Raw genomic sequence first — 144,179 nt, 5'->3', positions numbered from 1 at the left:
TGATGTCCCCTTTATGTGTGAGTGCATTTGTGATTGTCTCCCATCTAACTGATAAGCATTCTCTCTATTAGAACTGAGAACCAGTATACACGCATAGGATAGATAAAAGGAAAAGTGCAAACCACTGATTCACCCCCCTCTCAGTGATACATTGTGTCTAACAATTGGTATCAGAGCCTAGGTTCCCAATTGATAAGCTTTCTCTAGCATGGGTAGATTCTAGCTTAAGGACACAATGGTCTATTTAGTGTCAATCCCATCTCCAGTCTTTAATGGGTCTAATTATTTCATTTGGAGTTGTAGAATGGAAGTTCACTTATCCTCTCTAGGGTATGATGTCTGGATGTCTGTTGTAAATGGTTGTCTTAGTAAAGTCAGTCCTCCCATTGATTCTGATGCAAAAAGAAGAAACCAGAGTAATGATGTAGCAATGAAGGATATACTCTATGGGTTATCAGATGATGTTTCCTCATAGGTGGATAGATGCAGATCAACAAAGATCTTATGGGACAAATTGAAGAAGCTCTATGGAAATGAGCCTACCACTACAGAACCAATTTGTGAAGAAAATATGAGAAATGCATCTCATGTATCTTCAAATGATAAAGGCAAATCTGTTAGTAGTCACAACAATGATAAAGAAGGAACTCACCTCTTCATGGCTCAAGAATCAAAGGATAAGAAACATGCATCTGAGACTGATCATGCAGATCACTCCTACCAACAAGATATGTTTGGCAGTGATAGTGAAGGTGAAGAAGAAGAGGAAGAAGAAGTTGATCTTGAAGGAGAACTTGTAAATGCACTTGAAGAACACAATAGGGTAAGAAATGAATACAAGTTATTCAAGAATGTTGCTAAAGTGGAGCAGAACCGATTGATCAAATGCCTTGAAGAATCTGAGAAATGCATCTCAGAGTTGAAGACTCAACAAGATGTCACCAAAGAGTGTTGGTGTAATGATCTAGCATCTGAGCTAGAGTCAAAAGATAAAGAATATCAACAGCTGGTTGGAGAAATGGATATTCTCCGAAATGACCTTGAGAAGTGTCAGGATGAGCTCAAGGTAAGAATTGGAGTTGATGGCAGCAATGATGCCTTGGACAAGATGTTGAAGAAGAAAAAGCATGCCAAGGATATTGAAGGATTAGGAAGTGGTGGAGGTGAATGCTCCACCAGCAAGAATGCCCCCACAATGACATTTTGTCTATCTCCTCTAATGGAGAGAACAAGGGACAAACCTTCATAGTTATAAATGCTCCCCAGAAGAAGGTAGATCTAACCACAATCGGTGAAGACATGCAGACAAAGATGAAGACCAGTGCTGCAAGAAGGAGGAACAATGTAGATTTCAAAGAAAAAGGGAATATGGGATAAGACAACTTCACCGAAAGTAAGAAAATCAGAAGACAACAGAGAAGACCTCCCACTGGTAGAAGACAAGGAAGTGATACCGCCCACAAGACAAAGAAAGTGTGGGAGAAGAAGATATTAGATGGAAGAGATGTAGAGGGTAGACAATCTAGGGTCCATCCCCAAAGAAGCAGAAATGGAGATACCAGACTAGTAAGATCTCCTCATGCATGGCAAAATAAGTTTGTAAGTTATAAACCTTCCTTCTCTGGTTATTGCTTTGTGTGTAATGGTCATGGCCATAGGGTAGAAGAATGTAGAAAGGGATCTAGAAGGAATAATCTAGGATCTCATAGATATCATGCATATGAGAAAAATGTATCAAAGAGTAAATACATGCATAATTCCTCTCTCAGTTATGGAAATAGTGTTTGTTATAACGACAATAGATTTGGCCATAGAGAGTTTGAATGCAGGAAGAAGAACTTGTAGTCATATGGAAGTCAGTATAGCAGCTATGCTCAACATAAATATGGATACAGAGCATATGAAGTCAGAGACCTACATGGAACCAAAGGAGAAATGTCTTTGTAGGATCAAGAGGTCCATTGGTTCCGGTGGTCGATTACAACAACATGACTAGAAGAAGATGGTCTAATCGGTATGTTAGAAGATTCCCTAATCATGAGGTTGGGATGGATGTTGTGTGCTACTATAGCACTGCTTCCGGTTATGATGCAGAATTTGGAAATGTAAGGACCAATCAGAAGAAGAAGGTAAACCCTGTTCCCAAGACTGAAAATGGGAAGAAGAATGAGACCAAGTATGTATGGAGGAAGAAGCAAGAAGATGCAACCATGGACCGGCACTATGCATTCAATGCACAGGTGATAGCTCCTAAGGTTTAAAGGAGATGAAGGACCTTCAGGGGAGTAGTACACTGACCTTATTATTCACCTCCTCAGTGAAGAAGGACACATGGAAGAACAAGTTGCTGTCGGTATGAAGGAAGGAAAAGAGAAGGTAAGTGTGTGTAGTGACTTCCTTGGCTACACACCTTCAGATCAGAGATGGATCACTATTGTTGTGTCAATGGATGAAAAATTAACAATTGGAATCAGATGCAAAGTGACACAAAATTTCAGGAGATATAGGAAGGTGCTCTAGTAGTGATGATAGACCGGTACAAGAAACCGGTATATGCAGGTTGTTACCGGTAAGAATGCTAACAGGTACCTATAGGTTGTGTAAGACAATGAGGCTAGAGATCATTGCATTAGCCTTGATAGCATGAAATGAGGAAGTTATGTCTTAGGTGGTATTGGAAAAGACCCGAATGACATATGATGGCTTGATTGTTGTTTATGTATGCATGTATCCTTTGAGGGCTAACCGGTTTGATTCATGGAATGATGATGACATTGTATGGCATTGTGTACATCTAGGATCATGTCATAGGTTGTGGTGGATATAATGGATCTGAAAGATCATCAATTGATCACCTATGCACAACTCAACTGGTATGTGGAGATGACTGAAGTTCCGATATAGGACCTGACAGGCATTGTGGACCTGAGAATGTATGACTCGGGGGAGTTCAAGTGCTTATGAAGCAAACCCGACATGCTTGAACTTATGAATATACTCCTACATCAACTGTAGATGATGGAAATTGTTGTAGGAATACCCAAGAAAAATTCATGATTAAGGTATCTACTTTCCCAATTGGTTGCATTCATAGCACAATCACATTTGATTCTAAAGATAAATTGGGATCAGACGGGGGATGACACAGTTTGACAGATAGGTGAGCAGTATTCACTGACACATCTTTCATCAATTGGTTGATTCAACAATTGATATCAGACCGATATATATAAATGGTGTCAGTTGGTGGTCGAGCCCTCCATCTCAAGTGTTGTAACTTGAGAAGATGTAACAACTAGTATCCAAGGAGGAGATGTATCTGGTAAAGAAAAGGGGGAGAAATTTTTTGATTAGTGCCCAATAGATACAAGGAGAAGAGAATCCTTGACAGTTCCCTTTTCCATTGTTGTCAAAGGGGGAGAAAGATTCTGTAGATTGCTGCATACTACATGTGTGAGAATCCATGGATTGTACTAAGGTGTAGAGAGAATATGTAGTATGTCGGATACTACATGTGTTGACATCAATGCCAAAGGGGGAGATTGTTGGCATTGTGTTTTCATTGATGTCAACTGGTATAGAAAGACAACACGCATGGGAATATAGTTGATGTGATGTCTTTGATGTCACCTATCTTAGCAAGCCACCAGTAAGGAAGAGAATGTCATTCAAAAGAATGACCATTGGAGTCACTAGTACACAAGTTATTGCTTGACTTGTGTGGGAGATATGGACAAGAGACTGGTATGATATAACAACTGGTAAATGATGACATATGTGAGTGAGCAATATATTGAGCTTTTCATTATGATGAAGAGGTGAAATGTTATCAAGAATCACATCAACACTGAAGGAGAAGTATGTACAGGTCACCAATATGTTGTGTGGATGAAGAATAGTAGGACTCCCACCAGATAAAGATGCAGTCACCATGTGAAGAGATGATTGACAGTGAATGTGCCCCAACTGGATCACATGTGTGTGTTTGAAGATATGTTGTAAAAACAAGGAAACCAATTGAGTGCATTGCAGGATGCAGATGACAAGGATCCACTCCCACCAGTAAGTGGAGCTTTTCTCCTATTATGCAAAGTGTGCATCATAGTTCTGTGAGATAAGAAAGAAGTGTTAAAGGCAAGTGTTTGAAGGCTCACACCAGATCTACTGGTGAATCACAAGGATGCCTCAAGTGCATGAAATCAGGGATATGCACTGGACTGACAGAGAAGGCATGATGAGCTGTCGGGATAGTTGAAGAGTGATGAGTTTGTCTCCTTGACAAACTAACTAAGATGATGTTTGGGTTGATGATGAAGAAGGCAAAGATGAGCAGATGTAGATAGAAAGTGCAACTGGTATGTAAATGCCTTACATGGAAATAGTTGAAGGTTGATGACATGGTGTCATCGAGGGGTTTACCAGTATGTATGTCCACCGGTAATGCAGACAAAGTGCAGATGCAGAAGACTCCCATCTAATGAAAATATGTATAAGGTAGGTTAGCAAGAGTGTCTACTGATTGAGTGTTCCATCGTAAGAGAAACAGAGTGCAAGGTGATGGTAGAACGGCTAGGGTATAACTGGTAGGGTTAGTAAGTCGGTAAATGAACCCAATAATAGAGTTGGTCGGTGATCCCATCCATACCAACATAGATGATCAAACAAAGGTGGATGCCAACACAAGGGCCACATAGAGGTGAAGTGACATGCATGCACGGGTCGACATATTGAGTCAGTGAAGTGTCACACGGTGAGGTAGGTGGTGACAGGTCAAAATTCATGTCAACTGCATGATTCACGAGATGTGCAGTAGAGGTTTGTGTCTCAAGGTTGGACAGACAACAAAGATCAAACGCAAACTGGTTGATTAGATCGAGGTAGGTGAAGGAGAACGCAAAACCATTCTTGGTGATCAACCAGGAGATCCACCAATAGGTTAAATGCAAGTTCTAAAAATAGAAGGTGTGATCAGGAAGGCACGACAATGGTGGGATTGATTGATGAGTTACAGTTCATCAATCAAGGTGATTAGATCAGATGAGATCTAATTGGATTTGGTTTGCCTCAAGGTTGATGAGGAAACCCTAACCGGCTGGAGTTTGATTTGGTTTTTGGTAGGAAAACCAGTTTATAAATATGCAAGCCAAAATCAATGAAGGTTATCGTTGAATGAGAGAGTGTTGTTGCATGTGAGAGGAGAAATCAGTCAAGTTCTCACCAAGAAGAAGAAGAAGTGACTGAGTGTGAGGAAGAACATGGTTGAAGTTTTCAATTAGAAATAGAGAGAGAACCAACAGTCAGCCATTGAGTCTGACAGAGGAGTGAACCGACAGTGACCAAACTGACAGAGAAGAGTTACAGAAGATTGCAGTGAAGGAAAGCATAAAACTGACAGAGTGTAGTACTGGTGGAGAGCAGCAGTGTAGCTGAGAGAAGAGAGAACTGGAAGAGAGAATAACTGACATAGAAGGAGAAGAGGGTGAACTGACAAGAATGCTTCAGAGAGAAAGGTGCAATATACAAAGGTGAATAGAGAGCCGACAGAGATTTGTAGAGAGGAGAACCGATGGAGAGACATACTTGAGAGTTACAAAGTTCTTTTATAACAAGAAGATAACTTTGGTATCAAAATATGATTTTGTAATCAATGAGTTGGAGCTCCTTGGTTTGGTGCCCTAAATCAGGGGTTGTAGCTCCTTGGGTTGGTGCCTAAATCAGGGGTTGGTGCCCTAAATAAGGGGTTGGTGCTCCTTTGGTTGGTGCCCTAAATTAGGGGTTGGTACTCCTTGGGTTGGTGCCCTAAACATTGTAATCAGAGATTCATTGTGAGGATGGATTAGAGCAGTAGACTCCAACAACATTTCTCACCGAGGTTTTTCTCATCTTGGGTTTTCCTCGTATATGTTGGTGTTATGTGATGTCCCCTTTATGTGTGATTGTATTTGTGATTGTCTCCCATCTAACCAGTAAGTCTACTTTCTGGTAGAACTAAGAACCAATATACACACATAGGATAGATAAAGGGAAAAGGTTGCAAACCACTGATTCACCCCCCTCTCAATGGTACATTGTGTCTAATAGAGCCTTGTTTGATCTTGAAACTCAATGAGCTATATCATAGCTTAAATAATTTACCAAAACCTTTTACTAACTATTGCAATTGATAATAACACAAAAAAATGACATCTTACTAATATCATCAAATTACATACAAGAATTTGTAATGTGTATATTTAAAAACAATGAAATATGTAAAGTTTTTAGATATGAAATATCTTCAGACACAAGCCTCACGGTTTTCATAATTTGATTAGGTAGATACCAAAATGAATTTGTACTTATTTAAATACATAAATTCAAGAATCACTTAAAACTATATTGGCATGTTTATTAAGTTGATTCAAATTTGATATTTCAAATGCCATAATGACATCTAGTTTATACATGTTTACTCTATGGGTATATCTTTGGCCTCAAATATTTTATGTTAGATTTAAGTTCTTGTTTCATTCAATATTTCCATAATATGGGTAAATTGTTACTTAGTGGAAATCCTTCTCATAGCTTGCACATCTCTATTTACTAGTTCATAGGTTTTTTTTATAATAAAGTATATCTCTAGGAATACACTCAAATGTTCTTGGTGGGTTACTATATCAGCAGTAAAATTTCTCAAATTCTTTGCAGACTCTTTCTAAAACTACATATCTAATATCATTGATTAGTCATAGATCATGAGAGTTTCAATTAAAAAATTATAGAAAGAAAAAAACATATGCAGTTTGGTGTTGGCATCAATGGCTAATGCCTAAAAATGATATTCACAAAACCATAAACCCAAACTTGTTTTAAATGTTGACAATAAAGTAGTTGTTTTTCATGTGATATCTCTATTTCCATAACTTTACAATAGGTTCACAATGAAGTTAACAATAGTGATCTAAAAAAGTAGAATATGTATGCAGACTAATAGATGATTCAATGAAGTTATTTACTGACATGTAATATTTTTTATAACATAAAATATCCTCCTTTATCTTCATGGCACAACTCTCTCGATGTTTGTACATGTACCCCATTAATAATACTTCTTGCAATTTCTCTCTTAATAGATTTCTCTCAAGTTAAAACTAGTGTACATACAAAAAAGAAAATACCACTCATTTTTCCTTCTCATTGTGGTAAGCATTCACTTGATTGCGTCATTTTATAAAGAGATCTACTACTCAATAGTAATAATGATTTGGTGGTAGCACTTATGCTGAAGCAGTTTGAATGAAATGAGTACTTTCAAATAGTACCATATCCTTGATGTTTTTAGTTCTCTCTTAATAAATATGAAATTTCCTATATCTGGTTGCTTAAATCTTTATATGGTATAAGGTATCAATATTGGCCAAATACAGTCTCATCGACACATCAAATCATATCAACTAGCAACTCTCAGGAACTTGCAAAGCTACATTTATTTGCTGCTATACAATATTCATACCGATGAAATGAAGTTGCTTTCCTGACAGAAACTATGACCTGTTTGATTTATCCCTATTGTGATACTAACTAGTGTGTAATATGACTAAGGTGAGACATATGTTGATATTGGTAATGTTCATGACTCATTTAGAAATATGTAACTATTGTCACCATTTAGAGACATAGCATAAGATGGAAGAGGTATGAACCCCTTTGAAATGATGCATTTATTCCTTTAGTGAAAGAGCCGCATATGATACATACAATTGCTCAAATATTTGATCATTGAGCACTACCAACTTGAAGCTCAAGTCCATAGTAGTCTATGACATGTCATCTAAATCATAAAATTTTAGCTGTATACGATAGTGGTTATCAAGTTTCCAGAAGTTAAAGCACATAAAATCCTTTTAAAATTTTATTGTAGATTATTTGCTTGAGACAATTTCAATAATATTTATTTAACGATGGTTCAACACTCGGCCTTAATTATGATGTACAAAGTCATGGAAAATATATATTAAATGTAAAGAATTTTTAGAAATTTTCTAGTAAACTTGTTTCAATACCTGCAAATCCAACTTACAGTTTTTTTTTTCTTTACAAATCAACTCAAATTCATCACTATTTTTACTTTGGTTGGTTGATTTTATTATGGTTAAAAGAGACCTAGTTGTGAAGTTTTCAAGAATGAGTCCAAGCCTCATGTTAAGAACTCAAAAATACAGTCAATAAAATGGTTTCAGAAAATGTTTTCCAACAGAATTTCACAAATTTGAAACATCTAAATGGCAAAGCAAATTAATAAATCACAACTGTTGGAAATATATTTATCATGATTTGAAACCTAATATTACATTTGTAACCCTATTATTCACATAGCCATTAGAGTAGATTTGAGAAGAGATGAATAATGTTGTTTTCTAGTTATGAGAAAACTGCATAGGGAAGACAATAATTTCTGCCAAAATTATAGAAAGGCTTTAGAAAGAATCAACATTACTCTTTAAAGTATCACCTTTGAGAGGGAGATCTTTGAAAGATATGTCAACAATATTACCATGAACTATGGTATCCTTATGAGTAGAACCAAGTTGAGGAGAGGGAGATGCTTTATTTTTAGAGGGAGAATGATTGAGGTTCATGGAAGGTGAGATGCTATCAAGGGAGTTATCAATCATGATTTCATCTCCTTTGGCTAGGGTTCTCTCATGGGGGAGAGAATAATCAACACCTTCATCTAATGGTTCATCCCAAATAGTGAGGTCATTAGGAAAAGTATAAGAAATATCTTGCACAAAGATGTCCTGATTGTTATTGCCAATTTTGGGAGAAGGGATAACAATGTTTACTAATTCCTCATCCTTAGGAGGGAGAACATCATTACATGTGTCTAAATCATCCTATTTCCTCAAAAATAGGATCTTTAGGGGAGAGAGAATTAAGTAAATTTATTATTATTTCATCTTCTTTCTCTAAGGCATCTTTAGGGGTAAGAAAAACTTTAGGAGAAGGGCAAGCATTTCTCATTAATGCATCATCTCTAGTGGGAATTTTGTTGAAATCAAAAGAGGAAATGCCATCACTAGGAAAAGCATGGACAATACCATATTCTAGCACAAAATTAACCTCATTAAGGGAGCATTCTTTAGGAAGGAGATGAACATCTTTCTCCAAAGATTCATGCTTAGGAAGGAGATCTTTGGAAGAAGTGTTCATAACCTCTTGTTGTACTAACATGCCCCCATTGGTAAGACCAAGTTTAGGAGAAGATAACTCAATGTTCATCAATAACTTTTCACTTAGAGAGGAATCATGTAGGTAAGGTAAGGTAACATTAATAAAAGTGTTTATAATATCATCCTCTTCCTCTAAGATAGCTAGATGGGAAGGGCACTTTTTAGGAAAATTGTCAAGATCACTCTTCAAATCTTCATCCTTAGAGCATGGGAGAGTTTTCAAGGGATTGGTAACAACTCTTTTAGGCACTAAAATGTTTTCATAAATAAGAGGTGGTTCTCTAAGAGATGGAAAAATTGGAACAAAGGAAGCTAACCCATTATCGCATTTACGAAATGAATGCATCGTGACAAAAAAATTTCCTCATTCAAATGATAACATATGCAAAATAGAAGAAAATGTTCAATTTTAACCAATGAAAGTACTCTAAATGTTGATTTATAAAATGAAATTTATAATTGAAATGAGTTCCTAAATCAGATCTGAAATTAATGATCCAAATTAAGTTATCCACAATTTCAATTTTGAATTGAAAATTAGGGTTTCAACAAAATTAACCTCTAAATTTTGAAATTTGCAAGGAATTGAAACTTTTCAATGTAAATTTAAATTTGAAATAGAAAAAATACTCAAATTTGAGAACATAAAAAAGAATTAAAGAAGATTGGATTCACGTCAGGTTCACCGAAATGTGGGGGCGGGAAAAGCGAGACCGGGTGACTAGGACCTAATCCCACTTTAGCCAACGCATTGGGAATACGAAAGAGCCTAGGGAGATAGATCACTTTGGATACTTCTTGTAAAAAGGAGAGATCCAAGGATTATATCTTAGGGTTTCTATTCCTCTTGTTGCAAAATGATGAGAAAAACTAGGGTTTGAATGATCAACTAGATTAGGGGATAAATAATGAAGCATAAATGAACTCAAAATTTCACAAACTTGCAAATATGAAACTGAGATACCAAAAGAATGAAAGTGGGAGGATTTTGGATTTGTTCTTGATGCTACAACTAAGCCAAACTAACCAGGACCAGGGTGCCACGCCACTATCCCTAAGAATCTGACAGAGAGCTACAACTGAAAGACTACAAATCTAATAACTAAAAGTTGCAACCTGTCAAATTTCACTGCAAGTGGAGGGACCATGGCACCACACCAATTTCCTAGGAAGGACCAGGGTGCCACACCCTTGTCCCATGCAGATTAGGGTAGATCTGATGATTCTGGGTGGTTCTGATGCCTTTTCCTGACCTGAAAGTCCTTTCGGGTACCTGTTTCTGCACTTGCAACTGAAAAAGAGAAGGTTTGGGTGGCTATATAGGGTTTTTCCTTAGTCAAACCCCTATGTTGGTGATTTCCACCACAAATAGTCGATAATGTATTGAAAATGTGTGTACTAGAACCTTGTGTGTATGCAAGATCCTAAAATGAATGCAAACAATCTAGAGCAACCCTAAAGAGTAAACCCTAAATGCTTGTAATTGACAAAATAAATTCTCTAAATCAATGATGAAAAGTGATCTAAAGCATGAATGTAAATATGCAAGTTGATGTAAAGAAGCTCATACAAAGACACGAAAATAACATGAAATCATACCAATCCCCAAGGGAGAGATATTGCCACTAGATCTTCTATTACTCTTCAATGTCTTCAAGGCTCCTAATTGATGATGAATTCTTGATGAAATATTGTTGAATGTTGTTGAAGGCTCCACATAGGCTTCTCTTTCACTACATAGAAGGCTCCTATACTCCAAAAACCTGCTCTTAGATTCTTAGATCCGATAGATAAATAGTTCTTTGTTTCCTTCAAATGAAGAAAGAGAGCTCTTATGTATGAAACTCTAGATCTTAATTTCGACATAATTTTGTCTTTAGTCTGACCTAGGAATTTAATTTCCTACCAATATTTTGGGGTTAAGCATCATAATATCATAGAATTGTGCTCCCAAAATTTTGAGAAAAAAACTGAGGACTATTTGCACTCCTACCACGGTCTGACCAACTTTTCACCAAATTTTCAAGGTCATTAGATATGATGATATTAGAGAGAATCCCAAAGTTACAACTAATTTTGAGGTGTTTTGATATGTGAAATCAAGCCTTAAAGGTTGAAATAGGACATATTTAGGGTTTATGATTAAATGATTTATTGGAGGAATAAAGTAAAAAGGGGCACACTTAGGGTAAAGGGCCCAATTTTATAATGTATGAAGTGATGAAATAGGACTTTAGATTTAATTAAATTAATTAATTAAATGCTTAAAGGGAATTTAGAAATCCAAGATGCAAGACACACTAAGGTGGGTGCTAACCTAAGTATGAAATTGTACCACCCTAGCAAGGGTGTACAATTTACGAGACTACATTTAGCCCCCATGTTAGTGGTCATATGACACTACATACATATGCAAGCTAAAGTAAAGAAAAGTAAACATTCATGAAAAAGGATATATCCACAAGTTGTTGGATAAAGCCCCTAGCAGTATCTGCAGTACACAGTTAGGATCCCCACCCTACAAAAACACATGTTAGATAAAATCACAAATCACCTAAATTCTTACTAAGGAAGGTGATGAAAATTCAAGGGTAGCTATATGCCCCCCTATTTTGGCTTGCTAATTTTAGTGAGTTGAAACAGGGTATCATGTTTACCACATCAAATTGTGAAAGAAGATTGATGACAAATACTCACAAGAAGATTTGATACAAGATCAAAAACTAATGTAGAATCATTTTGTAAGAAAGAGAACTAAGCCTCAATTCCAACACAACAAAGAGTGTGAGGTTTTGAGAGCTCTTTAACACAAGATGAAAGATTTAAATGGAAACAAATGCAAAGAGAATGAAGAAGAGATAGAAAGCATGAATACACACTTTGGTGACACATGAGAAGAGAAAAGGAACCATGGACATCTCACCCCTAAAACTAGCTAATCCATGGAGAGGACATGGAAAACTAGCCCCCAAAGTTTGTCTAGGTGATCCATGTAAGGGAGGAGAGTGAGAACACCATTAGTTCCACTCAACCTCGTGCATGTGTGTGCAAGTAGAACAAGGATACCTACATTCGACACCAAGACAATATCCATCATGCAACAATATCATAAATCCAAGCAAGAGAGGGAATACTCTTCAAGCAAGGATAAGATAGTTGAAAAGAGATATCTTTCTATATAAGTGTAAAGAAGATCCTTCGAGGAGAAGAGATCTTTATTCAAAAGACATCTACCTTCAAGAGGAGTTGTCTTAGACAAATATAACATCTTCTAGAATGAATGAATGCAAGAGTTTCAAAAAGAGTAGAGGATTGAGATGAAATAAAAGAGAGATTATGTATAACAAAACTCTTCTAAAAGAAGGCAAGAGATCCTCATCAGGGATATGCACGTGCACAAAATAGAAGGGTTTATTATAAAAGATACTACTCAATGAAGAAAAGAGATTGATGAATGATAAAAGACTTCCAACACCAAGGAGGAGGTCCCAATTAAGGATATGTACTTAAGATCCCCATTAGGGATGCTTGTTCCAATATGAGAAAAGGAATTAAAGTATGAATACACCTCTACAATCAATAAGAAATCCTTATATAAGACACTACTTCACAAAGGGGAAATTTTAATCTTAAGAAGGAAAGATATTTGAAATCACTCTTGCCCCCCATATATATAGGGATAAGAGATGAGATAAAAATGGGCTATTATGTTGCTTCCAAAAGTATGATTGCACATGAAATTGTACCATCATGAATGACAATTAGCCCCTAGTAAATGAGCTATCGATGTCACATAATGATGAGCAACATAATAGCCACTAATATTATTTAAAGACATGATATATTGAATGAGGTATTTGAATATGACATGTTAAATTCTCTACTATAAGTGAGATTAAAAACATGTATAAGACAATGAATCTTAAAGGGTCTTTAGAAAGAGAGAAGTTTATAGGAGAAGAATAGGCCACTAATTTATACTTCTCTTTCACACAAGAAATCTTAGGAGAGGGATAAGTGTAATTCATTAGAGCCTTATTCCTAAAAGAAGGGATTTTATAATGAGTAGAAAATAAAGCCTCGTAATAAATCTCTTGAGGAGATTCATAAAGACATGTGTTCATCACCAAGATTTCCTTATGAGGGGGATGAGTGTTGAAAGAAGTAAAAGATGATTTAATTGAGGTGAGGTCATCATCACTACTAAATATAGAATTTACATTGAGAGATGGTCTTTTATATGCTTTGGTGGGTTTAGAGGGATTATATCCAAGTCCAAATGAAGCTTCATGTGTATTATGTTCTAAAGGAACATTAATTCCTTGTCCATTTGCACCACAACCATTGCCATCATAGCCACTCTTAGCTAAAGTGTGAAAACTAGGATCATAAAGGGATGCCAAATCAGAAAGAGATGGTGATGCCCCATAGGTCTCAGTTCTATATGAATTAGAGGAAGGATTTGAAGAATTATTTGAATTAGAAGCAGCCACAAAGTTGTTACTTAGTTCCTTAGACAAGGTGGGTTTCTCTTTGGGTTCCTCCTTAGATATCTCCTTCTTAGTCTTAGATCCTTTCCAAGATACTCTATACTCTCCTATAAAAGTAGGGGTAAAGTCTAGAGATACCCAATCATCATCCGAGAGCACTCCTTTGGGAGAAAAGATATCCTTGGGAGGAGATTCCAATTGAGTAAAAGAATCAAGAGTACTGGAAGGAACAATATCATTAAAGGAAATAGATGTATTTGAAGAAGTAACAGGATTAGGAGAAGAATAGGAAGTAGTTGAACAAGAAGATCCGGGTTTTTATGGTTCTTGAAGTTTGGTATCAACTAATAAGGTGTATGTCGTATTGTTATAAATGAATTTGACTTTCCTATACAAAGTTGAGGGGACAACTTGCATGCTATGAATCCAAGGTCTCCCTAATAGAAGGTTATATGTCAAATTACCAGGCGTAGCATGAATAGGTGTAGGTAACACAATAGGACCTACCCTAATAGGCAAGGTTATGACTCCTAGATATTGTTTAGCAACTTTATCAAAGCCTCAAATAGTAAGAGAAGCAGTTTCAATGAGAGAACGATCCACTTTAATCTTATCCAATAAGTCTACACCACAAACATTAAGGCCAGATCCATTGTCCACAAGGGTTCATTTTATAGCACTATCATGGATAATAACCACAATCATAAGTAGATCATATTGATGTTGGACTTGATGAGAAGGTAACTCATCTTGTGTGAATACAATTTGAGCTTTGGGTGTGTTTGTAGGATCAATCAAAGAAGTCATGTTATTAGGTGTCACTGCAGGCGGGAAATCTAAGTTTTTCAAAGCATCTTGTAACATACCATGATAAGAAGGTGAAGTTTGAACCAAATCCCAAATAGAAATCTTAGCAGGAGTAACTTTAAGTTGTTCAATGAGATCATACTCCTTACTAAGAGTCTATGACATATGAGGTGCTTGTGGAAGAATAGGTTGAGAGGGAGGAAGTGAAGTTGGTATAACTGGAGGAGAACTAGGCTGCTTATTATTTCTTGTGTTGTAAGTATAAGCAACCGTATTATAAGTCTATCTAGTAATTTTCTTAGCATACTCATAAGGGCTCTTAGTAGGATAACCTCCTTGCACAGTAATAATAGGTTTCTTGGGAGTGCAAAAAGAATCATTAGCTTAAACACCTTGAACCACTAAGATAGGCTTACATTAAGAACTTTGAGAAGGACAAGAACCTTTAACTATGAAGAGGGGTTTATTAGGTGTTTCATTCACATGTATCTAATTGATTGAAGATGGTGTAGGAATATCAAAGGTGTCCTTAGAAGAAGAATGAGCAAGATTGTTGGAAGAATTGTTGATAGTCTCTTCTTGCACTAAAATATTATCATGTATAAGACCAATTTTAGGAGAGAGACTAGAAGTAGGCATTGATGTTTTAGGAGAAAAGGTATTAGTAGGAAAGGTCATATCATCCTCTATCACCAAAGGATCTACATGGGGAATAAACTCTCTAGGAGAAGGATCAACATTACTATTTAGAGTCTCACCTTTGTGAGGGAGATCTTTGAAAGAGATGTCAACAATCTTACCATGAACTAGGGTATCCTTATGAGTAGAACCAAGTTGAGGAGAGGGAGATGCTTTATTTTTAGAGGGAGAATGATTGAGGTTATTGAAGGTGAGATGCTATCAAGGGAGTTATCATTCATGATTTCATCCCCTTTCGATAGGGTTCTCTCATGGGGGAGAGAATAATCAACACCTTATTCTAATGGTTCATCCCAAATAGTGAGGTCATTAGGAAAAGTATTATAAAATATCTTGCACAAAGATGTCCTGATTGTTATTGCCAATTTTGGGAGAATGGATAACATTGTTTACTAATTCCTCATCCTTAGGAGGGATAACATCATTACATGTGTCTAAATCATTCTCTTTCCTCAAAATATATTCAATATGATCTTTAGGGGAGAGATCATTAAGGAAAGTTATTATGATTTCATCTTCTTTCTCTTAGGCAACTTTAGGGGTAAGACAAACTTAGGAGAAGGGCAAGCATTTCTCATTAAGGCATCATCTCTAGTGGGAATTTTGTTGAAATAAAAAGAGGAAATACCATCACTAGGAAAAGAAGGTACAATACCATATTCTAGCACAAAATTAACCTCATGAGGGGAGTATTCTTTAGGAAGGAGATCTTTGGAAGAAGTGTTCATAACCTCTTGTTGTACTAACATCCCCCATTGGTAAGACCAAGTTTAGGAGAAGATAAGTAAATTTCCATCAATACCTTTTCACTTAGAAATGCATCATGTAAGTAAGGTAAGGTAACATTAAGAAAAGGGTTTATGATATCATCCTCTTCCTCTAAGATAGCTAGATGGGAAGGGCACTTTTTAGGAGAAATGTCAAGGTCACTCTTCAAATATTCATCCTTGGAGAATGGGAGAGTTTTGAAGGGATTGGTAACAACTCTTTTAGGTACTAAAATTTTGTCATAAATAAGAGGTGGTTCTCTAAGAGATGGAAAAATTGGAACAAGGGAAACTAACCCATTATCGCATTTATGAAATGAATGCATAATGACAAAAAAAATTCCTCATTCAAATGATAACATATGAAAAATAGAAAGAAATGTTAAATTTTAACCAATGCAAGAAATCTAAAAGTTGATTTAGAAAATAAAATTTATAAGTGAAATGAGTTCCTAAATCAGATCTGAAATTAATGATCCAAATTAAGCTATCCACAAGTTCAATTTTGAATAGAAAAATTAGGGTTTTAACAAAATTAACCTCTAAATTTTGAAATTTGCAAGGAATTGAAACTTGTAAATATAAATTTGAATTTAAAATAGAAAAAATACTCAAATCTGAGAACATAAATCAATATTAAATAATATTGGATTCACGTCGGGTTCACCAAAATGTGGGGGTGGGAAAAGCGAGACCGGGTGACTAGGACCTAATCCCACTTTAAGCCAACACATTGGGAATACGAAAGAGCCTAGGGAGATAGATCACTTTGGCTAATTCTTGTGAAAAAGAAAGAGACAAGGATTACCTCTTAGGTTTTCTATTCCTCTTGTTGCAAATGATGAGAAAAACTAGGGTTTGAATGATCAACTAGATTAGGAGATAAAGAATGAAGCATAAATGAACTCAGAATTTCACAAACTTGCAAATATGAAATTGAGATACTGAAAGCATGAAAGGGGGAGGATTTTTTATGTGTACTTGATTCTACAAATGATCCAAACTGACTAGGACCAGGTTGCCACGCCACTGTCCCTAAGAATCTAACAGAGAGCTGCAACTGAAAGACTACAAATTTGATGACCTAAAGCTGCAACCTGTTAAATTTCACTGAAAAGTGAAGGGACCATGGTGCCATGCCACTATCCTAGGAAGGAACAGGGAGCCACACCCCTATCCCAGGTAGATTAGGGCAGATCTGATGATTCTAGGTGGTTTTGATGCCTTTTCCAGAGCTGAAAATCCTTCTGGGTACCTGTTTCTGCACCTGCAACTAAAAAGGGAAGGTTTAAGTGCCTATATAGGGTTTTGCCTTAGTCAAACCCCTGTGTTGGTGATTTACACCTCCACAAATTTTTGATAATGTATTGAAAATGTGTGTGCTAGAACCTTGTGTGTATGCAAGATCCTAAAATGAATGCAAACAATCTAGAGCAACCCTAAAGAGTAAACCCTAAATACTTGTAATTGACAAAGTAAATGCTCTAAATCAATGATGAAAAGTGATCTAAAGCATGAATGTAAATATGCAAGTTGATGTAAAGAAGCTCATACAAAGACATGAAAATAACATGAAATCATACCAATCCCCAAGGGAGAGATATTACCACTAGATCTCCTATTACTCTTCAATGTCTTCAAGGCTCCTAATTGACGATGAATGATTGATGAAATATTTTTTAATGTTGTTGAAGGCTCCACATAGGCTTCTCTTTCACTACATACAAGGCTCCTTGTGCTCTAAAAACCCGCTCTTAGATTCTTAGATCCGATAGATAGATAGTTCTTCATTGCCTTCAAATGAAGAAAGAGAGCTCTTATGTATGAAACCCTAGATCTTAATTTAGACATAGTTATGTCTTTAGGCTGACCTAGGAATTGAATTTCCTGCCAATATTTTGGGGTTAAGCATTATAATATCTTAGAATTGTGCTCCCGAAATTTCGGGAAAAAAATCGAGGAGCATGTGCACTCCAGCCACGGTCCAACCAACTTTTCACCAAATTTTTAGGGCCATTATATATGATGATATTAGAGTGAATCCCAAAGTTACAGCTGATTTCGAGGTTTTTTGATATGCGAAATCGGTCCTTAAAGGTCGAAATAGGACATAATTAGGGTTTATGATTAAATGATTTATTGGAGGAATAAAATAAAAAGGGGCACACTTAGGGTAAAGGGCCCAATTTTATAATGTATGAAGTGATGAAATGGGACTTTAGATTTAATTAAATTAATTAATTAAATAATTAAAGAAAAATTAGAAATGCAAGATGCAAGACACACTAAGGCGGGTGCTAACCTAAGTGTGAAATTGTACCACCCTAACAAGGGTGTACAATTTACGACACTACAAGTAGTAACCAATATCACTAGTTAAAACATTAAGATTGTAATAATAATAAATAAATTATTTTCACAAGGGGAACAATCAAAATATTAATTTTATTAAAGAATAAGTATAGCTTGTATATTGTATATAATGTATTGAACCCTAAATTAAAGAATGACTATAGTTTTATATATGCTTATAATGTAAAAATAAAAAATAATATCACACAATATAATCAAGCAATTTTGATCTTAATAGGCTCTGATACCAAATGTAATGGTACTTTTCCTCTATGGTTAATTAAATATTAGTAGTGGATTAAATAAATCAAATATTAAAGTTTAACATAATGTAATTAACCTTTTCACCTAATATAAATAATCTTGACAGTAAGGCAATTTAATTTATTATTTATTATAATGCTTTAATACCGCATTTAATACATTTAGAAAAGTAAATGTAATAATAGATAAATTAATAATAAATTTATTTCAAAGAAACATTTGAAATATAACCATAAAAATTTTATACATTAAATACATTCAAGGAGGAAATCTTTATAAACATTAATATATATATCAATAATAAAACATTGAGATAATAATTTGCAGTAGTGAAACATTAGGGCAATGACTATATGAAATTGATTAATACATATTTGTAAATCATAGAGAGGCTTCTTTCCCGCACACAGAGGATTAGTTATAGGCCTAGGGTTTCCAGACAAGGAAGCACTCCATGAGGACACGATTCCTACACAAAACCCCACATGCCTTCACGACATGAAATAAACACATCCCTGGCCAGGACACTCTCGGGTGTATGTTGTACCCCGAGTTGGACACACACTGTATGCCCCTTCTCCAATGCCCAATGCCCAACCACCACCTTAACTATCCCCTGTCTTGCGCTCCTTTCAATTTATCTTTCTCTTGTATTCTTCTCCTTGTGTCCTTTCTCTATTAATTCACAAGTTTATATAATGTCACAAGGGTGTTTACCAAAAATCACACCCTTTCATTAAAATTATATTTCTTAATTACTTTGATTTATGTATTACTTTATTACAAATTCTTTCATGGAAAAAAGTCCCATAACAATGATGGATAGACACAAGGAAAAGTGATCAAGATAGAGTGTTCTAAGTAAGAGATGATGAACTCCAAACAAACCACCCACCTCAAAGATGCTAAAAGGTTCCCTAACTCAAGGGTGATGTGCCTTAATTGATATGAGAGGATTGATAGCCAATGTTTGTTTCAAGAATATTTAAGAGTGACCTAAATGCAAGGCTAATATTTTTTTGGCAAATGAATGAGTGCAAGGACTGAATATGCAATGAGATGAAGCAATCTAAAGGATGCAAAGACTAAAAGATGAAATGCAAGGATTGAATGTATGATTGAATGGGATGATCTAAATATGCAAGGACTAGGTATGATTAAGTGGAATGAAGTGACTATGCAAGGACCTAAAAGATCAAAACTAGAAGATGATTCTCCAAGAGACCTAGAATGATTGTTTCAAGAGGACGAGTTCAATGTCCAATGTTTGTTTTGCAAGTTTTAGGTTTCAAGTGTTCAAGTGTGGTGTTGATTGATTGGAGATGTTTTTGTTTGTTTTGCACACACTCAAAAAACACAACAGATAGAATGTTTGTTTGATTTTGCGATGAAATAAAAAGCACATTCAAGCACAAATCCTAAAGCTGGCAAGGACAATATTTGTTGGTTCCCACTTGGGATTTCTCCCAGTCGCACCTATTCAGAGCGGATGACCTAGGAACTTGGTAGCACTGGCTCCTCTCCACAAAACTCACTTCTCAGGCATACCAAGTTTCGAATTCCCTATGACCACAAGGATGTCAAGAATTTTGCCCTCTACTAAGAACTGTGAATGTGTGGGACAACTTTAGAGGTCCGACCTCCTACGCCAACAATAGAAGGTTTTTGATTACTAAAATAATGAGATTTTTAGTATGTGACTCTCTTTTGGGCGTCCATATACGCTCTCTCCCTTGGGAGGCTTCCTTCTTGAAGAACACAGGTACTAGGGAAGTCAGCGTAAATAGGCAATTAGCACCCATTGTGAAGACTTTCGTCCCACATATTTTATATAGTGATTGAGAGGTGACTTGACTTTAGCCCATTGCCGCTTGGGTCATTCTCTCTCACAAATTGGGAGGCAAGCCCTCTAAAGATGACAACAGATTCTCTTTCACCCAAGATCATTTAGAAGACAAAGGGAGAGGATATTTTTGTCATCACTTTGGGTTAACACAAAGCATGTATGAACACCACATGACTAACTAACAAATTAATCTAAATAACAAAGTAATCTAAATGAAAAACAAACTTTCTAAACTAAAAACAAATTAATCTAAAAAAAATTAAATCTAAATTTTTAAAAATAATTAATCTAATAAAAAAATTAAAAACAAAAATTAATCTAACTTAAAAAAATAAAATGAACTTTCTAATAAAAAAAACAAACTAACTTAAATTAAAACTAAGTCAAAAACTAATTTAAATTTAAACTAAATCTAATCTAAACTACATCTAAATCTAATCTAACAAAACTAAATCTAAATCTTAAAAACAAAAAATCTAAATCTAAACTAATTTAAAACTTAAAAAACAAACTAAAACTAATTCAAAATTACAAAAACAATCTAATTTACAACCCCCCAAAAAAGAGCTAAAACAATCTAATTTTAAACTTTTTAAAATCCTGGACAAAACCCTTTTCAAATCAACACAAAAGGCATCTTTAAATTTGCACCAAATCTATTTTTGGATCTGCACAAAAATGATTTGAAATTATCACAAATGTAGTGCAAAGGAAAAGCACTCAAATCTGTATCAAAACCATATCAAAATCTGCCAATATGTAATTTAGATTTTAAAGAAATGCAATGTGGAGGCACAAGAGATGTTGAGGGTATGTTTTTGTTCTTTAAACGCAGAGATATAAATGCAAGGGATGGACAAAGGTATGTGTTATCTTTTACAACAGAAAACATGTTTTTCATAACCCAAACATCTGCCCAACAAATGGCAAAAATGTGTTTTCATTCATTGCCAATATTTGCTTAAAAATATGTAGAAGAAAGAAATGTGTTTGTAACAGCATCAAAATGCCTCAAAGGGAAGTCATTGCATGGATCTAGGTTGTAGGGCGAATGTGAGATAAAAGATTAGTGTGAGATGTTTGTCCCACATGCATTAGGTGAGTGTAATTGAAAGGAGTGGAAGATGATAAATAGGAGATGAAATAGATATGAAAGAGGTTCAGGAAATGGATGGAAAAATGGATTTAATGGAGAATAATGTTATTAAATGGATTTATTTAATATAATACGAATATTATGATATAGTGAGGAATAATGGAATAATGAAAAATGAATATCATAAGATAATAGAGAATAATAATATTATATTATACGGATCTACTTGATAATGATTGGAAATTTGAGATTAAATAAGAGGACATTTAAATGGAAATTTTTATGTGTCCACACTTATATTTTAGACAAAACCAACATGTAGATTGAATGTAATTTTTTTGATAATGTAATATGTTTTATTAAGTTCTAATGATAGCATGCATCAAAAAAATCATGATCAATTCAAGAAAGAAATAAATTTACTAGTAGGATGTGAGGAGTTCAAGATGACAATACACACACCATCCAAAGTTTGAGCTAATGATTGCTTTTCAAATTAACATGGTGAATGGAAATGCATTTGAAGGAGTTAGAGTTATAGGGGTGGAGATGTTGAGGGTATCTAGACTCAATTCTTATTTTAGCAAAGAAAGGTGAACTCCTTATTGGCATCTCAAGTTATTAAAAAGATGATCATATTTTAGTTTTGTTACTTCTATCTATGTCACTACAAAATTCTTGCCATCACAAAAAGTATGCTAAAAAGGTTGATAGAGTAAGCGATATAATTGACAATATAGGATATGTGGATTCCTTGTTTCAACTTCAAGAATTCTTTTGCATATGGGATCTAGGTGATATTTTGAGGATCAAAATGGATGGAGGCTTTAATATCACTATTGAGTTCTCCATTTCTTTCATTTATATTAAAACAAATTTATATGGTTTGTTATGCACTCTATCCATATTATGAAGGATCAATGTTTACAATTCATAGATCACTCCTTGGAGCGAAGTCTTATTGTTGAAGAAAAGATTATAGGTGGTGGCCAAATGGAGACAATCACATTGAGATGCTCATTGTGAGAAGGTGATAAGCAAAATAGATGTCATTTTGATGTTCAATATTTTATGACTAAGCATGAAATGGTGTATTTGGATTTGAGATATATACATGATTACTACCCTTGGATATATGGAGGAGAATTAAGAAGGAACATGTGCAAAAAATAACATCCAAATGTCTTCTTAGGTACTTTGATTATCATTTGGTTACAATTGTAGAATTATTAGAGCAACACGCATTCAATAAAAAAGAAGCCCATCATGATTTTGGAATAGCAATATGTGATCAATATAATCCACACCAAAGGAGTGCAAGTAGATCACCTATGTAGTGTTGATAGAAAGGTTGTTAAGGTATATTTACATATAGTTGACCCTTTAACATAAATTTTAGAGAAGGGAGCTTGTGAATGGATGGATATATCTCAAGAAGTTTGTGATAAGATTAATCAATTCTTTGGTTCATATCTCATGCTCACTATTTTAGGTTTCTTCTCACATCTATTTTTGGTAGAATGTAGTGCTTCTACATGTGGAAATATAATACAAAATGAGTACTCCATTATAAATAAGGAATTGATGAGTTAACATTATGGTCCAGATTTTTTGGGTTCTGGCCTTCTCTTTCAGACCTCCATTGTTGGTTGAGTGACTCTTGGAAACCCCTGGTTGCTCACAACATAGAGCTCTTTCCTTGTGTGAAAGGTTTTTTCATCTCATCCTTTGCTTCTTCCTTGGATAAAGACTTGGGTGTTGGAAAAGTTGTGGGCTTGGGGAGATCACTCACTCTATCAAGCCTAAGACAATCTCTTTTAATCCCCTTATTGAATCACTATCTGTGCATCTAGTATGGGTTTTCCTTCCTAATCTACCTCTCCATTTTTGGGAACTTTCCTGCTATGAGGCTATTGGCAACTCCATAGGTCGTATCTTGAAGGTGGATGAGGCCACATCTTCTATGGGGTACTCTACCTTTGCTCACATTTTAATCGACATCGACTTCTCCTCACCTCTCCCAAGGGATGTTGTTCTCATGGTTGGGGATAGGCCATGGACTCAACCACTAGATTATGAGGGCTTTCCCTTCTTTGTCAAAAATGCTTCTCAACGAGACATCTTGCTTTAGACTGTTCTCTTCCTCGTCATAGGGGTGCTGCTACTTGGTGAAAAGATGCCACTATTGACCATTTGATTGTCAATGATTTGGATTCTACTTGCTCCTCTCATGAGGATGATGTATCCTCTCGAGATGAAGTGCCTCTCACTGTTGTTGAACCTTCTACTGATTCTCACTAGTGCTGCTACTATTTTGCAAGCCTGTTCTACTTATGTTGAGCCTGCTTCTGGTGTTCCTCTACCTTGATAGCCTATTTTTGTATTTGCTCTTGATGTTGATGCCTCTACTATCTTTTCTCATGTTGTTGTTCCTTTGTAGCAGTATATTGTTGTTTCACAACACCCTATTGCGGTTCTACAACAACACTGCAGCTGCTTCTGATTATAATCCCATGAAATCACTCCCCCTTGATCTCTCTCTTAATGTTCCTAATGATTGTATTGTTTGAATTGTGGTTCATCACAAGCAGAAGGGGAGGTCTTCCCCCCTTGTCCAAACCTCTCCTTGTCGAGGCTTGGGTGTCTCTACCCCTCCTTGAGTTGGGTCTGGTTAGTTTTTTGGTTTGACAAGCTTTCCTGTTTGCTTCTCTGACCTAGTTGTTGGGGGGCTTCTCCCTTGGTTAGTTTTTTTCTTTTTGATAGTATCTGACTATTTAAATGGTCAACACCCTAGTTAACGCTATTTTTTAATAAAAAAAACATTATGGTCCAAATTAAAAGATCAATAAAATGATCAACGATTGAGATTGGTTGAGAGGAATTGATGAGGAGTCAACTGACTTTGTGATTGGTGTTGATTGATGAGATGATTTATTTGTAAAGAGAATTGATTGAGTAGTTAAGTGATTGATGAATTCATTAGAAAAGTTGATTATAAGTGGAACTTAGAGTCAGTGATAGTTAAGAGGAGGAATAAGCTAGCTATTAAAATAATAAATGATTTTAAAATGTGCATAGTATGCTTTGGAAAAAGATGCAACACCTCACAAGTTTAGGATCAAGACTTAATATGTAGTATGACACATTTTATGAGATAAGAATTCTTGAGCTCAACACATCATAATGAAATTAGCTAAAAACACACTTATGCTCAACTACAACACTAAACTTGCAAATAAACACATCATAATAAAGTTAGCTAAAAACTGTATAATCTATGTAGCTCCACTGCAATCTCTAGATGAAATTTCTCTCTTAAATCAAAAGGTTTTCATCCATGGGTCACAAGTTCTATGGGTTTTGGTTTGCAAAAAGGAATTGTCAAGCATGGGTGCTCAAACAATGAAAATGGGAAACTGAGATAACATGCAAAATAAATATGTTTACAAATTAATATACTAAACTTGGGTGCCCAAAACCCAATGCCCCTTTTGGTGGATAAATCTTTTAAAATTTAATTTTGAATCTTCATTAAAAGTTGTCTCATAACTAACAAAGAATCTTCTATTTTAACACTTGACAAACATGTTGTAGATAAGGATAAATTAATATTGTTTGGGAAAACATTTCTAAAGAGGAAGTCTTAAAGTTTTTTCAAGAATATTTTGTATAGTTTTCCTCAATGATACTAAGGAGGTCAAAGTAAGAACTTGAATGTTAATTGATGCTCAAGGAGTAGGAAATATGGAAATGGTGAATGCATTGTGTGATAAGGATAAAAGGAGATATGCGATCTTCTAACTATCAAGTTATATAGGTTACCTTAGGAAAGAATACAAGAGAAGACATCCATATAATGACCAAGGTCAATAAAATAACTAGGTCATCTATTGATCTCATGGTATGAAATATGGAAAAAATAAAATTGAAGAGTTGATGTAGATCAAGGATCAAATATCCATTTAAAGGCAATCAATCCTTGTAGTCAATTACACAAAATCTCACAAACAAAAAACTTCCATATCAAAATCAAACTGATTTCATTGAAATATAACTTAGATTTAAAGAGTTTTTGCAATCAACAAAACTTGCGGGCAACTTCATTGATTTTTTCATAAAACATGTTTTCTTACAAATTACATAAATTAAATCGACAAATCTCTCTCTCTGTCGAATACAAGACAAATTTATGTTTAAATCAACAAGCAACTGAACCTTTTTGTGCCTCACTCACATTACCATTTCCCAACCTCAAGCATTTCATACTCCTCTTCAAAAGATGCCTTGCATTAACTTTTATTTCTGAAGCAAATACATGCAAATGGCATTCCCCTCACTCTTTCTTTTGCTATTCTCCATTCAGTTTCTAATTTCTATCATATTACATGAAATTCTATTCTAGATTTCTATATCTCTCTCAAATTTCTATGAAATGGCAAATACTAATAAGGGCACATCTTCATATGATGGATTAACAAACTAAGTGTTTTCATCCATCTTGAGTATGACTTTGGCATTAATTGCATTTTAAACAAGTTTATCAATATTGATGTTAGCCTCCTTATACGTGGGTATTGCACTAGGGTTTAAATACATGGTGTACAACAATTTTAGAGAAAGGCAATGGTGTATGATATGGACGCGTCTATTTTGGCTCCAAAAGTGACCTTTTGTACCAACGACATGCATCGCAGACATGTTTGAGACATGCATAGCCCATGCATACCATAGCCCATACCATGTCCATTTGGTGTAGGCGTCGGACCCATCGAAAATGACATGGAGTTGTCCTGGAGTCGGCTGTTTCAAACATCAGGACCCACATGAAACTACATGGACATGTTGGAAAATGACGGATCGTGGGCCACGGCTCAAGCCGATGTGTTGTGCCTAACACGCACATTAAAAGCCATAGAAAACAAACATCCGATGGCAAGTGTTGATGATCGCGTTCAGATGCCAAAATGGCAAGAAAAAGAGGTCGCGGGCCTCCAAACCACGGTGGTTGTCTTGCACATACTACTGACAGGTGGGTCCTTACTCAGTCAATCCATCAATTGCAATCGTTCAGTGAAAACCTACGCCATAGCTCCAAAATGGACCTTTCATACAGCATGTTAGTCCGTAACAAGTTAGTCAATCACAACCACTAACTACAAAATCAACGGTGTAAAATGCGAGACAAACACGCGTGTTAGTCAATCCATACTGTCTTTTTGGAGCTAGAATAGATGCGTCCAACGCTCCCACCATTTTCTGTGGCTCCACGGCCTCGTGGAAAAACACGCGTGTTAGGGCTTCGCATGTTGTGGTAGGTGGACCGTACAACCGGACCTCCCACCATTTTCTGCTTGTTGTGGAAAAAAGGGGACAAGCATAAAGGGATAGACGGACTAATGTGCGATTAGATAAAGGACTCCAAAGCCCTAATTTGTTGTTCCAGTGTTATGTTGTTTTGAAGGCGTTTTTGAATGTTGTTTTTGAAGGCGTTTTTGAAGGCAACGAAGGGTTTGAAGGAGGCAGTGAGGACTTAGTTTTGAAGGGCAGCCTGTGTTCATTTGTGAAGGTTAACAGGTATGTTGAGTTACAGTTGGAAAATTTGCATGTTTTATTGCTTTTTTGAGTAGCCGTTCTTTCAGATTTGTATATCTTGTGCGAAAATTATATTTTCTTGTTTTTGCTTTGGTTATTCTTGTTTTTCTATAGCTTGAAATTATTCGAGTTAGGGTTAGATATAGGGCTCGACACGTGTTTGCTAGCTCCAAAAAGCCGCTGTAAATCACGTGTTAGTATGTCTATAGTGTCATTTTGTTGGGTTTTTGGTGTCTTTTAGTATCTGTGTACTGCCGTTTTGGTCTGTCATTTCTGTAGTGCTTTTCGGTTATCAGCAAGACAATATTTGTTTTTGTCGGTTCTCTGATGTAACCGTCGTTTCCTTATTAATTTAATCGGCGAGAGTAATGCCGATAGGTCCGACCTTGGATTTCCATGCGTTGTTATCAGTTTTGCCGCTTCTCCGATGGATTTCCATGCGTTGTTAGTCACGCAATAGCCGCAGCCTTGCCGACTCCACCGTACGCACTGAGTAACACCCGATTAACAATTAACAGTAATATTGAAATTATCTTCAAATGATTCAAATGAATATGTAGAAATACCCATATAAATTTGTAATTAATTTTACACAGGGATTTTTGTCTGGTATTTTTAATATGATTTACTATTAATTGCATAAAATAGTCTAAAATAGCAAAAAAATGTCTGTTTTGGAGCTGTGGCCGAACCCGTAACCTATTGCTAACATGTTATTTTTGGTCCCTGTTTCCCTCCCGATAGCCGAAACATAGACCAATATGTCCCATCGGGTATCAGCATAGTTAAATTTATGTCCCTCGACTACCCCGATGAGTCTGCATAAATCACATCGGGTATCAGCATAAATCACCCCGAAGAACTCCTAGCCACTCTCCATCTGCCTTAATAGTCCTATTGGGACTCACCATAGCAAAAAATTGCTTATTCCGATGTCTCGATGAGTCCTAATGCATGTTTACTTTATCGGTATAATTTACACCGATATCCCCGCAGGTGCTTTTATCTTCATCAGGGGTCGGAATAGCCTTTTTCTATTCCTCCCGAAGTCCCGATATGTCTCTGATGCACTTTTATGCTTAATGCTTCGGAGTTTGTTTTATCGGTATAGGTAATACCGATGGTTCTGCCTTCCCCATTCTCCATGTCATCGGGGATTGATATAACTATTTTTGCACTATCCCGATATGGTCTTTTTCTCCGGTATGGCCATTTATAAAAAAAAAAAAGCAGGACTACTCTGATATGTCGGGCCCACCATCCTTTCGCTGCTTCGTGAAAGATAAACACCACGCTATTTCACCCAATGAAATAACGCAGACCATCGGATCCTTTTCAAGATGCACCTTCTTTACTTTCCACATCATCCTCGCGCTGGGCCCACTTCCCTTTCGCTGCTTCGCGAAAGATAAATCACCCCGAAGAACTCCTAGCAACTCTCCATTCACCTACATAGTGCTATCGGGACTCGGCATAGCACAAAATTGCTTCTTCCGATCTCCCGATGAGTCCTAATGCATGTTTACTCTATCGGTATAGGTTACACCGATATCCCCGCAGGTGCTTTTATCTTCATCTATGGTCGAAATAGCCTTTTTCTATTCCTCCCGAAGTCCCAATATGTCTCTGATGCACTTTTATGCTTAATGCTTCAAAGTTTGTTTTATCGATATAGGTAATACCGATGGTTCCACCTTCCCCATTCTCCATGTCATACAATGTCTTAGCGACAGGTTAGTCAATCTCAACCACGCGTTACGGACAGGTTAGACAATCGCAGAATGTTGGTCGCATTATGGACGGTGTAAAACAGACTACTAACATGCCTTAATAGTCCTATTAGGACTTGGCATAGCATAATAGTTCTTCTTCCAATCTCCCGATGAGTCCTAATGCATGTTTACTTTATCGGTATAGTTTACACCAATATTCCCGCAGGAGCTTTTATCTTCATCGGGGGTCGGAATACAATTTTTCCATTCCTCCCAAAGTCCTGATCAGTCTCTGATGCACTTTTATGCTTAATGCTTCCAAGTTTGTTTTATCGGTATAGGTAATACCGATGGTTCCACCTTCCCCATTCTCCATGTCATACAGTGTCTTAGTGACAGGTTAGTCAATCTCAACCACGCGTTACCGATAGGTTAGACAATCACAAAATGTTGGTCTCATTATGGACGGTGTAAAATGCACTACTAACACGCCTTAATAGTCCTATCGGGACTCGGCATAGCATAATAGTGCTTCTTTCGATCTCCCGATGAGTCCTTATGCATGTTTACTTTATCGGTATAGTTTACACCGATATCCCCGCAGGAGATTTTACCTTCATCGGGGGTCGGAATACCATTTTTCCATTCCTCCCGAAGTCCCGATCAGTCTCCGATGCACTTTTATGCTTAATGCTTCGGAGTTTGTTTTATCAGTATAGGTAATACCGATGGTTTCGCCTTCCCCATTCTCCATGTCATATAGTGTCTTAGCGACAGGTTAGTCAATCTCAACTGCGCGTTACCGACAGGTTAGACAATCACAGAATGTTGGTCGCATTATGGACGATGTAAAACGAACTACTAACATGCCTTAATAGTCCTATTGGGACTCGACATAGCATAATAGTGCTTCTTCCAATCTCCCGATGAGTCCTAATGCATGTTTACTTTATCGGTATAGTTTACACCAATATCCCCGTAGGAGCTTTTATCTTCATTGGGGGTCTGAATACCATTTTTCCATTCCTCCCGAAGTCCTGATCAATCTCCAATGCACTTCTATGCTTAATGCTTCCGAGTTTGTTTTATCGGTATAGGTAATACCGATGGTTCCACCTTCCCCATTCTCCATGTCATACAGTATCTTAGCGACAGGTTAGTCAATCTCAATCATGCATTACTGACAGGTTAGACAATTGCAGAATGTTGGTCGCATTATGGATGGTGTAAAATGCACTACTAACACACCCTAATAGTCCTATCGGGACTCGGCATAGCATAATAGTGCTTCTTCCGATCTCCCGATGAGTCCTTATGCATCTTTAATTTATCGGTATAGTTTACACCGATATCCCCGTAGGAGCTTTTACCTTCATCGAGGGTCGAAATACCATTTTTCCATTCCTCTCGAAGTCTCGATCAGTCTCTGATGCACTTTTATGCTTAATGCTTCGGAGTTTGTTTTATCGGTATAGGTAATACCGATGGTTCTGCCTTCCCCATTCTCCATGTCATACAATGTCTTAGCAACAGGTTAGTCAATCTCAACTGTGCGTTACCGACAGGTTAGACAATCGCAGAATGTTGGTCGCATTATGGACAGTGTAAAATGGTCTACTAACACGCCTTAATAGTCCTATCGGGACTCGGCATAGCATACAAGTGCTTCTTCTGATCTCCCGATGAGTCCTAATGCATGTTTACTTTATTGGTATAGTTTACAGCGATATCCCCGCAGGAGATTTTATCTTCATCGGGGGTCAGAATACCATTTTTCCATTCCTCCTGAAGTCCCGATCAATCTCCAATGCACTTTTATGCTTAATGCTTCTGAGTTTGTTTTATCAGTACAGGTAATACCGATGGTTCCACCTTGCCCATTCTCCATGTCATCGGGGATCGATATAACTATTTTTGCACTATCCCGATATGGTAAATTTCAAAAACCCTAAACCTTCAAACAAATAGAATGGATTGACTGACACGCGTGTTAGTCTCATGTTTTACATCGTCGATTTTGTAGTTAACGGTTGCGATTGTCTAACCTCTAACTAACACGTTGTACGCCATCAGTTTTGGAGCTAGAATAGCTGTCCCTTCCAAAGGCAATATGGCTGAAGCTATTCTGGCTTCAAAATAGACCTTTTGGACAACGTGTTAGCGACAGGTTAGTCAATCGCAAATAGTTTATTACAAAATCAATGGTTTAACATGCGCGACTAACATGACTGTTAGTCAATCCGTAGTGTTAGTCAATCGTTGCCCGTTAATCAAAGAAACTTTTGATTAGCTGTGTGCATCATATGGAAATGTGTAAGTCTAAAAAAATGTCCACAGACTATTGTGCAAAAATTTAGATTGTAGAATAACATGGAACATGTGGTGGATGAACTTAGTTATTAGAAAGCACTAAAAAATTAAGGCATAGGTTGATAAAAATTGAAATAATTTATAGACGTTGCTATTAGTCTGACATATTTGCATGTCCATTTTGGAATAACAGGTATCTTAATTTTGAACATGGAGGCCAACTTTTCTTTAGAAACAACCAAAACACAAGTCACATTTTGGGGACGAATAAGCGATGAGAGGTTGATGAACCTGTTTATTTATAAAGACACCTCATTCCTGTCCGCGGTGAAGTTGATCCTTGGGCCTAAGTACGTAGAAGGTGGATGGAAGTATAGAACGAATGCAGACATAGTGTCTTTGTTTATGGCATGGTGTCTCAAGCTCTGACCTGTTCTGAAAGTCAGAGAAATCATGAACAGGTGTGTGAGGAAGGAATGGCTAGGCGGAATGGAAGCCTTATTAGGATTGGCACGAGACATGGATGGCTTTGAAAGTGTGGGTGGAGCATGGATTCATGTGAGTGAATTTAGTCCTCCCTTGTGACCATTCTTGCTCTGGAGTGTGACATTCAATAAAGAGGCCAGAAGAAGTGTAGCACAAGCTGGGATGTATGGTATTGTGCAATACCTTGAGGCAGTCGATGTCTGGGAAGTGCGTGTAGAGATGGGAAAATGGGGACCTTGGTCGGAATATAGAGCACTTGTGCAACGAATAGTTCCTACACGCACAAAATGAAGGGTTCGACCTTGTGGAAGAACAACTAAGAAGGGTCATGTGCTGTAGTTCGGTGAAGGCTCCAGCAGGGAGACAAAAATTAACCAAGTTAGGAGCATGGAAGTGCTGGACGTGGAAGAGGGCACGGTCACTATTCATGTGGTGTAGCAAGATGGCACATCCAACCCTTTTTGAAGCAAGGACTTTGGTTTTTTTTTTTAAATGTTTCTGAACATGTTATGTATGGACCGTTATGTATACCGTCCACCGACTTCGATGGTCTAGTCGGCTAGCCGTCAAGGTTTATCTTGCAGCATTTAAACATTTTCAGAATTAATATAAAATATAGCTTTACCGGACAAATAAAAACTTTGTTGACACCAACCGGTACTCTTATCTTCTTTGTTTTGAAATTGTTGTCAACATTTTATTATATATGGTGGAAAAACAAATTTTTTTTATTGTATGTGCATGAAATTGTTGTATAACATCAAAGTCAAGCATTTCAATATATATGACTACAAATACAATTAAATTCTTGTAGGACAATTGAGTTTCTATTCTGGTCATTTTGGTCATTCTCAAAGCATTTTATATGCCATTTTGGTCATAACCAATACTTCATCGGTTTCCCAACCACCGATTTGCTAAAAAAATGCAAAGTTTCTCAAAAAGTTGCAAAAAGTTGTCAAGCAACAATGACAACTTTTGGTCAAATGTGCATTTTTGCCTTTTATGCATTTTTACTTATACTGAACCTCCTAGCATGACTTCCTAACAATAAACCGATATGCCTAAATTCCTAATGAGGCTTTAGAAGTCATTTTTTATCATAATGCAAATTTATGCTTTTTTGGGCTTACAAGGGCTCATAGGCAAGATTTGACAAAAGTAGCAACCTAGGGGACAATCATCCTTGAAATGACTATCAAACACACATGTGGAGCTCTGAGTATTCCATTATTCAAACACCTAATCCAAAATATGGATCATCAGCTCAAAATGAGGAAAATGCATATAAAATGGTAAATAGTTTCCTAACCATGAAGTAGTGCGATCGGCCTTGGGCAACGAACAGGGATGGTCGAAGACTAATTCCCTCTGCACTTTAGACTCCACTAAACCTAGGTTTCAGACTAATACTTATCTGTCAAGGAGCTAATGCATATTAAATTAGGATCTCAAAGAATTAACAACAGAGCAGTGCCTCTATCTCAGAATATAATGATACTTTGTGGAGAGATCACATTATCAACTCAAGAGACAATATGAATAATCAATATAATGGTTCAGTATGTCTCACATAAACAATAAGAAGCCAATCTCACATTTAATGTAACGGAATGTGATTCACATTACAGCATATTCTTAAATAGATTTATGAAGAGGACAAAGCATGTATCATCAACAAAGAAAGTAATCAGTACATTTGAAGTAGAAACAGTGAATCTTGTATATTAATGTCTAAGAAATGATAGTACACAGAATCTACCCACTTGGAGATACTTCATTGCAATTTGCTTACACAAAATGACACTTCTGCTTCCTATAAAATTTAATAATACATATGACTTTCAGTCCTTACAGTAATGATGTTCCAAAACCCCACCAAAAAAAACTCCCTTTGTTATGCAAGATGACTCAATACAAATACAAATGCTGAAAGACAGGAATAAAAGGACACACCCTTTCATTATCTTAACAACTATGTGAACAGAAATTAAAATGCCTAACCAAGATATCAATTACATTACATAAAGTCAAACACCACACTAGGACTTTCGATCCAGCCTCCGTCCACATTTTTTAATATGCCCCAAGTAGGATGGATCCTTATATGTTGTAGCATTGAAGATGGCATCCTTGGCTGCATTCTCAATCGCATAAAAAATTTCCAATTGATCGACCGTGTCATTCATGTCAAGGACATCTGCTCTGGCGATGGCTTGGGCTGCATTAAGCATAGACTTGCACTCAGCGATCCATACGGTTTTGTCTTTGATCACGACTGCATCATCTACCAGACTGGGAATCCCATGCTCAACAATCTGCTGGCATTCATCAAATTCAGACTTCAATGCCTCTGTAACTCCCTCATGTGTAACAAGCAGACCCTGCAGCTTCTTTTTTTCTTTCTCTTTCATCGTTGCATCCTGTAACATCATGTCGAGTCTATCTCGAATTTTGGTGTGTGAAATCATATTGTCCATGTTCCTCTGATATTCACCCTAGAATTCGTTCAATGCTTTCTCCATATTGTCATACCTCCTACTTAGCAACATGCAAGTCGTATCGGCCCTAACGCTCTTCATCTATTTTTTCAACTTGTTATGTTCATAAGATAGCTTTTCAAATTTTTTCTTCCATTCGCCTTCTGAATCTGTAATTTGGGGAATAGGGTGCCCACTCCTCTTAAGGGTCTCTTCATACAAAGCCTTATACTTATTCTTCTCTGCTATCTCATGTTTCATTTGGGCCTTATTAAACTTTGAAATATTGATACCCATGTCAGTTGTGACTATAGGATCTACTTTTCCAACCTTCAAGGTCATCATGTGACCAAAAGCTTTATCTACATCAATGATTTTTGGCCTCTTATTAGGAGGATATAAGGCCCATAATAACATTTCTTCCTCCTTTGGATCATATCTTGATCCAATAAAAATATCTTACACTCCTTGGATGTTTAACTTCATATCCTTATTATCTGAATGTAACAAAGAATCAAAAATAAATGAAGCACTCAGGTCCCATCCTAGAAACATAATTATTCCTGCGTCTACTAGCAATTGCCTGCCCCTTTGCGAGGTCATAGTCTCAATTTCTCTGTCAATGTCTTCCTTCAACCTCATCATCATTTCTACTTCATTATCAAGGGTCACATTTGGCACTACTTCCCTCAATTTCTTACCCTTGAAGTGGTACAGGAATGATTTGAATTCCTTAGACTTTATGAAGTGATCATCAGATACAAAAGAAACGTGTTCTGCCATTCTTTCATCTGTCTCTGCATTTAGAGCAACAATAAGCCTATCTTCTGCCTCTAAGTCCTTCTCCTTCTCAGGGGCACGGAGCTTGGAGACTACTTCATTTTCCCCTGAATCACTTTGGGCTGGTTCTCCCTCCATGTTTTCTAGTCTTTGCCTTCTTTCCTCTAGCTTCTTCTCCAAGGTCTCCATAACTCCTGCAAGCTCTTCCACCTCCTTATTCCTACACATGTCTTCAAATTCATCCTCCTCGTGGAGGTAGTCTCCCAAATCCTGTCTTTTCCTGCTTGAATGGATGTAACCCTCAGGATCATAGTGTGCTCTAGATACATGCCGAAACAAATTGTATTCATCCACCAGCTTCCTGTCAATGGTCGCGTATGCCCTAGTTGATACAATTTTAAAATCCTGAAAGTGAAGTGTGCCAAGGAGGAAAGCTTGCTTGTGTGCTCCTCCAAAATGTTTGGCATTAGACACACTTAACTGCCTTACAATTTCCAAGAAGGCAATCCTATCTGGTGTAGGCTTAGGGAGAACATATGGATAACCCTCAAATCCATAGCATCGAACAAAAGTGAAGTTTTGGCACGAGTACCAATCGCCCTAGTTGTGATTGACCTTTGGATTTTGGTGCTCATGAGGCCTAAGAAACTTCTTAACCTCCTCTGAAAATGATCCTTGCCGAGGCTCACCAAAGGAAACTGAAGGCGACACCATCGGAAAGAAGATTCATATCGGAGTAGTGCAAAAATTGCTATACCGATCCCCGATGATATGGAGAATCGGAATTCCAAGCCATCGGTATTACATATATCGATAAAAGAACTCGGAAGCATATAACACAAAAAGTGCATCAGGAATTCATCAGGATTTCAGGAGGAATAAAAAGGGCTATTCTGACCCCCGATGAAGATAGAAGCATTGGCTGGAGTATCAATGTGAGTTATACCGATAAAGAGTGCATCAAATGAGGATTCATCAGGACGTCAGAAGAAGAACTTTTATGTTATGCTAAGATCCGATAGGACCATGCTAAGTGTGGGACGTGTCTATTCTGGCTCCAAAATGGCAGTATGAATTGAATAACACACGTGTTAATAACGCATTTTACATCGTCGATTTTGCAAGAAACGGCTGCAATTGACTAACTTGTCGCTAACACGTTGTACGATAGGTAGAGCCAGGATAGCTTCAGGCACTTCAGCCCAGCCCTATTCCTCCCTATAAGAAATTTTAATAACTTTGTTTGTTGCTAAAGAGGACACGAAGAAAATAGATTTCTAGACTAACATATAAGAAGTTTTCAAAGAAAATAGAAACTATAACATTAAAGAAAACTTATGCTCATTTTCAGTATTTGATCCCAAGAAAGAATGAATGCAAAGAACTAATGAATGCACACCAGAAGAGAAAGAAGATTTAGGGCTGAAACTTTGATGTGTATATTTATATTCATTTTGATAATTTTAGACTAAATGTAATTCCAGAGAGAACAAGAAACACCACAGATATATTTCAGCAGAGTTTCTTTACAAATTCTTGTGATGATTTTTCCTAAGTCCTGGTATCCATTTATAACAATATGGCTACAAACAAGCTTCGGACTTTCATAGGAAAAGTTTGTTACAACCATGATTCCAGCTAGAAAAGGAAAGAAAAATACAATCATTTTATATCCTAACAGCCTTTTAAGTTTGTTGTTCCACTGCAGCATCTTCCAAGTGTTGTGGGACTTCCTCTTCTTGAACTGCATATTTCTTTTTCCACTCTTCGAACACACCATCACCTGGCCAGGAGAAGCTAACGATCTTCTTTTTCAACTTATTTAGCCTTTTCCATGTCATTCTCAATTTCCCAACCTCTGTCTCCAGAAAACCATAATGTGACTTTGCTTTCTCAATCTCCTCAACTGTCTTAATAAATAAAGCCATGTCATCTGTATTAATAACCTCGTTTACCCTCTCTGACAAGTTACACCCCAACTCATCAAGCCATTCCTTTTCCTCTTTTAGCTGATTTGGACCAACAAAACCCCCAGGAAACAACTCATACTTATGATCAAAATATTCTTTTCTATATATGTGGGTTTCTCTCTTCACATCTGCCCTTTCTTCTGCTAATCCAATCATCCCTTTTATTAACTCATAAGTGGATTTGATATTGGCATCACCCTCTGCCTCTACATGAGATGAACACATAAGTTCCAACTCCAGTCCCCTAGCCATCCACTTATTTAGAATTGGCTCTAAAGTGGCCTTATCTTCTTTCAAATCAGTCAAAATATTCAAAACTGTTTTCATGTTAATGTATACAATAGAGGCTCTAACTGAGTCACCAAATTTCAAAATTGTACCTCTCACCTTTTCTTCATAGTTTCTTCTAAGTAAGGCATGACCCCATTTAAACTTTTCCATCTCATCTTCTAAAGTTTCAGTAGCCTCGAAACCAGAGGTCATAGGAGAAGCGGGAAATTCAATGATAGGACTGGAGGGTGGGGGTCTTGCTGGAGAAGATGCAATCATTAAAGTAGATGACTCACCTTTTTGGTATTGCCCTGCCAATTGACTTTGTAAACTAGCAATGATGTTGTCTCGGTTGGCTATCTCTCCTTTGGCCTCATTACAAGCCTTTAAAATTATTTCCAGTTTTACTTGGAGATCAGCTCTCTCCTTAGCTTCTTTCTCAGCCACTGCCACACTGAATTTTGCAGTTTCTAGAACTGTGCTGGCAACTTCCACCATTCCAGTGTCCTAAACTCTCTTCACTATCATACCTCCTAGGTAGTTGGATTTTGAGGTGTCCTTCCTCGTTTTGCTCTCATCCCTCTTTAGGGACCACATAACCAAAGCAACATTATCCTTAGTGAATGTCACTCCTTCTAGGGGCTTCGTTTCTTTCCTTACTGCTTCAAGCACTAAGGCATCTGCTATGTCCCATTCAGGAAGGATTAAAACACTAGCCTTTGACACCATTTCTCTCCCCTCTTGAGGAGAAATGGCTTTGAATTCTGCCATCATTTCTTGCTTCACCTCTTCCTCCACTGTATTTGCATCTTTCTGGGGTTGCTCATTCTTTCTCTTCTCACATCTTGCCTTAAATTGCTCAATATTTTGTTTCCAAACAAATTGCATAAAGGACCCTGTTGTAACAGAATTATTATCAGCCAGGAAATCATCACTAGCATGTTTGATAGCAGGGTCTAGCTCCTTTCCTTTCAACTCACCTGTAGTCAAATTCATCTCAGCAGTCGGTGGCTCTTCGGGCATTCCCTCTTGTGTTTCCTCATAAGTGTAGGCAATCTCACCGAGACTTCCTAACTGCAACAATTGCTCTACGGCTGCCTGCTCATCTCCCACATGGATAGGGGATTGGGAGGGAGAGTACAGAAGTTCACCTGTTTGCACCTCTTTTCCTTCCCTTTGCCTTTTAGGGGAGTTTTGGATGTCAGTGACATCTCCTATTGCTCTCTTTCCTTTTGAAATAGAGGGCTTACTAGTTACCGGCACTAGCACACTATACCTTCGCTTCTTATGCATCACATAATCACCTGGAGGGATGGCCTTGGCAAAGGCAGGCTTGGCTAAAACCAACTTAGCCCTTTGAGGATCATTCCTCATTATAGCCTCCCTCTTCTCCTTCAATGTCTGCATTATGTGTTCAAAATGAAGAATTAAGAATTTAATTTTCTCGTGAAAGGGAGTAAAACTAGATAGAGGATCATAACCACCATCAAATTGGTGAATAAAATCAAGAGCCTTCTTGTATGCTACCCTTTTTTCTTTTCTCAATTCTTGCTCATCTAGATTGAATTCATTTCTGATCAGATCCTCAGGAAAATGGAACTGATGTGGTCTACCTTTACGTACTGCTCTCTTTCTAAACATACCATTGAAGAAATCTTCAGGGTCAGCAAATCTTGATACTACAGTAGGCAACCTATATGGTTGAAAGAAATCATCAAAGTGTTTCCAGCCACCATTGGTAATTACAAATTGATGAGCAATGGTGGTGGTAGGGAAAATGGTCCCTTTTCCCCTATTTGTTAACTCTGCCTCTTGGAGACCCCCGACTTGCCTTAGGATCTCTGCAATTCCTATCTTCAATGGGACTTCATAAGGAAGCAAATATGGAGTTCCTCTGAATCCGTAAACTCTAAACACCGTAGAGACAGGGTATAAATATACATCACCCCAGTTGTGTGCAATCTTGATACCCTCAGCAAATTCTTTAGGCCTAAGGAACTCTATGAGGGCCTTAGGGATCCTAGGATTTGTTTGGCACAAGAGAATCTGAAGCCTAGATGCAAAGCATCTGTCAAACTTCAAGTAACTGGTGTCCTCTCTATCCCAAGACAAAATTGTGCTCCATAATTGCATAGGCATCTCTTCACCATCCTTTTCCTTAACCAGATCCATTCCATTATCGAAGTAATCAGCACTTTTAAACAAAAACATATGCATGAGAAGAGAATACCACCCAAAAGGTATATCTACCTTGCCATTTTTAATCCCTATCAGCTCTGCATGGATTGCATCAGTGAGATAAGATGCATAATCAAAAGTTACTATCAGAGAGGGGTTTAAGATCTGTGCTATCATTAGCATATAGTGAGCTGGCATATTGGTTTGGGCATCTTCCCCAAAAATCTGACAAAAAGACCAATACATGCCTTTACCCCTCAGAGTAAACAAATTCATAGAGAAGGGTTCCATGGTACTAGGGCCTACAACAATAAACCCTCCTATTTTGACAAAAAATTCTTTCAAAGGACCACTCTTGATATGATCTCTCTAGACATTGTAGACCTCTGCAAGTGTATCAAAATTGATTGGCTCTAAGTAGTTTGATACCTCACTGAGCTTAAACACCTTCCTAAACTCATCATCATTAATCTCAATTAAGGCTCCCCCATTCATATTTCTCACACATTTAGCAATAGGGTCATAATTATTTGCAACCTGGGTTAATAGATCTACATCCATAAAAACCGCAGGGACTATGAGCTTTCCCACATCTAATTCCCACAGACTGTTCATTGGAGCAGCAGAATATCTTTGGCCAAAACCCACCTTGAAAAGTCCCAGCCCTGATAGTCCTGTCTGTGAATCCCTCAACCAGTTCCCTTTGTCATATAAACCATCTCCAATTCTCAAACGGGGGGCCTTGGGCACTAATTCTTTGATCTTAGCAGCGACATTTGTAGACATGGTTATGTTGGCATTTTTGTTGTTTATGTTGTGATTGTCATTAATGGACACACACTTGTATAGAGATCCCCTTTATATGTATAAGCTAGAGCTCAACCGGTATTTGTTCCAACCGGTATGTTGTATTCTAGTCTTTAGACTATTGGTGATTATGTAGAATGTGTTTCTCGGTCTGAAGCGGCATATCGACCTCAAGCGGTTTGTAGATCTCAACCAGTATGAATGAGAAAAGTGGCATAACATATTCTTACCAGTCTTCACTTTTGTCAAGCCGACAATCGGTATTTTGTATGAACCGGTAATACTTTGTGATGAGTTACCAACCGGCATTTTGTGATGAGTTACCAACCCACCAATTGATTGACAGTGCCGACATACTGACGGTGCTTTTTGTGTCGTGTTACTAAGTATGTCTAGATTCATTGAACCTAGGAAATTGTAATGTAATCCTATTGGACCGACATGAAATCAGATTCCTTTAAAAGGACATCATGTCTAGGGTTTTGAGTAGTTGTAGTTGTTGTTGTTGAAAGGGTTTATGTTGTGGCTAGGGTTTAAGGTGGTTGTTGAGTTGTTGTAAGAGCGATCTTACCTGAGAAGATCAAGTTGTAATAGAAAGAGATAGAGAAGACTGAAGTAATGCTAAAATGCATTAGCAGTAAGCTATACTGAATCTAACCAAGCAGTTTGTGCTACCAGATAGATCAAACACTTGTTGATTACTCACATCTTTGACAAGTCTGTAGCCCTTAACCGGGTAGGCCTAAAAGCCTTTGTAAAATCCTCTAACAAGGTGGTTCACCTCTGTGAATCTAAAATCCTCTAACAAGGTAGTCTTTAATCGGACTTATCTCCTAACAGAGATTGAGATTCCTAACAGGATCTGTTCTGGTGAAGAACATTGTAAGACCTGAACCGGTCGGGTTTCTATTCTGCATATAGTGACTTGTGAGTTCCATCTCACCGTGGTTTTTCCCAATTGGGTTTCCACGTCAAATATCTTGTGTTATGGTTGTATTTCTTTTGTGGGTGAATGCTTTATTTGCATTTTGGTTTGCATGTGTGATAACCGGTCTGTATGTTAGACTGTTTTATCAGTTTATCTTCAGACTATGTAAGTGTTTAAATACAAAGATTTTTGGCATACTAATTTACCCCCCCTCTTAGTATTCATCAATTGGTATCAGAGCCTACCTTTCTATAAGTTTAACCACTTGGAAAGAGATATGGGGGAATACACCTTGAGGGAACCTACTCAATGGCTCACTCATTCTGAGCAAGCCTATGATGATCTTATGGTCAAATACAAGGCATCTCAAGCAAAAAGGAGAGAACATGCATAGAAGCTGATGGAGCTATCTGAAAGTATTTCTGAAGATGAAGCAAATATGGAAGCCATGATTGCAGAAGTAAATAAGCTGAATGATTCAAACTCCAATCTGAGAAAGGAGTTGGAAGGACTGACCATCCGGTTTAGTCAAGAGCTTGAGAACTGGAGGAAAGCTGAAGATCGGGTAAAGGACAGAGATCATGAGATCTCCAAGTTGAAACAAGAGATTAGTGCACTGACTGCTCACCTTCATGAGAGCAGAATGGAAAAGGAAGACATGCAAGGAGAACTAAACATAGCCATCTCTGAAAATGCAAGCCTAATGGAGACCAATACTGCTATTTCCAAAGAACTCTCTGAGTCAAAGGAAATACTTGCTAAGTTTAGCAAAAGTACTATCAAGCTAGAGCAAAAGCTTGAGTCATCTAGACCAGTAAAGAATACCAATGGTCTTGGTTTCTCTATACATGAGGAAGGAGAATCCTCAGGAACAAATGCTGAAGCATCAAAGAAGCAACCGGCACTCAAAGGAAAAGGTAAACAAAAATTCAAACTTGTTTGCTTTAACTGTCTTAAAGAAGGACACACTGCCAACATATGTAGGAGCAAAGCCTACAATAATTTTCCATATTTTATCAACAATATCCCTAGATCCAATAAGTTCAATGGTCATTGTTATGCATGCAACAAGTTTGGGCATAGAGCATCTGAATGCAGGTCTGTCATGAACAATACCAGAAGATATCCTCAGAGGACCCAAGGAGCTGGTTCGGAATCTTTTGTAAACTGGAACCCTAACCGGTTTAATACCTACAATTATTAGTCAGGCAACAGTGGTTATCAATCAGCAACCAGATGGAGAGAAAACTGTTGGACATGTCGTGGACATGGTCACACTGCTGCTACATGCAGAAGGAAGAATGGAAATATGAACAATGGACCTTGGAGAGCACTTGGATTGGTTTGCTATCACTGCAACAAACTGGGTCACATTGCAAGATTCTGCAGAAGCAAAAAGAGTATATCTGATGATATACCGATCACTCAGAAAGGAGAAGTTGATGTTGAAAAATTTCAAGCGGACATGAACAAAACCTGGAGGAAGAAACCAACAATGTTGGAAGAGGAACCGGTTTCTGCACCTAGTGTGGAAATATCGGAACCGGCAAACTAAGCTCCAAAGAGGCTTAGGGGGAGCAAACGATGAAATGATTGTGAACCCCCGATTACACTGGTAAAAGACCTTAACTGGTATGTGATACCTGTCACTTGGAAGAAGACTAGAAATGGTAGAAAAGGCAAATTAGGGTTTATGCCCTAATAGAGGAGCATTAATGGTGGTAGGTGAGAGACATGTATAAACGCATATTTCAAATCATTTCTCACTATCTGTTTTTGAGCGAAGAAAATTTTTCAAGTACAAAGCAAAGAAAAGGCGTTTTGAGCTAAGATTTCAAGAAATTGATAAATCTTGAAGGAGATTCAAATCCAGTTTGCAAGCGGTCGAGGGGAACACAAAGCGGCGATTTGGCAACCGATGGAGAGTGGAGTGAAGAAGAATCAGGAAGCCCTAAATTCGCGTTGTAAAGGTATTTTTTGTGTTCTTGAAATACTCAACAATGGCTTCCGCATCTCATACCAGTTCTAGTACATCCATTGAGTCAAAAAGTTTTATTCAAAGGAAGTCCAAATATAATGCCTTATCACAAGTTCCGGTTGGAGTCATAGTTGAAGAAGGAATTTCAGATTATATTGATTGCAAAATAGAAGACCTAGGGTCTTTATCTATTCACACCTAGTTAGGTTTATTTTGCGGCAAGGACAAAAAGATCAAACTAGAGTTTAGTATCCTAGAGAAGAAGAAACTCCATAATGCAGTATACTTTCTGGAAGATTTTACGGAGGATCATATCAGGATAATTTTGAGCAGAGTCCATGGTGACAAGATGTACCTAGAGAGGACACATGATATCACGCCTCAGGCAATTCATGCAGTCACCGGTTTCTGTAACACAGGGGAACTGCCAGCCCTAAGAACGGTAAGCAAAACCAAAATGGCCAAGCTCACCGGTTCAACAAGTGACTCACGGGGTATGACAATTAATCCTATCAAGGATGATCTGGTGAAATACGCCTGCATGGTGATAGGCTATAGAACATTCTCAGCCAGCAGGATTAATTATGTATCTATTGCAGCGGTAAATGTTGCTTACTGGATGATTAAAGAGGATGCATCATTTGACCTATGCACCGCTATGCAGAGGCAACTCCTGTTGAATCTAAAGGCAATCAAATAGGACAATGCACTAAGGTTTAAGTTTGGACAACTACTGGTAGGGTTTTTCTTCTATTTCCAAGGCTACTTTCTTGGAGTAGGAGATGTCCAGTGGTCTCTTGACCAACCGATAACCAAGCAGATCAAGGAAAGCATACAAGCCATTGGAACTGGTTACCCTAAAGTACTGAACAAATATTTTGATGAGTTCAGAAGAAAGATGAGTCAAAGGGTAAGGATCTCAGGTGATATCATTAAGAAATATGAAGATGACATATGTTTCACCATTCAGGTGGACAAATGCTTAATGGAGGTTGTTGAGCTAGAATGGAGGAAGTGGAGCCAATGGGCTATGAGGTTATGTATGACATTCTGGAAGGGTATGCCTCAACCCTTATTGCCTCGCCTCTTGATCCTAAGGCTAAAAGGACCGGAACCTACTTGGAGAGGATTGCACCGGTTGAAGAACCATTTGTTAAGAAAGTGTAGCGTCCTAAAATTGCGACACTTGCAATTTTGATTGTATTTGGGTCTTCACGATGGCGATGCAACACTGAACCTGAATGGAGACCCCGAAACTTGTTCACGACATCAAAAACTGCATTTTTCCAGCACCTTGCTTGATCCCTCCTTGCACCTTGCTGTCCCGGGAGGTGGGACCAGAGCGCCCAGCGCCTTGGTCCTTCAGGACTAGGGCGCCCAGCGCCTTGGTCCCCCAGGACCATGGCGCCCAGCGCCCTGGTCCCTGGCCCTATTTCGGGTCCGGTCTCCTATGGGACTTCGGGCCTTTTTGTTTGCAAATTGGAAAATAACATTTCCTGGTCGGCCTAAGGTCGGGAAAATCAGTCTATCAACCCTAATTGACAAGTATATAAACTACTTTTCCTCTCCCATTTTGGTAAGAGAAAAAGAGGGAAAAAGGCATGGAAACGATATTCAAACATTCAAGCATTCAGGCATTCAAGCATTCCTTCAAGCAATTGATCATTCTAAGTCTCCATTCAAGGCTAGGTGTTGCATTCAAGACAAGGATTCAACCATTGAAGAGGAGATCACATACTACAACATACAACATACAACATACAACAACATCTATACCTTCGCACATAAGGATACAAACATCCTTACAACAAGGTATTAGTACTTGTTTTACATTACATTTACAACATTTCTCATTTCTTGGTTAATTCCAAAACCGGGGTTTGACCTAAAGGCAAACCCCTCATCCCTAACCCCCCAATCATCCTCTCTTTTCTGTGTGTAGGTTGCAGGTACACGGCTGAAATTGAAGATCTGGAATCCTTGTGCAGAGACAAACAGATCCCCCTTCGTTTCGCGGATTTTTCGGAGGACCGTGTGCACGCCGAGCGCCATCGTCCCGTCAACTTTTGCTCAAATTTGCAAGACAGCGTCATCTCGACATTTTACTGCTAATTCTAGGTCCGCAGCTTCATGTCATATCCCTATCTCAGTTTATAAGCAAATCTTTCTCACTTTCTATGTATTCCTAGCTTAATCATTCTATCTACATTCTTTACAAAAGAGGGTAGCCTTGCTGTCTTAACCCTTGAAACTCATACAGAATCCAATCTTGCATTGCGTGGGATTGGATCTTGTGGGTTTCAACCCCTCTTTTGAATGTAAAGTCTCCCCTAAGTGAAAACCATCAACCCTAGTGACTCTCCCTTCTCTCTCCTTGAAGTTGGGGAGGGGAGAACGACTAGGGTTCGATTTTTTCCGCTTTACAGAAAGGAAAAGAACCGACAGCAAAGAAAGCCAAGGCAGTGCCTGCAGCATCGGCACCAGCTACCACTCCAACTCCAAGAGTGACCAAGCAGTCACCTGCAAAGAAGAAATCGGAGGTGACACCGGCAAAAGTCTTTGAAAGAAAAAGGAAGACTAAGACAAATGAACCGGACTCTAAAGAGACCGACTCTGATGAAAAGCCAAAGAAGGCCAGATAGACAAAGAAAATGAAGAAGAATGAACTGGCAGCATCCGCACCAGTAAATATTGATATCTCCTCATACAAACCTTTGACACATTTTCAAAGGACAGTTAAGAATATTAGGAGAAAATTACTTCATGATTTAGTAGATTATTATGATGATTTTAGTGATGAGGAGAAGGAAGAAGTATTACATGAAATCATTATTTATTTGTGCAAAAATGACCGGTCGCCATCAAAGATTAAATCTCAGACACCGGATTCTTTATTTAAAGCATTAGATAATAAATGGCGCATTGCCATTGAAAAAGAACAGGAGATTAGGGAGAAAGTCTTTGCACAGTACTTTCTCGACCTCTCAAATTTAGAATTATTTGATGTGTTGGATCAAAATAAAGGACTCTTCTTCACAAGGAGAAGAAGACTCTGGCTGTTGGAAGGAAGAGTTGATGATGTTGAAAAAGACACTCATCAGTATATGAATCATACTATTCAAGCTCACAAAGCACGAATGGTCAACCGGCAAGCAGAAATAGAACCGGTCATATCCAAACCGGATGAAGTTTTTGATGAAGAAGGAAACCCGGTTGAAGAACCAATCGACACTATTGATTTCGATGCCCTGGATGTAGAAGATGTCACTCAGGACATACCTTCTGAGGGAATAGAACTGGGGCAACAAGCCAAACAGGGCGGTGAGCAAGCTAAGGACACACAGGAAACGGCTAAGGAATAGGAAGAGAAAAAGAAGAGGGATGAAGATGAGAAAAAGAGAAAAGAGGAAGAGAAGAGAAAAGAGGAAGAGGAGAAATGAAAAGATGAAGAGAAGAAGAAGCAAGAAGATGAAAGGAAGAAGAAAGAAGAAGAGGACAAAGAAGAAAAGAAGAAGAAAGAAGAGGAAGAAAAGAAGAAGAAGGAAGAGGAAGAAAAGAAGAAGAAGGAAGAGGAAGAGAAGAAAAAGAAGGAAGAGAAAGAGAAAGAAGAGGAGAAGAGGAAAGAAGCAGACAGGAAAAAGAAAGAAGAGGAAGACAAGGAACAAGAACAGAAGAAAGAAGCAGAGAAAAGGAAGAAGGAAGATGCAGACAAGGCAGTGAAAGCAATGGAGAGCACACAGATGGAGACTCCGAAGGCAACCGGGAGTCAAACCAAACCGGCTAATATCTCTAGTCCTATCGATCTCCAGTCTGCAAGTGAGTTAGAGCTTATGCAAAGCATCAAGGTTGCTCAAGAGTGCCTTGAGATCATTCACAGGAAAAAGGAGCAGGACATAATTCAGGCGGCTGTAGACACCCTTACCGGTTTAATCCTTGGTACCAATCTTCCTAACACTAAATCATCATTAGCACAGCTCAAACTACTATGTACTGTAGTGGATGATTAGGTGCAGAGCCTAGAAGAAGCAGTTGAGGCAAATGTCAAGAAAGAGCATCAAAAGGCTCTTAACATTGCTCTGGTGAAAAAGATGAATGAGCTCCGATCTGAACTTCTGAAAGACCAAAAGGATATAAGGGACGCTTTGGATGAGGGAAACTTGCTACTAAGCAAAATCTGTCAACCCCATCTATTCTACGATGATGTGCCAACTAAGAAGCAAAAGCTTCAAACGGACTTACAGTCCTACTTAAGCACATTTAAACCTCCTTATGATTCCTTTGCAACTTATGGGCAAACCGTTCACCGATTTCAGATCTAGTCAGCCAAGATGGAGAAAGAGATCAGTACACGGTCTAGCGATTTGCAAGAGCTTCAACTGGTTTTACTTCCACGACTGCAAATTCTTCAGAAGTGTTATCTGAACCTGGATGCCTTAACAGTTACACAAGAGATGAGCATAGTTGATGCCATGGAAGAACAGGTATCCCAGATGCAAACAAAGAAAGAAGTTGCCACCTCCCTACTTGAGTCCTGGTCTCTATCCATGAAACAATTTTTGCAGGACTACAAATCGGTTTTTGACAAATATTATTCATTATTGTCATAAACTTTTATTCTTTCAATATCAAACAGAAACAGGGTTATTCAGCGGTACTTTGTCATTGTTGGCAAAGGGGGAGAAGTATCTAGTTTTTGGTTTAAAAATTTTGATCTTCTGATAAAGAGGGAGAAGTACTCTATCTATTTTGGAGAAGAATAGGGAGAAGTATCTGGTTTTGAAAATTTGATATATGTTTTGATATATGCTATATGCTCTGATATCTCAATGTTTATGCTCTGTGTGCAAAATTGTTATACATTGTATTGATTAAGGGATAGTGTATATGCTTAGGGGGAGCAATTTTGTTAATAGCATGTTTTTTATTGTAAAACACTTAGATGTCAAAATTTTATTTTCCTAAGTGTTTCCATCAATGCCAAAGGGGGAGATTGTTGGCATTTTTTATGTTTATGTTGTGATTGTCATTGATGGACACACACTTGTATAGAGATCCCCTTTATATGTATAAGCTAGAGCTCAACCGGTATTTGTTCCAACCGGTATGTTGTATTCTAGTCTTTAGACTATTGGTGATTTTGCAGAATGTGTTTCCCGGTCTGAAGCAGCATATCGACCTCAAGCGGTTCGGAGATCTCAACTGATACGAAGGAGCAAAGCGGCATAACATATTCTTACCAGTCTTCATTTTTGTCAAGCCAGCAACTGGTATTTTGTATGAACTGGTAATACTCTATGATGAGTTACCAACCGGCATTTTGTGATGAGTTACCAACCCACCGATTGATTGACGGTGCTTTTTGTGTCATGTTACTAAGTATGTCTAGATTCATTGAACCTAGGAAATTGTAATGTAATCCTATTGGACCGACATGAAATCAGATTCCTTTAAAAGGACATCATGTCTAGGGTTTTGAGTTGTTGTAGTTGTTGTTGCTGAAAGGGTTTATGTTGTGGCTAGGGTTTAAGGTGGTTGTTGAGTTTTTGTAAGAGCGATCTTATCTAAGAAGATCAAGTTGTAATAGAAAGAGATAGAGAAGACTGAAGTAATGCTGAAATGCATTAGCAGTAAGCTACACTAGATCTAACCAAGTAGTTTATGCTACCAGATAGATCAAACACTTGTTGATTACTCACATCTTTGACAAGTCTGTAGCCCTTAACCGGGTAGGCCCAAAAGCCTTTGTAAAATCCTCTAACAAGGTGGTTCACCTCTGTGAATCTAAAATCCTCTAACAAGGTAGTCTTTAATCGGACTTATCTCCTAACAGAGATTGAGATTCCTAACAGGATCTGTTCTAGTGAAGAACATTGTAAGACCTGAACCGGTCGGGTTTCTATTCTGCATATAGTGACTTGTGAGTTCCATCTCACCGTGGTTTTTCCCAATTGGGTTTCCATGTCAAATATCTTGTGTTATGGTTGTATTTCTTTTGTGGGTGAATGCTTTATTTGCATTTTGGTTTGACTGTGTGATAACTCGTCTGTCTGTTAGACTATTTTACCAGTTTATCTTCAAACTATGTAAGTGTTTAAATACAGATATTTTTGGCATACTAATTCACCCCCCCCTCTTAGTATTCATCAGGTTAATTGTTCCAAGAAATCATCACATATAGCTCTATCCTAATAATTCACTTTCCCTATGAAATCTCTTCGTGGTGTCATCTTGAATTATAGGTATTTCAATTTAAAACTCAAATAGACCTCTCAGAATCTAAACACCCAATGAAACCAATTCGAACTGTAACTTTCAAAATGAGTGCAGAACTTACTTGTTGCCTGAAGAAATTCACTTTGTGCAATGCTTCCTCTGCAAAATTACTTGAATTTATACTAAAATTCCGTTGATGTGAGGCTTAATAGGGCAATAGAGCGTTGAATTGCGACATTAATCTACAAGCTTCACCAATGAATTCGCAATTGAATTTAAGAAAACCTCCAATGGACCACAAAGGAAATCTCATTGTCATGGCTTTTCACTATTTCGCGAAGATTAAAAACTGTGCATTTGCTCAATCTGTACTCTCCATGGTGAGCGCAAACCCTTTTCACTAACCGTATGAAGTCCTCACCGCAAAGGGTTTTTGCTGTTTCGCGAAGTTTAAAAACCTTGCATCTTTGGGCTGCGAAACAACGCTCATCGTTGGATCTATTTCAAGATGTAAAACCTTTAATCCCTAGTCCAATCTGTCGGGCCCACCATCTTTTCGCCACTTCGTGAAAGATAAACTCCACGCTATTTTGCCCACCGAACTAACGTAGACCGTCAGATCCTTTTCAAGATGCACCTTCTTTACTTTCCATGTCATCCTCCCGCTGGGCCCACTTCCCTTTCGCTGCTTCACAAAAGATAAACACCGACCATCTTTCCTTTACGAAACAAGGCAGGCCGTTGGATCTACTGGAAGATATCGTCCATTAACCTTCATTCCGGGCCCGCCACTCTTTTTTCAAAACATAAAAAGGGTAAATTTCAAAAAACCCTAAACCTTCATAATAGACGTAGCCCAGACATATATGAATTGACTAACACGTGTGTTAGTAGCACATTTTTCACCGTGGATTTTGCAATTAACGATTGCGATTGACTAACATCTCACTAACACACTGTGCGACGGTTCTGTTTTGGAGGGCCGCGACTACTCTGGCTCCAAAACAAACCTTTTGTACAGCGTGTTAGTGACAGGTTAGTCAATCGCGACTGTTAAATGCAAAATCGATGGTGAAAAATGCGTGACTAACACACGTGTTAGTCCCTCTGTACTGCCTTTTTGGAGCGTTTGGAGCTAGAATAGCCTCGTCCGACCCCTCCCGATAGCCGAAACATAGTCCGATATGTCCCATCGTGTATCGGCATAGTTCAATTTATGTCCCTCCAATGCCCCGATGATCTCAATATACCAGTCCCCATTGTGACCAAGTCACCCGCGTTATCGGCATAAATCACTCCGAAGAATTCCTAGCAACTCTACATCCACCTTAATAGTCCTATCGAGACTCGACATAGCATAAAATTTATTCTTCCGATGTCCCAATGAGTCCTAATGCATGTTTACTTTATCGGTATGATTTACACCGATATCCCCGCAAGTGCTTTTATCTTCATAGGGGGTCAGAATAGCATTTTCCTATTCCTCCCGAAGTCCCGATGAGTCTCCGATGCATTCTTATACTTTATGCTTCAGAGTTTGATTGATCGGTTTAGGTAATATCGATGGTTCCACCTTCCGATTCTCCATGTCATCGGGAATCGATCTAACTATTTTTTGCACTATCCCGATATGGTCTTTTTCTTCGATGAGCCCGCCTTCGGTTCCCTTCAGTCATCAGGTATCGGGATAGACTTTTCTCATTTCTCAATATGCTAAAGTGATGCTTTTTCATGAAGATACTGCAAGATATCACCTGTACATACAATCCACCACTAAATGCTCTTATGATGAAACTCAAAGTGTCCACATATAGCACAAAACTATTTTGTAAATAAATGTGCCAACAGGATGGGCAGGATGAAGGTCTAACAGTAAAGTAGATTTGGTCATTTGTGCGAAGCGACCAATATCATGGCAAACACATTTGACATCAACCAATATCTCAAAATAGCATCACACTAAAGATATAATCACTGTGGCTGTTTACTGTTTATGATATCTCTTTCTTTCTCCGATATGTGCAGGACGAGAATGGGAAAACACCAGAAATGGAAGGACATTATGGTATTGGAAGTTCAAGATGGTGGTGAAGGTTTGCATCATTTCTATTCAAGGGATATTCAGTGGATGCCAATTTGTGTCAAAAATGATTCAATGATAGACCTGTGTGCAGCAATTCCACTGGATAGATTGGATGCATTCATGAGAGGGGAATCGTTGCGCGAAGGTGTTGAAACCCAATTCCTCCGAAAGCGGCACAGTGAGCACGATAGTGCTCTGCACAACACGCACACAACAAAGATGTACAGCAGGTTCGTAGACACATTCTTTCATATTATTTGTCTACATTTAATGACATAACGACTGTTGTTGATAATAGGAGAGTTGTTTTTTGAAGGTATTGGTGTTCATATGGACCACAAGACAATAGGAAGAAGTCACCGAATAAGAAGCGCGCGGACATATCAGAAAAAAAGAGGTTGTACATGCCACTTCATTGTTAAGGTGTTATATGGTAGGCCAAATGTGGCCATCTTGATATTCAAGCAACCGTTGCATGTAGACAACAATGGTGAAGCTTGTCATGGCGTCAATGATACCAGCAATGAGTTGCGTTCTCAATTTGCACCAAACCTTTTCGATGAATACAAAGCATATATAGAGAGGCTGTTGCTGATGGATGTGAGCATTGATGCTATTGTGGACCGACATCTTGATGATCCTATTTTCCATGACATGTTGAAGAAGAGAGATTCATTCATGACGTGCAAGAATGTTATCAACGCGGCGATGAGGGTCTGTTCTATTCGGTCACGAAAGCATATGCATGATGCCACTAGCATCTTAGAATGGAAAAAGTAGGATGAGGCAAATTTCTTTTTTTTCTAGCAGCCACAAGGTGCCGACAGACCTTTCGTTATGGGAATACAAACGGCTTGGATGCTTGACATGATGGTACGATTCTCACATGACTCAATCATCTCAATGGATTTGACATTCACAAAAAACAAATACGGGGTATGTCTCTTCAAACTTAACCTGTTTTCATGCAGCCCATTTGATCCCTGGATGATCATGATCTTCTTGTTTGTTGTTTAAAATAGTATCAATTGTATTCATGTCTCGTCTTTGACGAGTAGCAATCGGGGGTGCCTGTTGTATGGGTTGTGACATCAAGGAACAAGATCGAGGATATCCAGGTGTGGTTGATGGAGTTGTGGAGATGAGGAAAGGAAAAGAGGCCTGATTGGAGGATCAATGCATTTATCACAGATGATGCGAGTGCAGAGATTCAAGCCATACAGTAAGTGCAAGAGCGATATTTTGGCTACATGAAATCAAATAGTATGGTGCGCTGCTTTACGTTTTATTTTAAATGACCACGCTCCTGCCTCAGCCCAATTAAATGTTTTGTTCATAACAGGACTGTTTTTGAATGCCATGTCATACTTTGTATTTGGCACATGCGTCGAGCATGGTTGAAGAACATATACAAGTATGCAACGAAGGAAAGAGCAATGGACATTTTTCACCATCTAGGGACGATAATGATGGCAATGCATGAAAGTGAAGAGAGCACGGTGGAGGAGTTGCACACTTTCTTTGCCGAATTTAGTGATTAGCCACATTTTCTAGAGTACTTCTACAGCACATGGTGTCAAGGAGAAGGCCGTATCGGTGAGTTTGACATTACATTCGAGTGGTGGCTTTATGACTTGTTACCCGTTTTGGTTGTCATTTGGTAGTTGACATCCTACTCCTATTTTTAATTTCTTTATTTCAATTTTTTTTTTTTTGGCCAGCTTTGTGGGCGAAAAACTTCAGGAATTTCGCTCATGCTAACCAGGACACAAATAATGCCATCGAATCATACCATGGTAAGTTGAAGTCACTGCACCTAAGAGATGATAAAAAGACATGCTCGAGGAGGATGGACAATCTGTATTTTATACTTGTGTATAAAGTGGAACCATTCTACCAGCATAAGCGAGAATTGTAGCATTTTGGATTTATCAAAAACTACAGGTTGACACATTTGCAAACTAGTATGGAGAGGGCAAAGGAAATTCCTGATGTCGATTGTGTTTCAGATGACACTACTCCTGGATGGTATTGGGTGAAAAGTCAGTCCTCGTGCAACTGGTATGTGGTTAGGAAATTTGGGGATCACTTGTACATCTGTGAATGTTTGTGGAGTTTGCGAGGAAACATGTGCAAGCATGTGTTGAAGGTTGTTGCAATGATGAACAATTCATTCCACGATTCACGTGTTCCTGGTAAGTGGATGTTCGTGAATGTTGATTTTTGCTAACTTAAAAGATGTGTACTTCACCCTAAGATCTTGTTTCATACAGATCCTATTCGTATGTCAACTCCAACATCTGCTAATACTAATGAAAACCCAACACCTGAACCTATCGTCAACACCATTTATAATGCACATACAAATTTAGAGGATGTGGACACCGTAATGTGGAACGAAGCAAACAAAAAGTTAAACATATTGTCGCAAACAATGTCGGCTTCAGGCGATAAACTAATGGCATTTGTATGCTATCTGGATAAGTTCATGGCTGATCTTCAGAATGTCAGTGCCATGTCATTTGATTTTAGACTGTCTACCGATCCAGCCAATACAACCACTGAACGTATGCGGCCTTGGTTCAGTGCAAGTCGGCTCCGTCGTCACAATCGGCGACAACATAGGCATAGTAGTAGGAGTGAGATCTGTCATGATGTTCAGCAGCCTCTCACCTTTGAGTTTCCCTTTGAGACTTCTAGGAGGAGAAGGGGAAAGAGGCAATTGGACCAAGAACGGGAACCGCATGTCCTTGCCACTGCATCGGTTGTCTCTGATACAGGTTGGTACTCTAGTGTCACCTGTAAGTGGTTTCTAAACATGTGAATGTTGCACGCGTTTATTTAGTCATTGTGTCTTGTACTTGGTGAAAGTGATACACACTAATTTGTGACAGTGTTTGGCACCCCCTCAACACCTGGCCATAGGACTCCTCGTCAACGATTGGCTTTTAATGGTCTTTTACGTGGAGAGGGATCACACAGTGATCCTCGCTGATACTAATTTTGGTATTATTTGTTTAGATCAATCTTTCTGTTTGTAACTATGTCATATATGTGCTTGATGTCCCTTGATGTTTAGCCATTCTTAATTCAACCTCTTGCGTAATATGGAACAACTTTGTTTATTGTAGTTGCATTGTAATGTTTACTATAACTGTCCCTAACCATCTTTTATAATGTATTTTTGTATGCAGGTCCATTGTTTTTTCGCCCTGTTTTATCACTAAATGGCGTTCACATACACGTCGGGTGATAGGCGCGGGTTTTATGCAACTTAATTTTCAGTATTACGCTTTTATGTCTTCAATTTATTGAATGCTCTAGTTAAATAATTAATACTCTAATGGAGTGATTATGTTTTGCATTTTTTGAGTGCTTGATACTCTTATGTCTTACATTTCTTGAATGCTATAGTTATATTACTAACACTCTTATCATATGTATCTGCAGACTGCTAGAGTGATTGGTAGAGAACGACAAGGAGTCTACCTTATTTCAGCGCCTCCCAGATATCATTGTTTCGGATATTATCCGAACAATAACTCCCAGATGGACCGTTGAGTGGACCATTCGAATGGGAAGATATTATACCGATGACAATATGTACACGGTCCACATACAAGACGTGATCTCCTTTGCCAGATTGTCGACTCTGTTGACGGTCGCTTTGTATAGGCGACTATGGCCAGTGTATTTTGCCCTTGCATACTGGCCAGTCACTCTCCCTCGGATTCACATTATCTGTGCTGACAGACCCCATTGGAGATGTGGATGGTCCATGGTGCCTTACTCTAATGACAGTATCGAGGATGTCATGACATTCTTTCCATGGAACCTGCTTATTATGGACTACACCCCCATTTTCACGGGTTATGGTAGTCCACGGCCAGCAGGGAGGTTTGTGAGGATATAGAGTAGATTCCCATCGCAAAGGAGGTCCTCTAATTAAAATTGTATAACTGGTCCTCTATGACTATGCTATTATTTATAAAACAGTTAATTTCTATGGTTACATAGCCGATCTTTGAACGTCGTTTGTCTCGAATGTTTACCATTTATATATTTGTCTTGGTTATGTTTACAATTTATATGTTTCTCTCGGTTATGTTTACAATTTATATGTTTGTCTCTATGCACTCTATCTACAAAGCAATACACTTTATAGGTTAATTTAAATGTAATAAAAATAATCCTTTCTCTAAACAGCACGCGTCTATTACGCTTTTATGTCTTCAATTTATTGAATGCTCTAGTTAAATAATTAATACTTTTATGGTGTGATTATGTTTTGCATTTTTTGAGTGCTTGATACTCTTATGTCTTACATTTCTTGAATGCTATAGTTATATTACTAACAGTCGCGAAGGCCGATTTCTAACCTCTCACTAACACGCGAAACTAACTGGTGCGATTGACTAACCTATCACTGAAAAGTGAAACTAACGGCTGCAATTGACTAACCTATCACACAAACACGATATTAACGGCTGCAGTTGACTAACCTACGAAAAAATGGGAAACTAACGGCTACGGTTGACTAACGGTTGCGATTCGACTAGTGGGTGGCAGACTTTTCCTTTTGCCATGCGAAACGGCGAGCTAGACTAACACGCCATCGAAACTAAATGTTGTGATTGAGTAACCTGTAACAAACATGTGAAATTTACTACTCCGATTGACTAACCTGTCACAAACACACGAAATTTACTACTTCGATTGACTAACCTGTCACAAACACGCAAAATTTACTGTTGCGACTAACCTGTCACTAACACGCGAAACTTACGGCTGCGAATGACTAACCATGCACAAACACGTGACATTTACGATTTTGGTTGACTAACCTTTAGCTAACACACAAAACTAATGGTTGCGAGTCAAGTACTGGTTGGCTTGAAAATGACAGTATGGATTGACGAAGATGTGTGTTAGTCGCGTGTTCTACACTGTCGATATTGCAATTAACGGCTACGACTAAATAACTTTTCTCTAACGGCTGAAGCTATTCTGCCTCCGAAATAGACCTTTCATAGAACGTGTTGGGACAGGTTAGTCAATCACAGTCATTTATTGCAAAATCGACGGTGTAAAACACAAGACTAACACGCGATAGGTTAGTCAATCACAGCCGTTAACTGCAAAAATGAGGTGTAAAATGCGTGACTAACACGCGTGTTTTTGGAGGCAGAATAGACGCATCCCTTCTACAATGAGCCTATCTATCGTAAAGCCAAGATACACACCCACAGTGGTTGATAGAGAATAAGGTTTTGGACATTTGATGATACGACAAGTTGGAAAGACTGATCGTAGAATCACTAGCAAACTAAACTTAGATGTGGCTAAATTGAATGAAGATCAAATAGAGTTTCTGTTGAGGGAGGACTCTGTATATAAGAGGCAATATGAAAAAAAGTGATGAAGACAAGCAAAGACTGCAAGCAAGATTAATAGTTACAGACCTTTCATGTCGTAAAGCTTTAATAGTTAATACTCATTGATCTATATTTAAAGTGATGAAGACAAGCAAAGACTGCAAGCAAGATTAATAGTTACAGACCTTTCGTGTCGTAAAGCTTTAATAGTTAATACTCATTTATTTATATTTAATATTTACGAAGAATAATAGTCATTCAGCAGTCTATCTTATGTACTTGTGATTCAGTTTATCCATGATTTATAAATAAGCATTTTTTCAGTCTATAAAAAAATTGCCATCATACAATTAGTGGTTCTTTTAAATCCGCTATAAAAAAGCTTTTAACCTAAAGTTACATTTCAGGTATAGATTCACCCGCCTTGGTTTGCTAACACTTATTGGGAAGTCATATTAACTTATTAAGAGAAGTACATTCATCATAGAAGCCACATAGAACCATTCAGAAAGCATGAAAAAGTGTACAACAAACCAATCATTAACCATTGATGTTTAAGTGAAGTCAATCACATTTATTTATTTATTTATTTTTTTGACAAGTTGCCAAGGCCACTTAATATATTTTTACAACTAGTTCAAGGGACTGGTTCAAGAAGGGCTCCCGAAGAAAAGAACCAGAAAGAAAAACTTCGGTCAATCAAGTTTATTGAAAATAACCATTCATGAAGCATACAAAGTGTCTTCCTAAATGAAAGAATATGTCTGATGACAAAAAGTCTGCACCACTGCTGACATTTTATTGAAGAGGAAAACTTTCGTAACAGTGCAAGCCTATTATAGAGGCAGAGGTTGAGTATTTAAATGACTTTTGTTTCCCCCAATGGTCGGAGTAAGGGGAGGCACATCATTCCCATCATCTTCATCGGTTATAGAGCCAAACACCTCCATGTACCTCTGTTTCCAGTACTGAGCGCGTTGTGCACAAATATCTAGCATCCCTTGCATCTGCTCACTTATGATTTTGCTATTTTTAGCACATGCCTCACGAACTACCTCCTGTCTCTCATTCGCCATCTGCAAACCATGCACTTCCAGCTCAAGGTTCGTATTCTTATCGTCCAAGTCCATGACCTTGTTATTGAGTTCCATGCATTTCTTATTGAGTTCAGTGCATTTCTTATTGAGTTTGGTGCATCTCCTTTTCACTTCAGTGAGTCTCCATTCAAGATCAGAAACAATCCCCTTCAGCCTTTCATTTTCAGCATGGGCAATTTCGCCCTTCTGCGTTAGCAATTCTACTTGCATGGTGTCAAACTTCATTGTGTCCATCCCATCATTCTAGTCTGCAAAGGGCGGTGGTGGTTGTCTTGTAGACTTCCCTAAACCATCATCGGAGGTGAGAACATTAGTCGTCCCCTTCGCCTTTGAATTCATAGCAGGCATTCCGTTCTGTGGAACAGATGTTTCCACACCCTTTCTTTTTCCTGTCTGTGGTCTTCCCATTGCCATCCCTGCAAACAATGCCAAAAAGAAGTATCTATAGACAGGTGGGCAAGACAACATAAAAAATGCAGGAAACAATAGTTTATGCCAACAAGAAAGGAACCGCTATCTGTTGCATTTTTTTGGAATGAATACCATTATGCACGATACAAAAAGTTAACATGTTCGGTAAAGTTGACATGTTCACTAAACTGGGCACTTGGGTGCTAGGTTACCTGCCAATTGGGAATCCATGTTTTGGGAAGATAACTCCATCAGTCAACAATCCTCGTCCTGCACCCTACTTATTACACATATGCCATGAAACTATAACGGAAGTCTAGTGTATTTTAATAGTTTTTTGTTTTTTTTTTGGTTATTTTTTTGTTGTTAATTCATTTCAGATTTAGTGTTCAAAAACAAACAATAACAATGGTATATTCAACTGTCGTAAGCTACAGTGGAAAGAGCACATGGTTCACAATTTCAATCAAACATTCTACTTCATCTGTATACGTAAAAGAGTTGCAGGGACCCAATTGGTACGCAATAACAAAACCTATGCATATGCAACATATAAGAGACCTTGAACAAAACTTGAACAGTAAACGACTATCATCGACTTTATTGTACCATCCACTATCATTATTAAAAATGTTGCACACCAAAGAAAGGTTTGTGAAGTTAGTAAAGGGTAGTTGATGGTGCAGGATCACCATGAAAGAGTCAAAGAAATCAAGCCTTTACAGTTATTTTGCTTAAAATAATAGGAAAGGTGCTTAAAATAGCAGGAAAGGTTGAATAATAATGTACAATTCATCTAAGACAAACAATAATTCAAAGGGTTTAAACTATGCTAAGGTAAAAGCCATGTCAATATAACATCTCCAAATCCCATCTGAATAAAGTCTATGAAGACTAAAATTCCACCACAGTATCTCGCTCTAAATATTTGGAAAGAGGAACAACAACTATGATCAAAGAATATTATCGCCTTCGTTGTCTGGATTGCACAATGGAGTTGACGGCACCATAAAATGCTTTATGCTTCATCTTATTCTTATGCAACTTGGGAGGGGTGATGCCAAGTGATCGCAACCCACGACTTACCCATCTAATCACAAGGCCGCGTTTAACGTCCTCTTTTTGTGGCTAGACAATTTCGCCAACTTTATCCTGCCACATACAAACGACATCATATGAGTGCTACCTATTTCATTCCATTGAAATAAGGTAAAGGATGGAATGAGAAGACAGAGGAAGGGATCTTGTCATCTTCGAAACTTACCAAGAGTGGGGAATAGACTAGGTCTTCAATGGGCCACACCGCCCATGAGTTTAGGGAATCCGACAAGACATCGGCGAAAGGACCTAGGAAAGGCAGTTGGGCATTTATATCAAAGACTTTGATGATGTGAACTTTAGCACAATGTCATGGGAGTGGAATAGTATGACACATTACACCCTTCCCCAGGCCATCAACAATGCCTTCCCCAACCACTGCCCCATCCAGAAGTAGGTGGACTTCAACTCCAACAGCAACAGCATGAGCATCTTCATTGGTGCACTCTTCTTTGTCTTCCATGGTTGCCTGCATCAGTAATGAGTGGACACGGTCGCTTAAATAAAATTCTTTATACATCTCAATCAAACATTGTCAAATGAATTCATGCCAATGTAGTACAATAGTACCAGAGTAGCTGTCTCTCACGGCCCGTTGCCCCCATCATGGTCACGGTCTGCATTTGTACATCCATCATCATTTCCCCTAGACTCTTTCTCAATGCTTGTTTCTATCGGATTATGCTGCAAAACGTGACACATTGTATAGGAGTGTAAGTACACATTAAACCCATACGCCTACGAATAGTACTAGACCAAGGCCGATGAATTTTACATGACTAAGGCAAAAACAGGAACACAGATAATGGACACAAACCACAACATCATAAAAAATGCTCCAGTATAACACTGCCCCTCACTGCCTGTTATCCAAAAGAAGAGCACAATACTTGTTCATCTCTGCACTTATCCTCCAATGTCTGGCCCAATCAAGTGGACTCCTCTGTAATCTTCTCGCCACTGCATGCACTCAAATTTCCATTCACCGTCTCCTTCAGTTTCTCCCTTGAAATAGACTTCTGAAGTTTCTCGTCCAATACCGCAGCCAACTGCATAAAAAAAGAGTTACTGTATAGTATAACACACCATGTCATGATATAGCACTACATGTCATGCACAATGGCACTACATTACCTGTTCATCTTTGCGGCTATCCTCCAACCTCTGCCCTAGTTGAGGAGAGTGCTCTAAAATCATCTCGCCACTGCATGCACTCAGTTTTTCAATCGTCGTCTCCTTCACCTTCTTCCTCCTAACAGATGTTCAAGATTTTGGACTTGGTATTTCGGAAACACTACAAGTACACACGGTGTCATCAGGCAACTGCATTGATTGTTCTTTGCTCGTATCGTCCATCATCTAGCCCAAGTCAAGAGACTACTCCACAATCTTCTCAGCACTGCATGCACCCAATTTTTCATTCGACGTCTCCTTCAGCTTCTTTGACAAAATGGACTTATACATAACAGACGCACGAGGTTTTCGACTTAATTTTTTTTGCACACTGCATTCTGTGTCATCCAATACCACAGGACAGTCCATGCTCCCTCTACGAACCCCATCAGCCTACAATGACATGGACGAAATAGTCAACATACTACACAGTGCAGTGCAAAGCATACCATGCAATGAAAACACACATATGGACAAGCCAACAGACAGTCACCTTCGATGACAAACGTGTCACGTCATCTAAAGTCAGACTTGTTTTTCCTACGGCATTCTTCTTTTCTTGCTTCCTCGACGAATCACATGCAGTCTCATTGGCTGGCACGTTTGTTTGAGGATGTGAAGTCCGCCTTCTTTTTTCTGCAGCATTCTTCTTTTTTTGCTTCCCCGACAAAATAGTTGCACCCTCTTTTGTTTGATGACCTGAAGCCCGCCTTGATTTTTTCGTAGCATTCCTCTTTTTTTGCTTCCCCAACGAAACAGATGCAACCTCATTCACTGGCATATTTGTTTCGCGATTAGCCTTCGATGACAGAACCTCCTCGCCATGGCCTGCACTGTCACTTAAAATCTGGGCACCAGGATAGGATACATCAATAAGTCATTCTTCACATATTTAAAGGAATTTAGTAAACTGTAAAAAAATACGATCACTAAAAAATTACCTCTGTTGCAATATTCTTTCTTTGCAATAACTCTAAAACCTTCTTCCTTCTCGCCTCCCTAACCGGATTGTTGTCGTACACTCGCATTGCTTCCTTTATCTCTTCCTTCCCTTCGGTAGGAAGCTCATCACGTATTTTCTTGCCATATTTCGTACAGACCCGGTCAATGACACGTTTTTTTTGCATATTGCATTGTATGCCCATTTGGTATTCAATATTAGACTCCCTCTTTTTCAACTCCAATGGTGATTTCTTCCTATGATCGGCACTGCACTTTCCACTTCCACACTGTTGACGACTGCGTCGTGCAGTCCCCAAAAATGGTAGTTGATGTTCTCTGTCTCTATGCATATTAAGCCTCCCCAGATCCAAAAACCGACGACCTCCATTTTCGGAACAATAACGGAAGAGACAAAAGTAGTGCAACCTGCCATTAATATGTTCTCTTTTGTGATCGGCCTATTGCTGCACACAGCCAACAAAGACAAAGAGTCACATTCAATTTTGCACTAATCAAGCATTATAAAGATAATCCAACATATAATGACTAATAGTGGACCTCCTTGTTACTCGCCCCTCCTTGTTCCTATTCACGGCCGCTGACAGAATCACATTGTCGTTTAGCCTTCTGCTCTATGCTCACCTCGTGCTCACTACAAACATCCCCTTTTTCATTCTCTCCGCCTCGAGCATCAGTATAATCGGCCTCATCTACACTTCCACTAGCCTCATCTTCCTCACCAGCATAACCACTATCATAATGTTGTTCAATAAAATAGCACACATCATCAATCCATTTTATGCCTATGTATATATCTACATTTCCACTTATAAATCCCAACTTCCACCAACCATGCCATCCAATGATGGAAAAAATATATAATGCAATGAGAAATAATTACCAATGTGGTTGTGCAGTTGCTGAGAAGTTGACTTGACAATGGGTTCAAAATTGGAGACTCGACTCGTGACTCATTCAGATTTGAATCCCCAACTAGTCCTTGACCTGAAGGTCCATCCCCTAACTCTTTCAGATTTGGATCCCCAACTAGTCCCACATTTGAAAGCCCAACTCCTGAGTCTTTCAGATTTGAATCCTCAACTACTCGTGGATGTGAAAGTCCAACTCCTGAATCTTTCAGATTTGAATCCCCAACTTGTCGTGCATCTGAAAGCCCAACTCCTGAGTCTTTTAGATTTGAATCCTCAACTACTCATGGATGTGAAAGTCCAACTCCTAAATCTTTCAGAATTGAATCCCCAACTTGTCGTGCATCTGAAAGCCCAACTCCTGACCCTTTTAGATTTGAATCCTCAACTAGTCCTGGATACGAAAGCCCAGCTCCTGAAACTTTAAGATTTGAATCTCCAACTGGTCGTGCATCTGAAAGCCCAACTCCTGACTCTTTTGGATTCAAATCCTTAACTACTCCCAGATGTGAAAGCCCAACTCCTGAATCTTTCAGATATGAATACCGAACTCTTCCCGCATATGAGAGCCCACCTCTCTCCTAGGTATACAAATTAGCTCTCCAGTCACAAGCATTAAATAGATACAACACCAAGCAAGACTACATGTTACATAATCCATTAAAACTACTTAGCTTACAGGCAAGGTGATGTCATGTGTCACTGGGAAGCGAATGCGGCCAACTCCTAGGAGATCATCTACCTTTAGCTCCAGCAACCCATAATCAAGATCAGCATTTTCCCTCAACCTTTTTTGCAACACAATTGACATGATTGAACTGAAATATAAAAAAAAATGCAATTCATATTCATCACACTATTAATAACACCACATATTCACTACAAATGACACAGCCAACACACGACCGATTATGCCCACATTCCAATACAAAGTCAGCATGTCGTTGTGTTATGTATAACCTAGCTAACAGTTTAGCCATAAACTATCCATGACATTCTGCTCTAGAACATATTTGGTTGCAATTGCAACGAAATAATGACTATGATCCATCGCCAATGCTATTCAAAAGGCTTCCTGTGTTCTCCCCATCCAAAATACAACACAAAAACTAGACTTTCTTAAGGATTGATAAAGAAGGATGCAAAACATGCTTAACAGATCAGCTGTGTCTATTCCAGCTCCAAAACGGACCTTTCCTACAATGTGTTATCGATAGGTTAGTCAATCGCAGCCGCTAATTGCAAAATCGATGTTGTAAAATGAGTGTGCAGCAATTAAGATGGTCAATCTATGTCAGAGAATAAACAGTGATTCATTACCATTAACAAAGTCTTTGATGAAAATTAATGGGTACAGAGACCTCCAATTCATTTTTTGAAAGACACAAGTCTTTTGAAATGAGTGTCTATTCTAAAGCTTCCATCTCTTTGTTGACATGGGAATAGTACTATTTATTAAAAACGTACTCTTAAGTTACGAAAAGAAAAAAGAAAAAAACACTCTGAAGGATAGACACGTGAGGAGTTCATCATGCCAACCCGAGACACCTCAAACAGAAGCCCAAATCACATTTCAGATTGGAGTTGGATCATCAAACACATGTACTTCTCAAACATCATGAACATCAATAATCTAGAAATACAAATACACTACGATGAACATTAACACTCTCATGCAAATCAACAGAATATATACAAATTTATAACACATAGTTCACAAGAATCAGGATTTGTGGTTCATATATTCAACACTGGTTTCATGACTCGAAGATCCATAAATAACAATCGTACTGCGTTCAAGTTCAAAAATTATATCTTATTGTCTAATATGGTGCATATATAGCATATAATAAAACGCATCAGCCAATTGCATTGTTCATTTTCATTATTATCAAATTCAGTAAAAGTAAGGACATTAATATTACATGATCAAGAACTGAAATTTATACATACATTTGTACTGCATAAAAAAATTTATATACAACAAACTATATATATATATATATATATATAACAAGCGCCTTTCAAAAAGTTGCACAAACCCAAAGATTATTAATAAGGGGACATTACAGTGCAAGTAGTATTAAACAAGGGAGACAAAGCAACAACCTGGGAACGTCTGGACGTTTGTCGGGGGACTACTCAATAGTCCTTGAAAATCAACAACCTGCATGGATAACTAATGTTACTGGTAGTCTACATTGGGAAGTACATGCATTTCAAATGACATAAAAGGAACCTACATGTTCATATATGAAATTACAGTTTAACATCCAATATAAACTACCACTAACTAATTTATATCACCTAAATTATATATGTCAACTTGCCATAGTACTAGAGCTGTACAAGAGTTGTCTATATCAACCACCTATTTTCATACTATTGTTGTGCGCTCAAGGACAGACACCTCTATTCCGACTTGAAATCAACGCTATGGTCTGACTAACATGCAGCTTAGACTCAAAATCAACGATATGGTCTGACTAACACGTAGCTTAGACTCGAAATCAACGTTACGATACCTCCTCCCTGCACATGAAAAATAACCTGCATGTTAACAGGCGATAACAATACGACTAACACTATATTTTACATTCAATGGATGCAATTGGATAACATGTCACTAACACGCAGTACCATTTGTCTATTCTCAAGCCCTGTTATTGACTAACTCCATCTCCTATGTTAAATTGCATCGCGTGTTAGCCTTTGGCTTTACCGCTGTTAGCTGCATCAAATCACAACTCGTACATGAACATTGGTCTGAGAGGTTGTGTCTCTTCTGGTTCTAAAATAGAAAAATCATACAGACTAACAACGTTGTGTTAGACAGAAGCAACCATCAAATGCAAAACCTACGATTAAAAACCTACCACAAACATGGGGTGTTACTCCCCCCATTTTGTTTTTTGCAGCCAGAATAGAGGCGTCTCACTGTGAGAGTAACTTGAGTTTCATGCTAGTGTTTTCTCTGACAAAAGTACCAAGTTTTTGTAGCCCACGGCCTCTTCTTCTTGCTAGGATGCCCTCCAAATGCGATTCCTTCATTCACAAGCTTTTAATGTGCATGTTATGCACAATAAACCGACAGTAACCACAAAGCACGCCGCAGCCATCCTCCGGCATTTCAACATAATTTTGCATGGGCGTCGAGGACTGAAATCGAGAACTCGACAACAAATCCACATCACATACCATGGGGTGGAGCACCACGAGAAGTTGGCATGGTATGCATGTCTTGGAAATATATGTCGATGCATGTTGTTGGTATGATATGTCCACTATCGAGCCACAATACAGATAGCCTCCCACATATATATGCATATATGTTTATTCTGCACTTTTCAAGTGTGATTAGGTGCTTCCAACTTGTGTCAGACATGTCTATTCTATCTTCAAAATGAGATTGTAACAACGACATGAATCGACATACATGTTCTGGCTCCAAAAAGGACATATTGTGCCAATGACATGCATCAACATACATGTCTGAGAATATATATATATATATATATATATATATATATATATATATATATATATATGCAAATACAAGTGGCAAGCACCTAATAGCCACATGAAAGACAAAGTGAGGTAAAATATTTTGTTTCAAATTGAGCTTCTTTTACTTGGTCTTGACCTCGTTTACATGTTATGGTTTGCCTTTTGATGCAAACAGACTCTTCAAAATTAGGTTGTTGACTAGTTGATGCAACCATTCCTTGATTGTGTGTGACCTGCTCTTGTTTAGGAGTTGATCTGTTGTTTGTTTGATGATAGCAAACATGGCGCCTTTTTTATTTGCCTAAAGTGGAAAAAGTAAGACTAATGCGCGAACAAAAACATTATTGTTCAAGGGCTCCTTATTGAAGCAGCCTCTGTCTATTCTGGCTCATTGTTGAAGGGGGATTTATGGGACTATAGGTTTTCTTTTTTTTATCTAATGAGCACTTGAGAATAATGGAAACAGAGCATAATATTTCCACAGTTTCTTTTATCTATGTTTTATTCTGTTGTTTTCCTCTGTATTGTAGAGGACATGTTTGTGTGTGTCTATGTCTCTCTACGAGTGTGTGTGTATTGCTTCATATTGAAATATATATATACTAACACACACCAAACTACAAACAAACAATGCAAACCCTGACGGTTTTCAACAAAAATCCCAAAAATCAGCTGTCAACAATCAAACAGGAAACCTTGCTATCCTGACACGACCATGCTACAAAATGATGCCTAATTTACACAAACAGAACACAAAATGACACAGGAAATAAAAAAGAAATTATTGAATGTCTTAGGGTTTCAAATTACCGCAACCACCTAAGCCTCCACCCAAATCATTGTCCTCTTCACACCTCTTGAGGGCACACTCACAACCACCTTTGCGATACAAAAATGATATAAAAATTTACAATTTCAAACATTGGGTTGATGAAGGAATCATAAAACTATCTTATCTATTAGGGTTTGAATTTACCGATGCCACCATAACCCTACACAACAATCTTCAATCGTACCACCCCCTGTACGCTTCAATACCTCCTCCCTGCACATGAAAAAAAACTCGCATGTTAACAGGCGATAACAATACAACTAACAATATACCTAGAAAACTTGGGTTATGCATGCAGTCGGCTTTTCTCCTCCCCTTCAGAGCCACGCATATTTTAAGAATGCATACCTATAACTACAATTGAAGCGCAGCTCCTTCGCTCAGTGATTCAACTAGGCACGTGAATTTACAGCCTGAATTTCCATGGTCGAATATTTTGTTTCGCCTCCACCACTGCGTTCTGCATGCAGCTACCAAACGAAATATATTTTCAATTTTCGCGAAATCGAGTTTTCATTCAAAAAAAAAATTTAAAATGAATTGAAAACTATGCCCATAACACGTGACCGCCACCCAATGTTAGTCATGTTAGTCGACTCGTTGACGCAATAAAGCGAGTTAGCCAAAAAAAATTGCCACGTGGCAAAATCGAAATTGGCAGTCACCGAAAATGTAAAACGCTTCACCGGCGGTCTGTTAACCGCCTCACTCAATGTAACCGTCACATCGTGGTGACAATGACTGGGAAAGTGTTAACCGTGAGCAAGCTTTTCCGTCAAACGCAAAATGGCAACATCATCCATGTCATCACAGCCACGAGGAATTCCATGTCATCTGTGTGTCCCAGGAACGTCACTCTCATGGACCTGTCGTACTTGAATGGTATGCCTTCGGCATCATATGGAGGCATGCCATTTTGGAGCCAGAATAGCTACAGCCGTATGGTATAAGGTTCTATTTAACAAAACTGAGTATGGTTTTAATGGATGATATTTCTTTTAAACATGAAAATATTATGATATGGTTGGTATCCTACCACATTGGTGTTTGCATTTGTAAGAAACATTTAATTATAAATGTCAAGTGCAAAGTTATATAGTCCAAGAACCAAGTGTTTATAGCGATAATGGGTAATTGAATAAAGAAATGAAACTAGAATGTTAAGTATATTATTACTACTGATACTATGGAGTGTATATCTTATATGAAGACACGATGAGTCTAGTGCTTTCAATTATCTTAAATATGACCTGGACAGTGGTCATGCTTAACACAAGTTTGCAAACATTGGCATATGTCTTTAAGGATCAAAATGAATTTATTTGGCTATAGTACTTGATGATGTCATATATCTTTCAGATACTTGATATTGTTGAGTCATATTAAAGTGGAACTCCACTTGAAGCCTTGTTGAGTCTTTTGCATTAATCTTAAATTATATCAATATTTTGATGGCATGTTGTTTATATCAACCTCTTAAGTACAACAACCTTGATAGGGGAAGTATTGGATAATGATATGTTTGTGTAGGAATCATGGCTAAGACAAGGATACACATAATAAATGTGAGACCTACATGATAATTTAGGTACTTGTGATATTAAAAATATTAGATGTAGTACATATATATTGCTCGAAGATATTAAGATGCACAAAAGCATGGGTCATTCGAGAAATTCTATTGTAGTGACATTAGGTGTAACAAGTTCCTTTAATATCATTTTACCCTCTAGGATTCATGTAATGATAAGATATCATATTATTATTGAATGAAATTTGAGTATTGAGGAAAAGAATTCTAAAAGACTACAAGAGATCCATTGAACCCTTAAGTATAAGAGCACCCATATTAAATCTATTAGGGAGAATCTGAATGGAAGTGATTCTTTCAGGTTGGGTGAACCAAGTTAGTTTGTGCTGAGTAATAAGCATGTCTCTTTGATGATAAGACAAACCTTGATATTAAAATATGTTTTTCTTATGGATTCAACCATGTAGCATTTATTTGCATCAACATTTTGGATCACTCTCCATGATCCATCATCGGGATGAGAGAGTTATGGAATCCAAAAGAAAAACACATTTTAATGTCATTATGAACAGTAAAAATCTTATGTATTTGATTGATACCCTTCATGGAAGGAAATATGTTCCAAATTAAAAAAATATATTTCCACAACTCTTCCATCATCATGATGGATCATTGAATGTGATTCGAAATGTTGATGCAAATAAATACTACATAGTTCAATCCAAAGCACACCATATTTTAATAACATTATGGACTGTGGAAATATTATGTCTTTGATTGATACCCTTCATAGGAGGGAACTATGTTTCAAATCAACAAAATCTTTCCATAGCTCTCTCACCCTGATGATGGATCACATAGTGTGATCTGAAACTTTGATGGAAATAAATTTTGTGCAATTGAATCCAAAAGCACAACATATTTCAATGTCATTATGGATTGCGAAAATCTAATATCTCTTATTGATACTATTCATGGGAGGGAACTATGTTTTAAATAAAAATAATATTTTTGTATCTCTCTCATCTTGATGATGGATCATAGAGTGTGATCCAAAAGATAGATTCTAATAAATGCTACACAATTGAATCCGGAAGCACAACACATTTTAATGTCATTAATGTCTCTTATTGATAACCTTCATGGGAGGGAACTATGTTTGAAATCAAAATACTTTCCACAACTCTCTCATCCTAATGATGGATCATGGAGTGTGATCCAAAATATTTATGCAAATAAATGCTATGTAGATGAATCCAAAAGTACAACACATTTTAATGGCATTATATGGATTTCAGAAATCTTATGTCTTTGATTGATACCCTTCATTAGAGGGAACTATGTTTCAAAGAAAAACAATATTTCTACATCTCTCTCATCTAGATGATGGATCATGGAGTCTTGATTCAAATTTTGTTGATGCAAATAAATGCTACACAGTTGAATATAGAAGCACAACACATTTAATTATCATTTGGACCACACAAAATCTTATGTTCTTAAACCTTGATATTGTCAAGTTGGTTTACGAATGATAATAGGTGGCTTGAGTCAAGACCACCATATCCTTAAATAAAGGTGTCATAGTATGGGTTGGTAAACTATAGACTTACGTATTATTTCCCAACTATTGTTAAATGTCTTTTATTAACGAAACCTTAATTATGGAGGTAATTTGCATATGAATCCTTTGTGAAACCCTATGAATATTCAACTATGCATGACTTTGATCCATATATCTTAACTAGCTAGGTAACCTTACCAAAATACCTCCTTATAAATAAAGTAAAGAGATATAGAAGTCAAAGGAGATAACTATTTTAACCATTAGAGGGTTTTGGAATGTGTAATTATGTTTATGCTTCTTATCATACTAATTTAGTAATTGGAAGGTGCCACCAGAATCCCAAGTAATTTAACTATTGTGGTCCATATAAGTATTAAACGTTTTGCTAGCAAACTAGTTATAAAATAAGCATAGATGCTTGCATTATTCATGGTTCTCTACATATGATGATGCAATAAATAGTTGAACTATGAGGCCTATGCATGTTACGTAGGCAATACCATCAAAGATGGGCCTTTGAGGCATAGGTATGGCCCTTGGGATTTAATTTTTAAAAATTTAAGTTGAATATAAATAGTTATTCCTAGGAACATAGAAGGTATGTTCCCCCTTATTGTAAAGACGTAATTTATTCTATATTCAATTATGAAACAAAATACTCTTTATTCTTAAATAAACTCATAATTCTTCTAATAAGTCTATTTCAAACACTTTTCCATCCCAATCTCTTGTAGATGATTCCAATGATATCATAATAAACACGAGATTTCTATAAATAGATAAAGAATTTTCATAAAAGAGGAAAATTGTAAAAAAATTGTAATCTTATCTTCATACAATACTTAGTCTTTTCTAATGCCTTAAGTTTAAATAACAAACATAAAAGAAAGAAAGAGATGTGTCCTTTGATCTGCAATCCAAGCTATCTTCAATATATTTTTTATAATGAAGACGAGAACAAGATTTGGGTGCTTTTTCTACCCAACCTTGAAGTTTACACTTCCCCAGAATTCTTGGTCAATCAAGAATACCCGACCCTGCACGAATTGCTTAGCAAAAAGAATTCAATAGACAAGATGGAATTTGGTGTGTGCCTAAAATGATACATTCATTTTCAATTTTGAAATTCAATAAAGAAACAAACAAGTTCAATCAAGGATATGGTAGAGTGGATAAATAGATGAATCCATCTATTTTAGTGGTTATTCGATTACTCGGTCGAGTATAATGCCATGAATAGCAATAAAAATTTAGTTTGGAAAAAGAAAACCCTCTCTCTATAACCCACATTCAGCACCTATCCTAGAAGGTAACTTTCCACAACACAAACCTATCTATCTTTGTTCATATAAATCTAGAATAAATATATATATATATATAGAGAGAGAGAGAGAGAAGACAATCTTTCATTGAATAGAAATAGAAAGCATCAATTTTTTGTTACAACCAATTATATCTAACAAAAAAACAATCTTTCGTGGATAAACGAATATATATATCTAAAAAGAGAAAATCTTTCACTTCTATTTTGACAAGTAAATAAAAAACAAGTATTAAAGTAAGAAGGTGTAACGCATGTATGTATCTTTACATATAATCGAATAGAATGAGTACACATTCTTTTAAATAACATATTTTATTCGATTCTAACTTGTGTTTTCTATGATTTTCATATTTAACTTGCTAAATTCAATAATTTCCTTCAAAGAGTAATAAATAAGATAATAATACATGATGCATATACCTATATGGCTTTTTCAAATGATCTTTTCAAAACAAAAACATTATGACTTCTAATGCATATTTCTAAATATAGGTTTAGCTATTTCCTTCATTATCGATCTAAAGCAAGCAAATCTCAAGAGAATTCCTTATCTATTATCTAAATATATAACAAACTATTGCTCAATTAAGAGCCTACCTCTTTAATTTGATGCCAAATCTGTGATGATCAACACTAATTCTTCTTCCAAATCTGACTACGACACTTTGTGATTTTCAATGCCTTTTCTTCCTCTACGTTATCCAATTCTCTAATTGTTGTGTTCTAATACCACTGTTCTCTATTCCTCTGTATATTTTCCAACTATTTTTCCGTGTCTTTCATACTGCGTGCTTATGCTCCATATTTATCCTAAACTCATGCTACATTTTCTCCTACGTTTTGGGCTTACATCATTATTATAATTGTTTCTCATGCCACCACGCAGTTCATTTACTAGTTCACTTGGCCACAAAGGCTTTTTCCAATGATAAACTCCACATCGTGTTGAGTACCTTGCGAATACCATGTTCATTACAAAATCTTAGTTTTTGTTTACTACCAATCGCCACTAATAGAGTCTCCACTATCGACTTCCTTCTGCTACAAATAAGGTTATGTGGGCTTGGTCCAATGATACACCACATATGCAGTCCGTGTTTGAGTTCAATACAAACACTTAAGTGCTTGTTTTGTGGAAAGGTCAATGTTAATATCGCTTAACCTTTGCAAATGGTTTCTAAGTCTCTTTGCCAAGTTGATTAGTATCGACTACCACTTAACACGCAATGATAGTTGTTTAACTCATGTTTATTCAAAATTATCTACCACCTTATATATATATATATATATATATATATATATATATATATATATATATATATATATATATATATATATATATATATATATATATATATATATATATATATATATATATATATATATATATATATATATATATATATATATATAACAATGATTACATATATGAAAGTATGAACATAGAGATTATGAAAATGTAAATACATACATCATGATTATGTATATATATATACATAATATTCAATGATTATGTATATCTATACATATACATAATTTCAATAAGAAACTAATCACATTATGAGTAACCAATATAATTATATATATCATAATTACCTACGTATATATGTATATGATCGAGTCACAGTTACTAGAACTCATATACATATATAATACGTATATATATATATATATATATATATATATATATATATATATATAACTTGAAAACCAAACATTCAATATAGTTTCACCAAATCACATACACCTGCACAAAGAATGTGTAATCATAGGGTCACTATCTATTTTCAAATCATTAACAAATTACACTCTCATAAACAAATAAAACATAATATTTTGCCATCACTCATGAAATTTCAATCGTAACTCAAAATCATGCAGCCAATGCACACATATACTACAGTGGTGTGTGAGATTCCTCTATTCTAGCGAAGTCCATGGTCTAAGACAACTCTACCTGATCCATGTTCTCGCCTTCATTTGCGTTCACCTATCCCTGCATCCACTTGCACTCAATAGCTCATCAGTGATGGCGATCCCAATTTATAGTAAAAATAACACTAATCATTCAATTGCATTTACATAAGTAAATTAATGTAAATCATTTCATTGAATTTTAATTTTGATTGCATTATCATCATAGAAAAAATTCATTTCCATTACAATTTTATCGCATAAACAAAAAGTATACATTATTTTCCTAATAACATAATTACTGATAAATATGGTTCGTGACACTTATAAATCTATTTATACTTTACCATCTAGTTGATCTAAATAAAGCAATAATTCAATGCTTGACTTGTTCATCATATAACTAATTTTTCATTGGATTTTATTATTTACATCTAGTTATATAGACACCTTGTAGGTTTAGATATTGGAGATAAGACAAATATGTGTTGGAGTAATGCACATATTTGAATGAGTTGTTTGTGTTATTAAATGGAGTTTTTGTGTAGGCTGCAAGATGGGCTAATGTGGTAATACCCCCTACCATGATTGTGTCAATTTGTATTATCATCATAATAATCATGTCACAGTTTCTCAAGTTAAGAGCTATAGTATCATCATATAATAATTTGAAAGGTAATGGCGTATCTATAGTACATGCATAAAAATCTAATAAACTAATAAAAAAGTGCATGGTTATATCATGTAAAGTGTGATTATTTGAAGAATAATTATGAATATCCTTATAGATAACATAAAACATAAAAAAATTGTCATCATGAAACATATTATCATATAAAATACTATATATTATATTTAAAACACACGAATCTATAGAAACAGTAGGGCTATCATGGCAATCTTCATTACTTTAGATGTACACTAACATAAGGTGAGCCATGTTGGAAAGAGACATTGTTCCGGAAGAGATTAGTGCTTGAGGATTGTTCAGGGGTTGTCATTGATGGCAACTCAGATTAGATGAGTCATCTGGTATATGCAAATTCATTCTACCGAAAGTTTTTCTTAAGTCTAGAAGGTGGAACACAGTGTTCAACAGAGTATGAGTGCATTGAGAAGAACTCAATTTTTGATGCACATTTTTGTTTGTGGTGGAAGAGGTAGTTGATTTGTTGGTTGTTATTGCTTTGTCTGCAATCCCAACACCTGGTTTTGCAACTGATCTGGTGTTGGAACCTCATACAGTAACTAAGGCACTTGGCCTTAGGGGGAAGCTTTTCATGCAGATCCTAAAAAACCCTTGTCTGAGATCCATAACTAGTTGCGGCAAGTTGCAGATGGTTGTGAATGATTGTGTAATTGATCCTAAAGGATCTTTGGAAGACTTCATGCTGATTTGTGACTCTAGAATAATATTCATAAGATACAGAGTATCCGGTAAAGTTAGGGTTGAGCATTTATTATACCTAAAAAGTTAGGTATGCGATAGATAAAAGGGCTATTTAACTTTCATTTCTCACATTGCGTTAAAATCAAGAGAGCAGGAGAGCTTGGCAATGAGATTATGCAGCGAACCTAGAGCTTTGAAGAGATTCAATAAAGATTTCTTGCATCCAGTTGAAGACTAAAAGGTATTTTTTAGAGTTTGAAAACTTTCTCTATTCATAACCTAAAATTCAATAATGGCATCATCTGGTGTGGCAACTCCATTGGTTGTTGACATAGGTGATAGGGAGAAACCTAAGTTCAAGAAACACCCATATAAATCGATGGAAGATTATCTGCAAGGGGCTTTTTCGTCCGTTTTGTATGGTATTCTACATATTGAAGACATTAGGACTTACATTCATTACATTTTTCAAGAGCTTGGAAATGCTAAAATGTTGAAGCTTTACACAGAGCACATGGTAGACGGCATGGGAATCTTAAATCCAAATTCAAATCACTCCAAGACAAGGGTTTCATCCAATTCATGAATTTTCCAATCTTTGATAAACCTAAATGGATTAGATTCATTCTGAGGAGAGTTCTTAGCGAGTTCATATGGCTTGACAGGTTGCACAAGATCATAAAGCAAGCAATCAAAGCCTTAACATGCTTTAATTCAACTGGTGATGTTCATGGGCTAAGGAATGTAAAGAACACAACCATAACAGAGGCAATTGGTTCTGAACATGATGGAAGATTGATGACAATCAGTGACATTATTAAGTATGATGTCAGATTTGTATCCATGGTAACAGGTTACAAAGTTTATCAATCCAGCATACGACCATTTATTTTGCTTTTCAAATTCTTAAGGAATACAAGTTGTATGATCTATGTGAGGTGCTCTGGAGTGATCTCTTGAATAATCTGAAGAAGATAAAGCAAGACAAAAAGCATGTATTCAAGTTTGGTACTCTGATTATCTTCTTGTACTTCTATTTCATGAATGAGGTCCCCGGTGTAGGAAAAGTTCAATGGGCCTATGATAGGTTGGTGGCGGTGCAGATAAAGGAAACTTTAGATGGATTGGGTGATGCACAAGCTCAAAAAGCTATTCTATGGGGTTACTTTAAAACTTTCCAAGGCATGATGCAGAGTAGGGAAATGATCCCTAAGGAAATTATGGAGAAGTATGAAGATTCCATATGTTTCATGGTGGACATCGATTAGTTCTTGATGGAGGTTGTCGAACCCAGGACAGTTTGGATCCTGGCCATCGGGTATGAGGTTAGTGGTCATATTATTGATGCATATGCTCACCACCTTTTGAGCAAGCCAATAGACTCAACAAAGGAAAGGTTTGGAACTTATAAGGAGAAAAGCTTGAACTTGCACTCTTAGGTCACCAAACCTAGAATGTAGAGGAGAGTGAGGAAGGAAGTGGAGCAGCTTGCAAAAGACATGGGAATTAAAAAGGATGCAGTTCGGAGAGATTGGGAGAGGAATATCTTGAAGGAAGAGGATATGGTGAAACCAAAGAAGACCACACCTGAATCTCCCTCCCCAAAGCCAAGACAAACAAGGAAGCCAACACCTTCCTCTAGTGCTCAAAATCCTATCCCTCCACCTAAGCGTCAATCCAAACCATCCAGTGGAGTTGAGAAGAGGAAGAAATGGAAACCTGAAAGAGTTTATGCAGTAGCCACTATGGAAGAAGAAATTGAATTAGATGAAGTAGTGATGGAAGTAAAGAAGAGTGCTACTATAGCTAGGGTTGTGAAGATGTAATCCTCCGATGAAAGTCAGACTAGCAAGAAGCCAAGAGTTGAACCTGATCCATTTGGTATAACTGTTAAGAAAGTTCAAGGAAGCAATAACAGAACAAGGTAACCTTAAACTGCTTTCCCAATTTTATGATCGTTTGGATGGAAAAGGGAAGAGGTCTCTAGAAGAAGCTATTATTGTATATTTGAATAAGTATAGCAGCTCGCACTTATTAAGATTGCTTCTTAAGTTCCTAAGATTTTGTATGATATTTTGGATATGAGAAAATAAGTTGCAAGAGTAGAAGAAGAAAGAATTAGGGAGTATGAGCTAGTGCAACTCTGTCCTGTGATTGCCAAGATAGAAGTAGATAGAATCCTTAAAGAGAATAAAGAAAGATTCAAAAGTAAAACCCATGTAAATAAAATAATGATTAGCAAAAATGAAGAGGTTCATAAGGAGACACGAGAAATTTTGAGGGAAATAATAAAGAAGTATGAGTATGATGTAGTTCCTAGAATATCTCAGGAAAGTGCTCATAAGTTTGTTCTAGAAGTCCTTGGGATGCCAAAAATTGCAATACCGGATGAACACACAACTGAATCTATTGTTGTAGCAGATGATATTGACAATAATCAATAGATTGTAGACTCTAGTGAAGCAGTTTAGGATCCTCCTGTAATGAATTTTGAATTAGAAAAGAATGCTAAGGAGATTGGTTATGAGAAAGCAGAGAATGTAGAGATACGAGAGAAGGAGAAGGATGAAGGAAAGATTGAATAGGTTCTGGTGGCAAGAGACATTGTGGAATCTGATAAGGAAAAGCAGATTATAAGTGACACAGATCTCATCCAAGGACCTATCAATCTCAATTGATTATCTCCTATGCAAGCACTAAAGTTTGCAACTCTTACTCAAGCAAAAGCTAGTGAAGACTTGTTGAAGTCTCACTTTGAAGACAAAGAGCTTATATCTTTGGCTACAGGTGTTCTTGAGAAATTTTTGCCAATATTCAAGCAAGACACTCGTGACTTTCCCTTTGGTAAGATAAGAGGTATGCTTAAGGAAATAGACTCTCATTTTGAATCTCTAGAGAAAGATACAAATGTAAAGATTTTGAATCATTTTAATGTTATGAGGTTAATGATAGTTTTGAGAATGGTTGAAGGTGATAGGGTCAGTCTGATAACCGGTGTGAAGGTAATTTAGGAGGAATTGAATGAAGGTGGAAAAATCTACAAGTCATGTCTTCTATTGCCAAAGTTCACTATAGAACTTGATAAGAAGATCAAAGAATGTGAAGGACAACTGGCCAGTATATCTCAGTCCTACTCACCTCGGGCTATTTTTGCAAGTAATTATGAAGCTCAGGTGATGTCTTTACTATATAAAATCAATATCTTGAATCAATAATAAGATAGGATAATTGGTAGAGTGGGAAAGTTGAGGAACTTGACCACTCCCCGGTTGGATACTCTACTGAGAAGTTAGCAGGATGCAATGAATACACTGAGTAAGAGTGTTCCTTTAGATCTCAAAGGAGCAGAAATGCATGCATACCTTTTTAGTCCTCTGATAAACATTTTGGAGAACCTTAAGAAAGGTTAGGATGATTACTTGCAGTCATTGAGGACTATTTTTGTAGAAATTTTCAAATTTTTGTAAGTTATTGTGTATGTACCCTTGTACATACAATTTTGAGCGGATACTTGCCTTTTCCATTGATGTCAAAGGGGGAGAGAGAAGAGTGAAAAATGATGTATATTCTCAGGGGGAGCCTATTAAAGTTGAAGTTTTGAAATTTTGCAGTGTATGACATTTTTGGTTTGACACTTAGTCATTTTTAACTAAGTGTCATCATCAATGCCAAAGGGGGAGATTATTGGCAAGAGACACTGTTCCAGAAGAGGTTAGTACTTGAGGATTGTTTAGGGGTTTTCATTGATGGAAACTCAAATCAGATGAGTCATCCAGTATATACAAATTCATTCTACCGGAAGTTTTGCTTAAGTCTGGAAGGTGGAACATAGTGTTCGACAGAGTATGAGTACATTGAGTGAAACTCGATTTTTGGTGCACATTTCTATTTGTGGTGGAATTGGTAGTCGATTTCTTGGTTGGTATTGTTACTACTTATCAAGTTGTCATTAGTTTTATATCCAAATTCATTCTATATACTCTAGTCAGTTACCTCTACCGAAACATTCAGTCGGTATGCACAGAACAGTCGGTTAAAGAAGAAAGTATTCACAGAGCCCAGTATACACCGAGCTGTCTATCGAGTATCATTCCATGTCTACCAAGCAAAAACAATGATACACCGAGTTGATATACACCGAGTGAAACATTTTACCAAATTCATTGAACCTAGACACATATGTGGAAACGTGTTACAAGATCAAGGAACATAGAACCGTTATCACATTGGAAATTACACTTAAGGATTGTGTATGATTTTGAGGTCATCTAACCAATGAAATATTTTGTATGGTTATTCATTCAATAAATCATGTTTGTAAGATCGAAGTAATGAATCAAATCACCGACACAAGAGATCTATTTATACAGCATGGATTGAGATCAGATATATACATGTAGTGATAGACAGAGCTATACAAAGGTGTATGAAGCAAGACATGTGTAATACATAAGAAAGCACTAAGTGTTATGACTGTTACAGAGACATAGAGGTCACCGAGAAGGATTTCAGAGGATAGTCAAAGAATAGAGTAAACAGAAGGGTTTACCGAGTTACTTTATGGGTTATCGAGGTATGCTATAAGCAAGGTAATCTTATTATGAGCACATAGAATCTGCTATAACATTTCAGATGTAAAGTTGCAGATATTTGTAATGATTTATTGTAATATTTTGAAGTTGAAAGAGAAACCTTTGACAAGGTAAAAGACTCTAACAAAGTCTATAAAGCGTAAAGCCTCTAACCAAGTGTAGCATTTAGTTTAAGTGATGTAAAATCCTTTAGCAAGGTAGATCTAAAGATCTTGATACTCCTAACAGGGTAAGCTATCAGAAATAGCTGAACATGTAGCTCTAACCGACAACTCTTTATTATTGCAATAGTGAAGTTGTGGGTGTCATCCCCATGGCAGTTTTTCTCTCTAACCAAGAGTTTATGCATAACCAAAATATATGTGTTATGGAGTGAATCATGTATGATTGTTATCTATTTGTTTTAGCTTTATGTTATGTTGCAGCAGTTTTTGGTTTATGCATAACAGTAAATTTATTGTTGATAAAAGGTTTTGAAGTATTGATTCACCCCTCCCCTCTCAGTACATTAGCTTTCCATATTGGGCCTAACAATTGGTTTCAGAGCTTGAATCTTGGAAAAGGGTTTAACAACCTAAAGAGAAAGATCTTATCAATGGAAGGCTATAAACAATCTCGGAGAATTGTGTATCTACAAGAAGAGTTGGATCATGCTAATCAAGTGATTGCAGACATGCAAAGACAAATGCAAAAATCATTGAAAGTGAGAAGAAGATTATCTGATGATTTACAGGACTCTCAAGAGTTAGTGGAATAAATTGAAACATCATCTGAAAATAGTATATCTAAAGAGACTGAAGAGGTGATTGGACAACTGAAAGAAAAGAACAAAGCACTAACTGATCAGCTAAAAGCAATGAAAAGAGGACATGAACATTTCAGCACACAGATGACTGAAAATCTTGATGTATTGAGGACAACCAAGGATAAAGTAAGAGATCTAGAAAGAGAAAAACAATAGCTTGAAGCATTAATATCTAAAAAGAATGATGAAATCACAAGGTTGACTGGGATTCAACAAAATTTGTCAGATCAATTAGGTTATGCACATCATGAAGAAAATCTGAAAGATGATAAAAATCAAGCATTGAAACTTGAAGTATCAAGGTTGACCGATGAACTTGAAACAGAAAAGAAATCCAAGGAAACACTAAAAAGGAGTTATGAAGCATCAAAGATGTTGGATGAGCAATTGAAAACAAGAAGACCCAACAAAGATGTAGGACTCGGTTACAAAGGAAAAGACTCTACCGAGAAGGGAATTCATACTACCGAGAGAGGAGAATCATCAAAGCAAGCTGGAAACAAGAAGCACATCAAAGGAAAGAAGTCTATTTGCAACTACTATGGAAATCAAGGTCATACTGCTAACTTGTGCCAAATTAGAAAAGGTAAGCAACCGAATGTCACTAAGTCTAATGGTTATTGTTACAATTGCAATAAATATGGTCACACATCTAATCAATGTAGGACAAAGTCTATTAACAATTATCAGAAGGCAAAATTCAAAGGGTTTTGTAAAACTGCAATAGATGTGGACATAGTACCGAAAAGTGTTGGTTTAAGCAAAAGAACTATATGTGGTATGCACACCGAGCAAATGCTAGAGGTTAACGAGCTCACACAGATCCTTACCAACAATATTATGCAGTACCATGGGATTACAATACAAGGATATGGTGTGAATGTTGTGGAAGATAGGGACATATAAGTGCCAACTGCTTTATAAGGTTTGGAATGAACAACTGAAGATCATGGAGAAATCCCGGTATGGCATGTTTTCATTGTCACAAAGTTGGATACTTGGCTAGAAATTGCAGAGATCAACCTAGAGGAGACACTGAAGAAATAAAAGGCAAATTACAGATGATTTGGAAAAAGAAGGAAATTGTGTCAAATGAAGAAAGCACCTTACCTACCGAGTTAGGTGCACCTATTCCAAATTAATCGGTAAAGGTATGAAGGGACTGCATTCTCTCAAAGATTAAATCTTAACAGTTCCTATTTTATTATGTACTTAATTCAAAATCTGCATAACTAAGATGTATTAGTAAGTTTGAAATTCTATCAAAGTCTTTTGGAGCACTATACAGGAAGCATGTCAAGTCGGTGAATACAGGAAGCCTGTCAAGTCAGTAAATGAAGAAAGTCTAGTTACTTGGTTAAAGCGCAAGAAGGAAAGAAATCATTCATTTGATCACCGGTTACCCTATTTATGATCATGCTCGAGCTCAAAAAATGATATCACAGAAGGAATTGACCAGTTTAACCGGAGTAGAATCTGATTGCAGAGGACTAAAATTGAACAATGTCACTGATGCAGAACTAAAGTTTGCCATTAGAGTAATAGGTTATTGTTTCTTCCAATTGGCAAGGGAAAACTATGTACCCTGTGCAGCAATAGACTTAGCATATAAAATTGTGAAGAAAGGCATGAAAATTGATTTATGTGAGGTATTGCTGAAAAACTTGTTTGAGAATCTGAACACCATAAGGAAGCCAAAGAAGAACAATTCAGCCAATACACTAAAGTTTGGATCACTATTAATATGCATGTTTTTCTATTTTGAAAAATTATTTCCATCAGTCGGTAAAGTTGTTTGGGAACTACACCGACCAATCACCCATCAGATCAATGACTTCATCAAGAAGCTAGGTGATAATTTTAATGATATTATGGATGATTATTTCAGCAAGTTTTAGGAAAGGATGCATAACAGGTATCGGATTCCACCCAAGCTAGTGGAGAAATACAAAGATGACATATGTTTTGAAGTGGACACTGATTACTGTTATGTGAATGTTGTGGAACCAAGAACTCAATCTTTGCCACCTATGGGTTATGAGATTGATTTTGACATCACACAACAGCAAATAGATGCATTTCTTACATTACCAAGGCATGCTACCGAGCTGAGGTACGGAACATATGAAGAAGTGAAGGAAAAAGTAAAAATGAGCATTGTAGTACCCAAGGCTACAAGGAAGGAAACAAAGATGATAAAGACATTAATGGAGAAATTTGGAGAAGGTTCTTCCTCCACACATTTCAAAGGCACTATAGTAATTACCGAAGAGGAATCTGAAGCCCAAGAGGTAGCTATAACACTGAGCACTGAATTGCCTAAGGGAAAAGTGTTGAAAAGAAAGAAACAGGATACATCAAAAGCATCACCGACCCCTCCTACAAAGTGACCTAACACAAGAGCATCTGCAACTTCACCGAGTAAGAAAACAAAGAGTGTTGCCGCACCTAAGGTAACAAAAACCTACAAGAAATCTACTTGGAGACTCATTTTGGCAAAAGAGTCTAGTGACACCGAATCTGAAGATGCAAGCAAATTTCAGATTGTCAAGAGCAAGAAGGTAAATGTACATAGTGTTGAAAATTTATGTGCTAATCTGAAGTAATATGGTGGATTTGGAGCATTCGGATATGTTAAATATGAATCCAGATCTGATGATGAAAATAGACAAATAGAAGAAGCTGTCATCTGCACACTATTGAAATTTTGATTGGCTCCATTGGAATTATCTAAGTCACTTCCAAATGAATTATATTTGCATATTGACAACAGATGGAAGTATGCCATGGACATGGAGAAACAGATGAGAGAAAGAAGTCTGGTACATCTTTTCCCAGACATGTCGGTAGATGAGATCACCGAACATTTGAAAAACTGCCACACAAAATTCCTAGTCAAGCAAAGAGCTTTGAAATTAATGAATGGCCTTTACTTGGATGTAGAGAATGAGACTAAGGGAAAATGGCAGGAAATCTTTAAAATCAAGAATGATGGTGAGCGAGCTGAAGTTGAAATAGTTGATGTCACCGAGCAAGTTCCTGATATCACCGAGCAGGACCCTACTGACACCATACAAGTAGATGAAGATATCATGGATACAGAGGCACCTGAACAAGAAATGATCGAAGGAAATGCATATGCCAAACTTGTATCCAGTGAATCAATTTGGAGCAAGTTCAGCCATATCCTCCGGTCAATCAGCCTATTTCAACCGAGGCCCCTAAGGATACTAAACAAGGGACTGAAGGTCACAAATCTAAGAAGGAGAAACTGCTTCTCGGGCCACTGGGGAATGGTCTTCACAAGCTCCTTCTAACACTGAAAATGTTACATCTGAGACCCCAAGCACTGAAGCACCGATGGACACAACAAAGGCTACATTAGAGACTAAAGAAACTGACCAAAGTTCTGCCTCTACCGAGCAACCTATCGAGGGTCTACAAGCCTCACAAGACATTGTTTTAGTCCAACCGATGAAAGGTAAAGAAAAGAAGATGAAAAAGCATAGTTTCAAACTAGATTTTTCAAAACCAATAGTGTTCCCCAATGTTGATATATCCAAATTAAAAGGGCAAGCACTCATTGAATTCGGTGAACTATGCAAAGCCAAAGCTGAACAGGAGAAGCAAATGGCTATTCAAAAGAAAAATAAAGTACTTCAGAAGGTGAAAGCACTCTTAACTGACATGCTACCTGAAGCTACAGTAATCAAAGATGCAGCCATCCACATTCAATTGGATGAACTCCTAACCAAGATAGAGACATCTGAATATTTGAGCAAGTTAAAGGACAAGGAACTCACTGCTAAAATGATTGAAGAGGTACAGAAAGCTATTGCCATTGGCAAAGTTAAACTTGTCAAATTTATTGTTGAGTTGTCCCCTCAACTCAAGCACATTCTTTATTTATTTCGGAAACTCTGTACATTTTCTCTATTCATTAAGGACATCAAGAATAAAACTAAAGTGATTGAGAAAGAGATCACCGATCTCTCTAATAAGTTGACCACTGAGCCTAATTCCATTCAGAATTTTTATACCAAGCTACAATAGCTCATGGCTCAACAATTGGAACTAAGGAATGAAGAACACAAGATCAGGATGGACATAATGACACTTCAAACATTATTCCTTCCTCATCTTTCATCCGTCCAAGAACAGATCAACAAAGCTACCTCCCTATCCACTCAACAAGAGGGAAGCACCTTAGATGGACTCATTTCACTGTTAGCTGACATTCAAGCGCAGAATTCACTCATGGACAGTGTTAAGGATGCCCTCTTTGTCGCTCTCGCCGATGACAAGACAAAGTACAAATCCATTTTTGACCAGTTGCCCCCACCAAATGGTAACTAAGTTTTGATGTTTGTCAAAAAGGGGGAGTGGTTATCATATCAAAGTATACAGGGGAATGTAGTATACAAGGGGAGTATATATCGAGTATATATCGAGCAGGACAGAGTATTCAAATTTTGACAGTGAATAGAAAACAGAGCAGTGAACTGAATAGTTATCACAGAACATTGATCACCGAGCATGCAAAATCAAAGTTTTGTATAGTATAGTGATAAGGGGAGTATATCTGAATATACTATTTCATTGACTAATGTATATACTATTTGTTTAGTCAAATTTTGCAAGTATATAGATTTTTGAGCTATGACTTTGAAAGTAGTTTTGTCAAACATCTCAACTAATGTCAAAAGGGGAGATTGTTACTACTTATCAAGTTGTCATTAGTTTTATATCCAAAGTCATTCTATATACTCTAGTCGGTTACCTCTACCAAAACATTCAGTCGGTATGCACAGAACAGTCGATTAAAGAAGAAAGTATTCACAGAGCCCAGTATACACCGAGCTGTCTACCGAGTATCATTCCATGTCTACCGAGCAGCAACAATGATACACCGAGTGAAACATTTTACCGAATTCATTGAACCTAGGCACACATGTGGAAACGTGTTACAAGATCGAGGAACATAGAACCGTTATCACATTGGAAATTGCACTTAAGGATTGTGTATGATTTTGAGGTCATCTAACCAATGAAATATTTTGTATGGTTATTCATTCGATAAATCATGTTTGTAAGATCGAAGCAATGAATCAGATCACTGACATAAGAGATCTATTTATACAGCATGGATTGAGATCAGATATATACATGTAGTGATAGATAGAGATATACAGAGGTGTCTGAAGCAAGACATGTGTAATACATAAGAAAGCACTAAGTGTTATGACTGTTACAAAGACACAGAGGTCACTGAGAAGGATTTCAAAGGACAATCAAAGAACAGAGTAAACAGAAGGGTTTACCGAGTTACTTTATGGGTTGCCGAGGTATGCTATAAGCAAGGTAATCTTATTATGAGCACATAGAATCTGCTATAACATTTTAGATGTAAAATTGCATATATTTGTAATGATTTATTGTAATATTTTGAAGTTGAAAGAGAAACCTTTAATAGGGTAAAAGACTCTAACAAAGTCTATAAAGCATAAAGCCTCTAACCAAGTGCAGCATTTAGTTTAAGTGTTGTAAAATCCTTTAGCAAGGTAGATCTAAAGATCTTGATACTCCTAACAGGGTAAGCTATCAGAAATAGTTGAACATGTAGCTGTAACCGAGCACTCTTTATTATTGCAGTAGTGAAGTTGTGGGTGCCATCCCCACCGCAGTTTTTCTTTGTAACCAAGAGTTTCTGTGTAACCAAAATATATGTGTTATGGAGTGAATCATGTATGATTGTTATCTATTTGTTTTAGCTTTATGTTATGTTGCAGCAGTTTTTGGTTTATGCATAACAGTAAAGTTATTGTTAATAAAAGGTTTTGAAGTACCGATTCACCCCTCCCCTCTCAGTACATTAGCTTTCCATATTGGGCCTAACAGGTATTTATTTGTCCGCAATCCTAGCTTTCGGTGTTGATTCTTCTGCAAGTTTGATGATTTGATATCCGGTATTTCAAAAAGAGAAAGGTTATTTTGGTGTAGCGTGTTATGCAGAATCTTCGGGATGATTTTATTGATTGGTGCCATGTTCGAGGTCATTGTGCTGACTTATTTGAAGCATATTATCAATTTGCTTTGGTTCGCATGAGCATTGGTAATCAGATTGAGCCAACATGTTGGAGACCTAATCAAGTGTTGCGAATATATAAGACCGATCTATATGAGCATTTTTAAATTCGATCGTGGTGTGAAAAGATTGTGTGTGCGTCTATGCGCAGTTTCACATGTGCTATCCTTGGATTAATGCTCTGGTATATGACAAAGAAGAGTGGAACAGAGAAATGTGTTAGAACAATGGAAGAAGACTCTTTGTGCCTAACCGAAACTGCATTTTGGCATTTGCAAATGCTATTCATCAGTTCAGACAATCAGTTATCATTTTAATCATTTCATCAGTTCAGACAATCAGTTATCATTTTAATCATTTATAGGACAGTGAGTCCTCTGGGGGTTGCAACCTTCTCTTTTGTAATTGAGTAGTGAGCTCTAGGCAGTGTGCCTGAATGCATGTGCATTCCCCTTGTAATATTATTTTACTCTTGATCATACTATTATAATATTGTGGGTCTCAATCCCACCGTGGATTTTCCCCTTCCAGGTTTCCATGTAAAAATTTCGGTGTTATGGTTTTATATTTGTGTGTGTTGAGTTTATGCACTTTACTTTTATTCATTTGCATCTGATGGTTTAAGAATAAGTTAAAGAAAGTTATAAATTGCATAACACTGATTCACCCCCCCCCCCCCCCTCTCAGTGTTCATTGATTCCAACAATTCATTGCTAGATATATTATTCATCACTATCACAAGCAATGGGAGAAATGATATATCAACAAGAAATTTAGATAAAGTGAATTATGGAAACAAAAGTAATGGATACGCTCTAAATAACTAAAATAAAGAAGAAAAATAAAATATGTGGTAGAGTAAGATCTCCATAGAAAACTCATCTTCATCTATACATAGCATAAAATTAATAAGAGTATCAAGATGGAAGGCTTGTGTGGCACAAAAGATAGTCTGATGTCAAATGAAAAAGGTATGCATGTATATCACCCAAGAAAAATGACCATGCAAAACATGATGATGGATTATCCAAGGGTGGAGGGTGGTATCATGTAAGTTCAAACCCTAATGAAAATGTGGTAAATATATACAAATAAAGGTGAATCCAAACCCTAAGAAAATCTAAAATATAAATGATGTGATAAAAAAAAAACCATAGAGATAAAATCAAGGGCAAAATGGTAAGTGAAAGAAAGTTGACAAAATTATTCTCAAACCTAACGAAAAACTAGAACTATGAAATGTATATTTAGGAAATCTAAAAATAGGATAAAGCACTAAGAAAAGTATAATCTAAAAGACCCTAATTTATAATGTAAAACACTAATGCTAAAGCCTAGGTCAATTAGTAATATCATTTTCACAAAATATAAAGAAAATAGATAATTTTCTAAAATTATCTAGTCTAATTCAATTAATGCAATCAATTAGCAATACAAAACAAGGTTGCGAATCAAATCATTCAGCAAGTTGTGCGGGCTCTCTTCCCCGCCTTCTTCTCTACTCCCTTTATGCGGTGTGCTATAATGATTGGTGATGTCCTGATATTGCATTCTCAGTCTGTTGCTCTCCCCGGTGCACGATTCATTTACCCTTCTCTCTCACAGCTTCCTAATCTATGCATTATATAGTGGTTGAACCCTTAGAATGAGATCCCTTCCAAGAAAAGAGTTATTCAATAGATATGGGATTAATAACCAAACTAAATAAATGTGATAATTGAATAAAGGGACATGTGTACTTAGCTCTAGGATATGTGATAGATAAATATTGTTGATGATGTTTCAAATCATTTTATTGTTGCCAAAAGAGTAGTTATCTTAGTTCCATGAATATATCTTAGAGCATAAATTATTTTGTTAACCTTGCAAAGCGATTATGATCCATATAAGGTTGATTTTGACTATTGTGAATTTGATGTGATATACACAATTGATATTTTTTACATAAGAATGAATTGATAGAATGTACACCTAAAAGTTATTTCTTATCCAAAATCTTCTACACACATCCCCCAGAATTAATTTTGACCTTCAATTTACTCATTTGTTTATTTGAGTAAGATCTATACTAATAGAACTAAATTATTTTAGCTTTGTGCATGCATAAAACCACAAAGAATTTAAATTTTAAATTAAATGTTTGCCTTTATTATCTTCTCAAACTTGTTGCTTCTTATTTTATTTTGAAACCAAACCATTTAAATATAATATTTCAATAATATTTGAATCCAAATAACACTCATATAGTAGAAGAGGATTTAAGACAACTCACTCAAACCACTCACAACTAAAATCTCAAAGCTATGTCCAAACTATGCATCTAAACTTCATAGAAATTGCTTCAAATTTTATTAACCAAAAAGATTCAAATATGGAATAACAATGAAAAAAGGCTCTCAAGACCTCATCTACAACAACTTGGACTATTACAAAACATGCATCTTGATTGGGAAAATAAATTATCAATCTATGCAACTTCACTAAACTCTCCAACTAAAGTATATTCAAATTAGACGATCTTCTTGATGTAGAAACTTGTCCTCTTCAACATGCAACTTCTAAAACCTCTTGATACAACAACATAGAATGTTTTTTTAGTATAAATATCAATCTTACAAAGTCTGGAATAGTGCAACAATAAAGAACATCAAACTATGTGTTGAAAACCTACAATATCTAGGTGCAAATATTTATTGCATTTTCTCCTTATATTTTCTTCATGCACAACCTCAACCTATAAATGAACTAAAATGTATTTTAATTTTCTTTCCAAAACTCCTCTTGGTCGTTCAAAAATGTTTTGGCACTTTTCCCTCTCTTTTTTGAATCAAAATTGCTAAAAATGACCTCCCAATAATAGCCTTATGTGCCCACTTTCTAAATCCTACCTACCATTTATTAATTTTAATTATTACAAATATATTAACAAATAACCATCATTTGGGCATTCAAGATTACAACAACTTTTTCTTAAAATATTCACCTTATGTGATTCTCTCCTCCAAGTGTTTATTGTTGTACAATGACTCTTGAATCCTCAATAACTGTAAAGTTTATTCATCAAACCTGCAAACACTATAATTAAACAAGTCTAACAAAAACATTAAAATATTTTGGCTTATATAGGATTGCCCTTACACCCCAAGATACTCCTGCATCAACTTAAGCGTGAAGTTTTATAATTCATGTTTTACGGTGTTGTATTTAAGGAGAAACCTTGATTCATTTCAATTCATATCAACATTCATATAGAAATTGTCTACAAGCTTCATAACATTACAATTTGAGCATAATTAGAGCATCAACATTGTATCATCTATTCACATAATCACTCTTGAGAGTCTCTGCACATTTGACTACTTTTTTTTAGTTTATCGTTGATCCATATAATTAACTAGATTATAAGGGTTTGCTCAAGCGATAATATATTTGAATGGAAGATTCAGGCTTCCTAGTTTGGATAAACTTACAGATACAATTTAATACTAAAACTCCACGTCTGTGACTGCGAATCTAATCACTTCTGCTGTCACCACCCTCCAACTCACTCGGGTGTCTTAATCTCAAGATGTTAAGCAATCAGCAATTAAAAACAAAAGTGATTTGATTGGCTACAATGGGATCTCTTCAACCAGTTATTCCAAACATTTCATTTGTCATCTTATTACCCACGTAGTCTTTATAAAATTGAGAACGTTCTTTGCTTACTTTCATCACTTCCTAATCTGCCCCTTTAGAAATCTGTTAAAAAGATGGCCACTTTACAAGGATCTCATGTTTTCTTTCTTCAGAGCTCAAATAATAGTTTTTGGAGTCAAAGGCATGGGAGTAATTATTATAGCATGATTTGTAAGACCGCAAACAAACCTTTGCTATCCTCCTCTCTTCTTTTCATGAAGTCTGGAAGAGCTTCTTCAAAGATTGAAGCATCTACTGTGTCGACTCCAGCTGAAGAAAAAGCAGTAGAATTTGTTGGGTATTCCAAAAATATGGCATTTCAAAGTGTGAGACAGGAGCGTTGGGAAGGTGAACTTCCAAGTGGATGGGGAGATTCCAAACTGGCTGGTGAGTATAAGTATAATTATTGAATGAATAGTATTGAGTTCAATGATGTTTAAGTATAATAATTGTTTGATTATTGAATTAGATAATGTTTATTTAGAGTTGAATTCAATTATATTTAAGATAATTGTTCGATCATTGAATTCAAGTATGTTTAAACATAATTGAATTTGATGGAGTTTTAAGTATAATTGATCAAAGGTGGAATTTGAAGATGTTAAAGCATAATTGTTTGATCCTTGCACTTGAAGATGTTAAAAGCATAATTGTTATAACCATTGAATTTGAAGATGTTGAAGCATAATTGCTGGACCATTGAATTTGGGAATGTTTAATAACCATTGCATTTGATGATGCATAAACATAATTGTTTGACAATTGAATTCAACCATGTTTAAGTACAATTGTTCAACCATCAAATTAGAGGATGTTTTATCATAGTTGTTTACCCATGAAATCCAATGATGTTTAAATATAAATATTTAAGTATTGAATTAGTTTTTGATAAGGATAAACGGGTTTTACAAGGACTTGAAATCTAAAGTTTTACAACAACCGGCCAACAGCCAAACCGGCAAGAAACAACAACAAAACAGGGGAGCAACCCCGAACAAAAACAAAAACAAAAAGAAACACAGACAAACGAGCCGAAGCAAAAAAGCCCTTAGTTAAGTGAGAGCACCAAATCCTTGTTCTTTTGGATGGAAATCCTGATGATTTCCTCAAGCTCCTCCATGATGAATCTGGAGGTACCCTTGTTGTTGCTTCTACTCCTGGTTCTAGAACTGGGTCCCGTGGTTTTGGTGTCTCCAGCAGCCACATCATCACCACCAAGATCTTTCACCGGGTCACTGTGGAAGGATCTATAATCAGCAACCATCTCGTTGATCTTTTCCAGCCCCTCAATGTTGTTGCTCATGGCTTCTTTACTAATGACGACCGGATTCTTGAGATTTTTCTTAATCTCGGCCATGGATTGTTCCACCTTATCAATCCTTTGTTCATGGTTACATTTCATAACCTCAACATTCTGAGAGAGTTTTTGAGTCATGATCATGAGTTTTTCCGGCTTGCTAGGTTCAGGGGAGGTGGTGAAAATGTCAATTATTTCTTTAACCCCCATCTTAAGGGTGTCGATTTCGCACTCAACCCACTTCTAGCAACGCTCCTGGCTTCTGGTGGCTTCCATGACAAGATTCATTAGACTACCATCTTTCCCCTGATTGTCTTTTTGGACATTGATAGGGATGTCCAGTTTAATCCCTTGGTCCGTAATCTTCGGGCTGTGATCCTTCACTGCCAGCTTTTTCTTTTTGGTGAGGGGTTTGGCCTTGGAGATCAACTTGTTGGTGGTTTTGTATTTACTGGCAACCCATTTGGGGGATTCTTGTTGCTAAGCGTCTCAGGAGTGACCATCTTTTTTTTTTCCTCTGTCGGTTCGTATTAAGGGTCATCAGTGGGAACCCCACTATCGTCCAGGTCCATCTCCAACTCAGAGACGTCATGGACCTCCATTTGCAGACCAATCTCGACAAGCGGGGGCACAATTTCAAGGGATTTGGCATGTTCCATGATAAGGACAATAAGTCCCTCATGAAGAACAAGGTTGCTAGGGTTTTCCAGGTGCTTTTCTAGGTTGTTATCAAGGGAGGAGGCAAGGTAATAGGGAACAGAGATAATTTTGCCATGGCGGAAATAATTTAAAATAGTGAAATGGTAGGAGAAGATACTTGCATACCTACCATCAAGGGTGATATATCTCATTAGTCATATTAGCCCCTGGGGCCATGAGGTCTTTTCTATTATAACCGCCATCAACCATCTTGGTGACTATGGAGCGCTCCATTAGTTGATATTTAGTCATCCTGCCATTGAATTTGAAGATGCTTAAGCATAATTGTTTGACCATTGAATTCGATATTGTTTAAGTATAATTGTTTAACCATTGAACTCAATGATGTTTAAATACAATTGTTCACTGTTAAATTTAAAGATGTTTAAGTATAATTATTTGACCATAATGTTATGATGTTTAACTAAAATGTAATCAAACTATCAATATCATCATTGAATAATCTAATTTAAATTAGGATAAGAAATATTTGTGTTAAAATTTAATAGATTATATCCAAAATAATTTGAATTTCTAACAGCTAATTATTTTCTCCTGATGTTTTACAAAATGGAACTTACTTAAGAAATGGACCAGGCGACTTTCAAGTAGGGGATATGGCTTTTCGATGGGTATTATTTATACAACAATTTTTTTATATGAATTCAAATCAATAGAACAAGTTCCTCTTAATCCATTTTAAAATATGTAATTTATACTCCAATAAAATTTTGAAATAACTAATGATTCATCTTGAAAAATATTAATATAAAATCAACATTATATTTATTCCAATATTGAAATGCCTACATTCATGAATATCAATATCTAATGGGTTGTTTTGTTTTTTTGTTGCTAGATATTCAACCCTGGTGCGTCTTCACTTTGATAATGGAAGATTGATTGCAGGGCATGCACAGTTAGAATCTGAGGCATACAAAGCAGCCAAAACACAAAAGAAAATTTGTTATCGTGAATTTTCAAAGTTTCCAGAGCCATCTAACATGTCAGCCAAGGCAGGCTATGCTAGCATGCTCGCTACTGTCTCAGACAATGCTAATATATCAGTCGTTAGGTTGGTTTTTGCCTTTGAAATTTCATGTTAAAACATTATGTGTTTTAGTAAAATATTTTGAAACTAAATGAGCCAATTTGATTTTCATGTGTCAATCACAGTCTACCTGATGGGAGAGTTGTGTGCTTAACTGAAACCAGTAAAGGAACCATGGAAATTGACCCCAACACACTCCAAACTATTGGAAGGTTCAACTATAATGACAACTATGTGGTAATTTAGCCACTTTGATGTTTAAATTTGTAGAACCACACGAGTAATTTTGTAAAAGAGTATATTTTTTTTAATTCAATTTAAACAGTACATTTTAAGCTTTGATTTGTTCAGGTGATTTATTTGAAATTGTTCATTTTTATTAGTGTGATTTAAGCTGAACTATTGAAGAAAGTCAAAACTTAGAATGTATTGCTTAAATTGAAATGTATTTTTAACTGACAAATTCTATACTATAAGAAGATTTTTTATATAGATTAAAAGTATTATGTCAATTGAAATGTTTATACAATGATTTTTTGTGGATGACATTTAGGGTTTCAACCAATCAGCACACCCTCTAGTGTTTGATGATGAACTAATCATGATGCTTCCGGATTTTATGAATCCTGGTTATATTGTCCTTCGAATGCTTTCTGGAACGAATGAAAGAACACTAATTGGAGGAGTAAGACCAAATATTGCATTAAATTTTTTATGGACTATATTAATTTTTGTAGTCAAACTGATCAATTTTGGTACAACCATTCAGGTGAATTGTAGAAATGTTGGTCCTGCCCCTTGTTGGATACATTCTTTTCCAGTAACAGACAACTATGTTGTTGTTCCTGAAATGCCTTTGAGATATTGTTTAGAGACTCTATTCATTGGTGAGCCACTCAAATGGTATCCTAATTCTAAGGCATTCATGCATGTGGTGTCAAGAGAAACAGGAAAAATGGTTAGTATATTTCAATCTTTACTTCAATCGGAAGGAATTTTCATGCTATTGAATTGGCATGCATATATTTATAGTATAGTTTGGTTTTGAAGCTATTCATTACATAAGTTCTCTAATAATCATATACTTTTCATCTATATATATACTATTTTAATCTTCAAAATATAATCACAAATTAATATATAAACAATGACAGGTTGCATATGTTGAGGTGCCACCATATATGACATTCCACTTCATTAATTCTTATGAAGAGAAAGATGAGGAAGGGGTGCCAATCTCAATCATTGCTGATTGTTGTGAATGTAATGTTGATTGCAATCATACTAGACAAACTAAGGCTACAAGACATAAGATCTTTCTCTAGCAAGGATACATTTCCAGATGCAAGGTAATTTTTCCTTTTCAATAATTTAAAAAAAAAATCTATATTTTGATATTGATTATAACATTATTTAGTTTTAGCATGCTCTATGATGGGTTCTTATTTAGATATTATTTCTTTTAAAAAAATTGTAGTGGAACTTTCTTTTGTTATTGCTAGTAACATAGTAGTTGTTATGAACTGGGATTGTTGAGTATGGAGACAAAAATAACTTTCATGGCTTAGAGAAATGAGTGGTTATGCGAATATGTCACCAAACAAGGACATGCCACATGACACATGGTAGATGAGATCATGTGTGCAGTGTTGGTATTTGATTGAAGATTGCATTGATGAATTATTGTGTTGTCATTGATGTCAATTGTAATCAGTAATGATGTTGTTATGATGATGTTTTGCAACCGATAGATTGAGCAAGTGAAGGAAACAGGTATTACTTTAGAAGCAATGAGATCAACTGGTAACCCTACCTGTTGATATGTTAAACCCTAACCGGTGGAGCTTAGTGAATCAGTTGTATTGATTTATGATCAAATGGTGATCGGTAATGATTATGCCATGTATACATGTTGTATGTGATAAGTTTCAAATGGTTTTTGGCACGTAGAGATAACGATTGTATCTTAGGAATGAGCGAGTTCATTGCATGAAGAGGAAACCGTGTGATGAGTTACTGGAATCGATGAAGCGATGATCAAGGAGAGGTCGAGGTTGTCTTGAACAATATGCAATGATTTCTATGTAATCTAATGGTCATACTTGAACTGATTTGTTTGTAATCTCTATGAGATCTTAGGTTTGTGATGTGTTACAAACCTATTGTTTTGCATATAAGGTCGATGAGTTGTTTTGTTGTAGTGTTGGCAATTTTGGTTAAGTGTCAGTGTGATTAGTTGTCGAACTAGAAGGAGTATCTGCAGTATGTGTAAGGGCAAATAGAAGCATGAAAATGATATGATCAAGCAGAGCAGTGCTATTTACTAGATCAACAAACCCCTATTGTTCTCTAACAATTGCAACAATTAAATCCCTTAACTGAGTAAGTCTTAACAATCTTAGTGCTATTTAAATCCTCTAACCAATTGATCCATTAGCTTGGATTTTAAATCCTCTATCAAGGTTACTCCTAATAGGGTATTGCTTCTAACAGGGCATTATAGTCAATCCCTTAACTGGGTGGTCCCTAACAAGATCTATTCTTAACAGGACTTTTTGTAAAGCATTAATAGGCTTGGCTCTTAACAGGGCAAACTTTAGAAGAGTTCAGAAAACTTGTGGGTATTCATCTCCACCGTGGTTTTTCCCATTTGGGTTTCCACGTCAAAAATCATTGTGTCAAGTGGTGAATGGTTTTTGTGGTTATGATTGCTATGGTTAATCTGCTTAACTATTAAATCCACTTAGTTATGATATGATGACAGACAGTAATCTGAAATGTACTTTTATTATTGCTAGTAAAGTATTTTGATGTTTTGGTTAAATGGTTTTGGAGTTTCAGATCTGTTTTACTATTATTTTGGTATTCCAGTCAACTGGTAAAACTGTCAATGCTATTGCAGTTTGTAGCTCAGTGTTTCAACCAGTTTAGTTCAGTGATTGACTTGTGAGATTGCTTTTGAGTTTGGTGAAAGTATTGTCAGTTTTCTATCTACTGATTCAAGCCCCTCTCAGTAGTTGTCTGGATCCTTATTGATTCATCATATCTTCATGTAGGTGTTCTATTTTTATACCCAATATTACCTAAATGAGAAGATATTAAGACTTACAATATTTGTGTTTTTTCATTATCTGAATTGGACGTTTCACAATTCCCCTAGATTGTAGTCCAAGAGGAAAGCTAGAGACAATAATGCCTCCAAATGAGCATGGAAAAGGGATAGACATGTGCAGTATTAATCCAAATTTTATGGGGAAGATGTATTGTTATGTGTATTCTTGTCGAGCACAACATCCTTGCAATTTTCTAAATGCTCTTACTAAGGTTATAAATTCATTATATTGTAGTTGTTTCTCCATTCTTTTATGAATCTCACTTACCTTATTTTTCTATATTTCCTCTAATTTATAATTCCATATATGATATTTTTTGTTAAATCTTGTAGATTGATTTGAAAGAGAAAAAGGTGAAAAATTGGCACAAACAAGCCCACTGAACCCTTCTTTATAAGTCGACCCGGAGCTGAGGCAAAAGATGATGGTGAGAATATTAACATTGAATTCATCAATTTATTATGCACATATTTATTAGCATTGATTGATCTAAATTGTTGTGTTGCATTGTATTATAGGTGTGGTCCTATCATTGGTTAGTGATAGTAATGGTGATGGCTTCATTCTAGTTTTAGATGGAACCACCTTCACTGAAATCGCTCAAACAAAGCTTCCTTATGGACTACCTTATGGCCTACATGGATGTTGGATTCCCACTAAGTGATTGATGAGGAGATTGTGAGTGTGATTTGAATTTGAAATAAGAGACTATCTTTATTTAGAAGATAATATGTTATTGTATTAGACGAGTTCATTTCTAGTGTGTATTATCTATAATGTGAATATTATTTAATAGATTGATTTGATATTCTTCAAGATGATTATATAGCTCATTTTCTATGCTTAAATGTATACTATAGATCATTTGATAAATTTAATAAATTGATGATTAAGTAGTATTTGTTAAAAATAATTAAATTTTTATTATAGTTGATTTTTTAGATTTTTAAGATGTACTAAAAGTATTAATTAAGAAAAAAAATATCATTATAATTAAAAGTATGAATTTAAGTAATTTAAAGATGAGATAGTAAATAATTATAGAATTAAGGAATCATTTATTGATTTAATCATCAAGATATGAAAAGAAAAATAATAATGAGAAAAACATTTATATCAATAGAATATAACTTATAGGATTAAACTCATAATAAACTTTAATTTTCAAATAAAATTACATTAAATAGCAATAAATTGATCATGCATATGGTTTTTTACTATTTGTGATATTTATATTATCATAAAATGTGTATTTTATTTGTTCCTCTTATATAGTGACAATCAACCACTACACTTGATTTTTCTAACAACACTTAACTCTAAACTACATATACTCATAAAACTCCTTTATATGATTTGAAAATCCTCAAAGCAATAATTAATTAACATAAAATTAATTCAATATAATTGTTTATTAGGTTTAAGTTAGTTTATGACACAAGTTTGAAGTATGTATTGTCACATATGATGCTGCCATTTGTTCTATCAATTATACATGGTCATTTCTTAAACTGTATTCTAAAAATGGTGTTGAGATTAAGGTTCTAGCTACAAATTTCATCAATAGTGAGAATGATGTTCATTCTTGAAAAAATTTCCTACCTGGGGATGAGTAACATCATTTTATTAATATTACTAAATGTTTTCATTAAAATATAGCATGATATTGAATGCTTAGAGATGAAAAAAATGGGTTGGTGAAGGATACATTATATTTCAATATATATACATGTATGTCATAAAACAAACACGCATGATTATTGCAAACATCTCATGGTTAGTTATGATCTTCTTAGTTCTATTTATAACATGATTACCTATTTAATTTTAATAACCAATTGTAATGTTTGGTGGAATGGGATTCACTAGTTTGAACATGTAGCCTAAGAATAAAACCCATTCACAACAACATTGCATTGGGGAAACAACCAATAGCCCCAACTTGAAAACTATTGGAAAGAGTTGGGCACAAGAATTAATTGTTTCATTTTTGTTAAATTATTGCAATTGGATAAGATATAATTATTAAATGCAATAACAAGGGCTAATGATTCAAAAAAGAGTAATCATCATAAACTGTAAGCTACATATTAGATATGCAGACTTTGAGTACAAATTAGGAAATAGGAGTCAGATATGAAATTGTGTTTGCTTGGTTTGAGCCCAAATGCATTGGACTATGGACTAGGAAACCTAGTCTTGAAGGTGTTAGATGTGGATATTGATAACAGATTTGGGATCAAGATGTCACTCAGAAAATCCCCCTAAAATTTTATCAAAAAAGTGTCAAACAATTATCATCGTCCAGGGTATTTTGCTTCTTCAAAATATGGTTCTCTTTGTCTTAGTCTATACTCTTTGGATTTGTATTCCTTGTCTTTTGATCCTATAACATGTACAGACAAGAGAGGAAAAATGGTGTTGTCGGGTTGATAGGAGTTTGCCTAGATCAAACCCTAGGTTTGGGATTAACCCTTTAATGATGAATGAAATAGAAAAGAGAGTTTACCCTTGTAGGACAAAGACTATATTTGAAAATAAATGCTTAATTAAAATTTTATACCCTCCTTTACGAATCTCCTTTTCCTTGAAGTCTTCATAAAAAGGTTTACATTTCTATGGATGGAATTCATGTGGGTCTTCATACAAATTTGATCATGGATGCTATCTTGAATGCTTGAAATTTTAATACTTGACCTCTCATTCATTGCCTTAATGATGCTTGATTGCTTGCTCAATTAAAATGGTTTTTGTGGAGTAAATTCCTTGATGAGAGATATTTCAATGAGGGTTAAAGACTTGATTTTATACCTAACCCCATGAAACATGTTGAAAATTTTGAAGGCCGACATCGAAAATCATTTCCGTCTCAACTTTTTTCAACCATTGGATGATTCAAATTTGGGCCCATTCAACCTAGACTATGACACCTAACACCCTAGTCTAGAAGGGCTAGGGTTCTGGACTAGGTTGCTAGATGCCCTAGTTCAATTTTTTTGGATTGAGCCAAGGTTAAGATACAAGAGGAGAAGATAGAGATCATAGAATTTAACAATAATGTGAAAAATAAAGCATAATTAGGACATAAAAGGAAAACTTACTAAAGTTGGGCCCAAGTGAGAATGAAATTGTATGAGGATACAATTTATGATACTACATTTAGCCTTCACTTTAGTTGGAGTATGAACCTATGCTCATACTCTCAGTAAAGTACAAATGGCATTCAAATACTTTCACCAAGACATTAAAGAGACAAGAAACACCAAGCCTCTAAGGGTTGAGGAGATCATTAGTCTAAAACATCAAGATATAAGGAGTAATGCATAGAACAAAGATATATGACTTCTAGGTCTAGTAAGGAACTACTTACTATGATTCATATGAGAAGAGAGAGAGAGAGAGAGAGAGAGAGAGAGAGAGAGAGAGAGAGAGAGAGAGAGAGAGAGAGAGAGAGAGAGAGGAAACATGACTTCTTGGACTAGTAAGGAACTACTTACTATGAGTCATATTAGCACAAAGAGAATTGCAAATCAAAAACCTGGTTTGCTAAATAATCTAATGAAAAATCAACTTTTAAAATGGGTGCTACAATGTGCATCCCTTGGTTATAAAAGTCAATGTGAACCTAGGATTACATAAGATTATGGCATGCGTCTTAATCTTATGACTTGAGACATAATGTGATGACTATCCAATGTGTACCCTAAGTAAACTTAAGTAACAATTGTGAATATGACCTAGGGGTTGAACTATCTATTGGCAACAACAATGAAGGAAAACTGAGAGTGGGGGTGAATCTTTTTTCACTGCATTAAACACTTTAAGCACAATCTCAAATTTGATCAACTACATAAAAAAGAAAGATAAAAACAATAACAACAACACACATAACCCCAAGATTTTTGACGTGGAAAAACCGGTCAAGGGAAAAACAATGGCAGGAACCTACCCACAATGAGATGATACTCTGCAATAGTATGTGTAAATATTATAATGGGGAATGCACATGCATTCGAGCACACTTCCTAGAGCTCACTGCTCAAAATACAATGACCTAGAATGCTACAACCCTCAAGGAAGGTTTACTACCTTACAACAATATTCGGACTACAATCCGACAAAGATGAACTGAAAGAATAGCATCTGCCAATGCTTGATGACAGTTCTGGTTAAACTCAATTGTTATCTCTACAACACTCTATTCTCAATACACCATACCGAAAGATAAATTCTCTTATTCGCACATACACTACTCTCTGATAATGCAGACTCAACACTGATACCCAAATTACATGAATAGAATACCTATTTATACAAATAATCAACCTTGACTACAAGGTTGGTCAAACCCTCAACACCTAATTACAAAATTACATCACACGATACATAAATTAACCGTCGACCAATACAATGCCATAAACAATATATCATAGACCCAAATCAACTCCTCGAACACACAACACCACCAGGAATCTCACCAAGATCAATTGCAACTCGTTACACCACCAAAAATACCACATAACACGAAGAATATCACCAGACCCATAAGATCTTCAAGAACACACGCAATGATCAATGCGAACCACGAAAGCAAATAGGACATGATTAGGAAACACCAACAAGCACGTTAGAACTATCCGCAATAGTTGCACCAACACCACTTAATCAAATCTTCATCAATCAACACGCTAACACTCAAGAACACTAAACAACAACAACTCAGACAATAAAGATAGCTTGTGGAGCATCAAATCATGAACGATATGAAATAAAGATACACACGAACATCCTAAACACTCGCAAATCTGCAACCAAAAATATCATCATACTAGAGCACAATGGATCAAACACAATATTGAACACTAAAAAGCCAATCTCCATACTGGAATCCTCAACTCCATCAAGTCATCACATAGCATTATGGAATCAATAAATAATGAAGTATCTCTAGTTTATTCAACATAGAAAACAAATAAACAATCCAGATCAACTCACTGCAATCACCAGATCACCAAACAACTCTTTGCAACAACAAAGCACAGGAAAATGTTGACGTCAATGACAACAACATATCCTAGCAGCAACAATATCCAACACTAGCTAGGTCAAGCACCTTTTTCACACCAACAAATTTGTAAGGCCCATCAATCACCTAACAATTATAACTCATGTGTTTCCCTTGGTGGTTCTATTACTATTAGCTAGTCAACTAATGATTTATACAATCTTAACCTATTATGATCATTGACATGTATATTTCGATAGTATTGCATATGAGGAATTTGATGTGGATATAAGGTGAATTGTGTGTACCATAAACTTATGTCTTGTGACAAAAACATGCATAGTAATAGTAAGGTTTGTATGTTTGCTAATAATCCTTGTACTCTTGATCATGGAATTGGATCTATCTAATGTTATGATATTACATAAAATAGTGTCATTAGTAAATATTGTGTATCCCATAGAAAACTTCTATATATAGAATGGTCATTGTTTTAGCTCCCTCTCTTGTGAATACTTACTTTGTAGTTGGGTTTGAAAAAAAGGGTGGTATGTTTTGTGTTATTATGATCATGTGATCCTTTCTTTTAACAATGAGAAGATAGCCTTATTTTAACAATTGATAAATTATCATGACATGCATTCCTTGAACTTATCAAGTACTTATTTATTTTTTCATGTTAAACCTTATATGCACTCATGTTGGTCATAACCTTTAGAAATTGGTAGTCTTGTATAGTATAACTAGTTATAGTAGTTCTATCTAGTATAAAATTGAGCTTAGGTTGAAATAGTGTATATAGTTAGGATAATTGTAAACTAAGGAGGTGTAATGTTGATTATCACTATGTTGTCGATTCAGATGATTTCTAATCCAAGATCATTCTAATCTATTTTATGTCTAGAAATGAAAGTGTGAATCTCAAACAAAGTAACGATGAGTTGGTCTTTGAAGGCCAATAAGAATGAGGTTTTGGCTATCTTGTTCCCCAGATGGCTTTCGGTTCATAGCGTTCCTCCCTATTTCTGGCATTTTTTGCCCGTCTTTGGAAAATTTGGGGGATGTACTTAGAATGAATAATTCGCTTACCCTTCTTCCACACCTTGATGCGAGGGTTCTGTTTGCTATTACTCCTGGTAAAGATCTCCCTAATGAGCTTGTTATTGACATGGGGGTGTAGCGTCCTAAAATTGCGACACTTGCAATTTTGACTGCATTTGGGTCTTCATGATGGCGACGCAACACTGAACCTGAATGGAGACCCCGAAACTTGCTCACGACACCAAAAACTGCATTTTTCCAGCACCCTGGCCTGATCCTCCTTGCACCCTGCTGTCCCGGGAGGTGGGACCAGAGCGCCCAGTGCCCTGGTCCTTCAGGACCAGGGCACCGCCCTGGTCCCCCAGGACCATGGCTCCCAGCACCCTGGTCCCTGGCCCTATTTTGGGCCCGGTCTCCTATGGGACTTCGGGCCTTTTTGTTTGCAAATTGGAAAATAACATTTCCTGGTCGGCCTAAGGTCGGGAAAATCAGTCTTTTAACCCTAATTGGCAAGTATATAAACTACTTTTCCTCTCTCATTTTAAGGGGAGGGAAAAAGGTGAAAACGATATTCAAACATTCAAGCATTCAAGCATTCCTTCAAGCAATTGATCATTCTAAGTCTCCATTCAAGGCTAAGTGTTGCATTCAAGCCAAGGATTCAACCATTGAAGAGGAGATCACTTACAACACATTACATGCTACAACATACAACATACAACAAACAACAACATCTATACCTTCGCATATAAGGATACAAACATCCTTACAACAAGGTATTAGTACTTGTTTTACATTACATTTACAGCATTTCTCATTTCTTGGTTAATTCCAAAACCAGGGTTTGACCTAAAGGCAAACCCCTAATCCCTAACCCCCCAATCGTCTTCGCTTTTCTGTGTGTAGGTTGCAGGTACGCGACTGAAATTGAAGATCTGGAATGCTTGTGCAAAGACGAACAGATCCCCCTTCGTTTCGTGGATTTTTCGGAGGACCGTGTGCACGCCGGGCGCCATCATCCCGTCAACTTTTGCTCAAATTTGCAGGACAGCGCCGTATCGACATTTTACAGCTAATTCCAGGTCCGCAGCTTCATCCTATATCCCTATCTCAGTTTATAAGCGAATCTTTCTCACTTTCTATACATTCCTAGCTTAATTCTTCTATCAACATTCTTTACAAAAGAGGGTAGCCTTGCTGTCTTAACCCTTGAAACTCATTTAGCATCCAATCTTGCATTGTGTGGGATTGGATCTTGTGGGTTTCAACCCCTCTTTTGAATGTAAAGTCTCCCAAGTGAAAACCATCAACCCTAGTGAATCTCCCTTCTCTCTCCTTGGAGTTGGGGAGGGGAGAACGACTAGGGTTCGATTATTTTCCGCTTTACAGGGGGATGAAACTTTCTCATGCCCCGTGAAATATTTGGGTGGCATAAATGCATGTTTTTGTGTTGTATGGAAGGCCATGTCAGAAGGAACTGTCCCTTGTTGGGTAAGAAAAATGCTAATCCTCCCTTTGCTAAACCCAACTCCTCTATTTTACCCTTGTTTGGTTCCTCTTCCGAACCGGAAGTTGCAGTTTTTGTTTCCTCCCCACAGTATGAACTAGTTGGTGGCATTGACTCTCCTGTCCCGTCTTGTGATAATCAAACTTCCTCTCCTTTTTTTTCCCCTCTCCTTTTCTTCTTGACTCTCCCCCATCCTTGGCTGGTTCACGTGCTCCTGGGGAATCTGTGCCTTATTTCCTTAATGCCTACTAGCTTGCTCTTTTGAATCTTGAAAACATTGCAGCTATCAGAAAGAGGATTGAAAATATTATACATAGTGATGGTGATGCGAAAGGAATTTGCGACAATGAACATAGTAATTCCTCTACCTTGTATGTGAGAGGAGCCTTGGGTGTCAAGTCTCCAACACCGAGAGAATTTAGGAAGTTCCTAAGAAGGGGGCACTTCTGGTAGGTGGTCTAGGAGCTACTTTTTTAGACTCAACTCCCTCTTGGAAAGATGATAATGAAGAGATGTTTATTATTAAGAAAGCATATAACCCAAATACACCACTTATAGATGTAATCATTGCCTTTGGTCCTTCCAACACTCCCCCTTTTAGGTTCCCTCTGAAGACTATTAGTGCTTTAGATCCTGATAATCATGATGACTCTCACACCCTGGGTAGGGCTACTAGTGGATTGGAGGGTAAGCTTACTGAGCTAGCTTTACCAGATGATGGAAAGAAGGTGGGTTACGAGGAGTGGGAAAGATGGTCTATTGTGCCTTATAAATATCCCACTTCAAAGGAGATGATTGATAATGCAATGACAAATATTGGATATAGAAAGGCTACTACCAAAAGAAAGAAACATTCAAGAGATTCCAAGAAGTTCACGACCCTCGCTATGGGGCAAAACAAACCTATGTATTCAAAAAGAAAAGGGGGAGGCCAAGTGGTTCCACCAATAAGAAGCATGACAAACTCTACCCTAAAATGTAGTTGCCTAAATGCTATAAATCATTTAGGGCCCAAATGGAAACCACACCATAATATGTCTAATGGAATGTTAGGGGGTTAGAATCCTCAGATAGGAAGTATGTCATCAAAAGATTTTTTAGAATGAAAAAGAATGTGGACTTTGTAATGTTGTAGGAGATTAAAGCAGTCCAGTTCTCCCTAGATGTCATCTGAAGTGCATATGGAGGAAGCCTCGTATTATGCTACTAATCACTACAAAGGTAAGGGGGGGATTCTATTTTGGTCTACAAAAGATGGGCCAAATTTGTGAAGGAATGGGGTTGTTCTCCATGTAATAGAGTTGTATGGATCACTTTGAACTATAAGCAACAAAAATTTGGGGTTGCCTCTATTTATGCACTCCTAATGACCATAGGGAATGCATTGAGCTCTGGAATTGGCTTTGTTTCTTAGATGACATTCCTTGGGATTTTGGTGGGGACTTTAACATGATAGAGCATCCTTAGGAAAAGGTTGGAGGAAACAAATTTGAATGGAAACCCAATGAAAAATTATTTTAGTGAAGATTGATCAATAAACTCAGATTGGATGATCCTTTGGCTGGGAAGAAGAAAGACAATAGTAAGATTTGGTACACATGGTGCAATTATCAGTAGGGCAAAAAAAGAATCTATAGTAGATTGGATCAGTTCTATTTCAATAAATATGGTTTTAGTTTTATGCATGACAAAAATAGAAACAGTGTGAAGGCGATACTTTATACCTTGTCGGATCACCATCTTATTTTTGCTACATTGATCCTTAACTCTTCCCCCCATCCCTCTCAAAACGTGAGGGAGGTGTTCTCTCTCAATACTAGTTTATTGAAGGATAAAGATTTTGTGTTTGACTCCTACATTATTAGATAGTATAATTGTTGGCTCTCCAATCTCATCAGTGCTATAGGCATATGGAATTAGAATGTAGATATCTGGAAGATTGTTTTTCAAAATGTTGGTAAAAAAATGCATTAGATGACAAAGGTTAGAAACCGAATTGCATGAAGATCTTGTTGCTATTGAAGGTATCCTTCAAGTGAAATCTAGCAATTATGAGACCACTACTAAACTCCAAGGAGCTATGGATGAACTAAGAAAATTACAAAACCATAAAATTCACGGAGCAAAAGGGAGGGCTAGAATCAACTAGGTGAATCATGGTGACAAGGGATCTAATTTTTTCTTTTAGATTCTTAGAAACAAGGAAGCGAGGGAAAGAATTGATAACATAAATGATGGGGGAGTTAACATCTCAAATCAGGAAGGTATTCTAAAAGAATTTGCACTTAATTCTACCAAAATTTGTTCTCATTGGAAGACTTTGACCCTGACATAGAGGTTGAGAGATTCAACATTTGCACAATCACACCAAAGAATACCTCTAAAGAAGATTCTTTGTCTCTTGACAAACCTTTGACTATAGATGAGATCAAGTTATCCATACAATCCTTGAAGAATGATAAGGCCCCTGGTCCTGATGGCCTACCCATTGAGTTTTATAAAATAAATGTTAACTAGATTAGTGAGGATCTTCTTCAGGTATACATGGTCGCTATTTACAAGGGTTCACTAGGTAGAAAAAACAATTGTGGAGTAATTAAGCTCATCTCAAAGGATGGGGACAAGGCTCTTATAAAAAATTGGAGGCTCATCACACTTTTGAATATCTCATACAAAATTGTGGCCAAAATTCTTGCCAAAAGGCTCAAAAAATATTTTACCCAAGGTGATCAATAGCATGTAGATTGTCTTTGTCAAAGGGAGGTATATCCTAGAAAATTTGATTACCTACTAGGAGTCTATACACTGGGCTCATGAATCTAAGAAAAATGGAGCAATGATTCTTGTAGATTTTGAAAAGGTTTATAATAGGATTGAATGGAGTTTTGTATTTATGATGTTGGATAGTATGGGATTCCCCAAACTCTTCTGTTAGATGGTTAAGACTATCATGAAAGATGACAAGGTCCATGTGGAGGTCAATGGAATAAGATCAAAATACTTCTTTCTTACCAGATCCATCAGACAAGGCTACCCTTTATCTACAACCCTCTTTATTCTTGTTGTTGATGCATTATACTTTTTGCTTAGAGACAACTCTTTGTCTACTAAAGTCAAGGAGATAAATATGCCCAATAGGGATGAAATCCTCAACATATAATTTGCAGATGACACAACTATTCTAATGGATTTGGAGGAAGATAACTTGGAGGATTTAATGACTAAGATTTTCATTTTCTACAGAGCCTCTGGGAGCAAGCTCTCTCTTCCTAAATCTATAGTGTTGGGGTGGGATCAACATCCACTTGTATGGTTCTCTAAATTTCCAATCATGTGGGGCAGTCTTGAGCATCTAGTTAGATGTTTGGGTATTCCCTTTGCTATTAATCCTAATTTGAAAACGATGTGGGAGAGGGTTAAAGTCAAGATTGATAATAAACTTAGGAATAACCATCTTTGGAGAAAGTTGGCGAAAGTTTCTCTGAGGCTTTTTTTATATTGCATAAGTCTATCACAGAAGAATCATTTTCAATATTGTAGGCACAGTGAGACACAATTTTTTTTAACAAGTTTGGGAATGATGTGATGGAGCCATGAGGAAGGGCAGAAAACCAAGTGAGGGCATCTGCAACTTTTTGGAAAAATCCTTCTAAGGTATAGGTCACTATAGGAGACCTCTTGACACAAAATGTGAAACTCGTGGATGTGGTATCTAGGATCACCCTTGCCTTTGCACTTTTCAAATTTAGGTATTTTAAAGCTAGGTGGGTAGGTGTAATAGAAATGGATGGTTCATAAGGACAAAGACATATTTCCTCAAAGGTGTCAGGTCTTTTGTTTGTCCCATTGTTAATTTTTTTGATAAGGTCTTTCATGTCCTGGATTTATTTTATGAGGTCGGGTTGTTGATTAAGGATATTAGGGACATAGTGACTTATGTTGGATCCTAGGACTTGATGAGATGAGGATCAAATACCACCACCATGAATTTATTGATATGAGGAAGCAAAAGGTTGTGAGGAGATGGCAGGTTGTGATGTAACAGAAGGTTGCGATGTGACCTACGGATAGTGATAACGAGAGGCAAACTTGTATTGATGTAATTGAGAGAATTATAAAGAGGAGCGATCAACCTAGGAAGTTTGGACACGGTTGGATTAGACGAGATTTGAGGTAAAAAAAATTGGAGGTATGAAAGTTAGAGGTGCGGAAACTATTGGTGTAGATATCACAGGTGGTGGATGGAGGATGATGTCAATATCAATTTGATCTACAAGGTCACCTTTTGAAGGTTTATCAAGGATAGACCAGTCAAATCCTGCAGCATTCATGCCCCTTGGGCGATAAGATGAGCTAAAAGAAAATTAGAATTATTTATGCAAAGCATCATGGACCCTCCCACAATCACATTGCAACTTATCATTCTTGCTTCTTCAAAAACTCAACTCTTCTTGTTTCACCTTCCTTCACTAGGCTTCACCAAGATGCCCAAATAGAACTATCAACCTCACCAACTTGTTCCAACACTTCCTATGGTCTCTACATACCCTATTCCACTTTAACCAATATATTTCACTCACCCTATCAAATGGTTTTCTCACAAACCCTTACCCGGGTCCCTAAATAGGCCAATTCCCTAGTAGCCCTGTTCAGTGGGTATTCTGACATTTACTCAAAATAATTTGAAAAAACTTGAAAAATAAATTTTATATATGGATACCCTTTTGTAAGTTACCTAACATATGTGAAAATCAACTATGGTTCTTTTGGACGAAATACTCAGACCAGCACCCTGCTACACACCAACTAAGCCCAATTAGCCCTCTTTTCCAAAGCAAGTACCAAAAAATGGTATGAAAACAAGTCCAACCAAAAAAAAGTCTTGAAAAATGTTTCAAAACCATATATTTTCTAGGTTTCAAGACAATACACACTCAGTTGATAGGTTAGATACTAAACCCCCCTTTTTAGGCCTAAAAAACTAGGGCCTCCTTATTCAAACCCCAAAACTCACTTCCAGATCTTGAAACTTGGTACTAACCATTAATTTACCATCCCCTAACACTTTTTCACATAAAAGCACTACCTCCTTAAGATATATCTTCTGCTGCTATACTCATGCCTCCATTTTCATGCTTTTCCTCACTCAATCTCTTACCCTAGGGTATCAACACTTCATCTCCATGTTATTCCTTGCACATGTAAATTTAGAGATACATATATTACATTATTCCTGACCCATTCCACAAGAAACAACAACCACATAAAGTGGAACGGGTCACATTTGCATTGTGACTCTCAAAACTTCCCAAAAACAATCACCTACAACATATTTTAGGACAGCCAATAGAAGTATATCAGATTTGAATGTAAAACCTTCAATAATAGTATCAAATTATAGTACAAACACTCCTCTACATTTCCAAATCCATTTCCAATAAAAAATGAAGCAAAGAAAAAGAGTTTCAGACCAAAATTGCAAGGAAAAACCTTGTATTTTTATTGCCAAACTCCAAACTCTTACAATGCCAAGCAAATCTGACCCTCTACCTCTTCATTTTGGATCATAACAAACATATTTAAACCTATTCCCTTCATGGAAACTGAAAACCAACTCTTAACCACCCATACAACCACTTTTGGGTGTTTACAATTTTAATTTATTGTCAAATTGACAGTTTTAGTTGTCAATTGACAAGTTTTTTAACATTTTTGCATCTTGACACTTTCTAATTAGCTTTATTACATTAATATGGTCACAAAAGATCTTATTAGACTTAAAATTCTCATTAAAAACCTATTCTACCCATTGGACCCCATTACATTACTCATTTTGACATTATTTGCCCAACATGGCAATTTTGACAACTTATTATAAAATGACTCATTACATGAGTTTGATGACTCCAAATGGAATTATTATCCATGTTTAAAATATCAAATGGTAATTTTAACCTCATAGACTTAATTATCTCATAAATCTTCATTATGGCCTCATGGTGGCCAATCTTGTCTTGGGTGCTCCTGCACTAATTATGTTTAAAAAAATTATCCATCATGTCTTGATTGTAAGGATCAACAAGAAAGGATTGGACACATGGAGAAAGGTCAGGTTGATCAACAAGTTTTTCCTATTAATGTGGTGGGTCTTGATTATAGAGGATACTAGTATCGGGCATTCCATAGTCTTTGACTGCCATTTTCACCTTTTGAGAGCGAGTCAAGACCATGCACGAATAACCTTAGGGATGATATAGAAGAAAGTTTGATGATAGGACTTAGCAAGTTTTGATTTGATGGGAATGGATTTGGATGATCCTTAGATTGGGATGAGATTGATTTGATTGGGATCACACCTTAGTCCTTAGATTAGGATTTGGGGTGAGGGATTAATGATGTTAACCACAAGCTAGGTGACAACCAAGCTAGGTAAAATTTAGACCCTATGATAGTGATCAAGTCCTTTCCTACTTATGATATACTATAAGGGTTTGGATCAACCCACAATGATTAGGCAAAGGCACTTGGGGGAGATTCTTTCCCAAGTACAAAAAATAATTGATTGATTGATTGAGGATGAAGGTCTAAATCCAAATTTAACAAGGTATTACCCCTATGATGAGGTTATTATGATTATTGGATTGAAGATTGATTAATTGGATCGGAGATTGATTGAATTTGATTGATCGTGCTAAGTCCTTTAAGGATTGAGGGGGATAATGATTATGTAAGGAAAGAAAATGATGGTAGAAATGTGATGAAGTGGAGGTTACCTTAGGTGGACCAAGATTCAATAAGTGATCGATGAAGAAGGAAAATTGTATGAAGGGATACGACCAACCCTATTAGTTTGGTAAGACAAACCTAAGCCTTGGTGCAAAGCGCAAGTTCTCAAAGAGTCATCGACACCAAACTCATTGTTGTGACCATGGGTGTAATCCTGAAATTGGTTTAGGAAGGTCCTATGTTTCAACAAGATTTTTCTATTTATGTACAAGAAATTTTGATGCTTAAGGAGTTGTTTCAAACTAGGCTTCTTCTTCTTGACTTGAAGATGGATTGACTTTTTGGGATGTTTGATTGACTTGGGCTTATGGAACATGAAGGAAATTGTGAAATTTTGATGGTAAAATATGGGAAGATGTTTTTTGTCAACTACTCTTGGCAAGAACACATCAAACAAAGTATACACATTGGCCAAGTGTACACACTTGATATCAAGCATGAAAATGATGGGGTCCTAGATTAGCCCAACAAATTTTCACCGGTTTAACACAAAATGAAGACATGCATCAAACATACAACTTAGGCTAGATAAAGGAAACCATTCAATAGGCCTCTTGTATAAGCGATACCTCAAACAAGCAGACAGATAGAGATTCTAGTAGCATTTGATCACCCTTATAGCTCACTCACGTCTCAAGCATACCAGATCCTCTTACCCCAAAGATTTGAGGATCTATCATATGGGGAATTCCTATCTCATCTTGAGTGGGTACATGAGAGGTAACTTCGGGGTACGATCTGCATCCCCTATACTATGAATGTGGGATTTTGGGCTACTACAACAAGGTTCTTAGTGTAATTTGGAGGGATCACCAATCCAACAACAGATTCTCAAAGCAAGCCACTTAAGGCTTTAATTGAGCTTATCAGTGTAGAGGGGGCCTCTACATACGTCGAATTCACTCAGCACTTCAGTCGCCCGACTACCATATTTATATAGCGTCTCAGAAAAAACTCCTTTGAGATCACATCGAGAGAGTTGATATCCCTGACATGTCCCAATTAAGTACCCTTGTGGGGTGATGAAATCCCCAATCAAGAATACCCCCCACTATAAAAATAAAAAGGCGTGCGTTGTTGATCGCTTTTTCTCTTACACCCAAGATCCATTAAGGCAAGGGGAGAGGATATTCAAGTGCAACAGTGGTTCTACCCAATAGATGTGCAAGCACACAAAGCACATAAAACACTCATTTATTTCAATCCCACATGCAAGGTTATCTAATCTATAATGTGAGAAAACAAACTAAACTAGTGGGAAAAAGTATTCTTTGACCAGCGAGGTTGCACAAAACTAGTTAGTAGTTTGAAATTAGCCTTGGACAATCAGAAAATACCTACTAAAAATTGAAAATGAGATTAGTAACTAAAAACACTTAAGGCCTCAACATAGACGTCAAAGCATAGGCGCAAATGCTGAAACGGGTCTACCTACAAACATAAAATGGAAAGTGCAGGAAAACAAAATTTGAAAATTTGAACCTGATTATGAAATTACTAAAAGATGCATATGTTGTTCTAATGTGCAGATGTCAAAAAGGCTAAAAAAACAGATAGAGTTAGCCGAAAGGTTTTAAACTTTGAAAATTTGAATTTGAAATTTAGGTAGGCCTTTTCAAGTCCGACGCAGACATTGAACCACAACGCAGATATCGATCATTTGCATAGACACTGATGTATCAAAAGGCCCGAAAACTAACTTAGCTAGCCTAAGAAATCGACTAATTTGTAAAAACATAAATCAAATGTGTTATTCTAGGTTGTTTTTGTTCTTTTTAAATTCCCCCCCTTCTTTAGATGTTTTTGTTCTTTTTAGAGTGTAAAAATTAAAAAATGAAGCTCTAAACTGAGTGTCAAAAGACATTATGTGGAAATGTTGATCCAGGTGCAGAAACATTGATGTACAAACCTGAAAAAATAGCGGGTTAACAAATTTAAATTTTCTTCGCAAACGTTGATCTTTGGTAGAGATGTTGAACCAACAAAGCACAGATGTTGATTTGCAGACGTAGACATTGTTTTGAAACCTGCAACTTAGAAACTTGCAAAAAAACTCAAATTTAAGATTGGTAACTAGAAACGTGGGTCCCATCAGGCATGCCAAAATAAAGAGCGACAAAAAATTATAAAGTGGTGCAATAGTTAGTTAATCAAACATAAAACATTCAAATCATAAAACTAATATCCATTATACCTTGCAATCTTGTCTTTCTTCTTCGGATTGAACATTGTATGAAGTGAAGAAGCACCCTATCTCCACTTGATTTGATGAGCTCCAAGATGGTTTTGGATTTCTCTCCACACACAACAACTAGAATGTATATGGATAGATGGATGGATAAGGGTTGGATGAATTGCAAATGAATGACTATGGATTGGATACTAAATTGCCTATAATGCTGATGCACAAGGATGATCTTAAGCACAAAAGAGTAGCATGAATTTGAATGAGTATGAGATATGAAATGAAGGGGATGAAATCCCAATTTGTAGATTGGAATGAGGAGGACTGGATGGTTGGGATTGAAAATCAATCAAGGGTTGAGATTGAAGGAGATGGATGAGGTGGATTGAGAGGACATGGTGTGGAGACCAAGAGATTTTCCATAAAGGCTTTTCTTGTCTCCACACCCCACAATGTACATGGGGAAGATACCCTCAAGTACATTGGGAAGACAAAAAGGAATTAAAAATTCCCTGGGGGAGAACAAGGGAATTACAAATTTCCAAATAATGAGGTGCATGGGAAAATGAAAAGGGAAAAGGAATTAAAAATTCTTTGGGAAGATGAGAGTGCATGGGGAAGAGGAAATTTAAAATCCTTGAAATGACCAAAGTTGGTGCATTTAAGGTTGCGGGTTGAGAGGGGGAACAAGCCATTTATGACAATTACTTGACTTGTAGCTAATCATGGAGATTAGTCACTAGAAAATGATTAGAATTAGTGATTAAGTGAGATAATGAGAGATTGCAAGACAAGTGGAAAAGTTAGGAGGATTTGACAACATGAAAGAGAATGAGTGGAGGAATTAAAAATCGGGAAATAATGATAAGCATGCTTCTAGAAGAATTAATTAGTTTAAGTGAAGATAAGAGGAAAGTGATTTATAGAAACCGCATGATTTAGTTAATTAATTTGAATTAATTAATTAAAGGGGATTTAGATGAATTAATTAATTTGGGAAACTTTAGAAGAATAGGGAATAATTTATTTATTTAATAAATTAATTATTGGACTATAGTGACAAGATTAATTAAATTAAATTTAATTAATTTTGAGAAGAATAAAGGGTAACATAATTAAATCAATTAATTATGTAGTAAGGTTAAATTAATCAAATTTATTTATTTGAGCGTCTCCAACTATGTTAACTAGGATCAGAAAAATTAAATCACATTCAACCATGCACACATTGCAGTAATCTTGAAATAGAATTTAACTCCTTTAAAAGAGACCAATCACCAAGAAAGAACATTCTCCATTGGAGAATACAAGTCAATGTGTCGTTAACACATAGATTCATACAAAATGTACACAGAAGATAGGAATAATCTAAAATTGGTCGTCTTTCATTAATTTCAAAAAAGGAATTGATATATTGCAATGGAACATGACATTTGTAGAAAAGAAAGGTTGATATCTCTATTATACTCAAATTGACTCCTAATACATTCTACTTAAAATTTTTAGGATCCTTTCCTATAAGACATGATTTCTCTTTTATAGCACAAGGGAGAAAAACAAGCTTCAGGCCGAACATGACACATGTCAAAAAATGATTGCTTCATACAATAGAATATGCCATAAGGCATCAATTATATGTATAATATAAAATCCTTCTAGAAGGGATGAGAGAAGGTGACAGGAATAACAATTTCTTGGAATTGGAGCCACAAACCTGAGAGGAGTGGGGCTGATGTGTCTTCATTCTGCATCTCTGTCCTTGTCAAAATTCAAAAAATTTGGCACTAAAGGCAATGTGGAACTGGGGCTGGTACGTGTTGAACGTGTGATCAAAATGCACCAGCAAAAGAATAAGGCAGACAAAAGTGGTAGAGACAACAACTACTCTTCCTCTGGCTAATACTTTTCAAGTGTGTAGTATTTCTTGCGCCAATCATCAACCTATTTAGTGGATGACCATTCACAAGCCCTTAATTCTTCTAGCTTATTTATAGCCTCAAGAGTTCTACTGTCTAGCACACTTTTATCTTCTACCACAAACTTTTGATAGAAAGAATCACTCTCCAAAATTCTATCAATAATTAAATAATATATACCCTTTTGGGCAAGCTCCCCCCATATTAATTGGTCTAGTACTATTGCTATTGCTTCTCTAAAGTCAACTTTCCATTCTTCTAGAACAATGATCTTCCTTTCATTATTCAAAATAGTGGGGATGTCCAACTTTTGCAAACCCTTAAAGGAAGTCATTCTTTCCCTTAGGATTGATTCTCTATTCTCAACATGGGGGATTTCCTTAATCATCAAATTCTAATTCCTCCACATTGTGCCTATGACTTGTGGAGTTGTAGACAGGTTCTTTGTTGCCAAGAAGATTTCTTTTAAAGTGATGGCCTTGGGATGCCATGTGGCCTTTTATACTAGTAAGTTTATAGCATAGAATAGCAGGGAGTGCCCTTGGTTTAGCTTCATTTTATCCCGCTAGCCCGCGGGGTCATCTTTTCTTTTGCTCTAAGCTTGTGGGAAATGGGGGCAAGTCTTCCCTTTGATGTTTTCCTTTTATTTTTGTCATCACAGGGTAGTGAGAATCTTCATTCCCTATTTTCTACTCTTCATCTCGACATCCCTCAAGCTTCATCTACTACAAAATTCCATGCTACGGGGTAGTTGTGAATACTTTATCTATTAGTTGTTTCCTACCCCACTAGACTATGAGGCTATTTATTCTTCCATTTTACCCTCACAAGGTGGAGGGGATACCTTCTTCCTTTGGGCTTTCTTCATCCTGCCAACCCTCGAGACAAAGTTACTAGTTGTAGAGACCATGTAGGGTAGAGTTGTTTTCATACATCTCGCTACTTTGCGACACAATTTTAAGTGTTGAATGGACCTTGCAAGGTATTGAGGAAAGCCACAAAACAAAAACCATCACCATCCCACATCACCTTTACACTACATAATACGACCCCGCAAGTATATCCAAGAGCCTCAATTAAGTGAAAAACTTTTAGCATGTGGCATTAAGTTTGAGGGTAGAAAGTGTCATGCACACTAGGAAAATAAGAACTAGGACTTAGGCAAAGATATTAAAACTTGCCCCTCACTTTTAAAAGGTAATCGGTCCAAGAGACAAAGACCTAGCGCACAGGGCTGGTCACAAGATGATTAAAAACACTCCCGATGACAACTTAAAGGATTGCAACTTGCCATTGCCAGATAATGGCAAAATAGAAGAAAGAAGGACAGTTCAATGCAGAGACACAAAGGATTGAAACCCTATCAAAACCTCAAAAACCCTAACCCTGGAATATTATCTATGTCAAATATAATTCCTTGCAATATAATTATTTAAGTCCTTGGAGTGGTGAATATTCAAAGGATTGTAAAAAAGTTGGGACAAATTAAATCTTGTTCAAAAACAACTAAAAAATATAATATTTAAATCCGATGACTATAACCCTTTAACATCACTAGAACCCACAACTTGCATTACTGAACTCTAAAGTCAACACTATTTGTATCCAATAATATTCTTATGAGAACCCAGTAATATATTTATTGAAGTATGATAATAGACATACTAGTGTGTGCAAAAATATTGTGTTTAATCCATTTATAAGCATATAAAACACACACATACACAATGAAACATTGTATTGAGGAAACAAAATAAAACAATTAAACTACTCCCCAATGTCATCTCATCACTCCCTAGTCTTGATGACTTTATCAGTTCAATTGATGGCTCTCAGATGCATGATTTTACAAAGTGACCACTCAATAAATGAGAATTGATATGCAATTTACGATCTAAAAAGCTAATGCAAATTCTATGCTAATTCTACATTATGATTAAGCTACCATGAAATCCATTGGCACTAATGCTACTCTATGATGCTATGATGACTATGCTATGATTGTTGGAAACAATTGAAAATGTTGATAGAATGCTAATAATGATATGATGCTAAGGGTCCTTCTCATAGCCAAAAGAGGGGGTATTTATAGGATTTCCATGACCAGAGGTGAGGTGGCAATCTTAATCAATGGTGCAAATCTAGTCTAGAGAAATCGACAGTCGAGATCGAAGAAATTGGAAAGAAGTTGAGGAGATGGACACTTGTCATTCCTAAGGAGACAAGTGACAAATAATCTCCAACCATATGCCAACAAAGGGGTAAGTGGCAGGGAGATAAGAGACATGTGGCATAGATGTCACGTGTCTCCAAGAGAGGGTAGACACTCAAAATATGGTTAGGATAAGAAGTTGGAAGGGATAGGATTTGTTAAACCCTTAATTGGATTGGGTGGGTTAGGAGTAGGAGCCATGTGCTTAAATTCAAATTTAATGAAATGGGGAATTTAAATATACAAACTAATAAATTTGTATATTTAATTGAAAAAATGAAAGAAGATGATTAAAGTGGGAAGAATAGGAATAAATGAACCATATAAATAAATTATTGAATTTATTTATATGGTAGAGGAATGAAGGCCATTAATTAAATATTTTTGTGTTTAATTAATTCAATTTTCTAGACCAATTTTTAGTGTATACATTTTGCCCCTCTTTGAAGCAATGCGTGACAACATATCAGTTCAAAGAAAAAAAAATGCTCGTTGCTACTTATTTGGTTTTGCTGATTTGGTTTGATATGATGCCCCAAACACTGATTATCAACTAACGGATGTGAGGATTCCCCCTTGGGAGATAAATCAGAAAACTTTTAATTGCAAATTTTTAAAATTTTAAATTTTTTAATGAGTTAGGTTTTTTAGATATTTTCTAAATTTTTGATTAATCTCTCGATAAAGAAAATTTTCAATCATTGCCCGGCCAGCTTGTGCGATTTTTGCATTTTGATGAGATAGATTGACGTTTTTATGCCAGATTGATAAAAATTTGATTTTTCAGTCACCTATTTGATGGATTCCGATCAGTTTTGATTATCGTGATGATAATAGGTCGATAGGATAGATAAAAATGACCTCATGATGAATGAGAGTTGATGATGAAAGCTCAACAAGATTGATTGAATCTCGCATGAGCTGATTAGGTTGATTGATTGATTGATAAATAAAGTGATAAAAAAAACCGATACATTGATTTGATGTGATTACAGGAGAACCTTGGTGTTCTTCCATCTCGGGAGAGATTCCTGAAGGCTTGATAGTTGATCTTGCGCTTGACACAGGCGGAGCTCGATTTGATTGATAGATGTGGACTGTCCTCGTTGGTCGATATGCTGATGAGACACTAATTTTGTACACACTCTGTGATGCCTTCTGTTGTGATGTATCTCTAATACTTTTGCGATATCATTGTACATTGGTCCTCAATTCTTTTTTATTTATATGAGATGCAGCTTATCTGATTGCCCTACTTTTGTACGATGTAACTTTTATATTATGGATGCATTTTTTTTACAAGGCTATACATTTACTTTCTATATGATGGATGACATGATGGATGTATGCATTTTATAATATGCAATGTATATGATGGATCTACCGATGTTAAGCGATGTATATGATTATGTAATGAATCCGTATTTACTATGATGATGTGATATTTACATGATGTATGCCTATATGATATGCAATGAATATGAGTTTTATTGATGATTGGATGCAATGCATGATGGATTCTATTTGAGATGTTTATTCTTTCTAAAATGAATGATGCCATGATTTTATGATGCAACAATGATACAATGGTTCTATATGTGATGAATATGAGATGATGCTATGATAGCCATGATATAATAATTATTGATGCAATGATGTTTTATGAATGATTTTATGTATTATGTGATGCATATGCGATGTTATGAGGTGATAACTATATGATATACTTTCTTTTTGTTGTTTTTATGATTTTTTATGTAATGGATGTGAAATGCAATGCTATAATGATGCGAGATATACAATATAAAAATTAACTAAATGATTACATGATCTATTGTATGCTCATGAAATGCAATGCAATGAAATGTTATGACCTAAAATGCATGATGCATGAACTATTTATTTTTGTTGATGTCCTATGTACTCAATCACTTAATATATGAGATAACATCACTTGACCTCAACCTCTGGAAAATGAAATTTGATCCCTTATGCACCTTGAATGCAACACGCAATCTAATCTAAATATGCAAATACACAAGTAATGCCACACTATCATCAGACCGATCACTTTGATCATGCTTATTATCATCATTGACCCTTTAAAATGTGGTAAGTGAGTGCAAACATCGATGGTATAATTGAACCATGATGACCTAAGCATCGGTTACCTAGATTTTGATATTGCAAGTTAGCACAAGCATCAAGGTATAATGAACCAAGATGACCTAAGTGTTGCTTGTGTGCAAATAGACAAAAGTTAATCATCCTCCTATGCAAACCCAAAATGTGCATCAATGATATTTGATTGATCATATCTTGCAATAAATTTGCACAGTAATAATGATTAACTAATGGGCAATAGACAAAGAAAATATCATGCTACGTCCTTGTTTCTCTAGTACAAGACATCTTTGAGTCGCTTAGGAAGCATGATAACAAAAATCAAAACACAACAGTTGAATATTTCGACTAAAGTGTTTCAGATATGATTCAGAGTATGTCATCCATTGATTTGGTGTTTGGTTTGATGTTAAGTTGGATTTCGATACTCATGTTCAAATGTTAGATATCTCAATGTTTGTCTTTCACAAATGTTGCCTAGCTGTTGTTTATTTGACGTGTTTAAGCTCAATGTAGATTATTGCCAACTGAGTTCAAGATTTTTTCCCCAATTCAGAAACACACTAGGTATATACAATGTTCCAAAACCATGGTGGGATTTACAAATGAGGCTCGATTAGATACAAAAAAACTTTATTTGTGGATATGTACAATGACGATGGACGGATGCGAGAGACGTGACTGAATAGATGGAGAAGCTGACTGACAAATGACACTTGTTTCTAGGTTTTCACCGTTTGTTTTTATTGCACTTTTTCTCTTATTTGATTTTTTTTTGGATTTTTTGCTTTTTTTTATTTTTATTTTTATTTTTAGCTTTTTTTATTTTTTTTAATTTTCTCAGGTACATAAATTTTTTAGATGAATATTGTTAATGGGTTCTTCAAGGTGATCTCCTTCCGTGTTGATAATTGGTAAGCACCAAATCCATATGCGGTTGTGACAACAAAAGGACCCAACCAATTTGGCTCAAACTTTTCCTTCTTTTCACAGTCATGTTGATTGCTTGGATTCTCCTTAAGTACAAGATCACCAACTTGAAACATCCTAGGCTTGAGCTTATGATTATAACTGTGTGACATCCTTTGTTGGTATACTCTCAAATGGTCAGTAACATTTTGCCAGAGATGGTATTTCAACCTTCACTGGTAATATTGCTTTAGACCTGTAGACAAGATAATATGGTGTGGCACCTGTCGAGGTGCGAATACTGGTGCGATATGCCCATAAAGCAGGATTTAACTAAAATTTTCAATCATATTGGTACCAAAGACCAAAGTAATAAGAAGAAATATAAGATCAAGATTTCATATGTATATTTTATATTGCAGAAGCTTTGAACTTAGCACCATTTAGAACACCATTTAGATGTCTACAAGATGAATTTTGTCATTAAACTAAATGTCCTTTAACTTGTTGAATTGCATTAAAAAGTGAACCTGTGAACAATAATGTTTAATTAGTAAAATTGTAGACATTGGATCTAAATTTCATTGTACTCATTTTATGTTCCGACCACTTTTCCACTGCCAGTGAGAATGATTTTACAAAGAGCAAATGAAAGAGTAACCTATTAGAAGAAACTCAATATATCGTCCTGAATGTATGTCGACTCGCCGATCATATGCAATGAAGCAGATAATGATGAAGGGTAAGAATTTTTGTATTTGAATGGATTTATTGAACATACAAAGATGGAATGCCAGACCACAACAGAGATTTCAAGATATATGAAGGGTACGGAGGATGAGGAGAAGGCTTGATTGGTTTTGACCATATATCCTTCAGAGAAAAAATATCTGGTGAACGTCTGCTAGTTTTGCTATTGATAGGAGGGATTCTGATGGTTCGTCCAATTTCTATTTGTCAAATTACATTTCTTTATTTCATTCGTTACATCTGCTTAAACTATTCAGCCAGAAGGGCTTTGTTTTTTATATTGGACATCACATGAGAAAGTCTATTAAGTACTGTTATGAATAGATTGGCTGTAGGGTAGTGAGTAAATCTAGGGCATTTGGATTGAGTCTTTTAGAATACTCTCCTACTCTGTTCTCTACGTAAGCATGTAACCTTGTATCAGTTTGCAAGATGAACTAAAAGAGTTCACTTCTGTTTTTGGGTCTGTACATCAATATTCATTTTTTTGTTTCATGGTATCAAAGCATGATGAAGACATTTGCATTGAACAAGTTCATTATTCTGTATATTGTGTGATAAAGCCAACAAGTGTCTGCTTTGTCTGATGTTTTTAGAAATGAGAGCTGTCACTTCTATTTGAAGGAGAATTGTGGTTGGAGTGAAGTGTTTTTGCAAGGAGAGCTGCGAGTGGAGAAAGTGCAGCTGCAAACAAAATCAGAAATGAACGAAAGGAGCCACCAGGGCTGTATTGTAAAGAGTTGTTAGTGGTCAAAAGAAGCTGAGGAGTTGTGAGTTATGAAGCAGTAGAGAGAAGCATCAAAAGGTGTAGACAGAGATACGGCCACATCCGTTGCAGGGGATTCTTTGGGGATTGTAGAACGATTTGATGGCAATGGAAGCTGAATATGCGGATGCTTTTGCTCAAAATGGTTGAAGGTACCGAGACTAATCCTAACTGAGATGCATATTTGATTAGTAAGTGGGAGGAAAAGAAAGGTAAGGCTCCGGTAGCTCTCGTTCTTGTATATTCTTAAGTTTAAGTGATAATGTGATTTTGCATTTAAGTTTTTGACTTGGGAGAAATTAAGTTGTATGAATCAAATGATTTGAGTACGAGACTATATCTTTACAAAAGGTATTTTAGTGAAAAATGGAGGAACCACAGAAAATATCAGACCACACAAACCAGTCTCTCAAAAGTCAACTAGCAGTGTTTGGATCAGTAATCTCAGAAGAAGCTGATATTATGACGTTTCTTGGGAGTTTGCCAGCGTCATATTCTAGTTTGGTAGTAAGCACTCAAGCCAGTTTGGACCTTCAGCAAGAAGTTGGAACACTAGTTCAAGAAGAAGTCAAAAGGAAGGACGCAAGTTTTAACGATGAGTTTCCTATAACTATGTTTTCAATGGGATCTAAGGGTGAGGTAAAGAAGATTGAAAATAAACCTTAGGTCTCCAAATACAATTCTAAAAGAATAGTAAATACTAAAGACACAAAGGAGGAGAAAGGAATGGTAAGTGCTTTCATTGTGGGACAAGCATTTTAAGAAACAATGCACATAATGGTTGGCATGGGTAGATGAGGTAAAGAGAAGGAAGGAAATTGAAGTTAATATGGCTTGAACCATTGATCATGAATGTTTTTAAACGGTCACTACATCTCCAAAATATGGTGTTTTAGAGAGCTAGTACATAGACTTAGGAGCAACTGAATATTTGACACAAAGAGGCTAGTTTACATCATGTAAAGAAGTACCCAAAGGAAAGACTGACGCTATTGAAAATGATAGCAAGCATGAGATGATGGAAGTTGGCAATGTTGGAATCATGACTAGCTCATACACAAGTAGTGAACCTACCCAACCCGGTGGGTTCCAACTTCAATTGTCATGATAGGACTTAATTTTAAACATATACATAGCTCATACACATCATGAATACAACAATGACTAGCTCATACACGCAAGTACATCAGTGACTAGATCATATGCACATGACTACTACAATAATGACTAGTTCATACACACATCACATATATCTGGTGTGAACGATCCACACAATATATCACTTTTTGACATAAAGAACAATTGATTAAGTGGAAACAGATGCAACTTATTGCATGCATCATCCCACTATTTGGTTCACTATCAGATAAGTTTGTAAACATATCTCATTTGGAAAAAGAATGTCGGTGCATCCCATATTACACCACGAGTCCCATTTTTTTCCCAATACATCACCCTTTGTAACGACAATCAAGCAACCCATACTAGTGGATGTCATCACTAGCAAGGGCATTAGTAACAATGTACACAAAACCCAAGGCCATTTACACAAGTACACAATCAGTAACTAACATATAAACAATGAGTGATTGACACATCCACGATAAGTGATTACATCTACATTTTTAGTGCATCCCTGGTAAAAAAAGAATGTTGGAGCATTATGTGCTACTCTATGGGTCCCATCCTTTTCCTTGGTCTTCTGCACCAATCATGATGATGGAAAGCATCCTATACTACTTGCAACACGATTAATTGATTGACAAGAGGATTTGATGTATCCATACTACATTGGGGGTCCACCCTCCATCCCAAGATTCATTAGGCACAAGTGAGATTTTCACAAGTAGTGAACCTATCTAGCCCGGTGGATTCCAACTTCAATTGTCCATTGGCTATCGATGACAAGTCTATCCACGTGGGAAGAAGTAGTTTCCGACATATTCCACTTTGTAACCTTAGTGATATTGTTAGCTATAGGTGACATAGGTGTCTGCCCATTAACTCTCCCGATACAATGGTTGGCTCTAGTTACTGTTATCCACATGATAGGGTAACTACTCGTGCAACCATTGTTGTATCATAACTAGCATAGCCCATGGCAACCTTCACCTCCTCAAATCAAGTGAATGCCGACTAATCCCTTGTAGTAGCACAGACATCGATCATTGACACGATCCAATGATTGGCCATGATTGCTTAAATATCTTGGAGGTTCACACTTGTTGGGGTTACACATAACAAGGTTCATAGTACTAGTCAAGTGGACCTAGATAAGTATATCACAATCAATGGATTCAGAAGTCTATACCTAAAGTATTATAGGCTTGGAGTTTAATTTCACAAGTACACTAGAATCACTTTGAACCAACATGAGATGGCCTCTACTCAACGATGCACACAAACAAATATCGACTACAAAGTAGATAAATCCATTCACTTCATTTAACTTACTATTCAAAAGCACATTATGTGTTAAATACAAGAAAACAGATTTTCTTAACTCATTCATAACTATCTAATACAAGTTTCAGCCTCAAATTGGAGCCTATTGAAGACAGAAGGTCAAACAAATTTAGGAACAACACCAACCTTGGAGTTATCGTCCTAAATTCTCCCCCAATGAACTTGAGGTCATAGGGACAACCTTTGCCCAAAGGCTGCTTACATACTTGCTTCTAAATGAGATTGAACTCACACGTAGTTCTCCTCACAAGGTTTCTCTCAAGGAACATACACTAGGAATTCCTACATAGAAAACCCATCGTTCAATTAAAAATAAGGGTAATAAGATTTTCCACCCAAGGGGAGTTAAACTAGCATTAATTCTTTCTTGTAAATTTCACCAAGGTTCTATACACATCAAGAATGTGAAGGAATAGAGGTTAGCTAGGTTTTGATAAGAATTTTGTTATCCACTATATATCTCTCCAAGCATGGAGATCAAATAGACCTAAGAACAAGTTGACATGCAATCCAAACACAATCTAAGAATAGATTATCAATACAGAGTATAGTAGTCAAAATAACAAGTGAGGTCCCAGTGCAACATGGTTCAATGATATCCAATATCCTAATAATGTTTTACATCCTCCTGGATGGAACACGGCACGCATCAACAAGGCCACATAAGAGACGTCTAAACTTTAGAGGACCTACAATAGAATATAGATGAATGATCTTCAAACTCAGTGAATAGCCCTCCTGATTTAGTACCCAATATTGGTATTAGTCTTAGTTCAAGCATTTCAAATGGATATAGATTAGAAGGGAGTTAGGACTGAAATCCCTCAATAATTCACACTAGTTGTATATGTCACCGACCATCTAGATCATCATGACATCTACTTGCAATCAAGTTTGACATACATATGCAATTGCATATAATAGTCATAGGCACCATTATATCATGTCATTGTATAAAGTTTATATCCCCAAATCCAAAATGGATTACGTTAAGTATCAACACACAACACTAAAATATAAATACAATATATAGATTTAGTTTCTAATAAAGCCATTTTCACCTACATTATTAAGTAGCTAGAAGACAAAGTGCTTGGCATATTAAATAAGTATCCGACACATAAGATACTGCTAATAAGATGTTAAAAGAACATAGCATTCTAAGAAGTATATATATAAACTCCCAATAGATGTAACTAGGGATCATACAATGATGCCATCTTGTACGCAAGCCCCATCATAATAATGGTGTCATTTATACAAATATAATGAAAATAAGTAAATCCTTTAACTTTCTTTCTATTTGGCATAGTCTAGGGCCAATAATAATATCAAGTATTATCTTTTACCATTAGTGCATATTGGTATAGCATTCCAATATCCCTTATAAAAATAAATTCAAAGCTATGCACTGAAATATAATATATTCACAAATCATAATACAATAAATGTGTGCTGTGAATGCTTAAAGAAGTCCCTTAGTCGAAGAGATCATGATCTAATAATTCGTAGAGATACTTTTTTTAGGTATGAAAAATCCCAATTTAAAAAATTACCCACAATTCCTAAGATTCCTAATCTTCCTTGAGCATCTATCCAATATGAGAAAGGGCAGATTGGTAATTCCCGAACTTTGGAATTTGCAAACAAGCTTATTAGAAGAGTCATCACAACTAGAACAATTACCTAGCTTATCAATTTCCATACTACAATTTGATATCAAGAACTAATTCATGTTAATAGAAGATACATCAATGTTGTATATCGAAATGGTGTTAAGATTTATAAGCTCATCTTAAATTATGCATTATCGTGATTTACTATTCAATTCCTCGACCTTTGGAAAAAAAAAAAAAAACATTTCATTGCAAGGATTTTTAATTATTTATTTGCTAACATCCTACAATAGATACCAAATTCTCTATCACCTAACATCCTACAATAAATACCAAATTCTGTCTCAGCAATGAATATCCTCTCGTCCAAGTCACTACCAATTTCTTGATTATGGTTGCAACTACTTTTGCCAACCTCCCAAGTATACCTAAAGTTGAAATGGGTTCCATACTCCACTTGTGTTCAAGTATAAGGTCTCTTAAAATAAGAATCAACATTTTGTTGCATAGGACTCCTCCTAAGAACCATCATTGCCATGCATCCTCATTGCATCTGCACAGTTTGCAACCAGGCGTCTTGGAAGGTTGTGGGGAGAACACATTTTCCAAAAGGAAACTACTCACCCAGCTGCACTGAAATGTTAACTTTTCTCTTTCTTTAACCTACATAGGCCTCCATGTTTGCATTCCATTTGTACCTTATGCTTTTCTTTCTCATGTGCTAGTAGGGTGTATGCCTTCCTACGCATCAACAAATCCATTCTAAACCCCCCAAAATAGTATCACAATGTGTAGGGTTTCCTTTCTCTTCTTCTATCCCTTCCACTTCTCATTTCCTCAACTCTGAGAATGAAAATCTTCTATCCTACTTGCTTGCTGGATGTCTATAGTATTTTTTAAAACTCTTAGATTGGCATGAGCAAGGGGGGACACAATGGGACACAACCAAAGGGTGTGGAGTCTTTTACACTTTTCGATTGTTGCAAGTTTCTAAAGCCTTTTCAACAAATCAATTCAGTGCATAACTTGCAATCATGGTATTCAATGAGAACACATTTCTTCTAACAAGTTTCATTTCAGTTTCATGCCTCCTCCATGCTTCCATCTACATAAATGTTTGCTAGGGCAATCGCAGTGACCCCCTTATTTTTCCTTCTTCCCCTGTTTGCCCCCTTCTATTCCTATTCTATGGTCTCTTTCCACCCTATAACTAGTCAAAATCATGTTTTTGATGAGGTTGAGTGGACTGGGTCTTTCGTGCCAATTTGACCATTGACCTACCATTTTCTGCTCAAGAGAGGGTTGCCATGCCCTCTTTATGGCACAGATATCTCCTTTCCCCTGTCCTGTGCTATACCTACTATTGAATGCAATGATAAATAGCCATTTTGTTCTCCTTTTTCTGTCCTTTCATTGCTTGATCTCTCTTTTTATTGTCTTTTATATATCTTTTCCGTGTAGGCTCTACATGAAAATAGGCTCCTTAGCGGGGGATGTGACAATTTAGGTCTGGGTCTAGGAATGATCTTGGCATTGAAAGCTTACCACTTTCTAGTGTAAGCATACGAGTGGTGGCATAGTCACTGCCACAATTATGGTTGGAGAAGTTATGAAGTCAATAAGTCTAAATTAAATGGAAGATTCTTGGTTGATTAAGTTGGTAGTTTTGTGAATTCAATTAGAAAAAAAATAAAAATCAGTAGAACTGAGGGGCGGTTGTTACAATAACATATGTTATCTTTCTGAAAAAGTTGAAGATCAAATGGAGCTAATATACTCAGACATTTCTCAACCAATACAAATGGTGAAACAGAAAGGAGAAAAGTATTTTATTATATTTATTGATAATTTCTCAAGATGACATTTATTTTATTCAAAATATGTCAAAAATTACAAAATGTTTCAAAGCCTTTGGTGAGAAAAAGTTGGGAAAACCTTTGAAAAGACTTAGATGTTATAATGGGGGTGAACATACCTCCAATATTTTCAGAAGTTTTTATGCAAAGGAAGGGATCTAGTTAGAGTACATTGTTCTTATTCAGCACAACAGAACAGTGTTGCAGGAAGAAGAAATAGGACTCTAGTAGAAAGTATGAGTGCACGCTTAAGAGTTTGGTGTAAATGGTTGGTCAAAAATAAAGTATAGGACAAATGAATTGGTTGGTTGTTATAAGGTTTGGTTGGTGGCAAAAGGACACACTCAAATTGCACGTTTGAATTATCATGGCATGTTCTCACCTTCAGTCAACATAACATCCATCAGAGTTTTGGTAACAATTGCAGCATACTTAGATCTTCATTTACACCAGCTAGATATAAAAGCAGCATTTTTTAATGGGTTCTAGAAGAGATTTATATGGAACACTCAGAAGGCTACATTCTAGAAGGAAAGGAGCAGTTGGTATGCAAGCTTACAAAGACATTTTATGGACTGAAACAGTCCTCAAGAGCATGATATGGGTGTATTGATGGGTTTCTCCAAAAAGAAGGATATGTTAGTTGCAATGCTGATTTGAATGTCTACATCAAGCTTTTTTGTGAGTCGATATTTTTGGCTCTATATTTTTATGATACCATCATTACAAAGCAATAATATTACAATGTTAAGGCTTAAGTTTAAGTTTCAATAATTGGTTAAATCAATTATTGTCGGGTATCTAAATTTAAGGGATAGGGAGGAGGCAAATCCGCTTCAATCAAGAGAGGTACATTAGGAACATTCTCAAGAAATTTGGGATGGCAAATTGCAAGCCAATAAGTACTCCAAGGGAAACAGATAAGAAACTTACATTAGAAATGTGTCCCAAAAGACAAGAATAAGTAGACTATATGAGTACAGTTGTGTATCGAAATTCTGTTGGGAGCTTAACTGCGCACTCTACCCGTTTTCCCTAGGGTATATTGACGCCACTACTAGCATAGCCAAAGTTCAATCTATTGTTAGATTGGTTTATGCATAAGTCTTCCAGTAGGCAAATGGTAACACTGCTGCCATAAAACCCACCAAATGCGAGTACAAAGTATGGTCTAAGTTTACTAATGCACTAAACCATCATTTTCACATGTGATTTAGATGCATTAAGGTATGTATTGCGCAATTCCATGATGAAGGTAGGTTCCAAGTTACATAAGAGGTTCTATCATTATCTTATTTGAGTGTTCACACTGCTGCCCTAACTTAAACTATGGATAGTTAGGTCCAATTTTAATGTTTAATTTAGCATACATGGTCTAATAAGACTTACTAAGGCTTCCTTGTTAATAATTCGTTCATTTAGGAGGTCTAGATTAAATCCAAGTGTTATAGTATATTGTTGTCCTTAAGAGTTTAATCCATTTGTCTCATGTTTAATGATCATTGTTTACATTGAAAGAATCCCTTAATGATTCTATACGTGTGGAAGCTCATATGGAGGATAAGGGGTTTCGGTTGATATAAGTGCCATTGCTGATTTCTAGTTTGAAGTTAATCATTTACTTCTCATAATAAAACCATATAAATGCATGCTTATGACTAACTTTAATTTGCAATAACCATACAAGGTAATACTTCAAATCAATTACAACTTGCTGATTTGATAACATAAAAGAGTGCAATGTAACTAGCATTCAATCCATTGAGATACTATAATCTGCATTATATCCTTCTAAACATCAAGTACAAATCCGGTTTCTCAAACTATTACAAGGCTCCAATATCTTTACATTAATTCATCAACTGCTTAACCTTCAATATGAATTACAATACTAGAATCAAATACAATATTACATCTCATGTCCTTATACAAAATGATGACCATAAGGTCGATGTTCTATGTCAAATACATAAATGAATATAGTACAATGCATAATGATGCTAGGCATCCAAGAATAGCTGCTCCAAGACTCCAAGAGATGAAAGAACTCCAAGCCACGAACAAGAATAATGAACAGCAACAAAAGGGAAAACCCAATGGCGACAAAGCTCCAACCACCCGACCAAACGTGGAACCAATAAGGTTCCACCCCCCGAGCTAGGAGATGTCATTGGGTCCCCCACATATGCTCTAAATCGGGATGACACTCAACGAGAACTGACACAAACATGCAATGCAATCAACATACTCAATCACACATAAAGTACAAATGCAAGTCAACAAAGACTATCGGAGACCTGAACAAACGTAACCAATAAATGCAACATATGAAACTCATGTAGGAGGAGTGTCATCTCATGCTATAACAAATGAACCAAGGCATCTAGCCTGGGCATGCTGAGCCATCTCAACCCCTGAGAGTTTCGAGGGAGATTTGGCTTACCGTCTCCATGGCCTTCTCATGCTTGCTATGTGCATATGCTCACGGGCTAAGTCATGAGGCATCATAAGATTTCTTATCTTATTAATTTTCCTATCTACCCATTCCCATTAATTCATTTAGTTTCCACTTATAAATTATAGAAAACCCTTGTGCGTCCAAAAGTCTGGATTCCATGCATCCTTACAAGGAACCTCATGAAATCCAACTCTCGTGACTTTTGGCACGCAAGAGAGCCCACTCCCCTACATGGACTCAAATACTCAAGAGGCTCAGTATGAAAACCAAAGATCATGTGCATTCAAGCATAACCATACATGCTCACAAAAAGCTTACTTGGTAGTAAAAGAATAACATGACACATAAGAAAGATCGAGCCTCTTGGACAAGATACTAAAACCAATGAAAGACGGATTGCTGCAATTAAAATAAATATCCAGTAGTGTCTCCACACATGCTGTCCCTCCAACAGTCAATAGGCAACTACCTCGTGGCATGGGTCCTCACGAGGGTGCATAAGAAGGCATCATTAAACAACTCAAATCGTGACAAAAACACAATTTAAACTTAAAGCGAACAACAATTTACAACCAAAAAGGGCCTCCGGATAGCAAGATCCATTATGACACTAAGTGCGACATTTAAAGAGAAAGGTCAGCAAAAGTCATACTGCTGCCCTATGTATAACTTGTGTTCCAGTTTAAAAACAACCACATAAATACCTACAACTCGTCATGTAAGAATTGGAAATATAAGAAGAATTGCAAATTATGAGAAAAGACATGTATTATAACTGATTATGGAAGAAGAGAACAGCAATTAAAATAGACTTGAATCAACTCAGATTTATGTGCAAAACATCATTAATCCGTCTGTCTTAACTTTCCAGTTTCGAGTTATTCAGGTTTAATCATTCATTTTAAGTTTCTACATTTTCTACATGCTGATAGTCTTCCAAATTCTTTCTTAAAATCTATATTTTCTTGTTTTCCAAACTTCATTTCATGTTCTTCATTATTTTCCTATATGCTGCTAGTTTTGTATTTGTCTTTTAAGTCTCTAGTTTTCTATTTGTCTTTTAAGTCTGTAGTTTTCTATTTCAGAATATAAAATTGTCATATTTATTACTGCTGAAATAATGTTTCTCAGTCCACATTATATTGTGGGTTCACATATACACATAAATATATATTGTTGTTTTAGACTTGTCTCAGCCTTACCACGTAACTGTGGATTTATTTATTTTTAATCATTATTTAACTATAGGCAAAACGCAATTATCTTTTTTTTTGGCATATCGTATTATTTGGCTGCTGGGTGCTATGCACCACCCATACCACAGGTCCCAACAATATATAAACAAAAGAATCGTGCAACATAATATAAAGGAAATTTAAATGAGATATTTATATACATATGTAAATATATAAATCTTTCTGCTGAGTATAATAAAACACAGCAGAGATTTACATATATGCATATATATGCAAATCTCTCTGCTGAAAAACAACATACAACAGACAATAACATATAATAAATTTATATGTATTATTATCTTCTGCTGTAGACACCATTAATCCCCAAATAAAATTGGGCACAAACAAAGAATTTATGCCCAAAACATTCAACAAAGGCACAATTACAATTTTTATTTTTTTAAATTTTTTTTCATATGCACAATCTGGAAAGGAAATTTGCAATAATACTAATCCCAGTAAACACATAATATCATTTAATCTTAATCAAGAATCTGGGCAAGCAAAATATACATCCAGATTGCTCATTTTAAAACCCCCAAATAAATTTTAAATGAATATGATTCCAACAACAAATTTCTTCATTCATTTTCAATTTCCAATCAATTTCTAGAATTCAAAAAGAAGAAAATAGGGAAGAATAAAAATTCTCCAATGGCGATTTGTGGATGAAGATGTCACTGGTTCCCCTTCATACCTCTAGGTCTGCATGATAGCTCTTGTTCATGTGCATCCTCCTTGTGTTGTCACTCTTGCGTGACTGTCTTAGTGAGTTCATTTGGTTCTGTTGTAGTTGTTAATCTTTTGATTTTCGTTAAATGTATGTGTTTTGAGTCTAGAAAGTGAACACCTAATCAAATAATGATAAAATTATTGATATTAAATTATCAAGTTGATTTTAATAATAATATTTGGAATATTATCATTATTATTATTATTAAGAGGATTAGATTAAGTGAAAGTAATATTAAATAAAGTGTTGAGTTTTAAATGGTGATTAAATAATAATAACAAATATTATTATTATTATTATTATTGAGTAAGCTATTAAGATGGACAGTTGAATTTTAAATTAATATAAAACAATGGTAATAAAGCAATGTAAATAAAATGCAATATGCATTTTGGGAGGAAAATAAATTCAACTTCCGTGAATGAAATTGGGACAAAAATCCCAACTCTGGGGAAGAATTTTTTTTTTTAATCCTCCTTGGGCATTCTTGGGAAATTGCATTTGGAATTTTGGTTCAGAAATCCTGGCTGGGTGGATTTTGGCTTGGCAAATTGAAATTTTTGGAGGAGGATTGTAGCTGGAGGAAGAGTAGGAAGGAGATTTCCCAACTCCAAACTCAATCCCTCTTTGCCATCACTCGGGGAAAGGTTGGAATTTGTTTCTCTTTTTCTTTCCTTGTTGAATTTTATGAAAAAGATTGTGCAAATTGTCTGTAAAGAAATTTGTTTTGGGAAATAGTTAATTGATAGGAAATTTGGAAATTGGGGGTATTTTAATTTTGTTCTGGGCATGTTTTCTTGGTTGCTCAAATGGGAAAATTCTCTGAAATTTGCATTTGTGCTTGTGAGTTGAATTTTGTAAAAAGTTGAGTTTTCTGTTTATGAATTTGGGGAAAAAGACTGTGCTCTAGTTCTAAAAAAATAAAAAATTGGGCAATTTAGATTCATATGTGCAAACCCATATTCCTATCTACTCTTGTAAATTTTTATTTTTCCTTTTATTCTCTGAATGAGATTTCCAAATTTGGGAAAATAAAATGGATATATGCAAATTCATATATACCTCTACTGAGAAATTGATACACATAAATTTGCATATAATTTATATATGCTCTGTATACTGTGAAATTATTTTTGGTGATTTTGATTTATGCTGTGAACAACATTTAAAAAAATATATTCAACCAAATACCAATCTTTACCATTAACAAAGTTAGTATTATCTTCTATCCAAACAAGAAGCTGCTGGCCTCTTTGATAGATCCTTACACAGTCATCCATAATTTTTTAACCAGATCAAATTTACTTGATCGCTCTGGTGAGATTCTGGGAAACTTGGTTATCTCTAACATATCCCAAATTCAGCAGGATCCAACGGTTGGTTCATGAGATATGGTCCTCACACCAAGACTAGTTTTTCTGAGACAGTCTTTCATCCATTCAAAACACTTGCAACTTTCAACATGATTCTCTGTAAGTTTAAGAGACTATAATATAAATGTTTAAAGCAGCATCAATCAATCCCATGTTTAATGTGACATGTATAATATGATAAATGATAAGATATATATATATATATATATATATATTTGTGTGTGTGTGTGTGCATATAAAAGGAAGCATATTAGTTAAGAAAGTTAATCCAGCTGCCATATTAAAAAGATATTATGAACTTTAGATAATAAAATTCAGAATTTGATACATTAAAAATAAATAAGGAAGATAGACAATTGAGACAAAACAAAAACTTGCAAACCAATATTAAAGAACTTATAGCTGTAAATTGTGTGTTTTCAGCATGTGATATATGGCTCCTTCCTTTAAGTTCATCTGCTGAAATTGTATGTGCACTTCCTTATTTTTGCACAAGTGCGTAGTGAAACACAGTATATGTGTGTGTCTCTTGTTGAGTCATTTTGCCTTTTGTCTTGTATAGGTCAGCAGCATGTTCCTTGCTGCCCCCTTTTTGTTCGTTTATGCTAAGTCAAGCTGTAACTTGTGTTTTGACAACCGGGGATCCGTTTAATTAACATTGTAATGTTGTCATGTGAACTGGACATGTGCAACGGTTTCTAGTAGACCGGATAGTGCACATGTTGTAAGCATTGCAAGCCAGTTTTCCAGAAATCTTGGACCACAAACGTTGGCCAGCAGTCAAATATTTTGAGATATCTTCAAGCAACAACTAAGCACAAAATTACATTCAGTGGGAGCTAAGAAGAATATCTGAAGTGTATGGGTTATTGTGATGCAAATTGGATAAGAGAGACTGATAGCAGGACATCAGTGCCAAGATATTGTTTTAACTTTTATCTATAGTGGAGGTGCAGTTTCGTGGGCAAGTAAAAAACAACTGATAGTTTCTCTTTCAAGAGCAGAAGCAGAGTACATATCAGCCTGTCAAGCAACAAAGGAATCAATATGGTTGAGAACGTAATTGCAGCACACTGGGATTGCTCAAACCCAACCAACGGTGTTGATGGGCGACAGTCAAAGTTGCATTGCTGTGACAAAGCAATCAAAGCATCATGGGGAAATTACACGTGTTGAAATACAATATCATTTCATTCGTAACAAATTAAGAATTTGTACAAGTGGAGTACTGTGCAACTGAAATAATAGTGGGAGATGCATTGACAAAGGCACCATCAAGAAACAAATGTGAGTATTGTAAGGATGGATTAAATGTACTACATCCTGACAGAGAAATATTTGGCTAAGTGGGAACGTTGTGCTTATTTAGCGATTAGTGTTACATTTAGGACTTTCTGATTAATTAATGATTAGCTGTAGGGTAGTGAGTAAATCTAGGGCAGTTGGATCAAGTCTTTTATGACTCTCCTACTCTGTTTTCTACATGAGCATGTAACCATGTTCAGTTTACAAAATAAAATAAAAGAGTACAGTTCTGTTTTTGGTTTTACACTGATATTCAGTTTTACTTTCACATAGAATACTGTCGACTGGGATACTCTGTTCTATTGTGAGCAAGAAGCATTGAATGTGTGATCTAGCAAACTGTTCTTTTATTATAAAATATATATACAGAACTGAGGCTAAAAACTGACAATATCTTATGGAGAGCTGAGTTTTAGTAGGGGACAACTCAAGGATGCTCAAAAAAATAATTCTAGAACTCAAAAAGCCATATACTAATCAATTCTGAAAAACATAAGGTTTCTAATTGCTGAAAGTAAACAATGCTTACAATCCTACAATATATGTCTTGCAAGCAAATAGATGGTTGACTGACCTTAATCATTCTCAATCCACTGTCAAACATAAGGGGCTGGATATCCTATGCATTTGCAATTCTTTTGTTCAGTTAACAACATATCGATTGAAAATTTGAAATAGATCAGATGAAGATATTGTAAAGGACAATAAGTATAGAGTGAAACGGGAGGAATGGATGAACAACTTGATCACTCAAATTCAACTTTTTCATCCCAATAGTTAAATTGTTAATTTTGCAAGCTTTGAAGACAGATCAGATACCAGCTACAAATGTTATATATGAGATTAGAAAAAATCTGATTAACAAGAAATTGGAGCCAAGGCAATTGCTAATAGTGAGCGAGTAGCACAACTGCTCTAAAGGTCAAACATAATACCAGTCAAGGCCATAATTTAAGAAGCAGTGCCCAACATACTGAAAATATAAAATACTATAGGCAATTGAAGGTAAATACTGCACACAAGAAAGACACATATATTTTAACCAAACAATCTAGAAGTTTCATCCAATAGAAATGGCTTGACATAAAAATGTATTGTTTTATGGGGATGCATCCCTGGCCCTCAAATCCCAATCCCCATTCCCATTCCCGATGACATTTTGGGTATTTTGGATCAGCAAGGGACAACCCCTAGTTGTCCCCAAAAATATTTAGATTTCAAAACGTTTCTGAAACATGTTGCAGAAATAGGAAATGCTGCAGGGATGTTTGCCTGTCACCAAAATGGCTGGGGATGTCTGAGACGTCCCTCAAGCATCCTGGGGACAGCCAGATATCCTTGCATTCAAAGCAATCTTATCATCATCCTATAAGAAAAATGTTATTAAAAAATTCATAAGAAAACTGCAAGCTGTGAGCTTTACCCAATTTAATACTTGCTTTCAAACATATTCAATAATGATTTTTCCTTCACACATATTTGCCTAAAATAACAGCAAAAAGCTCAAATTCTTGCGAAACTGAAGCAGAAATCCATTTCAGCAAATGCTTATGAAATTTCACAAATATTGCTCGGGTAAATTGAGTTTCAGCTAAACCTTCGATCCTTTAGGTACCTGAAAATAACTCACAAGAAGATGTAAACATGCCTCAAGATATGGAGAAAAAAACAGAGAGTGGAATGCTTGGCACGTTTCTGATACATGTGGGTAGTTGTTTAAACATTTCCCCTTGACATTTTCTCAACCGCTGAAAAGAATTAACCAGGCAAACATTATTAAAGTACTGTGTTTTTAATTAAGGCCGGACCCACGAAAAATTCAGGAGAATAAACATCTACCATTAGTAAACAGTTTAGTGTATGAATCTTTCAGTCATTCACTATATATGATACAAAGAAAATGAATATAGTGAAAAAATATTCTTCTGCCAAGGCAGGAACCAATAACATAAACTTTTGATAACATATGTTTTTCACATTAATAAACAGCATTTTCAAGGCCAAAAACCCTTAAAAGAGAATCTGGAATGCTTTAAGAAAAGCAAATATATTTACAAGCGAATCAAGGTTTATCATCAATGTTCCTTTTACTTTTGATCAACATATTGTAAAGCCATAGCAGCAGCACACAATGCATAGACACCAATCCATTTTTTGAACAAATTACCCTCCATTGGCTCAACTCCTACATGCCCGGCATATTTAACAATTGCTTCAATAGAATCCTTGACCTCCATACTGTACTCCTTCAGAATCTCATCACTCCTTAGCAACACCTCTAAAACTTGAACATCCTCTCTTTTTATGACACAAAGACCTCTCTGTATATAGATAGAAGCCATGCAGCTTAAACCCAATTCCAAATGCAATGAATCAAATTTCAACCCTCTAATACCCAGCCTAGCCATACCAACAATATTGTTTACAATTTCCATACTTAGCAATTTCTTTTCTGCTGTATCAAAATGAAAGTGGTAAGAGAAATTATCATCAGACTTGATTAATAACTTATGAAGAAGCCACAATCCTTGTTCTAGCGCCAAACTGATTTGAAGCTTCTTCTCTACTTCATTTTGTAGCTCTTTCTCATAGAGAGAGATACAGAGTGTTGTAACGTTCACAAGAAGTTGTGGGTATTTATTACAGGCTAAGAGGGCAAACTTGTTTTGAGCCCATATTGCTTTCAGGATAGCTGTTCCATTGTTCAGGTCCTCAGTGCTTATGTCCATCTGACTAGGGCGCCCTACAAGAGAAAAAAACCATTGCAGTCCACAAACATTCAAAAAGTAGTTCAATTTAGAGCTTCAACAAGGTGTTACTTAAATGCACATAGATAAGAGATAAAGGAGAATAAATGTAATGTTCCCACACTTGTACATTGAAAAACAGGATACATTCGCACAAAATCACATCTAAACACTCGATATATATATATATATATATATATATATTCATAAGTTATAGAAAATCTGTAATATATGGAAAGCACAAAGTTCATTTGTATTCGTAATGTATGATACAATTAATGTACAAAGATAGTCATATGGTAAATTCAGGAAAACACAATAACCTAGGGAAATTTGCAAAAACTCTTTAACTATTCAGAAATAAACTATATAAAATACATACCTAGCAGTTGAATGGGAACATTGACAACATAAGGGCCGAATAACTCCATCTTGGAAGAAAATAGAAGACCTGAGCAGTCATGAAAAATCCAGCGATAGATTCTTAACACCAAGCTCTGAATCTTGACATACTTAGATTTCCTAAGTTGGGAAAGAACATGCATTAGTGCATTCACAAACTTCTCAGGTATCTTTATCAAATCTCTTTCTGTCAACCCAATAATATTCACAATCCTGGCCACTTCTCTGTACACATCCTTGGCCTCCTCACAAAGAGTAGAAGAAGAAGAAGAAAACTTGCTATACAAGTTAACTAGCTCCAGATTCACAACTCTGAACAAAGATTTGTAGCCTTGAACTGAAACAAAAAGCTCTCTGTTTTCAACTTTGTATTGGCAAACAAGGCGAAGTATATTGAGCTTTTTCCACAAGGCTTTCCAGAAGTTCTCTACCATGTTGGTTTTTGATCCATGAGGAAAGCAATGGGTGTGCAAAACCAGACCATTGAGGTGGTCCTTCATTTCACTCTCTTCCAAAACTCTATTGTAGTCTTGAATGACTTCTAAGCCCCTCAAAGATTGCCTATCGGCATAACCATTGCACTGAGAAGCACTGTTGTTAGTTACTGCTTTGTTGTCTGTAAGGTAGCTTCGCATATGTTTGGCCAAGTCTACCTGAGGTATGGCCTGGTTAATATCAAAAGGCATGTTTGTGAATGGATTAATGGCTTGGTGTTTGGCCTCCCAAATGATCTCCAGGGTCCTGCGATTGTAGAGAAGTTGAGCAGGATCTTGTGAAATGGGCAATCGAATTGGGTCATATGCAAACTCTTGATTTATTGCATCCTTGTATGCCTCTGGAATAAATTCATTTGAATCCATTTTTCAAACAGTGATACAGACAAATTGATGTAATAAACCCACTGATTCTTTATATATAGATGACTGATGAATGTTGTTCAATATTAAGGAAAAGATGATTGTTTGTAGGTTTTAGCACCTCAAAAATCACAGTAACCATACATTCGAATACCAAAGAATTTAGTCATTCATATAATTATCATTGTGTGCGACTGCACTGAAATGTCACGACCGCGAAGAATGGGAAACAAGTTTAATGAAAATTAAAAGAACCAGCAATTATCGTTCAATTTTAATGTTAATTTTGACCGATTTTATCGGCGTGGTTATCACTTTGGAAATATATACTTTTGAAGTTTTAAAAGTTCGTTATAGTTTTTAAGATTTTAAGGTGTCGTCCGCTATAAAAATAATTTGGAAATTTAAGCGCTTGGATTTTAAAAATAACTTTCAAAGTTTCAAGATGACGAGTCAAAAAAATATGATAGTTGTAAAAGTATTGAATTGTATTATATTAATTTTATATTGGTGATAATCATGGTTTAAAAGTGATTTATAAAAGATTTAAAAAAATTTAGTTAATGGATTTTTGGTCTAGGTGAAGTTGAATGGCTCAAAAATAAAATTGTTAAACTTGTTAGTGGAAAGAGGTAAAAAATTAAAAGTTTAGAGTAGTAGATTATATGCATTTAAAGGTGTTTGTGTTAAATAAATTATTTTACCTCATAAATTGTCTTATTTTATTTTATTTTTTAATAAAAATGAGAATAATTAAATATAATTAAAATATAATTATTTTATATAGTATAACTTTGTAGTTATAATCTTTAATATTTTATAAAAAATTTATTACTTTTAATTTGTATGTGAAGGAATTTGATAAGAATATGTGATAAATGGAATACAAGTGTTTATCTTAGAATTTTACACTTTTGTTTGCTTTACTTGAATATTGTAATTTTACATTCATAATACTTCATTCAATTTATTTGCTGCACAATATTATTCCTATCCTAAAACCCATTAAATAGTTGTCACTATATATCACCCTAATCTAAACCAATTCTTATTCAAAGTCTTTTTTTCTTTTTAGAGTAGGTCACATGACAACCTTGTCTGTGGACCAAGTTGCACACATCATAATTCACCTCATTAAAATATCAAGTACCACTACAAACTTGACCCTTCTAGAAACTAGTTGGTATCTTGTTAGCTCACATGCCAAAAAAATTCTATTAAAAAAACTATGGGCATGCATTTATATACATCTCCTAAGTAATTAGATTCAAGAGACTTAGAAGGTAAAATAAAAAATCATTCAACTCATGAGCACTCAATTGTGACAATGATGCATTTACATATAGCATTACTACATATATACATCAAATTGAATTGTATCTCCATTACATTGATGGTGTGTTTTTAGCACTATCCTCTTTCCTAAGCACTTGATTACCATCAATACAAGTCAAGGATTCCTCTTCTCATCTTAAAGGATGCCTCACTACGCTTCTAAGCAGAACCTATTCAAGTTTTTGTGGGTGGTTTGGGGAAGTGGTTTGATATTGGAAAATTTTGATGAAGTTGTACTGTTTAGTTTTAAATAATAAAATATAAATATTACCGATCAAAAAAATAAAAGTAGAACCTATTCAAAAGCAACTACATGAAGTATAGGCGAGTAGACTTGAAGGGTCATGCTAGTAGAAGATGAAGTAACATCACATAGACTTTGCACTATAATGCCTTATTTGTGACTTGATAACAAGGAATAGTCCTCCCCATGATCTTTCCTTATAGAGCCTTCTCCATTGTTTGGCCTCCTATCCATGTCTAGATTTCCTCTTCTACTCAACTAGTGCAATGTACCAATTTGCCAATTGCCAATCTAACCATTTATCAAGTCAACACAAACAAGCAACTAATCACTCGATAGTTAGTTGCTTAGCTATTAGCTATATTTAATGCAATAATGATATTCTTTGTTCATTTAATTAATTTCAAATTACTTTAAGAGACCAAGATTGTCCAAGGATAGAAGTTGTAAGTACATATTTTGCACTATGTTGCATTAGGTCAATATTTATGTCTAATGATGTTGCACATTTCACAAAAGTGTTGTGTAGTGCATTTGAGTTAGACTAGTTGGTTATCCATCACTAGTTTGCATTTCCCTACGTCACCCTTCCTAATCAAACCTAACATGACCCTAGACAACTTGGTCCTTAAAGAGATCATGTTTAATACTTTATAGGATTATTATAGACATTGTCTTTATTTTGTGTTTGAAAAGGTTTGGGGATGGTTCATGGCATCTTGAAATACTCTTTGGCAAATGAGACATATTTCTAGGTTGGTTTTAGTCATCTTTGGGCTCATAAATGTAGTTGTGTTACAAGGGAAGAGAACCAAAGTCAAGATGGAATCAAAAGTTGAATAATATTCATCATACCTAGCTATTCTAAGCCTTCTCATTGTTTAGTTTACATCTTTTCATAATATAACAAGATATGGAAGATCTTAAACAAACTATCCATCCCAACATGGAAGACCCTATGCAAACTACTTAGCATATCAAACAACAATAATATTTTAGACTAATTAAAATTTTAATATGACCACTAACAAGCCCGATATGCCTATTAGCAAGCCACTAACTAAGATTTTTACTAGCCTAAACTAGTTTTCTAAGAACTCCACCCTTATAATACCATAATGCCTCCACTTAGAGACAACATTTATCAATTAAGAAATTAAGAGTTGGGGATTAATTGGTACTAACAATTAGACTTCAATGGTATTCCAAATTACCTAGATTCAATAATTTTGTTTGGGTTATTCCATGTTAGGTACCTTTATATTGTTCTAAGAAGCTTACTCGACAACAATTTTAAGTCATATCAAATTCTAAAATGTCGTGCCCACATTTTTACATGCAAAAATGGGCATAAGCCAATATTTAAAGAAAAACTCTAAAGTTCTAATCCATATCATGTTTGACATAATATTATATTGTGTGCACCTATTGATGATGCAAGTGCAATGTTTACACAAGCACACAACTTGAAAGTGAGGAAATGAATATGACAAGTTCCGTGGAACCCATTTTGCACACCCTACAATGGTGGTAACCTATTTAGGGTTTTTTGTCTCCATACAAGATACCTTGAGGGAGGACCACACAACGATCATTCCCTTTTGGATTATTATATGGAAGTGGGTTGGTCTAGTCTCCAAGACAAGACCTAGCTTCTAGAATCAACTAAATCAACTAGGTTAATTGCAGTTTGTAAATGTTTATTACAAATTGTCTAACTTTAATCTTATGATAAATTAAATATACCTAACTAAATAAGTTGATTTTAAAACACATTAAACTACTCGCAGAAACTTAATCTACCACTTAAAAATAATCATATTAAAAGTTAAATCTACTCCTGAATTGATTTAATGAATAATTTTGTTCCCTTCCTTTTCTCCTAGCACTCAAATAAATTTAACTAAATGAAACTATTTTTAATATTTATTTAAACTTTATTAGCTCAATTTTATTAAAGGATTGATTTTTGAATTTAATTTAATAATCTCAAAAAATAATTTCCAAAAATATTTGTTACACAAAATAATCAAACCAACTTGCTTTAACTACAACCTTATTGATTTCAGTTTTGTGAAGAAATCTTGGATTGTGTAAAAATTGGTTGGACTTAGACTTATGAGTTCATTTTCCAACATATGACCCCTCATTGAATCTTGAGTTCCAAATAAAGTTTCTAACTTTGTCCAAATTTTATTAGAAGTACTCAAAGATTTAATACAAAAGAGTAGGCCAAGAGAAAGAGACAAACACAAAGTTCCATATGCCTCATCATGTCTATTAAACCACTTAGGCTTTTTTGCATCTACAATAGGTTCAATTTCCAATCCCGTTGTTATCCTATGCAAACCAAATTTTCTTAAGTAGATTGTCATGTATGATTTTCACTCAAAATAATTGTAAGGAGTTAAAATTGGAACTGTTGTTTGATCTATCATGCATAAAAGATGAAAGAAGAGAACAAAAGAACACCCTCACCCTTTTCACTAGTCTCAAAATCAACCCCCCCAAAATTATTACAATGTCAACACTTTATAGTATGGTGCAATTACAAAGGTTTTCTCAAATTACAAAACTATTAAGGCCCATAATGGCCAAAAGTACAATCATAAAATAGAGAAAATTTCGCTATGTAGTTGTATTAAGGACCAACTTCAACATGCAATATTTGAAATAGGAGACATCGAATTTGATCAAGACTAATATGGATGAAAATTTCTTATATTTATCTTTCCAACGCTATCTTGTTTGCCAAAGTTCGACACCTGAGGCAAAGGATATGATTTTTTGAAAAATTGATTTTGTCCTACAAGAATGGTTTTTTCTAGCAATACAAGTTTATTTCTATTTTGGTTTTTGAAAAATCTATTCATAGTATGCAAATAATACTAGAAAATCATAAATATTTTTGAGCTACGAATAAAACTCAAAAAATATTTTGTAGTCCAACAAGTAGAAGGCGAAAAAATAAATTAAAGTCAACCTCTAGTACTTGAAAAAAAATGGTCGTGTGATGATTTTTGGACAATTTTTGTTAGAACTGATCAAAATCTGCAAAATCTAAAAGATACTCAAATGGTTTTTGGGGTTTGAGAAGAAAACCTAGAAAGTGTTTTTCGATTTGACTTGCAAAAGACAAAAATTTAATGCAAAAAAGAAGACACCGCCAATCTTTCTTTGAATTTCTATGCTCTAATTTTTGGTGAATTGAAAGCCAAATCTAACTTTCTTGAGCTTTCTAGACGTTATGGAATAACTGAAAAATCCACCAGGATTACCAGATTGCTACAAATACCCTGATTTTACAAAATATTTGCATGAAAAAAAACCCTAGAAATTAAATTTTTTCATCAAACTTTTTTTATTCTCTAGTTCATATGGAAATGCAAGAGAAGATCATACTCAATTTTTGGGAAACTTGTATAAAACTTATTAGACCCCTAGATCTCTCAAATAAGGAAACCAAAATCTATTCTTACACTAGAATAGCTCTGATACCATGTTAGGATATGAAAAGATGAATAACCAAAAATAACTAAAAGTATGAATGTAAATTATACAAGATTAAAATTAATAGCACCGAGTTAGTCTCCAAGAGAGAAATACAAATGTTGCAAAAGTAAAATAGTATTAGGAGAATTCAAGAGCGAAAATCTGCAGAATGCAATTACAATGCAATAGAATGTAATACAAATACTAGCTAGGAGTGAGTATACATAGGAAATGAGAGAGGAGAGGTGGCATATACGATCAATGGTAAGAGACCACCACAATAGCCTAAAAAAGGCAAGTGTAACTCCCATGAAAGATGTCGACACCTTGCACCCACTCACACTAATACTCAATTAATCCTAAGCAAGCTTAGAGTGTAGGAAAAACTTGAGAATGGGAAAGTAAATAACCAACTAGGAAATAAAAACCTACACCAACAAATGCATCCGATATGACATTTGAAAAATGGTCAATGATGTCATTTAATGTGGGAACATTTAGGGGTAAGAGAAATCTTGCATCAACCTTAAGAATTTTTTTCACATTTGTTTTATTTTAGAGGTTTCCTATTTTCTTGTAGTCATACTATCATCATAGAATACTATTTTTACTACAAGGGCATATGCCATCCTAGCACCATTCCAACAAATCAAAGGTATAGATGAGATCTTACTACGTATAGCTATAAATTAAGTTCAAAATTCCAATTGGATATAAAATCCTAGAATGGTTTGATTATATATTGATCCGATGTGATTTCTTAAATTATCTATTGGTTGGGGATATGATTTTACAAATTATTTATCAAATAAAACTTAGTTGAGTTGTGCAGTAAACACCCAAGTTTCACACCACCTTTTGAATAAATATCTAGGCTTATTGGTCTTAAGGAGGTCCATGATTAGAAATAAGACAATTTCAATATCTTACATTTAGTGCATTATAATTCCCCAATCTCACACCTAGGACATTAGCCGATACAATGATTTCTTTTAAAGAGAAAACATGAATGACTCTAATATTTAAGATACAATATTGCACACACACAAAGTGTTGTGTCAAGAATAAAAACACATAACACAATATAACCATTTCTCCAAGTAATATGGCACACAAAAACTAATTA

General features: G+C 36.1%; 1 protein-coding gene, 1 long non-coding RNA gene and 1 pseudogene across 2 annotated transcripts; 2 read left to right on the top strand and 1 right to left on the bottom strand.

Moving 5' to 3' along the window:
* Nucleotides 1-89,644: 89,644 nt before the first annotated feature.
* On the top strand, nucleotides 89,645-96,394 carry LOC131078934 (carotenoid cleavage dioxygenase 8 homolog B, chloroplastic-like; annotated as a pseudogene).
* Nucleotides 96,395-120,040: 23,646 nt separating this feature from the next.
* Nucleotides 120,041-134,269, top strand: LOC131873652 (uncharacterized). Its single transcript, XR_009371551.1, has 3 exons — nucleotides 120,041-120,352; nucleotides 120,762-121,083; nucleotides 133,374-134,269. It is a non-coding gene; the product is annotated as an uncharacterized LOC131873652 (long non-coding RNA).
* Nucleotides 134,270-135,954: 1,685 nt separating this feature from the next.
* LOC131078916 (uncharacterized) lies at nucleotides 135,955-138,200 on the bottom strand. The gene is made up of 2 exons (XM_058016754.2): nucleotides 137,106-138,200; nucleotides 135,955-136,719 (listed from the first exon to the last, which is right to left on the bottom strand). Exons 1-2 carry the CDS (start codon nucleotides 137,983-137,985, stop codon nucleotides 136,064-136,066), a joined length of 1,536 nt encoding a protein of 511 aa, XP_057872737.2. The 5' UTR covers nucleotides 137,986-138,200; the 3' UTR covers nucleotides 135,955-136,063.
* Between the last annotated feature and the right edge of the window lie 5,979 nt (nucleotides 138,201-144,179).

This window comes from Cryptomeria japonica, chromosome 2 (genome assembly GCF_030272615.1).
Source record: "Cryptomeria japonica chromosome 2, Sugi_1.0, whole genome shotgun sequence".
In the NCBI taxonomy this organism is placed as follows: domain Eukaryota; kingdom Viridiplantae; phylum Streptophyta; class Pinopsida; order Cupressales; family Cupressaceae; genus Cryptomeria; species Cryptomeria japonica.
This window is presented reverse-complemented; position numbering and strand designations above follow the sequence as displayed.

Bases quoted from the DNA above. Each gene is read 5' to 3' on its own strand.
- LOC131078916 (XM_058016754.2), bottom strand. From the start codon at position 137,985: ATGGATTCAAATGAATTTATTCCAGAGGCATACAAGGATGCAATAAAT. The intron at 136,720-137,105 runs GTATGTATTTTA...TTTCTCTTGTAG, and splicing joins TGTTCCCATTCAACTGCTAG to GGCGCCCTAGTCAGATGGAC.